This window comes from Pieris rapae, chromosome 18 (genome assembly GCF_905147795.1).
Source record: "Pieris rapae chromosome 18, ilPieRapa1.1, whole genome shotgun sequence".
NCBI classification, from domain to species: Eukaryota; Metazoa; Arthropoda; class Insecta; order Lepidoptera; family Pieridae; genus Pieris; species Pieris rapae.
The window spans coordinates 8,653,241-8,775,136 of NC_059526.1; the positions used below are offsets into that span (position 1 = coordinate 8,653,241).

At 31.5% G+C, this 121,896-nt stretch overlaps 1 protein-coding gene across 1 annotated transcript; it reads left to right on the plus strand.

Annotated features, from left to right (window-relative positions):
• The first annotated feature begins 16,974 nt into the window (after window positions 1–16,974).
• LOC111001284 lies at window positions 16,975–118,029 on the plus strand. Its single transcript, XM_045632201.1, has 8 exons — window positions 16,975–17,087; window positions 82,617–82,708; window positions 87,747–87,937; window positions 102,003–102,104; window positions 102,246–102,354; window positions 105,106–105,217; window positions 110,876–111,054; window positions 115,333–118,029. The coding sequence occupies exons 2-8, from the start codon at window positions 82,642–82,644 to the stop codon at window positions 115,431–115,433; spliced, it is 861 nt and encodes a 286-aa protein (XP_045488157.1). The 5' UTR covers window positions 16,975–17,087; window positions 82,617–82,641; the 3' UTR covers window positions 115,434–118,029.
• The last annotated feature ends 3,867 nt before the right edge of the window (window positions 118,030–121,896 follow it).

Below are 121,896 nucleotides of genomic sequence, written 5' to 3' on the forward strand. Positions count from 1 at the left end.
CGTTTAATTAAGCTCGTAAATAAAAAAAAGTAAAAATCGATATAGGGTGCGTCCACACATTGCGAAGCCTGTGGACCTACCTCGGCCGATACAAGCGTGCGCGCAATCGTGGGCGAGCGACCGAGGGCTCGAGCCGTCGTGTCGACTTTTTGATTTGCTCGTTTGCCGTGCGCACTCTGGATTCTCGGGATTGCCGCGCGTAGCCGCCTCGCTCTATGTAGACGCACCTCATTAAGCGCTTAGAGAGCGCGCCATACACATTATTTGATGGTGTGCAGCCTTCAGTGTCTGTTTCCTTATAAGTGTACTAATCAATGAAATGTTATTTATATTTCTACAAAAAATAATTAGTCCATGGCCTAACCTCCTTATTATATAATAGTGTAAAGTATATGAATTTTACGGGCATTAAAGGAATAAAAAGGAATGTTCACGGTATCGCATTCTCTATTGTATAATATCGACAGTCGATATCTTTTGTTGTTCAATCCCTAGAAACAAAAGCGTTAATTAAGTTAGGTGTTGTTTGATATCGTTATTTCAACAAGAAAATTGCTGCCAAAGATTAATAAGTAGAAACGTCTTGTTTCCCATAATAATAAAAATATTTTCTAAGTAAATGTTGGATGCGAAATCAACATTTAAGAAATGGAAAGAATGGATATATTAGAATTGATTTGTAATACTTAACTGTTTAATTATATTTAATTTATAAAAGTTTTATCAATTAATAGATATCTGTCAATGTCAGTATTAAATCAACTGTATAAGTGGATTTTCTAAGTGCTCTATTAATCTTTGATGCTTGCTTATATGGTGATAAAAAGCATGGAAATACTATCACGATTAAAGAAAAAACGGCGGGTTGCACACCGGGAGTACCGGCAGAAGTGAAATCTTGAATATTACGTTGTGTATTTCTGATATTTTGGAATGGTTAGGAAATAATTTTGCACAAATTGCTTTATTTATCAGTATAATAGTACTATCATTTATGTGATAGAATACAATATTTATTTGTTGCGCTATCGTACACAAACATGACAACTTATATTACATTTAATACGCCGCGCCAGATGTCTACTCTGTAAAATTGTACCAATTTCCCTAAGAAGAAAACCAAGAGAAATAATGTGTGGCCAGGCACTCATTAAGCACATACCTGCCCACTTATAAACATAGAATTGAGAGTGTCCATGGGCGGCAGTATCGCTTAACATCAGGTGAGCCTCCTGCCCGTTTGCCCCCTGTTCTATAAAAAAAAGAAGTCTATAGATGTACATGAAACGCGCCCTATATAAGAAAACTATTAATTTAAGGTCAGATAACAGAACAGAAACGAAACGTCTAAAGTCAATGTACGAGTCTTCTGCTTACTCAGGCTATTCTATTTTTATATTTGTGGCGATTCCTAAATCGTCTGAGTAACGCCCCGAGAGTCTCTTCAACTGTTACATTGCATTCATTCATTACATAGCAATTGAAATATCATTATTTAGCATTTATTATATTGGTCTACGGTGTTAATTGAAGAGTGAAAATCAAATTAAACCTAAATTTTCTAGTCACAAAACACTTCAAAATTTACATTTACATTCAAATAAATTATTTTATTGTGTATTATTTAATAATCTTTGATACTGTTTTATACGCCAGCCCATCATTAGCAGGTGATTTCTTTATTCGACGTACCAAGATTGCAGTTATTAGTGTTTATTATGTTATCATGTTGTATACGATATATAATGATAGCTTTACACAACAATTTAATATTAGTTGTTTTAGACAAAATACATGCACACGATTTGTTTATGTGTTAATTTAATTTAGTTTATGCGTTTTTCTTTAAATTAAATAAAATAGATTTAAACAAAGAATGTATTTATTAATTCTTAAAACAGACTCTTACGTCTAGCGAACTGTGGAATCAACTACCGGCGGGGGTCTTCCCTGAGAGATATAACCTCCAACAATTCAAAATTCGAACGTACTCCTCCCTTAAACGCCGGCAACCCACTAAAAATGGGTGTCTATGGGCTGCGATGACTGCCTTTTTGCTCGTTTGCCCTCTTTTTATATATTAAAAAAGTAGATTTAATAAAATCTTAACAATCGTATTGGTGACATGAAACTGCTGAAGGAGGGGTTTTGTCTATTTGTAATTTCACTTTGCCTCTAAAATTAATTGCTTTACTTTTTTCCAGTAGAATACTGGAAACTGAAGCAATTGTAAATTCGCGGGATTTTTTTATTTAATTTCAATAAATAATTTATGTTAGATAATGATTGATGACCGATGACCCCAGAATTGGTGCTTTCACTTAACAAATAAGTATCGAAATACAGGGAAATACACATGTTGCCAGTGTTAAATATACACCGCTACAATTTTTTTAATATTCAATTTTTAATCATACTATTACTATTTAGGTTAAGAATATTGTAAATATATTTCTGTTCAAATTTTTTTTAAATATAAATTTGTATATGTTTATTTTTAAAAATACCTCTACATAAACTTCAAATTATACGCAACAAAACATTGTAAATACATAGATACAACGAGAGTTTATTATCTTTGAAAATATCTAATAATATTTAGCGTCACAAAAAATTTTATCAAGAACTAACTAATTTTATCAATACTAAATTGTATATTCAATACAACCTAAATCATGAAATAAATAATGTATACACAACTGAAGGTGATATTGATAAGACAGTTTTATTTCAAAATTAAAAAAAAACTGTCAACCCTTTTTCTGACATCTCAATTTCTCTCGAATCACAATATTTTACTAGGACCCTCGCAAACCTAATTTAGAATGATTGAGTAACCCAACGGGTTCTAGAATTTCTTTATTAATCAACTAGTCTAGCCATTTTGGTCCTTCATTTCATAATAAAGCTCTAAAAATTATTTCCTACTATTAATCTGGGCAGTCTTGCCTTGGATTATTATTAAAACTATGGAATCGATTGTTATGTACTCCCAAATACTACTGGTAAGTATTCCTTGTCATAGATTTATTATAATGTATTGAAATATAATTCAGACAAAAAACGGGTATTTAATAATAACATTATAGATACCATCAGTTATCAATAATATAGATTTATCAAATATTTAGTAAGAATTTTATTTAATAATGTCAGTAGTGCGAAGTCTTATACTTTTCTTGTTACCATGATTATAGTTGTTTACATAAAAAATGGTAACAAATGAAAAAGAAATCGTGCACTGTTCTAGACGTAAACACTATTTTATCTTTAAGTGATAAGGACTGTCTAGTCATAAAAAATATGTCTCTCAAATTTCACCTTCCCACTACCAGTCTCCATATTTTAATAGCAATATTAATACTGTAATAATATTTATAAGCCAAAAAAGCGTTTGTCAAGATTTCGAGTTTTTTTATTATTTCCCCGTTTTCCTCAACGACAATCGGTCTGTAAAACTATTGTGTATGACCCGGAGAGCGTGTTGTTATTGACAGTTATACGTCATCCGCCATAGATTATTATTCGTATACGTTCTCATCGGAACAGAATATGATGAACTCATACATATCGGAACTATTTATAACATTTCATTCGAATGTCTGTATATGTAAATCTTTCTTGTTACTTATTGTGATATCAGTTTATTATTTAAACAAATTGGTTGTCTGTAATGTCGGTTTACAGACGATAGTTAACGTATAAACGTCATAGAAAACCATTGATGTAATGATGGCATAGTTTCATGAATAAAATTGAAGCATTTTTACTGTCATAAATCATGTCAGAAACTCTTTTAAGATTATGTCTCAATAGTTTGTAAAAAAAAATTATAAGAATAAAATGTGTTTATTCATTATAATAATGCATTGTAATGTGTAAGATTTGGGAACCCTTTTCATAAAAAAATACATGTTGGCTTTCCCAGCTCTTCAAAAACAAAGTTTAGTTTTTTTTGCATTCTTATTATTATTTTTTGGGTTTAAATCATGCCAAACCCAAAATATCTTTTTTAACTAAATTTATTGTGTAGCCAAGATTTAAACTGCCACCAATAAAAAAATATTTTTCATCGGGTGTTTTTATTATAGAGGTTATCAGTTAGTTCAACTTAAATAAAACTTTTCCAGTCATTGTGAAAACTCCATTTTCGATAGAAAACATATTTTCGGTGAGACAAACAAAAATAGCATTGTTTATCGATGTGGAAACTTCCACCCTTCGCCATTTTTGCCAACGTTACAAAATGAATTGGCGTTTTTAATTAATTTTATTCCATCGTGGGATAAATATTGTTAATTTATACAAAGTATTTTTAAACAAAGGTTTATTTTTGCATGCGGCCACAATTCAAACGAGAAGTAATCAATTTTATTGATTTACTATCTTCTGACAGCGACTTTGTGGTAAATTACATTTACATATGAATTATTATCAATTTTAATTACTTAAATATATTCGGTCGTTTATTTGCTTTCGTAAACTATCTACATTAAAAAAAAACGTATAGGTACTGGTCAACCTTAAAGTCACATAGGAACTCGATTATTTTAGACTATCTTGTTAATTTAATAACGTGTATACCAAACAACAGACGAAAGACAAAATAGAATAGACCATAGACCAATGATGATGAAGGATTGACGATTTATATGAAAATAACATTCCAAAAAGTTTACATAGATATACAAATATATGAATACGGCAAGTGGATAAGTGTGTGCGGTCTCATTAAGTGGGCAACCTTATGACGTTGCTCATTCGAAACATAATACGATATGTCCCTGCTTGCGGGCTGCGGCTAATGAATAGCGGACTAGGTGACCATTCGTTTTATGTTTTGGGACATTTACACAAATAAAATATATAATAAAATAAATAGGTGTGTAAATACGCTCTTTAATACAGGTGACAGCTGAAAATTTAGAGTAGAGTAGTAATGTACATCGTGCAATGGAATTATTCGAAAATGAGCTAAATAAAATAAAAATATTAGTTTCTAATAATATGTACAATGTTTATTACACAAAAGTGTAGGTAGGTCGCATCGCGTCATTGTGTACGTAGTACAAAAATGAATTATATACTCTAGTCTATCTTATTAAATGCTTCATGGTCACACTATTCTTATTAGCAGACTCTTAACTAGGGTCGTCCTTGCACACTGATATACTAATGAAGGAGCCTCTGTTTTCTTAACAATTAGTTTTTGCCCGGCCAAATGGATTCATTGCCTGATTGTATTAGTCTTAACTTGATTTGAAAAGATCTTTGAAATTTGTTTTCTTTATTAACTTTTTTTAAGATTCTTTAGACACGAAATATCTCTTTACACCTTGGAGCTTGGGTTCATTCGCATTTTTTTTTAAATTATCAAACAATTTTTTCAAACGCCTAAAATATTGTTAATACTAAATCAAACTTAGGAACATAGAATTTTAACCGCAAAGGAGGCGATTATCGCAAATGGATACGGGTGAGAAATACTTAGTATAAGCAAAGGAAACAGTGGCGCCACAACATTTTCAGGTCTGCGGCTTAGATTTATCAGATTTCACGATGATTTGTCAATAGAATAGGTAATTAGGTGATAAGTCTCCTGTGCCTGACACAAGCCACCGACTTTTTGGGTCTAAGGCAAGCCTTGCGTCGTCAATAAATGTTAAACCTATGGTGTTAGTGTATAGCCTCGGATCAAACCTACGACCTTAAGCATGAGAGAGAAGCCACCAGGCCACTGCTTCGTATGTAAATAATTCATTCTAACCTCATTTATTGCTCAGTTATTGAGATTTAAAAAAAACAACGATTCGCCTTACTAAGTTACATAGCTGAGTCTTGACTCAGCTATGTAACTTAGTAAGTTGAGAGATAGATTATATATCTCTTCTTATGTTTCAGTGCAGTTCATGTGAAAAGAAATACAGAAAAGCAGTAAAACATGTAAAGTAAAATTATCTAGAATATTTTAGTAGATTTGTTGCAACACCCAGTGCTGGTCGATTTTTTGGGTCTAAACTCTCGTACGTGTGTTAAATGTCCACATAGAATGAAAATTCATTGGTTTCATATGACCTCAGTGATTAGAGTCCCACGATCAAGCAACACTGCTTATTTAGCCCCGAATGCCTAAGAATTAAGATGATAAAATTATATAGATGCTATATAATCTGTACATTTCAGTCATTTTAAATTAGTCGGGTTATATTTTCTTTTAGATGCGATTTAAAAATTACCCACCTACACAGCTAATCTAATTGTGGTATATGCCAACATGGAGGTTTCGTCGTATCCGTCCTAATCCAACTTTGAGCTAAAGCAGATCGTTGTTACCAGTTAATCTTGACTAATTGTTCAACTATTACAAGGATTATATTGTAATTGAATAATAATTGTTAATATTGGTGATTAATTTCTAATTATAATCTTGAATATAATTTGGGTTAGAAATAATCAAATTATGTTATTTGAGAAAAAGCCTATTTAACTATTTAATTCCTATAATATTAATTGTTGTAGTGTCAATCTCCAGTTTCGAGTTCCAGGAGTATGAATCTATTCGATCTGAAAATGATCTTTAATATTAATTAGTCAATTTTGTGTTTGTTTCACAAATTGAAATCCCTTAAAGTATAGGTTTTATCAAAGATATGTAGTACAAAACAATACTATACAGAATATTTTTCTTTTATTTTAGGACTTAATAATACTGCATTAAATTATTATTTTTTTAATGCTTAATAGATAAAATGCCAAGAAAAGGTAAACTACTCGTATTTTCAAATTCAACTTTACAATAAAATAAAAATTTGTATGGAATGATTGTTTATTATATTTATCGTACCTCAACCGTATCCTGGCAAATCTGCTAAATCGGGATGGATTCAGAGACCCAACCATGACGTCCATTTTAAAATAAGTCAGTGGAAACATCTGGGGCAGGTGCCGATTAGAGAGCAATTGAAATTTGTGATTCGTGGTGTTATTACGTTGTCTCTGACATATATTTATAAATATTGGATTGAGAATCTATTTTAGCCTATCGACCCATAAATTAACTCATTTGTTCTATAAAATGAAAATACATTATAAAAAGTAAATTTATCGAAGAAATTAAAATAAAATAAACTTTTCTAGTCCATCACGGCTAGTTTAATTATGGATGCTGCGCTTCTAAACAATGACTTAGTGAATTGGCATGACCATTGTCCAAGGGTTTTCAACCAAAACCAGCATCTGCAAGTTTCCTTCTACTGTATGCTTGTATTTTTGGAGTTTCGTAAAACATATCTGAAATACTCAAGTTTCCTTTTCTTAACCTCATAAGAACTTTTGTTCTTCTGCATTTCTCCAGAACGGTTGTATTTCGTATTCGATATCCATAATCTCTGCCGGCGTCCAAGTTTTTACGACGTAGAGCAGCACAGAGAAGACGACACACAATGTTGTAAATATAGGCACTTGTTCCAAAGTACTCTTTCAAAAGGAGTTCCACATTATTTTTTAATTTAAGCAGATTTCAATGCTATGGTCACCTTTTTTATCAATTAATGTGTCTAGACTTTCCAAACATTTTATAGAAAATTGATAATAATTGAAGATGTCTACGTATTAAGAACTGCATCATCAGAACTGGTAAATTGACCGAAAAATATTCGACGAAGGCGTAAAACAAAAAGGTTCGTAAAATGTTGCGGATCAATCAGATATCACTCGGCAAGAATTCGAGTGTAAATCTTAAAGTTTCATCCTTTCCTTATTTCCCGTTTGATATCTTTGTAATTGTATAAGAAATCGAAAATCGTTTGCATAGGCCAGATACGGGCTTTGTTCCAAAATTTATTTTATATATTTTAGCCAAAATCATTTTAGCTACTTTGTTAAATTTGCATTGCTTGAAAAGATTTCCTCAAAGTTTCGCCAAGACACGGACGAACAAAATATTTAAGTTTCAATTTATATATAGAGTTTTATAGGCACAATGAGCAAATAGTATGACCTATATTTATAACCAATAAAAATAAAAATCATCAACTGTAGACTGAGACTGTAGGAGAACTGATGTGAAAGGTAAAAGATAGCTTATGAGAATCGTTGGCACTTTAATACAGCGCCATCTGTTAGAATTGTATCAAATAATAAATAAATAATTTGCAATAAAATGAAATTGCGACTATAATTAAAGATCTAAGCCATCCTATCTCTTAAGTTGGACCATACTGCTCACGTTGTGCCAATTTAATTTAAAATGAGTTAAGTAGTTTAAGAGTCCATCGCGGTCAGGCATCGTGACAGGAGATTTATATATGTGTGTATAAATGTGTTCGACGTCCTGGTGAACTGTTTGCATTTCCGCCACACCAACTTCTTTTCTATTTCAGATTATGCATACAATAAATAACTAAATAAATAAAGAATAATAGGCAAGTAGATGATCAGCCTGTGTCTGACACCTACCGTCTACGCCGCCACCATTTCCTAATGATGTTATACTTCACCATTGGTGTACAGCCCGTGATCGAACCTTCGACCACAGGATATGACTCGCACGCTGAGAGGCCAACACTGCTTTTAACAACTTGAATAATTCGTGGCACAGCATCACAAACTTCCGCGTGCAGTATCAAAATTCCTAGCACCGTAAACAACCTATCTTATCCTTGTTCACACATCGTTATCACATAATTACAATTTAATAGCTATTAATAATACAGTGCGAATTGCGTTACACGTTCTCTGATTGCTTTTCATTAACGTAATTCGTGTATAGCTTTATTTCTAATTCCATTACATGCTATGTAAGTTCGTATGATAATGAGGCTTTTAACTAGTTCACATAAAGTATCTTTTATTTAGATACTTTCATGATACTGCCTATGTAAGTAGTCAATCGAGACAGTTAAAGTGGAGTCCAACGAAAAAACAATTTATTCCACGTTAATTTGTAATAAAATATTTATAACAATATTGACGTAAATATTAAATAAGGTTATAAAATCACAAAGGCACACTGCCGATGCACAATCCAATGCAATGAACCATGTAAGGGCTATCAGGGTGCCTTACATCTTACGCTTACGTATCGTGGCGTAAAAACAGTCCACACCTGCACAACCACTCACGGGAAACGCATTGCAATAATAAAGGAGCTCCATTAACATCCTGAATATATAATACACACATATATTCACCCGTATCACCTCGACGTCTGTCGTTCCACAGCTTTTTCTTACGGCAGTGGAACCAGTAGCCCACTGAAGTATTTCCGAATCAATGTGACTAAGGGTCCTTCAAGAAAAGAGCGTACTAATTTTTAAAAGGCCGGCAACTAGCGAGCCCTCTGGCATTGAGAGTGTCTATGGGTGACGGTATCACTTAACATCAGATGAGCCTGTTAGCCTCCTGATCTAAAATAAAAATTGAAAAAGTTCAGCTATTTCGAATAGGTGGTAAAATGTAGCGTTTGCTAAATAAAAATACTCCCAGTTTTCATCTGTTGAATCAACTTTCAACGTTAAATGAAGAATACTCGCAAAAATATTTAGCAACAAAATTAATTTGTAAACTGGACGCCATTCTTTTGTGAATACTTGGTGAATGTCCACTTAGTCTTTATAAAAACTTTGACTTCAACAGAGAATAAACACTTTGTGTACTGTAATTACGTAGCTTTTTCTTTTTTCTTCTTAATTTAAGTCAAAGTAGAATTCTTTTCTTACTCTCGTTAATGTAAAAGGAATGTTTTTATAGAATTGGGGTCAAACGGGCCGGTTAAGTGATGTTAAGTGATACCGCTGCCCATGGACACTTAATGCCAGAGGGCTCGTGAGTGCGTTGCCGTCCTTTTGAGAATTGGTACGCTCTTTTCTTGAAGGACCCTGAGTTATCATAATTTATAAAGTGAAGCATATAATCTATAGGTTCTGAATTCATTTCCTAGACCAGCAATGCCTGCGAACGCAAATGGATGACTAGAGATTAATTTAAAAATGTTGTATTTAGCTTTTTAGTTCTGTTAGTTATTAATATTCTGTTTTTTATTTTTATTTTCTCTAGATTAAGGTTATGCACTTCTTGCACTCATCATATTTATTTATTGTTTTCTTTTCTTACTAGGGTCGCCAGGAAGAGATCGCTTGTTAGCGATAAGGCCGCCCGTTGCATCCCTTGTAATTTTTATGTATTGTTTTATTTTTGTTTCTTTGCAACGATGTGTAAATAAATAAATAAAAGATTATTTAAGGTATAATTGCCCAAAATCTTAATTTATACATTACACGAAAGCCCTGAAATTTTGATTCATAACTCCAACTGTTACTTAATTTATACACGAATTAAAAATTTCAATTCATCGGATTCTCGAGTGACGTTTAATGATCGTATAAATGCCTCGTCATTTCACGCATTGACGCGTTGTGGCGCCATCTTACAGTCACGATAAAAACCACATTTTTACACTACCACAAACCGGTTTAACACCTTGTTGGTACAAACATAATTGGTAATAAATAACATAGTATTACAGACCAAAATATAACACGTTTTGTCCTGTATACCTAAATTACATTTAAAAAATCAAAATCAAAAATCATTTATTCACGTAGGTAAAATAATGTACACTTGGAAATATCAAAAAGGTTAGTCTACATCACAGGAGACCGAAGAGCTGGCAGCTACCTCGGACAAAGAATTAGATTAGCTATTCAAAGGGGGAACGCTGCCAGTATCTTCGGTGTCCTGCTATGTCGACTAACCAGAAATATACATTAAATGCTTTTAATTTTACATTTATTACCAGTTCTCAAATTAAGGGCGTAGAACGGAAGAGAAGTACTAGCCTCCCAATCGAGTTATATAGTTATATAGAATTGACTTAAAAACATTTACAAATTACTTTATTTGGCTAACGTGTTACGGCGAGTTGTTCAATGTATGTGACATAAACCGATTTAAATTTTCTGCAAAACAACTTTCCAACAGTGTAACGAATTAAAGACGTAATTACAAAAACACTTTTTCACTCGTCTGTACCCCTCGTCCTGTAGTCTGACGGATGCTTAACGAGATTTAAGGCTCTAAAAGATAATGACGTAAGAGACAAATCTGCTTGTCGTTATATAACGCTATTTAACGCTTGTAACGAGCGGTGGGAGTTGCAACTATTAAAATAATGGATTTATTTCATTTTAATTGCATCCCACTGTACTTCCTGATTTTCGTAATCATCTCCGAGCATAATTTGATAATGCTGCAATATCTTTTGCAGAATCTTTTACAAAAATGTATTTTTTGTTAAAGATTCAGTCGGTATTTATCGTAGCATGGGCTTGAATAAAAAATCGGTCTTAGTTATATTAAGTTTTAAATATATATATATATATGTAATATGACCACAAAGGTAAAAACAATAACACATTGTATTTTATTCGGAAGAATAAAATAAATTATTTATGACTATATCTTATTAATGAGACTTTTGAAAATAAACGTTTACAGCATTTGTTTCTTTGCATTTGTTCGATGTCTGATAAGCAAATTTTACTTTGTCTTGCTCACAAGACACAAATTGCTTTCGGCTACAAAGATAATAATTTGTGTTCCGATTCCGGTTCAAACCTATGTGATTAATTAAATACTTACTCCAATTAAAATATTTGAATTTTTAAATTAATAAAGATTTTGTGTATGTATTTTTAATAAAGAATTTCTTGACCGCGATTAATATTGATATGTATCTTGTCCGGGGCTTCGAAGTTCAGTACCATTAAAATAATCGGAAAACGGTTTTTTTCCTATTCCAATGGTCCCTTTTCCGGAAACCTGCCCGTGACGCGCATGCCTCGGGGATCCTACCGACCGAGTTTCCGCCGGAGGTCTAAAAAACAAGTTCTTTAAACCAATTAAATTAATGTGGCTCCATACTGCATGTTTCAAGACTAGATCTTCATTAATCTAAGTGTGCAGAATTCGACACCATTAAACTACTTTCCTCAGCATAGCGACGGCTGAGCATTACACACAAAATTGTTTATTTATAAACAGCAAAAAGCAAGAAACCTTAGACTTACAACCAAAACTTCGGTTAGAAAAATGAAGCAATCTCTATAATATATCTTGCCATATTGCGATTAAAGTGACTTCTTTTGAAGATTAAGTCTCATTAAACTTTATATTTGAATTGGGTGTTTAAATTTAAAATTATTTTTAATTTCGTTAAATTAATTTTGAATTCATTGTTGCAACCAAATTCACTTTAATAGTATAATGCCAAATATAATTAATGAATTGTGAAATTATATTTTAAAAACCTAAAATAATATAGGTTAATTAAAAACAACTAATTTCACTGAATTGTTATTTGCTATGGTCCAATAAATACCTAATCAGACTTTTTTCCTCTTGTAAATTTAGAAGTAAGGAAAATTTGTTAATAAGTTTTAAACGGATCCGCGATGATTATTATACAAAACAGGGAAAATGAGTTCGTTTAAGTTAAAAACTCCGGATGTTAGGCTAATAACAAAGTTCACATTAATGGAATTTTTTCGTAAATTTTTGAGGATTTTTAAACTTAAAACGCCTTCATTATCAATAAGCAATAAGTTCAGAAATACTTAAAGACTGTCTTTTGTTTATTTAGCCTGGAAATTATTTGTTTATTTCAAAAATAAATGTTAAAGGAGCATTGAAACTTTTCTACCCGTTCTTTATGAGTTCACTTTGATGGATTCTGACATAGTTAATTTCGGTAATGGTTGTTGGAGGCATGTTCAAATCGTGGAAAATATAGACTTATAAGTAACATAAAATTACGGTCTGTAGTAGTTGGTCCCGACTGCTCACGGTGTGCCAATTTAATTTAAAATCGGTTAAGTAGTTTTGGAGTCCATCGCGGACAAACATCGTGACAGGAGATTTTTATATATCAAGATATTATATGAAATATATTTAAATGCCTGAAAAATACAAGTTATTTACATATTTTGCTTACAAATCTTATTGTGAATATAAAATGTCAATAATAATAAAAACAGTAAATATAATGTAATATTAAATAAGTAAATAAATACAAGACGCAAAGAAATACCTGGCAACACGAGAATCCACTTACCTTCTATCTGTAATTGCTTTAATTTGAGTGTGTACAAGCCCAAATGTTCGTATGATGTAACATTATTAAATCATAACTTCAATTACTTTATTAGTTTAAAAATAGATTCCCCCTATGCTGTATTTATCTGGCTATATTGCAATGCTTATGAAGTAAAATTATTTTTTATTATGTATCAAATCCTTCATGGTAATAAAGACAGAAAGATTTGAAGACGTATTTTTTTTAATGATGCCTTCTACGCTACATGTATATTATTGTAACTGATATGAAATATACAGTTTGTTTAATGAATTCAAGCACAACTTAAAAACATTACTCCATTACTCATCAACAAAAAGAAGTCAAATGTCACTTGAGTTAAAAAATTTATTTATTTTATCTTAAAAGTTTGTAATGGTTGAATTAATGTATTTAATAAAAAATTAACTAAATAATTATTTTTTAATACATACAAACAAAACTTATCAAGTATAATTAAGTACTTAAACTTCTTTAAATACTTCTCTTGCATTTAATACTTAAGAATATGTCACATTTTGGAGCAAGATTTTTCTTCCAGTATAAAGTTTCCAGATCTCCAAATCTGAACTCTCTTGATTCAAAGAATTATACAAAAGCTTCATCCCTAAGAAGCATATTCCAAAGTTTTATTATCGGATTCTATTAAGGTATTATTGTACAAGAATTCATTGAATAACACGTCTAACGTCAAATGGGTGATCTGGTATTAGCGTTGGCTTCAGTTTCTTTTAGAAAAAATATCCTGAAGATCACGATATATGGAGCAATCTTCGGTTGTAAATAAGGATTGTTTTGTATCACTTCTCGCCCTTATAACGGTTTTTAGTACATTCGTATGTAAATTTTGCAATTTCGTTAAGCACCGGCGACATTTTATACCTAACTACAGAATTAAAAGAGATTGTGGGGTGAATAGAAACAATTGTATTATTCTTTCGTTTTGTTTTTGAGTATAATATACGTATAATACTTTTATATTTCCAATAGAATTTGATATGTTGTTAAAGGCATTTTTAAAATTTTAATTAAAATATTAGAATAATTATTAAAATATTAAATTAATTCTTGACAAGAAAATTGTTTTAAAAAACCTGGTTTCTCGTTAGAAAACGTTATGTTAGTACACGTAAAATTAATTTTCTATGTACGTAATTACCACTTACTCGTAGAAGATCAACATCGTGAGTGATAAACATTTATTGTACAATATATAGAAAATAATCAAACATAAATACATTTTACTATTCAAGTAAATTGTCTATTGTTTTTACACGTCTACGAGTCTGAGAAAATGCGCGTGAATTTCTTTGTAATTTTTATTATTGTAATGTTAAATATTTAGTTAGTTCTGTGGTGTTAGAAAACTCTTGAAAATTGTTAACAGCAACTGCTAATCAGTGGGTAAAACAGTTAGTAAACCTTACAGAGGGGCTATCAATTTAAAATTTGTTTTATTTTTATATGTATTAATTTTAAATATTAATATTATTACTTTGTAGGTTTAAAATAATTTAAATACTGAAATTTGTGGGTTGCCATTTTTTTATTAAAGCCGGCCTACTTATATATAGTAATACAAAGTCAATGTGCCTGTAGTAAATAATTCTTTATTCAAAAGTCAAAAACCATTTATTCTTATAGGTAACATAATGTACACTTATGAACGTTAAAAAAACGAAATATACATTAAATGCTTCTAATTTTACATTTACTGCCAGTTCTCAACACGAGAGCGTAGAACGGAAGAGAAGAACTGCCAATAAACTCTCCGCCAGTATTCGTTAAAAGTATTATTGGTCTTCAACTACCTTCATTGATTATTTTCTGTTTCATCAAGTAATGAACCCAAATTGTCACGAAAGTAGAGGTTTACAAAATAATATTTCAAAAATAACACTTGACATTTCACACCTATTTTCGTGGGAAAAAACTTCTTATCTACTTTCTACCCGATCCATCATGAGCGCGATCATTCAATGTCTTAGATAACTTAAAGCCTACTTGTTTAAGATAAAAGACTGTTAAAATGATTAAAAAAGTAACGCGACACCTAGCCTAAGATGAGAATCTGACCTTTTTCTCAGAGATAAAAGAAATAAAATAGTAGAAATTCCGTATTCAATTATTATTATATTAAAATTAGCAATTTTATTTAATTGCTAATTTTAATATATATAATAATCACCTATACGTTTAGATAGAAATATCTTACAAAGAACACATTAAACGAATAGATTTTACACAATATTATTAAGGTGAGAATCATATTTTTTCTTAATCTTTCTTTAATCTAGTCGAAAACACATGCATAGTATAAAGGTTTAGAAATCTCCAATTTTCACACTATTAAAACTGTACGCAATTTTTAGTTTTTGAACTAATATTAATTACTATATTTTTACTTGTTTTAAATATTTTAAAATGATACGTTATGATCAAAACAATAAAAGTGATAGAAGTTTTTCTTGGGTAAATTTGAATTATCTTATTACATACTGTTTATTGCCAGTTCTTCTCTTCCGTTCTACGCCCTTGATTTGAGAACTGGCAGTAAATGTAAAATTAGAATCATAAGTGTACATTATGTTACCTATATGAATAAATTATTTTTGACTTTTGACTTTTTGACATACAATAAAACCCATTCTCATGCTGCGCAGTGCTACGTTAGTTCTACGTACTTAAAACGTAGCAAAGATAACGGCCGAATGTTGTTAGGATAAACTAGCCCAGCCTAGTCATAAATGAACAGCTATTGAAAATCATAAGATTAATAAAGGGTCCCACATTTGAAATAAATATTTTTTTTATCTCCAAATTAAAGCAATTACAATTTCATTCAGGGAGGTTTCTTAAAGTATCGTAGAGGTTGCTACGAATCTACGAAATAAATGTTTTGAGTTAACAGAAACAAATAAAATCAAACTACTAACTTAAAATATGAGCAAGATCTGTAAAAGATCCCGAAATTTTTCAAAATAACTTGTTGTGACATGTAATTAACTTCGCAAGTAAGAGCTCACTAAGATTGTAATATTGATAAGCATTATATTTAATAGGTGAGCTAGAAAGTTCGTAGCCTGACATAGAAAAAATATAATTTGTTTAATAGAATTTGATTTGATATAGTCGCGGTTAAAGTAATACAACGATCATACAATTTTCCGATAACATTTTTTAATACTATTTCTTTTTAATCTCAAATTAGGCGATTGCCTCTTCAACGACGCAAAATTTGAGCCAGTATTCTCTAGAGGTCTGAAATCAGGAAAAAATTGCTGTGAGCCAAATCTGGATATAACGGTAGATGCGGAAGCGATTTGAAACCCAATTCATTGAGTTTGTCATCATTTTCATTGATTTATTCAATGCATTCTCAACATTCAAATAACTTTATTCATGTAGGTAACCAAGTACATTTATGAACGTCAACAGAAAAGATGTTACATTGATCCTAAATTTACATTTGGCACCAGTTCGCAAGTCAAGGGCGTAGAGTGGATTAGGAGAACTGGCAAGAAACTTTCCAACACTTAACTGTTTATGAAAGAATGGAAAACCTATAAATTCAAACGCTTTACAGTATATCAAATTTACTTCGTAAAGCCAAAATTAAACAAGTAGCAGAAACTTCGAGATTTAAATTAATTTACCAGCGTCAACAGAACAGCAATTAGAAAATTTTCACACCACATCCGGCTTACAATAAAACACCTAACGGATCATCCTATAACTCTCGCAGCTAAACAGCCGATAGAAAAATGTTACCATGTTACGTAGATTGCTGGGAAAATTCTGTGAAAATCTCACGATTTCCCCACGCATGCGTGTGGATAACCAGTTGGTTGATAACTGCAGGGGCGGACGCTCGTCTGTTTAGTAAAGTGAAGTGAAAAGTGAAGTGATAAGTGAAGTGGTAGTGACGTGATGTGTGATCGTGGTGAATAAGCGGGTAAGTTTCAAGTGATTATTATCAATAATTTTCTTGTTTTAAGCTTTCAGTAAAGTTTGTTTCGTAATTTGAATGTTAGACGTACAGTGTATATTTGAATGAAATTATCAAAATTATTCAGTAACTTTGGTTTTAAATATATTTAAAGCCAAAAATACTATACGATCTTGTATAAATCAAAATATTAAATACAAAATAATATTTTCTTGATTTATGATCTCAGCTAAATAACGTGGCCAAAAACTATAATAGTAAAAATAAGAATCTAATACTCCTTAATAAAAATAATAGTAAGTAGTAGTAGTAGTAATTGTATGAGAATTTTTTCGAAACAATAATCCGGATTAATTACTTTGCGTGGTATTAATCCTCGCTGTAATTCAACGTTTTATTTTATTTAAAGGATTTGTAATTAAACGGTATTATTAAAAATATATTACTGTTATTTCATAAGACGTAAACGAAATAACGACGATTTAATAATTAAATAAAAACAAACATGAGAAATATGATGTCACAAAATTCATCTATCGCTAGTCCACTAGGGAGCCCATGTGGTAACTAGATAACTATCGTTACATGATACATGTTGAAAACAGTGTTTTGAGAAAAAGTAGTTTTAGTTAACTAATCAAACACAAGTCTTATAAGATATTAAGTATGCGTCAATGCGTCAGTGTGTGAATGGACGTATATGTGCTGTGTCTGTATCTGTATCATATATTTTGTCATGTGTGGTTCTAAGTTTTTCATACCAATTACCAAGATACGTAGACCTCTGAAGATTCGAAATCCAATTAGGCTAGTGTAATTATTCTGTGATTCACGAGTTTAGATCATGAACTGAGAATCCAAAGATTGGGTAATTTTGTTATGAAGGAAGGGAAAATACAAAGAAACGTTGGCCAAACAAGGTTAGGAATACAAAACGTGTGTTCTTAGATGTTTCCGGATTTGCTAGTCCATGGATTTGGTGATATCCTAAACAGATAGCTAAGATGTACAACTTTTTTTCTGAATAGGTTTTTCTTTGTAGGTGGAGCTTGCCTCGATATAGGTGATATCCTATATCCTATAGGATATCACCTATATCTTAATAAAAATAACTCTCTTCACAGTATCTTATCATTTAAATCGAATCAAACACACCACTTCACGCCATACTCGAGTGAGTTTGCTTATCTTGCCGAAGCCGGGTACAAATTATTTGAAGAAGTCTGTTAAGTACGAGGATATGCAATTATTTATTAAATTATCTTCTGAAATTTGTAATGTTAACTTGTCTAACCAATTAAATTTCATCAGAATGAACTTAGTACCTGTTTCTTATTTAGCTGCTGTCTGATTTAGGCTACCGTGATAAAAAAATAACTTTGTTGTGTCTATGTTTTTTAACAAAGTTAATTTTTTCTAACTTACAGAAGAATACAATTTATTTTGAAATTATGTGCTTGTATGTGAAAGTACCATTTTTATTAAAGACGAATGTTCAACTTTTAAATATTCCAATTAATTTTGAATCTTATTGAAAAATCGCCCGGTACCCAATCTATTCTAAGAGTAATTATTAAAAATATATTAAGTAATGAATGGTTTTATTTATTTATTTATCTTACTGCTAAAAAAACATATTATAAAACAAAACACGTAGACAATATACAAATAAAAAACATAGATAAACAATATATTTGAAACCAGAAAACGTAAGTAAGGCTATTAATAAACAAAATTAAAAACAGAATAAAATAAAACTAAATTTTACATGAAACAAACGACAATTAATATATCAAAGAAAATAAAAATTGGTACCGCTTAAGAAAGTTAAAGAACGCTTCTTCAAATATTTCCTCACATTCTCTTTGGTGAGGTCGAAAATATCAATATACCTTTTGCTTTACTTGAAAGCGGACTGCCGGTATATACTTAATGTAATTAAGTTTAAGTATTATTTCAGAGTCTCTTATTTGGCTAGAAAACAGTAGACTACTCGTATCTAAGTTCACACCCTGATGTGTATCCTAATTCCCATCGCATCGGCCTATAGGATGTGCTATTACAGTTAATGATAACGAAGTTTGTAGACAGAGACGAACGGGGCGTATCAATTCGGAACTGTAATCCGCCTTTATCTCTCTTACATATATCTTGATTTGAACACTTTTTACTTGGGATAAAAAGCTTGATAAACTCACTTTTATAGTCATACAAAATTCACATTTTCTGATTACAATACCAAATTATAACTTTTAACTGTTTTGTGTTTAATGGATGAAAAAAAAAATATCTCATAAATAAACCAGAAAAAATATCTGTCTAATATTAAATGGGAATTTGCATATAATTTATTCTAATCGGAACGGAGCTTGTGGGTTAACACAAAAATGTTATCCAAAGGAAGTTCCTTTCCTTAGAAATGTGAACAAGAGGTATGCACCCGTGCAAGTTGACTATACTATCTCTACGATACTATGAAAGTTAAATGGAAGTGAAGAATATATTAGATTAGAATAATTTTATATTTATTTTCTTTTTTTGACGATCATAAGTGTACATTATGTTACCTATATGAATAAATTATTTTTGACTTTGACATTGAATGAAAACTGATTAAGTAGTTTCGCTGCAACAAAATCTGCAATTTCTGTTTCCTTCTTTAATTTTTCTATACTGGAAATTATATTAGTTCCGTCTTCGTTCAAACCAAAGTTCTATGTCTATTCCACAGCCCGGGTTTGAACGCATAACCACATTCGATAGTTTAAACTAACATGATTCTAGAATATTCGAATTACACAAATATTTTCCTAGGATGTGGGGTACCACTTGGTAAATTCAAACCATTGCACTAACATACGTACAGCAAACGTAAAGGCAATAATTTGATTAATTTATATTTAATAACCCTTTATCCAAATATATTTGTATAAATTGAAGCCGATATTAAAACCTAGATAATCATAATTATGCGAAATCATTTCGGTTTAAATTGCGTTGATTAAAACTTAATTAGCAATATAGCTTGTCCTGATATGTCATTAAACGGAATCAATTATATATTATTTTAACTAGTCCTTGAATGTTCATTGATCTCGATTTTCATGTAGTAGATTGATAAGGATGATACTTATATCTATCGTTACAAAATTGATGAGATAGTCCATTGGTTAAGCATAGTGTCGCTAGCATGAGGTCTTGCATTCGAATCTTGCTTGCACCTATGTCTGAGCACTAATCAGACTAGCATGTTAAAGCAGTCACTATGAAGACGGCACACCGAACTACTTGAATTCCACTACAAAAACAAGCATTTATATTGATGATATTATAATATATACAATATCTATACAATTTCAATAAATATATTACCGTATGTTCATATGCCTTTTAAAATGGATACTCCATTTGAGAGTTACATCTACATCAAACTGTGCGAAAGTAAAATACATTTTCATTTAACGATAACTACGATGTTTATTAACAGAAACGGTGTCAGAATACTCAGCTAACAGCCTAACATTCTTTTAAAGCTTCGCAAACAATGCATGCGGTAAGCCATTTCAAAAAGTTAAGCTAAAACAAGCGGTTAAGCTGTAGCTTAGTCGTGGAAACGTTATCCTCATTTATATTTCTGTATTAAGTCGGATTTATTAAGTGTGACTTTATTTCAAATGAGATAAGATTTTTTAGAACACTTTAATGAATTAGTTTGGCTAAAATATTTCACATAATGAAAATAATAATAAAACTGGGTAGATGCAGTTCGGAGGAGTATTTTGGATTAATGACTACTGCACACACACACACACATCAAATTTATTTTTGCGACTCCGTTTGCAATTTTTTTCTTTTAGCGCTTACTTATTTTCTTCTATTGCATCTTATGACAATGACCTGATTGTACGTGTTCCGGTCCGGTGGTGGAAAGGCTTACTATCTGTCATTCAGGTCGGTTACAGAGACCAGTCTCTCACATACACTTCCAAATGTTGTCGTCTTAGTTTAATCATAATAACCTTGTATGTATATCTGAAAGAAGAAATGAATATTATTAATTATTATTATTTTCATCCAGGCAGAATACGAAATTCCACAAGTATCATAGACATCTGTCGTACTACAACTGGGCGCTTTATAAGGCAGATTTTTATTACTAATCCATGATTTTTTTCGTAAATGTTTCCCATACAAAACGTCTGTAAATATATAATCCCAAGGCTACTTAACAACAGGTCTAGTAGGTATGAATGAATTGAAATCGAGCGATCATTAAATCTCATTGATTTTGTTGCAATGTTTACGATCTAAACCTTATTAGATTATCTATTATTTAACTTAAAAAAATAGGTTAAATAATGTAATTATTTTAAGTAATTAAGTTTGTTTATGGAAGAGCTGGGAACCCTAACACAGGTATTTTTTACTTAAAAGGGTTTCCAAATCTTACACTTTGAAAGAAAATGTACTTATAATGAATATAGGCTATTTATTATTATTATTATTAACTACAAATAAATTTTATGATATTTTAAATATGTGTACGTTTCTTTTATATTTCACTCAAACGCGGACCCGACAGGCGTTGCATTGTACTCATCATCGTGTCATCAAAATTGGTTTAGAACTTTGATTACAAATTAAAGTTCTTATACAGTATAAAAAAAACTATCAATATTTACAATCACACATAATGATGTTTGTATATTTTATGAAAATGTTACGTTAATTTAATTACTTAATTAAATATTAAAAGTTAACAAAATTCTCCACGTAATTTGTTTTTATTTTAATGTAATAACATATAAATAAAATCATAAAGTTTTTCTCGTGAGAATTGTAAATTAAATATGAATTACATTAACAGATATAAACCACTTACATTTTTTGTTGCAAAGTGAAAAGTAAATATTTTCTGTATTGCATGTTCAGCTCTTTTAAAAATAATAAATTCCGTATAGTAAAAATATGGACACTCTATTTGGATCATGGTATTTGATTAAATTTAGATTACCTTTAGATTTAAGCTATTATTAAATAATATTTAATAATGATATATTCCTGCTTACAGATACGCTGAAACAAGTTGAAAAGACTGAATATAAGACATTCAATTTCTTAAAGTGATAACGTAAATAGAAAATACTGATGAAAAAAGGCATACTTTTATAAATTGAACTATTATAATTATTTTGCAGTAATAGCATTACTGCATTATAATGCAAAGGTGTGTTAATTGAAAAAAATTGTTTTGTTAAATTAACATACATTTGAAACTGAATTATACAGATTAATTTCCAGTAACAATCTGTTAATATCTGAAGATAAATGCATCACAAGCCAATCTATTAGGCCGATCGTGCGTCTCCTTCCGCGTTCTCGCTTGCCCGACGGGTTCAGGCGGATGTGACAATGAGTCACGGTTTATCGTGTGTGCAGCCGGCGTTTATCGATTTATAAGACGTTTACACGACAAAATAACCAAAAATAATTAATGCAGGTCTTTAGAGAAAAAAACTTGATGACTTGGATTCCCGGAAGCGAAAATTATAATTTTATTTGTAATTTATCTGCCTCTTCTCTAGGAGACAATTCAGAGTAAGTTTGAAGATCACCATAATGTGACTTCCTCATTAATTTCCATACATGCCTGCTTATAAGGGTTGCCTTTGGTTCTCTTAAAGACCCCTTAGTGATTACTATGTTTTAACGGATACAGAAATCTGATGCCCACGCCAAAAAAGGTTGTTGCACCACTAATTTATTGACTGATTTATTTTGCAAAATGAAAAAAAAAACTTTTGGTGTCGAAACTCCAACCCCAGTCTCAAACTTACTACGCTCAAATTTATTAAATCTTAGGCAAGTGTAATCCCTATTATCACGTGTATGATCGCGTGCTTAATGCATAGCTTCGATAAATCTTAATATATATATTTATTGTGTGCGTGTGTATGTGACTGAACTCCTCCTAAACGACTGGACCGATTTAGACGAAATTTTTTGTGTGTGTTCAAGGGGATCTGGGAATGGTTTAGATTCACAATGTTGTCCGCTGGACAATGTTTTTTTAATTAATTTTCAATTTATTAGTTGTTGATTTTGGAATGTTTTACATTGTATCCGACAGACGGCGCTTACATCGCAGTGTCAAATTTTAAATAATATTCGAATTTTAATTTTAGTCTGTCCCGAAATTTAAAAAAAGTTTTGTTATCATTGTGTTATATCGTGTGTGACCATGTGCTGGATCGTTAGATATTGTCATAACATTTGAATAATAATTTTCATCAAAATGGCTTATTAAAAATTGAAATTTTGAAATTAAAGACGTGTAGACAGGACAACGTCTGTCGGATCCGCTAGTATAGATATATTATATTATACAAGAATTATCATCATCAATGGTTATACAGCCTTAACCTTCTCAAGCACACTTCGCCAGTGCTTCCCGCGACCCATTGCGAACCTCTATTGTTCAGAGGTCCTTGACAACTCCATCTTCACAACGCAGCCTCGGTCTACCAGGTTGTAATTTCAGTTACCTTGGAGTTCTGTCGTTTGCCATAGTCATGTGGCTACTTGAGCCTGTTGCACTTTATGAATGTGACGATTTTGGCGTCGTCTGGGATGTTATATAGTTTTTCATTGTAGCGAAAACGCCTAACAGCGAAGTAGAAACAGGACCAAAGATTATTCTACATTAAAATATCTTTAATATTGATGCTAAGCTACCTGACTGGTTTTAATTACTTATCGAATTAATTCGCCTTCAATAATTACTTTTGAATAATCTCACAGTATATACGCTTAGATCGTGTTAATTAATGTTTCCACGTGAAGCCGTTGGAAATTGTTTTTATTAACTTGTGTCCAAATATTTTGTATGCTGTTTGAGATATTTTAAAATTCACTTTGGTCAAAGCTAGCCGTGCATATATTTCTTTTCCTGTATACATACACATAAATATGCAGCGTGATGTGTTTTTACATATGTAGATTTGCATCCGTAACCGAATGAGAAAGATAGTTTTTTATCAGCAGTACCTAAGGTTTGTTTTTATTGTCTAGCTTAAACGGTAGGATTCCTGATTAGGTCTTTTACGTCTTCAGTAATTATTGTTTCCCCGAGAACTAAACCCTGAATTGGCAGCGGCAATCACGTTGTTACTTTTATTTCATTTATGTGATCTTTCACAAATTACAAATAGTTATAATTGTCCTGATGCCAGAAACTCGATATATTCTGTTCAAGATGACACCAAAAATGTTTACTATTTATTATAATAATGACATTTAATTACACCCATTAAGGCAGATGATTTGCGACTAAAGAAAGAAAATTAAAAATTTACAATAAGTTTTTTAATAAATATGACGATTATTGAAAATATTATAATTATTGGGATTGATATGCTCCTGTTCATACAATTTGTATGATTCAAACTTGGCGATTAAAAAGAGTGACGGAGAGTTTCTTGCCAGGTCTTCTTGCCCGCTCTACGTCCTTGACTTGCGAAGTGGTAGTAATTTTTTTTTGTTGATGTTCAGAAGTGTATCTAGTTACCAATATGAATAAAGCTATTTTGAGTTTGAGTTCGAATAACGATATTAAACAGGCAGCCGATGCAAAAACCTGCCGTCAACGACAATCCTTAAAGTATGAATAATATAAAAGTCTGAATAAAACTTTATAACGTGCTTCAACTGATATCACTTTAAGTCTTTGCGAGTTCCAGGTCCGGGAATTTCCACAATTTATACCTTCATTTGTCCGAATTAACGACCGTTAATTAAATAGAACGATTAAATTTATTAACAGTAAATCCATCCAGTAAATATTTAGTTTTAAAGTTATATTGAAAAGTCTTTATCAGAAGTATAAAATTATATTAAAGCAAATTTCAATTATTTAAGAACCAAACACAATTCGTACCTGACAACTGAATTTACAGGATTATCTTGATATGAAAATATGCATACAATGAAATTACGGACTCAAAAGACGAAATAGATTATCACAGTAACATATTATCCTTATTTACATAAAAAATGTAATAAATTCAAGGTTTGTGTGTGTTAAAATATGAACTACTCAAGAAAGATTAATACAATATTATATATTTATTAATACTTCGTTGTAAAAGCAAAATACATGATTAAATGAAAAGGAGGGCTGGCGGCTCTATTGCTTTCGAGCGATCTCTTCCAGGCAGCCACTGTGAAAAAAGAAAAATAAATTAAATTAGATACGCACGCAAGAAGTGTGAAAATACATAATATATAAAGTATGTGGACTGGTAATGTTTGTACAGTAGAGATAAAGAATGTATTATGGACAATAAATTGATTTAAAAATTAATTTAAAATATAAATTGCACATTCATTTTTAGTTAGCTGTGTTACAAGTAAATGACAGGCCAATTCAAAGTTAAATATTTCAATGAAAAAATTGACTCCGTTCCGACCTAGTGAGTTTTAATCACACTGCCTAGCGGTGCGTTAAAAAAATTGTAACACTTTCACGCAAAACTCAAAATAAACCCCAAAAATGCTGACAGTAAAAAACAGGTTAACTAAAAACTTTATACGCAGTACGCCAACAATTTTACGAACGGGTGGCGTCAGGTTTTAAGCCAAAACTTTACGGTAGGAAATAAAATCCCGAATACATTTCATAGTTTTTTGTAAAATACAGTTCGCGTTATCTTCAATTGCAGGCATAGAAAGCCAGAAAACTTGTAAACATAACAATATTCCGAACACAACAATAGTTCTGACCACACTTTTGTGTTTGAAATTAACAAATAAAATCTTGTATATAATACATCGCATATAATGCAGTAGGACATCAGTAGTTTAGGAACCGCAGGATTGAAGTGTGGAGGACCTGATGCAGCTGAAAGCGAGCAAGAAGATTCCTGGAAGATTCTCAGTTCGGAGGCCAAGACACTTTTTAGGTCGCACAGCCAGCGGAGTAAGTAAGTAAGTATTTCAATGTGTGCATAATTACAAACGACTGAAGATTTTAAACGTTTGCTAAAATTAATACCGTGTAATATAAGTTATATATCTAAACTTTTAGGCAATGTTTTGCGATTTGCATTATATAAACAATTTGAAGATTAATCGCATTTTGCAATTTTATTTTTATATATTTTGGATAAAAGTAAAATGAACTAATCATACAAAATTAAAATTAACGTATAGTTAAGTTAGTACGTAGTAGTTAGTACGAACCAATTCAATTTGGAGTCCTTCAAGAAAAGAGCTTAGCAATTATTAAAAGGCCGGCAACGCACGTGGCGAATACTCTGGCATTGAGGGTGTCCATGGGCAGCGGTATCACTCAACATCAGATGAGCCTACTGCCCGTTTGCCCCCTGTTATATCAAAAAATAGTTTTAAACAAACAAACAGTGGGGATTAGCGTATGTATGATAAACTACCACATAGTATTGTCGTTGAAAACTTAAAAAAAGTATTTGAAATTTGATCAAAGACTTCATTGACGGTATAAAATATTTAAAAAAAGGCTGTGGGTGACAGGAACAGCGTGAATAGTTTAAAAATGTACTGTCAAAAATATTACTCTGTCAATGACTGAACATTCACAAATAATTAATCGAAACTTTCACCAAGTTAATTGTCATTAAAGTTGACGTTAAACAATATTTAAACCTTTGATTCTGGAAAACCGATTCGTAACAAAACAATGATGTTATTGTTTATTATTCTACACAATAAGGGTATTGTATCACAAGTTCTTTAAATTAATTAATTCTACACTATTAACACTATGCAATAAACTTTAATAACAAGTGAAATGTTTGTTGTGTATAAAAACATTATTGTTATTTTAATAAATTAATTAATCCTAAATAACTTGACTAGTAATATCTATTATTATACCGGTAGTGGTATTATTTTATCATTATGTTTATACGTTTAAAATAGTCAATTAGTATTAAGAAATAATTTAGTGTGATCGAACCCTAAATATTAATCAGCTAATGAAATAAAAACCTATGTGATATAACGCCACTATATTGTTATTTATTTCAATAGGCGTTAGGCATGTATCATAATACAATGAGAGCAGATGATAGATTCGGCTCTCTGTTTTATTTTAGGCAGATCAATACGTAGTTGACCAGAAATGGGACACATATAGTCCCGTACTAATTTGATAGTAAACAACTTGAATCAGAAAGTTAATTGAAACTCTAGACAGTAAATTAAGTATCGGCATTCAATCAAGTCGCTAACAATTGATTTAAGCCAGTGTCGAAAACATTTAACTAAAACACACACAAACTCACACACATACACCATGTGGTTTTCTTATATCTTTTTATGTTTAAAATTGTGGTCTTAGTGAAATTGTAAACGTGTTGTCGACTCCGCCACGATTATTTCGGTGTGATCGTGAAGAACTGAAAGCTTGAAAATTCTGTGTTTGGGAATGACGAACAATTACAATTTAAGATTAATACCTAAAAATATTAGTACACAGATAAAGTTGATCTATAGCTATATATATCAAATAAAATCAATATCATTTATTCATTTAGGTAACACAATATACACTTATGGACAGCAATAAGAAAAGTCAGTTCTGTCAGTTCCTACAAGTGCGTATAACGGAAGAGAAGAACTGGCAATGAAGTCTACGCCGCTCATTTTAATGCTCATGGTTTTTCCTGTGGCGCTACAACCTTTTAGACAGTTGTCAATCTAATAGGCAAATTGGTGATCAGCCTCCTGAGCCTGACACACGCCGTGGACTTTTTGGGTCGAAGACAATCACTAGAAAACACAGGTTTCAATAGAAAATTTTAAACTTTAGGTTACTAATACCAACTAACTTCTACTGATATAACAGATGGCTATAGAAAATGTCTTATATAAAGCAAAGTATGTGGTATGTTCATATATTCCTTCAATACGCCTTGCCACCTCATTTATCATGCAGAACCCCGCTTCGGTTCGACGACTTGCAATTTTTCGCTTCCCTACACTTTCGTATGGGTTTTACGAGATCTTTTAGTGTTATGTATCTACTGCTTTTCTAATATACAATTATTAAATTAAATGCAGATTACAAACAATTGTGTCTGCATCTTTTATAAGCCGTGTATACTAACCCAAAATTTTTTTTCCATTAATCGATGAAAATCTTCCGTCTTAACGTTAAATGCATTTAAAAATGAAAAGACAGAGGTTAATCTGTTAAATTTCTATTTCGTTGAATTGCATCTTTCAATATAATAAGATAATGTATCATACAAAAATATTGTTCTTTCCGGAATCGAATAAAGAACCATGTTTTGGATGTATCTTAACCACTATGCTACGGAGGCAGTACGTATCTGATTTTATCTCATGTTAACATTTAAACCAGCTGTGTTCCCTTTGAGTTCTAGGAAAGTATTCACGTCGCATTTTACAAGAAAATTTGACGTGTTGCATCACATGAAAAATCACGTAATAAATTTAAGGATGCTTCTTATTAAATCTCCTATTTTCAGATAGAGAGAGAAAGATAAGGAAATATATTTGTTTATAGAGACATAATTTATTAATTAAAGATTTAAGTTGGTGCCTGGTAGATAGTACCGGTGACGGATAGATGGTGCTTTCCTCGCTCAACGAATAATTATCACAAAACTGAGAGGTAATGCTGCCAGCGTTAAAGGTAGACTGCCACGAGGACCAAACGTGTTAATTTTAATTTTATTCGTTATTTTTATTATTACTATGTTGGTTAAGAAAATTGTAAAAACTGTATATTTGATTATTATGATTACTAACAATACACGGGCACAAATTAAAAATCGTTTGTCTGTAAACACGGTTTACAGACGATAGTTGAACGTGACGTCATAAGATAATACTGATGGAATGCTTGCATTTTTCAAAACAAAATTTTAATTTTATTTGTTTGATAGATATTTTTATGGATATTAAATGGAACGCATCAGAGGTAACGACGCGCCGCGAGGTAACGCTGCAAGTCATGTTTTTTATGCGTGCAGCCGGCTCCATCGAATTATAAAACGTTGTCAGGTCAAAAAAGTTTACTGTAACGCGCTGTAAGCGTTACTGTAATCTTGAGCTCTCTGCTGCCTCCGAACAATACGCTGTAAACCCATTTAAACATAAATGCAGCTCTAGTCCTGTACATTTAATGTTTTGCTGCTTGCTTATAGACTATAACATAACCAGCATGTTGCTACAAAAAAATTATAACGATTGCTTAGCACACAAAGACATAATAATCATCAAACCTTGACTATTATATTTATTTCTTACCCCAGCTTACAGCATAACATATATGAAATGTACCAAATCATGAATTAAAATAATTTCGGCAAACTAAATTCTAATAAATTATGAACTGGATCCAAAACAATTCCAGGCAGACTTAATTGTTTGAGACTGTAAAATCTACAGCGTTCATTCTCGATGAGTGAACCGCATACATTTATGTTAGTAAGTGGGAAATTGTATAACTGAACTGAATATATGTAATTTATTTACACTTCTTACTCTGCACAAAAAACAAATAACATAATACATAAAAATTATAAGGGGTAAATTACAAATAATTTGACGTTCATAAGTGTACTTGTTTACCAATAAAGTTATTTTTGAGTTTCAGTTTAAATGCAAACCCTTATTAAAGCAGTAAAAAAATAGTGTCGCTATAATCACACTTATATATAAATATCAGCTGCCTTTCTGGGTCTAAACCATGCCCGCTTCAAGATATTTATCATCAGAGCATGAGCAGGTGTTAAATGCGCAGATGGACTGAAAAGTGGTGCAAGGGTGCCGGGCTACAACCCACTGATGAGACTCGCAAACATCAGTTTCATGGTACCAACATCTCGTAGACATATGTCTGCTTCCCTTATTTGCGAACATTTACTGAACGGAACAAGTAAAATTTATCTAAGTGTTATAACTATATACAAAAAAATACTTTACCTATTTTTTCAGATTATGGATGCTACGCCGAAAAAACAATAAAACAAATGTATTCTTAGCTATAAAACTCAGTATTTTCATACAAAATAAATAAGGTTTCTCAGCAAAAATACATTTAATTTGAATAGGAAAATCAACGTAGTAATTTAACACAATTAATTTTGTTTATTGAGGTAAATAACGTCTTGTTGGCATTGTATAAATTACAGTGGATGTTGTTAATTTTTATTTCACGAATTCTTTGTAGCACTTCATTATTTGCAAGGTCTAACTCGGTTTTCTGGGTTAATTGATGTTACTCTGTGCTGATTAAAGGCAGTTTAAATATTGTATTGAATTTGTAAGTAGTGTAATCACTGTGCATTTGACAGAGCCTTTTTGGAGCGCAAGATGCCCGCCAAATCAAGTGGTTAACAACCATTGGTTATTACCAATATTTGAACCGGAAGGAGAAGATTTTGACTGTCATATCAAAACAAACGTAATATAATAATAATATATTGAAAATAATTATTCCTAAGTGATCATACCAAAAGTTAAACTTCAGTCACGATGGATAAAATGCTTATATATGAGTTGTTTTATCTTTTTCCTGAATAATCTAGGTGACTAGAATTACAAGTTTACGATGGCTCCATCTGAACCACGATTGTACTGACGGAGTGGGGATATCTGGCACGTATCCGCGACACTTTTTCGTTGAACTCGTCAACTACGTCTAACGTTTAGTGATAAGCAGTTGCAAAATTATTAGCCAAAGCCGAATATGACATACGCCAGTCTGAAACGGCTGTGTAAATACATCTAGCTAAATAACAATACAATTACGCTAAGGTCTGAAACTACACGCCAGGACTAGCCGATCCTTCCAGTTCCTGCTCACCCAACGGCTGTTGATGGAGTATCATCTGGCTGCCAGCTTCAACTTATTCTTTACTAAATTAAAAAAACCTGCCGTAATTTTATTTGGACAGAACCCATACATCATTTATATATTTATATTTGAATTCTAAGTTTCTCTGTAAGCAATAAATTTATTAAACCTAGTGACCGTAAATCTCACTGAATCTACAAAAACTAAATCAAAAGAAGAAGTTTCAATTGAAAGTTGTAATTTTTTCATAAAATGGCTACAACCTTATATCAAATTCATCTTTTTTACTCCATTGTACATAGTATAATAGTAAAAATCTATTGTTGTCAGACCCTTAATATCCATTCAAAACACAATGCCTTTGAACGTAAGTCAACTTGATAGAAATGATTGAACACCGATGTTACAAAAGGTATTGGAATAATTTCACCTCACTCTGATAGGAGCAACTTTTCACCTGAAAAACTTTCTCTTATAAAGTATTCTCTACTCTCTCTCAAAATATATCTATCGATGAGCAGCGATGGCTTAGTGCGACTAAGGGCTTCAGCGTGCGACTCTCATCCTCGAGTGTCGTAAGTTTGATCCCGATATATATAAAAAAACCATTTAGTGAGAGGAGAAACGACAGTTTTTTAACTTCGTCGACACTTTAGACAGTTGCCGAAGTCTCTCGGTGCTTTGAATTTCACAAAATTTAACATTAAATATTTTATATTTATATTGAACACACATTTTTATTTAAGACATCGGGAAATGTGCTTAAGAGGAGTATTAAGAATATCAAGAGCTAAATAACCTGCGTCATCAGCACACCCTCCCGTACATACTCTCACATACACACCATCATATAACACATAGAATATATAGTAATTCTAATTTTCTATAATTAGTAATCATACTTTTTATTCTCTATATTATCGATATGGAATTAAAATAAAGGACGTTCTTTAAACTGTTGTTTTTATCATTTATTTATAAAATAAGAGCAAATTAAAACAGCTTTATTATAAGCCCTATGCGAGTGCAAAATTCAATCGCCTTTCTTGACATATAAAAAGTTATCTATTTTTGATATGAAACAGTCCATAATGATTTTCCACAGTACACTGTGGGTACACTAATTAATCAAAGATCAAATATTTAAAGAAAACACTTTTTTACCGAATTGAAGCGATGTATTATTGTAAACTAATAATTATGTAACACAATTTTAAATTTATCCGACGTTAATAATTATAAGTTAACAATAATACATAGCTTCAATCCGGTAAAAAAGTGTTTTCTTTAAATGTGTTAAAGCTATGTTAATAAAAGACTATAGATCAAAATACTAAAGATCAAATATTTAGTTTAGTTAGTAACAATTACTTGCCAATAGTTAAGTAACTTGAATCATGATTGATTAGATGAAATTCGGTTTAATATTACTTATGAGGCTTCCGTGGCCATCTCATTATCGTACTACTAAATGTATATACATTGGTCGGATATGAGGCATAAATTATGGATTATAATATGATATGTACAAGCATGTGGGAAACAGCTACTGTTTAATCCCATTGAGTGTTAGGATTTAAAATAAAAACTCAGCCTTTATGATTCTTTATTAACAAGATTACAATGATACTCAAGTGTTCTGCATAAATGCATAGACTACAATCAAAACTGACTTTATGCCATAGAGCTGAACACTGAACATAGATAAATTTAATGTTTCTTTTTACAACATTGTCTCAAAACACGTTCAGTGTTGTTGATGATGAAAATCTTTCGGATAAAGTTTGACTTTCTAGAATACAGATTACCTGCAAATTAATCTATTTGGTTTAAAAAGAGAATTAATTCAAAAAAGTTATAAAATCCTAAGTAAACTAGAGACTGATTTTTTCGCTTATGTAATTTGAGAAAAAAACGAAAAAAAATAATTAACGAGAGAAAAATGATATTGAGATATCATTTGAGTTCGCAATTTAGGTTTTCATTATTTTTCTAATTTAAATTTTGTCCCAAGAAGCTAAATAAAATATTTGTTAGTAATTTTGAGGGACCTTATTGTAGACTTTATTTTTGCTAGAAGCGACTTTGCGAAAATAGTTCCTATCGTCGGGGCTTAGAATGCAAAGTTGAAAAACAAAAAAAATCGTTGTAAAGTCCAGTGTGGGTCCAGATTCTAGCTTCGAGCTATGCTATCAGTATGTTATCCTACATATTATGTGTCCACACACTTGTGATTTACAAGTACTTACAAGTAATACTTAAATACTTTCTTGGCTCAAAAGTTTAGTCTAAATCACATGAAGAGCATCCAAGATCGACATCAAAGGAGGAACGCTGCCAGTATCTTCGGAATCTTGCCCTTAGGCCCATTTTAATAATATATTTTATTTATTTATTTTAAGGTTAGTTATTGTTTATTTTAAGTGAATTGTTTTATTAATTGGCTATATGATTAAAGTATTTCGACTTCGGTTTATATGATTTTGGCTTGAAATTTAGTTGTACCAAAATACGACTGCGCTAGGGGTAGATTTTAAGTAAAGATAAGTTGATTATTCGTTATGTCTGCGTTACGTAATGTGTGTTTTTAATTAAATTTAATAGGTTTCAATTATTTACTTAGACTTACTTAGTTTCAGCAACTCAACTTGTAGTTAAATAAAATTATTTATATAATAAGAAAACATTTAAATTCATTAAATTGGGATCCACTGATCGGCTGGAGATCGAGAAGAATCTGTAATGTAATTAAGACAGTATACTGCCATTCTTATACATATGATTACGTTCTTTCAGTGCTATCTAAAAAAATTGCTCAACAAATATTCTCCTCATTTTTATGTAACACACACTCCAAAGGGTAAAGTATAAATTGAAGTAACAACAGTATAACAACGAAACATGGACTGAATTCTTATTGTTCTATTTGAAACTTTAGTAAAGTACCCATCGAACCAATTTCTATGTATATTTAGGGCTTTAGGCTAGTTTTTTCCAAGTTTAGGGTTAACGAGGGGACCAATTCGTACCAAACAGAAATAAATTATGTGGGATACGGCATTTTTCCCGCTCTACGCCCTTGACTTGCGAACTGGTAGTAAATGTAAATGTACAATTAATTTAATTATTTTGACGTTCATGAGTGTACTTATCTAGATGAATAAAGATATTTTGTTTGTTTTTGTGATATTAGAATTGTCGAGCCGTGTCGAAATCTTGCATTCAATGAGTCATCTTATGTTTTTTTTAATGGAATTTCTCTGTTTTCCTTAAGCGCCTATAGGCCAGCTCGGCCCTAATGGGCTTTGCTCTTTCGTCTCTGACGAACTGGGACCTAAGATACAGTTAAACTGTCTTGGCTTTGTTGAAGATAAGAATAAAAGACAGAAGAATAGGGGCATCAAATCACAGCTAGATATTGCTAGTTTTCTTTAAACATGAAAGTGTTGATTGCAGATATAAAAATTAAAATCAAGTGATAGAGTTCAGACGCACAACCAAAAAATAGCAATCATTAACACCGCTTCACGCATAATAGACCAGTGCCGAAGCCTTCAAAAATAGTAAAAAACGAAAAAAAATTACAGTAGGATGAAACCCATCAGAAATGCAGGGAAATATGATCAAAATGAAAGGAAAAATAAATTACGGTCGATCCGAGTTCGGGAAGTGGGAGGGGGGTGACTTTTAAGGGGGAAAAATTGTTTATCTTGATTTCCGGCGAAACTACCAGTCTTATGGAAAAAAGTTAAATGGCAAAGTTGTAGGTCATAAAAAGATCTACAACTTTGGTGTTTACAATTTTTTCACATAACCTCAAAATTTAGGTGAAAAATTCAAAAAACCAAGTTTTTGGTTTTTTATTTATATCTTTTTTAAAAAGTTTTTTTTTTCTACGAAATTTGGTGAAAACTTACCTTATTATGTCCCAAATATACTGTAATTTATTTGATTAAAAATATTTATTTTTTCGCCTCATTTTTACTTAATATCAAAAAAGCACCCTTATTTTCAATCGAAAATTCTGACGTCAAAATTTCAGCTTTTTTCAAAAAGTTTGGGGGCTTTTTGTTCGTTGAAATATCTACTTTCTGATGGTGTAAAAAAAAATATACACTACTATAGGAAATATTATTAGAAAATGCAAAAAATTGAAAAAACCTCAAATTCGAAAATTTTCTTTTAATTATGTACAATTTTGAGGTATTTATTAAAATTTACACTTTAATTACTCAAAAAACTTAAGATTTCATGCTTCATTGATAAACGAAAAAATTGCAAATTAAAATATACTTCTATAATTAACAAACAAATAAGTTAATAAAGTTAATATTTAATAAGACATCTACAATATTTTGAAAAAGTTGTAGAATCTTCTGTAAATAATATTTGTAGATGCCTATTTATTGCTGTTTTAAGATAATTTATATACCTGAGTGACCTTCGGTGAATTTTAGCCCAGTGTAAGTTATTTCATTGAGAAGTGGGGATGGACCTAGGAGGGTCTGGGCCTTACTGCTACCTGCTATTTCGTAGCAGCTGTAAAAACCGTTAGCCAGTATTCGAGATACAGAGTAGTGTACAACATCGTTTTTAAAAATACACCTGCAGGCTGAGTTACTCTAAGTGATTTGTGAGAAATTTACTTTATTCAAAGAAAAATTCAAAATTCACCGAAGGTCACTCGGGTATATAAATTATCTTAAAACAGCAATAAATAGGCATCTACAAATATTATTTACAGAAGATTCTACAACTTTTTCAAAATATTGTAGATGTCTTATTAAATATTAACTTTATTAACTTATTTGTTTGTTAATTATAGAAGTATATTTTAATTTGCAATTTTTTCGTTTATCAATGAAGCATGAAATCTTAAGTTTTTTGAGTAATTAAAGTGTAAATTTTAATAAATACCTCAAAATTGTACATAATTAAAAGAAAATTTTCGAATTTGAGGTTTTTTCAATTTTTTGCATTTTCTAATAATATTTCCTATAGTAGTGTATATTTTTTTTTACACCATCAGAAAGTAGATATTTCAACGAACAAAAAGCCCCCAAACTTTTTGAAAAAAGCTGAAATTTTGACGTCAGAATTTTCGATTGAAAATAAGGGTGCTTTTTTGATATTAAGTAAAAATGAGGCGAAAAAATAAATATTTTTAATCAAATAAATTACAGTATATTTGGGACATAATAAGGTAAGTTTTCACCAAATTTCGTAGAAAAAAAAAACTTTTTAAAAAAGATATAAATAAAAAACCAAAAACTTGGTTTTTTGAATTTTTCACCTAAATTTTGAGGTTATGTGAAAAAATTGTAAACACCAAAGTTGTAGATCTTTTTATGACCTACAACTTTGCCATTTAACTTTTTTCCATAAGACTGGTAGTTTCGCCGGAAATCCAAAGCCGAATATGACATACGCCAGTCTGAAACGGCTGTGTAAATACATCTAGCTAAATAACAATACAATTACGCTAAGGTCTGAAACTACACGCCAGGACTAGCCGATCCTTCCAGTTCCTGCTCACCCAACGGCTGTTGATGGAGTATCATCTGGCTGCCAGCTTCAACTTATTCTTTACTAAATTAAAAAAACCTGCCGTAATTTTATTTGGACAGAACCCATACATCATTTATATATTTATATTTGAATTCTAAGTTTCTCTGTAAGCAATAAATTTATTAAACCTAGTGACCGTAAATCTCACTGAATCTACAAAAACTAAATCAAAAGAAGAAGTTTCAATTGAAAGTTGTAATTTTTTCATAAAATGGCTACAACCTTATATCAAATTCATCTTTTTTACTCCATTGTACATAGTATAATAGTAAAAATCTATTGTTGTCAGACCCTTAATATCCATTCAAAACACAATGCCTTTGAACGTAAGTCAACTTGATAGAAATGATTGAACACCGATGTTACAAAAGGTATTGGAATAATTTCACCTCACTCTGATAGGAGCAACTTTTCACCTGAAAAACTTTCTCTTATAAAGTATTCTCTACTCTCTCTCAAAATATATCTATCGATGAGCAGCGATGGCTTAGTGCGACTAAGGGCTTCAGCGTGCGACTCTCATCCTCGAGTGTCGTAAGTTTGATCCCGATATATATAAAAAAACCATTTAGTGAGAGGAGAAACGACAGTTTTTTAACTTCGTCGACACTTTAGACAGTTGCCGAAGTCTCTCGGTGCTTTGAATTTCACAAAATTTAACATTAAATATTTTATATTTATATTGAACACACATTTTTATTTAAGACATCGGGAAATGTGCTTAAGAGGAGTATTAAGAATATCAAGAGCTAAATAACCTGCGTCATCAGCACACCCTCCCGTACATACTCTCACATACACACCATCATATAACACATAGAATATATAGTAATTCTAATTTTCTATAATTAGTAATCATACTTTTTATTCTCTATATTATCGATATGGAATTAAAATAAAGGACGTTCTTTAAACTGTTGTTTTTATCATTTATTTATAAAATAAGAGCAAATTAAAACAGCTTTATTATAAGCCCTATGCGAGTGCAAAATTCAATCGCCTTTCTTGACATATAAAAAGTTATCTATTTTTGATATGAAACAGTCCATAATGATTTTCCACAGTACACTGTGGGTACACTAATTAATCAAAGATCAAATATTTAAAGAAAACACTTTTTTACCGAATTGAAGCGATGTATTATTGTAAACTAATAATTATGTAACACAATTTTAAATTTATCCGACGTTAATAATTATAAGTTAACAATAATACATAGCTTCAATCCGGTAAAAAAGTGTTTTCTTTAAATGTGTTAAAGCTATGTTAATAAAAGACTATAGATCAAAATACTAAAGATCAAATATTTAGTTTAGTTAGTAACAATTACTTGCCAATAGTTAAGTAACTTGAATCATGATTGATTAGATGAAATTCGGTTTAATATTACTTATGAGGCTTCCGTGGCCATCTCATTATCGTACTACTAAATGTATATACATTGGTCGGATATGAGGCATAAATTATGGATTATAATATGATATGTACAAGCATGTGGGAAACAGCTACTGTTTAATCCCATTGAGTGTTAGGATTTAAAATAAAAACTCAGCCTTTATGATTCTTTATTAACAAGATTACAATGATACTCAAGTGTTCTGCATAAATGCATAGACTACAATCAAAACTGACTTTATGCCATAGAGCTGAACACTGAACATAGATAAATTTAATGTTTCTTTTTACAACATTGTCTCAAAACACGTTCAGTGTTGTTGATGATGAAAATCTTTCGGATAAAGTTTGACTTTCTAGAATACAGATTACCTGCAAATTAATCTATTTGGTTTAAAAAGAGAATTAATTCAAAAAAGTTATAAAATCCTAAGTAAACTAGAGACTGATTTTTTCGCTTATGTAATTTGAGAAAAAAACGAAAAAAAATAATTAACGAGAGAAAAATGATATTGAGATATCATTTGAGTTCGCAATTTAGGTTTTCATTATTTTTCTAATTTAAATTTTGTCCCAAGAAGCTAAATAAAATATTTGTTAGTAATTTTGAGGGACCTTATTGTAGACTTTATTTTTGCTAGAAGCGACTTTGCGAAAATAGTTCCTATCGTCGGGGCTTAGAATGCAAAGTTGAAAAACAAAAAAAATCGTTGTAAAGTCCAGTGTGGGTCCAGATTCTAGCTTCGAGCTATGCTATCAGTATGTTATCCTACATATTATGTGTCCACACACTTGTGATTTACAAGTACTTACAAGTAATACTTAAATACTTTCTTGGCTCAAAAGTTTAGTCTAAATCACATGAAGAGCATCCAAGATCGACATCAAAGGAGGAACGCTGCCAGTATCTTCGGAATCTTGCCCTTAGGCCCATTTTAATAATATATTTTATTTATTTATTTTAAGGTTAGTTATTGTTTATTTTAAGTGAATTGTTTTATTAATTGGCTATATGATTAAAGTATTTCGACTTCGGTTTATATGATTTTGGCTTGAAATTTAGTTGTACCAAAATACGACTGCGCTAGGGGTAGATTTTAAGTAAAGATAAGTTGATTATTCGTTATGTCTGCGTTACGTAATGTGTGTTTTTAATTAAATTTAATAGGTTTCAATTATTTACTTAGACTTACTTAGTTTCAGCAACTCAACTTGTAGTTAAATAAAATTATTTATATAATAAGAAAACATTTAAATTCATTAAATTGGGATCCACTGATCGGCTGGAGATCGAGAAGAATCTGTAATGTAATTAAGACAGTATACTGCCATTCTTATACATATGATTACGTTCTTTCAGTGCTATCTAAAAAAATTGCTCAACAAATATTCTCCTCATTTTTATGTAACACACACTCCAAAGGGTAAAGTATAAATTGAAGTAACAACAGTATAACAACGAAACATGGACTGAATTCTTATTGTTCTATTTGAAACTTTAGTAAAGTACCCATCGAACCAATTTCTATGTATATTTAGGGCTTTAGGCTAGTTTTTTCCAAGTTTAGGGTTAACGAGGGGACCAATTCGTACCAAACAGAAATAAATTATGTGGGATACGGCATTTTTCCCGCTCTACGCCCTTGACTTGCGAACTGGTAGTAAATGTAAATGTACAATTAATTTAATTATTTTGACGTTCATGAGTGTACTTATCTAGATGAATAAAGATATTTTGTTTGTTTTTGTGATATTAGAATTGTCGAGCCGTGTCGAAATCTTGCATTCAATGAGTCATCTTATGTTTTTTTTAATGGAATTTCTCTGTTTTCCTTAAGCGCCTATAGGCCAGCTCGGCCCTAATGGGCTTTGCTCTTTCGTCTCTGACGAACTGGGACCTAAGATACAGTTAAACTGTCTTGGCTTTGTTGAAGATAAGAATAAAAGACAGAAGAATAGGGGCATCAAATCACAGCTAGATATTGCTAGTTTTCTTTAAACATGAAAGTGTTGATTGCAGATATAAAAATTAAAATCAAGTGATAGAGTTCAGACGCACAACCAAAAAATAGCAATCATTAACACCGCTTCACGCATAATAGACCAGTGCCGAAGCCTTCAAAAATAGTAAAAAACGAAAAAAAATTACAGTAGGATGAAACCCATCAGAAATGCAGGGAAATATGATCAAAATGAAAGGAAAAATAAATTACGGTCGATCCGAGTTCGGGAAGTGGGAGGGGGGTGACTTTTAAGGGGGAAAAATTGTTTATCTTGATTTCCGGCGAAACTACCAGTCTTATGGAAAAAAGTTAAATGGCAAAGTTGTAGGTCATAAAAAGATCTACAACTTTGGTGTTTACAATTTTTTCACATAACCTCAAAATTTAGGTGAAAAATTCAAAAAACCAAGTTTTTGGTTTTTTATTTATATCTTTTTTAAAAAGTTTTTTTTTTCTACGAAATTTGGTGAAAACTTACCTTATTATGTCCCAAATATACTGTAATTTATTTGATTAAAAATATTTATTTTTTCGCCTCATTTTTACTTAATATCAAAAAAGCACCCTTATTTTCAATCGAAAATTCTGACGTCAAAATTTCAGCTTTTTTCAAAAAGTTTGGGGGCTTTTTGTTCGTTGAAATATCTACTTTCTGATGGTGTAAAAAAAAAATATACACTACTATAGGAAATATTATTAGAAAATGCAAAAAATTGAAAAAACCTCAAATTCGAAAATTTTCTTTTAATTATGTACAATTTTGAGGTATTTATTAAAATTTACACTTTAATTACTCAAAAAACTTAAGATTTCATGCTTCATTGATAAACGAAAAAATTGCAAATTAAAATATACTTCTATAATTAACAAACAAATAAGTTAATAAAGTTAATATTTAATAAGACATCTACAATATTTTGAAAAAGTTGTAGAATCTTCTGTAAATAATATTTGTAGATGCCTATTTATTGCTGTTTTAAGATAATTTATATACCTGAGTGACCTTCGGTGAATTTTAGCCCAGTGTAAGTTATTTCATTGAGAAGTGGGGATGGACCTAGGAGGGTCTGGGCCTTACTGCTACCTGCTATTTCGTAGCAGCTGTAAAAACCGTTAGCCAGTATTCGAGATACAGAGTAGTGTACAACATCGTTTTTAAAAATACACCTGCAGGCTGAGTTACTCTAAGTGATTTGTGAGAAATTTACTTTATTCAAAGAAAAATTCAAAATTCACCGAAGGTCACTCGGGTATATAAATTATCTTAAAACAGCAATAAATAGGCATCTACAAATATTATTTACAGAAGATTCTACAACTTTTTCAAAATATTGTAGATGTCTTATTAAATATTAACTTTATTAACTTATTTGTTTGTTAATTATAGAAGTATATTTTAATTTGCAATTTTTTCGTTTATCAATGAAGCATGAAATCTTAAGTTTTTTGAGTAATTAAAGTGTAAATTTTAATAAATACCTCAAAATTGTACATAATTAAAAGAAAATTTTCGAATTTGAGGTTTTTTCAATTTTTTGCATTTTCTAATAATATTTCCTATAGTAGTGTATATTTTTTTTTACACCATCAGAAAGTAGATATTTCAACGAACAAAAAGCCCCCAAACTTTTTGAAAAAAGCTGAAATTTTGACGTCAGAATTTTCGATTGAAAATAAGGGTGCTTTTTTGATATTAAGTAAAAATGAGGCGAAAAAATAAATATTTTTAATCAAATAAATTACAGTATATTTGGGACATAATAAGGTAAGTTTTCACCAAATTTCGTAGAAAAAAAAAACTTTTTAAAAAAGATATAAATAAAAAACCAAAAACTTGGTTTTTTGAATTTTTCACCTAAATTTTGAGGTTATGTGAAAAAATTGTAAACACCAAAGTTGTAGATCTTTTTATGACCTACAACTTTGCCATTTAACTTTTTTCCATAAGACTGGTAGTTTCGCCGGAAATCAAGATAAACAATTTTTCCCCCTTAAAAGTCACCCCCCTCCCACTTCCCGAACTCGGATCGACCGTAATTTATTTTTCCTTTCATTTTGATCATATTTCCCTGCATTTCTGATGGGTTTCATCCTACTGTAATTTTTTTTGGTTTCAAAAATTATCGACACTGGTCTATAAGTAATTATAAAGACAGTTTTAGACGATAAATGGACTGGACATATAATGAGGACTAACAAAGAAAAATGGACTAAGGATGTAATAGAGTGGTGTCCGAGGAAGGAATGGAAAACGAGGAGGTCAAATTAAAAGATGGGAGGACGATCTACCAAAGGGATGGAGAAAGTCTGCCAAGGATAGAGAGATGTGGAAACAATTGGGGGAGGCCTATGTCGACAGACAACCTGACCGGTTTATAATAAATTATTATTTTCGGTATGTAAATTAGATTTAAGAATACTACTGTTAATAAGAAAAGCATGTAAGTTAAAATGGTCAGCGAATAAAGGGCTTAAATTTATTATTATTATTAATTATATAGATATATAAAAACTTTAAGTGGAAAAATTGCAGACCTCATATGTAGCCAAAAGCGTTCCTGAAAGCTCCTTAAAACATACTCTACCAACAAAATTTGAAACGCGAAATCCAATTTTCGGGTACCGTAAAATAATTTTCTACCTTCAGAGAAATTCACTTCATAAATCCCACATATCCGATATCTGGAATGGAAATATCCAAATTCATTATTATTGCTTTTTGCCCTAGGTTTGTTTGGGGTTAGAAAAAGATTATCGCGTTAAGCTTATTTTGTCGAAAGCTTTGAAGGCTGATATTCAGACGCTTAGTAATATACATTCAATAGTGATGTATTTAATAATGATGGATAAAGCATTGCCCGGCTTTGTAAAGCGATTCATTAAATAGATAAGCAATAATTATATGTACAATTGTACATAGGAAACAACCTCTTCATTTCAATTAATATGTACATAATATACACATTATTTTTATAACAGAACAGATGAATAATAGTTGACAAAGTTATTGGGCGGTCTTATTTTTTTTAAATATAAAGTAGACAGATACATCACCAAAGTATAAATCGAAATATCTCAGATATGAAGCCGTTATGTACAAACTATGCTGACTAGTTTATTTGCACTTCTTTAATTCAACTCTTTTTTTACAATGGTTGCATGGAAGAGATCGCTCAAAAGCGATAACTCCGCCAGTAACCTCCACTGTATTAAATTGTGTATTACTGCAACGAAGTATTTATAAATAAAAAAATGGACAATATTGGTTCAAGAGATTAGGCAAACGCAAGACGTCAAAAATAGTTTTTTATAACAATAAAAACAGGAAATTACTGTAAAAATCAAATGAGGAATATTTTGTAAACTTCTTATAGAATCTTATGTACAGTAAACATGTGAGCATCATGTATCTACATAATAATTTAGTAATCTGTTGCATTGTTTTTTATAACACATGTAATTGTTAAATCAATGTACATATATAAAATTATATAAACGTAAATCACTTAAATTAACTAACTAACAAAAATCACATTATATACTTTTACCAAAAAACTTAAACAATATCTTGTTAAGCTGTCCTATACTGATACAGAAAATATTCTTATTGTACAAAAATAGTATAGATATAAATGTGTTATGTAGAATTAATTAAGCAATACTGTTTAGATGTGAAAAGGAAGAGACTGGCTGCCCACAACACAGTGTCCTAATGTGGAGGCCAGTGCTTTATCGAAACTTTCTTGTATATTGTGTCTAATAAAGAAAGAAAGAATTAAGAATTAAGAATAAATTACAAAAAAAAAAATACAATATTATTTAAAAAAATATAATTAGTGAAATGACGAACACTTAATTAAAGGGCATTTTAGGGTTATTCTTAACACAGATTTCGCTAAGATAAAAGTAAAATATTAAATACCTCCTCAATAAATTAAAACAGTCAATTTAACCCATTTCGTGCAGTTAACTGTTTCGGATCGTCGGCTCTTTTGATGTACACCGAGTCACAATAATTTAACAATTTAGGGTCCATTCACACTACGCCATACGTAATATCATTTTGTAACTGGGTTAAGCAGCTATGAGTATTACGTAGCTCGGTTTGTATATTAAATGCATGTCTTACAGTTGACATAAGTGGGAAATGAATTATACGCGAGACTAGTTTTTGAGCAGTTTGGGTGCAGTTTCGGCTTAGTGGATTGGGCGGCTTACAAATCTCAGTCCGTTAACACTCGCTTATACATCGAAGAAACATATGTGGAGGAAACCGCTATGCTAATATGGTTGTGCCAACGATGTGTGTCAGGCATAGATGGCTGATTTGACTACCAAGAAATAATTAATGCTTATAGTCTTATTTACTTTTAGTAGAACCATTTTTTATAGATAAATCCTATTTTTATTACTTAGGGATTTCACTGCCTTGCGAGGGGCACAATTAATAGTGTTTTTAATGTAAAACATATAAGAATTATGCTTGTTAATTACCAAACTGTCACGCGGTTGATTCAGTTAAGAAGACACTAATTATAATTTATACATATACTAGCGACCCGCCCCGGCTTCGCACGGGTGCAATGCTGATACTAAATACACTACAGAAAAACTGCGTACAATACTTAGTACATTATTTTGATAAAACTCGTAGGGTTCGGCCTGCGTTTGCAATATAAGCGGAAAAAATGTAATTATTTACGACATCACATTAGAAACCTCAGAAATAACAGTACTTCTCCACTATTTAATGGATGTTATTATACATATAAACCTTCCTCTTGAATCACTCTATCTATTAAAAATCATCAAAATCCATTGCGTGGTTTCAAAGATTTAAGCATACAAAGGGACATAGGGACAGAGAAAGCGACTTTGTTTTATAATATGTAGTGATTAACAAATAGAATTATTTTTTTCTGAGCTTTCCTCGCTCAGCGAATAAGTATCGGAATAAAGCAAGGAAATGCTGCCAGCGTTAAAGGTACACTGCCACAGTGACCAGTTAAGTATTAAATTACTTTTTAATATTTTTTTTATTACTATATTGATTAAGTAAATTGTAACTACCTTTGTAACTATCACACTACGATACAACGCGTGTATACGCCACTTACGTTCAAACAATAAAAGAGTCCAAACTTTATTTCGCAATATATATAATGACATTTTTCAAAAATTCTATATAAATAACTATATTAACTTTCCAAAAGCGCTCCGTTACTTTTTCATCCCGTTTCCAATATTTGTACAGATTTCAATTTCACAATCTAAACTCGTACAGATTACTTTTTACCTTTTGATATTTTTGTTTGATATTTTATGACAGACATATCTCGTTTACAAAATAACGCAACGGTGCTAATTGTAAATTCGCGACATACCTATGGTCGTGATTTCAAACCACAGTATTCAAACACCATGTGACATAGTATTGTCTTTTATTAACATAGCTTTTACTAGGTAACATAATGTACACTTATGTACGTCAAAAAAAAAGAAATATATATTAATGCCAATTGTGTTACATTTGTGGAAAAATATTATTTTTATTATTATTATCAACAACATTACATGCAAAAATAAGGCCAGTAAAGGGTATAAAATGTATCATGTAATTTTTAAATGTTCACAATAGTCTTCGAAATAAAACAAATTTTGAAATGTACATTATAAATTAAATGAATCACTAGCAATTACCTGCTCAGTGCTTCACGATTGACACGCCTTGGGCGCATTTAATAATGTTATTGTACTTAATAATTAACATGTCATATGTTCAGTTTCAGTTCAGCACAGACATAATTTACAAAAGCTTCATTTTTATTGTCTATGGAATAAGTGTTTAGCTGTAAGTAAAGTATTTAAAGTTTAGATAGTTGTTTAGATACCAAAATTTTAACAAAAACACCACAAATTGTTTTCTCTCTTTGTCGGTAACTCATATTCGAGTATCGTGGTTAGGTGTATAGTAAGTACTATGCTTGTTTTACAACTTAGTATTAGGAGGTTGAGTCTTTGACCAAATCAGGCCATCTCTTTGTCCACGTCACCGTTTACCTTCGGTGTTACTAATCACCATGGACCGACATCGACAACCACACAACACATACACTGAAACACTTGCTAGAAGAGTGCCCAAGATTGTTTAATTCAAATTAAAAAATCATTTATTCATGTAAGTAACATAATGTACACTTAAGAACGTCAAAAAAAAGATACATACATTAAATGCTTCTAATTTTACATTTACTGCCAGTTCTCATCAAGGGCGCAGAACGGAAGAGAAGAACTGGCAATAAACTCTCCGCCAATCTTTTTAATCAAAGAAAAAGCCGGAAAAACCCCTTCTCTTTAAAAGATTTGATTCCTTGCGGAATGAGAAGAGCCTCCCTGAGAAGTAGGTTCGCTTATTCTACTAATGACTCATATCATCTCTAGGAGTCGCTGCTACGCATCATATGACCAAAATACGAAATCATATAAGTATAGTTTAAACATTATACAAATGTACGATAAATAAATTAGAAGGAATAGTAAAATAAATGGAAATACCACGACAATCAATAATGTATTCGTACTTTTCTTTTTCGTTCACAGAGATCCACATTTGAAAAGCAATCAAGAGCGTGCGAAAAGCTTGATTGAATCGTCATGCCGATCTGTGAATTAATCTGCCTAGGACTTTGAACTGATCTAAGATTACTTTCTGTTTCTCTGACAAACACGATTTTTAAAAAATATTTGTAGGATATTATATTTGATAGGGAAAACAAGAAGAGACAAAATAAAGAATACAGTATTAAGGAAAATAACTAAGGTAACAGATGTTACAACAACGATCAAGAAGCTAAAGTGGAAATGGGTGGGACACATCGCAAGAGGTACAGAAAAGTGGAGCAAAAAACTGCTTAACTGGTGGCCAAGGTACAGCAAACGCAAAAGAGGGAGACAACTGAGAAGGTGGATTGACCATATTAAAGAAACGGCAGGTGGTACATGGCAGAGAGTGGCACAGTGCAGAGAGTAATGGCGGGATTTGGAGGAGGCCTTTGCCAAAAAAGGGCACACAGATGCACCAGAATTGGATTAAAATGGAAATTTGTTTAAATGTATATAAAATATATAATGTAAAATGTATCTGAATAAAGGCTATTATTATTATTATTATATTTGATAGGATACGATATAATTACTTTACTGTACTAAAGATATATATGTCACAGACATTTGTTTTGTCAGTAGTGCGATAAATCAATCGCTGAATTCAGTAGCACAGTTGACGTGTGATCTGGCCTTGTTTTTAAAATTAAATATAAATATCGGATGACCATAGTGATAACAACTTAGCAAATATTAATCGCTTCGAATCTGCGACACAAAAGTAGCGATAAAATACCATAGGTCCGCGTCAATAGATGGCGTTGGCAAAATTTTAAAAATCATTATTATAATATCAAATAGTTATCGGCTATTTGAGGCAGTTTCTTGACAACTACAACTAAAGCAGTCGTCGTCAAAGTTTTATTTAAATATATAGTTATCGCGTAAATCAATATTTAAGGATACCTGGAATACGAATAAAGCAAGTCACGATGAGGTAAATAAGTAATAAAATTATTCATTGTATGAATAATAATATATAAAAATATATAAAATCATATGCCATCGAAAACTGTATGTATCAGTAGAAATAATTTACGTAGTCAAGAAACATTTGAGAAACTTTTACAAGAAGAGAAATTATTTTACGAATATTGGCCGCTGGCAGACGTTGTTAGAATAAATAATAAAGCAATCAATAAGGATAATAGAAGTTCAGTGTATGGAAAAATTATATTAAAGATATCGTATTAAATGACGAAACACGGGAAAGTATTTTTTTCTGAAATTGTTAGACTTTACCCGTTTTCCCCTTTTCATCCTTTTTACTTGCTCCACTTTGGGAGTGAATTTGTTATTTTTTGACCATTCCAGACCTTGTACGTGCATTAACTGTAACACCTACTTTTAATTTATCTAATTACCATTATTATAGCATATTTATTTACATAATGAATAATATATTTTAAACAAGTATATCATATCATTAATTATTGCATAAATGTGCATGCATTAAAAAAAACTACTTATACTATTTTTATTAATCCTTAAATTTAAATTCCAATCATAATTAGTAATTTCAAGGTCTATAAATTTTAAGTAATAAAAAAATTAAAAAATTATCGAAAACAAAATATCATGGACCCCTATGCGGGTAAAGGCCTCCGGCATTTTTCTCCACATCGGTCTATCTTTTGCTTTGGTGATCCAGTTTTCACCACATTGATTTTTTATTTCATCAATCCATTATTCCTTTAGTCTACCATTTAATCTTTTATTTGTTGGTCTTTGTCAGGTGGACCCTTATTGTCCATTTTTCCATCTCCATGCAATATATCGCACTTATTACCATTATGAGAAATATAGTACTATTTGTAATACAAATAATAATAATATATACATTAATAAATAGCTATTCAACCTCCCTTTGGAGTCTGCAGGCAGGTAAACTCATTTAATCTAATAAACAGTTTCCAGATACATCAACTGCCATTAATTATTTTATTATCTTGATAATCTACTTGACAAAACAAAAATAAAAATGTAATCCTGTGCCTAATCGAAGAGAATCTATACTAACATTATAAATTAATGTTGTATTGTAGATAAATTAGATTTTACTATTTATTTCCTTTTTTTTTCTGAAAAAGTTTTTTTTAATAAAAAAAATATACATATTTTCAAACATCCTTATTTACTTAATCAAAGTTCGCTAAATGTTTTATTCCTGGCTATTACTTTGTATCCATTGTTTAAGCATTCAATGTGTTAAACTAAACCTGAATTATACAATTTTTATCAAAACACACCATATATACATGAAACAGTGCAAATTTTATCAATTTTATAAAATTATTCACAGTGGAAATATTTTCTCCAGAATTGAATATGAAGTACGGATAAGTTTAAAAGAAATTCAAAAGAATATTCCACATAAATCAATATTTGATCAGGACGGGCGCAGCTGCTAACTAGATTTACGTCTATGGCCTGGACTTTAATCATTTTAAATTTTACGGACAGTCTATATATAACCTTACGTCTGTGCCACCTTTACTTACGTAAGAGACATTTAGTAGTATAAGCCTTAAAATAAATTCAAACAAATGAACCAACAAACAAAACTTTTTTTGATATAAAGGGAGGCAAGCGAGCCTGCGGGACGCCCAAAAAGGGCAGTCATCGCAGCATATAGGCACCCATTTTTAGTGGGTGCGTTGCCAGCCTTTGATCCTTCAAAGGAGTTCGCTCAAATTCTAAATAGTTGGAGGTCGCAACTCTCAGGGAAGACCTTGGGCTCAATTTATACCCGCAATATTATTTTATTGCAAATATTTGTTTTTTTTATACATTTCTAACAGATGGCGCTGTGTTTAAAGTACCAACGTTTCTCGTAAGTTCTCCTACCGTTTCCCTTGAATAGTTTACAACTATGTATAATTATACATATAACAAAAACCTTAGCCACAGCAACGCTTGGCCCAGTGCTAGTTTTTTCTATGTAACCCATTAATGTAACCCATTTCTATGTAACCCATTAATGGAAATGTTGCAGAGACTGCCTCTGTCTGGCTATACTCTGGAGGCGTAACTCCGACGATGTAGGAAATCGACACGCAAATGTAAGAAAACCTGAGTGAGCAAAATGTACAGCCATGGCTCGTACAGATTCTTAATAGGCCGGCAACGCACTCGCGAGCCCTCAGGCATTGAGAGTGTCCATAGACGGCGGTATCACTTAACATCAGGTGAGCCTCCTGCCCGTTTGCCCCCTGTTCTATATTAAAAAAAAAACAATAAATAGCGTACTCTTTATTAAAGTCAGATTAACATCAGTCTTTAGATTCGGCAATATTTCAGTAAACTCTTTGTATAAAAGCTTGTTTCAAATACAGTCACAAAAGTCAATTCAGCCGAGTCAATATTTTATCAAAATAGTACAAAGCTCAAAGTCCAGGTGCGCATCATCAATCAAAAAGGGGTCGCGTTTGAAAAACGACTCATTGATTCGCTTTTTATGTCCAATTGATGGTGTATTGTTTTGTTACGGATATGTTTGATAGGCCGGTAAAGGGAAAAATTAATTTAAAAAATATACATTTCAACTAGTTCGTTAGCACCGCGCTTAATAAAAACAGGTTATGTCTGGTGAAATTTATTGTAATCCATAATTTTTAGTTATGATTAGATTTCAAGAGGTTTTTTAAATTAATAAAAACGTACAACACGTTTCTTGTTTCATTTTCGACTATTCTAAATCATGTACTCTGTCCAATTTGTAAGTAATGAGGTATAGGAGGAATTGGGAAAAATTGTGTATTTAAAAAACAAATAGGAACAATATACAGGTGCTTTCGTTTTACACCAAAGATTAAGCAAAGTAGATTTCTGGGAAAAAAATAAATTTGTGTCATTTATCTTTTCTTCGTATAAATAAAATTTTATTGTTACATATTTTTGGTAGTGACAGCATAATATAATATTAGTAATTTACCTTTTAACATAAGAAAGTGTTCAATAATACTACTTTCAGTTTTGTCTTATTCAATCTTGTCAGAGAGAGAGAGTTCAGAGGAGATGTTCCAACTACCTTCAGTAGGCAGCTGAAATTCATCGTTGGATCCATATCACCTTGACATCATTTCACAGCTGAGTATTTCATGGCAGTTTTTGTCGCGCACCACTACCATGTGGAACCAGCTGCCTACTGAAGTATTTCCAAACGAATTTGACTTAAGAACTTTCAAGAAAAGGGCGCACTAATTCTTAAAGTGCCGGCTACGCAACTGCGAGCCTTCAGGGAATGTTAGTGTCCATGGGCAGCGGTATCACTTATCATCAGATGAGTATACAGCCCGTTTTCCTCCTGTTACATAATAAAATGCTAGGCCCGTGGTTTTAAACAAATAATGTCTAATAAATATAATTAATACAAATATATTTGGCCTTATAATATACCTAAAAACTCTTACCCTTGCACCAAAATTATTTTAATCATACTATAAAACCTTTTACCATTACTCAGAAATTCCCATATATCGAAGGTTATACAACTTTCCGAGTAAAGCCGACGATAAAAATAAACGATCCGTTTAATCTACCCCAAATTACTTGTTATCTTTTACAGTGCATTTTCCTTAATTTCATCATAAAATAGATAAACCCTCATATAATTTGATATTTAACCCTTAATCGATGCTTGTATTGAGTGGGCTCAAGTGATACTTGTGAGAGTCTTGCTGAAGTGGTGCAGAAATAGGAATATAATGATAAAGTTCGTATTCATAATATATATATCAAGATTATATTATACATGAAAATTTTATATTTTCTTCTTATATTTGAAACAACAGTAGTACATTTTTCTTATAAATTTTTTGCACATCTATATTATAAAATAAACTACAGTAAGAAATTAACAAATAAAATTACTAAAAATAACCAAATTAAATTACACGAAATTAACCACAACTTCAACAACAATAGTAACGTCCTATATCTAGTGCGAGCGTCGAAGAAGTGCGCCCGACCATACAGCGCGCCGTGCTTATATAGCCAGAAAACCAGTTTAGTCCAGTATTCCCCGCTGCTACACTCCACTTGACTTTTTTACAGCTTATTCTACAATAATTTAAGGTTTAATTTTAGGCTTTCTATCTCATTTTCCCTCGAATTAAATCTTATAAATTTATGTGTCTGTCTCTTTTTACTGTCGCTTTTTCGTTTCATTTACTTTAACTTACAACGATGTCAAAGAAGTTTTTACTTCAAAACTGCTGCTTGACTTTGTAATTTCGAAGGCATACGATTTCTAGGGGATTTCGGGATAGATTTTTAACAAGACTTGGTGTGGTGCCCTCAACTCTATACATGTGAAAATTAACAGAAAATATGAGTATTTATCGTAAGAACTAAATTGTATTCAACTTCTTCGTAAGACTAATATTTTAGCGAAAAACCGTTGATAAAGCTCATAACGAAGCTAAGTAATGAAACTACTTCATATTCTATACAATGAAATATAAAAGACTCCACTGCCACTTGAAGAAAGCTCAGAATAGCTTTTTTAGCGAAAATGAACTCTCTTCCATTGAAATATGGCAAACAAGGTTCTTTGTTGTATAATCCATTGGGAGGCTATGTAATGAAGACTGTAATATTGGGAATGAAATGGTTGGACAGTTTTTTTTCTTTCAAACATTGCTATTAAATTTTGTGATTCGAGTTCGCGAGCTGCTACGAAACGTTGCAGATTTAAGAATTCAATTCGATGTTCTTTGGCAAACAAAAGGTTGACGTAAAAAGGTTTTTTTAAGTAAGGCAATAATATGTAACCTCAAGTTCTATAAAGTTATGTTTAAAAAAATAATAGCATAGTTACCCACATCACAGGGGCTTCCTGGGGGACTAGCGACATATAAATTCGATCACAACCCAATTTGCCTTGAATATAGTTTTATTATTGTTATTCATTTGAAACATCTCAATAGAAGGCCCAAACAATTTCTCCGTTCGTATTTCGTAGTCAAAAAGTCAGGGAGTTTATTTCTACGGTACTATATTCGGATTACTGAATTTAAAATTAATAATACAGTTTATCCATAGATAACATCAAATTTCGATTCTATTAACCGATTTTAAATTAAATGGGCACACCGTGAGCAGTCTGGTCCAAGATCTTTAATTATAGTCGCAATTTTATTTTATTGCAAATTATTTGTCTGAGATAGATTCTAACACATATCGATACTTTTCGACTCGATTGAGTAAGTAATCAATAAATGGCACTGCTATGGTAAACCGACAAATGTGTCATATAAGCTACAATTCTATATCATGATTTCCACGTGTTATTGAGGCTAAAGTATTAATTTAATTTGTGAAACGAAGGAGAAACAAAGTTCGCGGGGGCAGCTAGTTATTTTATAAAATACATTTTAAAGAGAATGCAGAACAGGCAGAAAATTATAAACGGTTCAAATATAAGATCGTTTCCTACAATTTCGTTTTTGTTTCATTTGGAGTAGAGAGTCTTGGGCGGGTGTAGTGGCTCAAATGCACAGGCACTAATTAAAGGTTTAAGTTTGCGTCTGATAGATAGTACCGGTGACCCTAGAGCTTATGTTTTCCTCGCTCAATGAATTAGTATCGCAAAGCGAGGCAATGCTGTAATGTAAATAGTACAACAGATACTAAACTTGTTAAATTTGTTTTAACTTTCTTTTTATTAATGTTTAATTAATTTTAATATAACTACGTAGGTTAAGGAAATTGTATATGCTGTATATTTAATTGTTAAGTGTACTTTATATTTAAACAAATTATATTTATTAAAAGTCAAAGCTGCATTTAAGGATATGATATTTCAAAGTTTAAAATCACAGAAAAACCGCTTTACACTTTAATACGAGTAATTCGTCCTTTTCGTGGTCCGTAATATTTCTAGAAAATATTTCTCGAATATCACTGGCAATGTAAAGTCCTATTCGCGCAATTCGATTAATTTATTTTTATTAAAGCTTTATCAAATACGACACCAATTCCTAAATCAAGCCAGATCGTCTGAATGGGCTATTCACACTTAGTTATGGCTATATTGTCTCTTAGTATACATGGCTCTGAGTATGGTATGTCTTATAAGTTTTTTTAACTGAAAGTTACAGCAGCTATATTTTGAGGTAAGTTCCCGTGCATATGCGACACCTATAATTATAGTATTGTCCCTGTGGCAGAGTACTTTTAATGATGGCAGCATTACCTTGCTACATTGCGATAATTTTTTCTTGAGCGAGGAAAGCACCAGCTCTTGGGTCACCTGTATTAGCGCATTTGGACCCCACTGCCAAAGGGTCTTCTCAAAAGTAATAAAAATCAATGTAGGCAGAAATACTCTGATATTTTAGCCGTTTAGTTTATCCCGGTTGCTATCGCCAGCTTTTGTATTTGTGTTTGAATTTAAAATACAACAAGCTAAATTAGGACAAGATATAGTCAAGACTAATAAACTAACACGGAATTTCAAAATCTAATAGGTGTTTAACGTGAGTGTTATCGAATTATCTTAATATATATATTTCTTGTGTGCGTGTGTATGTGACTGAACTCCTCCTAAACGACTGGACCGATTTAGACGAAATTTTTTGAGTGTGTTTAAGGGGATCTGGGAATGGTTTAGATTCACAATTTTGTCTGCTGGACAATGTTTTTTTAATTAATTTTCAATTTATTAGTTGTTGTTGATTTTGGAATGTTTTACATTGGATCCGACAGACGGCGCTACCATCGCATTGTCAAATTTTAAATAATATTCGAATTTTATTTTTAGTCTGTCCCGAAATTAATATAAAAAAAGTTTTGTTATCATTGTGTTATAACGTGTGTGACCATGTGCTGGATCGTTAGATATTGTCATAACATTTGAATAATAATTTTCATCAAAATGGCTTATTAAAAATTGAAATTTTGAAATTAAAGACTTGTAGACAGGACAACGTCTGTCGGATCCGCTAGTAAATTTATAAAAAAATAAGTATAAATGTTTAGTCAGCATACATTATATTTATGGCACTAATAATAAATCGTGTAGTTGCAAAAAAAATATTGGTACATTCAGATTGATTATTCCAAAAATACTGTACAATCAGCCACATAAAAATAGCCATGCAAATGTCATTAATTATTATAATATAATAAAATAAGTAAAGTTATTTATAATTATAGTCAAAACTACTAAAAACACTCTTTCAAGCTATAAAGGCACCTTGTCTTTGAAATTTTTATCACCTTTAATAATTACGGCTTTGATCTTTGACTACTAGGAAAGTGATTAAATAGTTGGATAGCCATAGCGTAGATATAAATACTACTTTTACAATTTCAATTTCAAGCTAACGCTAAGAGGAACTACGACTGATCGCAAATCGCACGATGCGATAGTGTTTTCTACCGTAATAACGCTACCATAGTTCCATGTATTGGCTCCATCGCAACATATACGTGACTTGTGGCAGCAATATTTTCTATTTTGGCAACATTTCTCAACGATAACATGAAATATTACGGCGATATTATCTTAAATAGTTTCCTTGCTTTTGGGGACTACATTTAATAGCTATGTAAATTATTTTTATGGTTAAGGGAGATAGCTGGGTTTTACTTACGTTAAGACTTGGTTCACAACAACGCGGTTAACTGCGATTATCCTGGAGATTTTGAATTGTATTCTGAGGTATAGAAGACTAATCACATATGCATTCTGTCAATATAATATGAGCAACGAAAAGAACATATAAATGGGCTCTATGAAAAAACAATATATGTAATCACTGTATTTTTAATGGATTTATATCTATTTATGAGCCACAAACATGTGAAAGAAACAAACAGAATATTGGCGAAATACTAGATTTTTTTTGTAGTACAGGAGTACAGGAGGTAACAGGCAGGAGGCTAATGTCCTCCGCCCGTGGACACTCAATTCCAGAGGGCTCGCAAGAGAATTGGTACGCTCTGTTCTTGAAGGACTCTAATTCGTATTGTGCCCCGTATTATCGATCATAGTCTGATGTTAAAGCCTTTATCTGCAAAAAGACTCCCCAACTCAGTTTTTTTAAAACAGTAATTTCTGAGACTAAAGATAAATCATCATATAATCGTTATGATCATAACGTTAAATAAATATAATAACGTCATAAATTTTATAACGCCATTTGATATATAGAAATGTCTTTTTGACGTTTCGTATCAATTTCTACACTTGTTGGTAATAGAGCCAGATCATAATTAGCCAAATATTGTGAGCATAATCATATGATAAGTAGTGCATTACCAACTAATCTATATGTAAGCCCCGATGGAATCGGTCGAATTCAGTGAATAGTGCACAAATTGGACAATTTTAGTCAATAGACTGAATTTGTGGTCAATTTTGCATCTATAAAGTTGAATTTGATAAGATTATAGTGTTATCTTTTGAAATAAACCGGAATACTACATAGCACGTGTACAAAGATGTTTTAGAATGCTAGAAATCAGATCAGTGGCGCTACAACCATCTATCTCTAAGTCTATCTAAAAGACAAGTAGTTGATCAGCCTCCTGTGCCTAATATAAACCTAAGTTTATTTTAATAAGTATGATGATGAATAGTAATAAGTTACGCCCACATTTGACGATAAGTCAAATATATGCTGTATTGAAAAGAGACATTCTATGAACGGATTTTATTTCATTCACCAGGTCCATTTAATATATTGACTTCTTGTAGGTAAATGTTACATAATATCAGTATAGCTTACTAGCAATACACTTAACCCAAGATCTCGTTATTCGAACGATAAGCCACGTAATCCACTCCTATATACAGTATATAATGTATTACATAAAGGGAACATAAACATAGAGAAACATTAGTAGCATATGGATCTAATCGGAAACTTTCTAAACAAATACTCAGAGCCACTTATGGAGCACGTCATACAAGAGTAAATACCTTTTAATGTAATATGTCGTATAATGAAGAATTACTTAACTAATTCATACTTAAAAGGATTCGTTATTAAATAAAGATTTGATAATTCCTTGTTTTATAGAAGGATATCCAGTAATAATAAAAATTCTAATTTCATACTATGTATATATACATATTATATGCTTCACAAGTTACATTTCTCATTTATTAATCGTCATCAACATACGCATCCTCTGCCTCTACAAATCATGGCAGTGACATAGACAATTTTCCCAATTTTACAAAAACAGACATAGGTGACATACTTTGTTTGCCCCCTTATAGTGTTTAATATTGATAAACAGTTTTTGCTGCGTGCGACCACTATGTGGAACCAGCTGCCCACTGAAGTATTCCGGAACTAATTTGTCTCAGGGTCCTGCAAGAAAAGAGCGTACCAATTCTTAAACGGCCAGCAACGCACTCGCGAGCCCTCTTGCATTGATGGGCGGCGGTATCGTAATAAAAAGTTAGCTTCCTGTTCTATAAGAGAAAAGTAAATTTATAAATTCTAGTATAAAACGTTACATGCAATATTATATTGTCTTTGATTTAAGTGCCACATATTGAAATGGAACTTATATTGTAATAGCACTCGAAACGAATTATGCACAGTATATTAATTTTGTGTTAATTTTAAAAACATTCTTAAGTATAAAAGATTGTGTATGAATAATAATGTTTAGATCTATTAACATACAAATAAGATATTCCCAAATAGGACATGAAAAGAATAAAGCAGCCGGCTATTCACAAAATATTAGCGAAACTCTTGGATAAAACCATCCAAATTCGGTGGGCGGGTTGCTACAGATTTATTTCGATGCTTTTTCGGTATCACTCGACACACGTTTCATATCTCTTAACGTTTCGTAGAGTGGATCGTAATAATGATAGAGTAAAAGGAAAAAACATTTTCTTTATACAAAGTTTTATTGCTGTATGCTATTTGTCTTAAGCCAAAACTTACAGCTTTTGTGAGGTTTTGTTAGTAACATTATTTAATATAAATGTCTTTAATCACATTAATTCGTCATTGTAGGGAACGCTCATATTTTGAATACTAAAAATGAAAGATGTGTTTATTTTAACGTTTAAACGTATCAATCATTTTAAAATGATAATTAAACGTAAATTACATGTGTTTATAATTAAACTCCTCTCCATTATTTGTATCCGCTCAATGTATGGGACAATGGTTTAATTTTTTTTATTTTAGATGTATCTATGATTTATTTTAGATGTTGACAAGGTCAACGTCATGACAAAAAAAAGTAACAAAAATTTGTCCAGCATATACACATAGTGAGGTTCGCTGTAAATGTTTTAGCATGAAACATTTACAGCGTACTTCACCAACATAGGTCTATATGTAAAATAAAACAAATGAGCAAAAGATATTTATAAAAAAACAAAGATGTATTCTCAAATAATATAATCCAACCAAAAAAAAATAATATAACCAAACCAAATCGTAATATTTACATAAATTAATAAGGTAATTGTATGTGTGGTAATTTTCACCACATAAATAAATTGATTTTCTGTTTCTTTGTAGATTTTACACCGTATTGCCTAAAGTTACAAGAAAATAGTTTATAATCTACATCGGGAAATACAAGTCACCGTTCGTATCTATTTTTTATTTCCTACCCGCAACCTATCATAATAGGTGTTTGCCAGTCAAATATGACCGTATATATATGACCGTTTTAATTATCATTTACTACACTATACGAACAAATGATCTTTGTGACTCAGAACAGTCAGGCAAGCAAGGCATTTACGAATGTGTGGTAGCCCTATTCATACCACTTATTGGATTTAACGCTTGAAATGTCACTTGGTATGACTTGTAATCTAATTAATATAGGATATCGGTCGTACTGGTACAATTAATTAAGTTTTGAATACATCACTTCTCCGCTGAATACCAAGTCTGGAAACTATGGATCGTGACACGTATAAGGCAAGGTTACAAATGTTGAACGACAACCCTAATCTGTATTCAGATCACGTCAGTATCACCGGTTTTGCGTGAAAAAATACTCCCTTCTAAAGGTTTGATGAGGTATAACATAAAATAGCAAGGTACAAATGGTATTACAAGTTTTTTGGCCTATTCAGGAGCTATGTATGTATATTATGTCTCTATTTGCTTTATAATTTCGACTTATAAAGTCGAAGTCAAAATTCATGTATTCATATAGGTAACATAATGTACACTTGAATTTACAATGAACGTCAAAAAAAATTAAATGAATCTAATTTTACATTTACTGTCAGTTCTCAAATCAAGGGCGTAGAACACACATTTTTATTATATGTTTGTAAGAAGCTGCAACCATTACACCAAGTTCCATATGATATCTTGAGTAAAATAATTTGCTTTATAATTTCGACTACTAAACATTGTTTTAACCCGCTTGCGGTTTGACAGGGGATGCTCTGGAAACCGTAGACTGACAAGAAATTTGTTGTTAAATCCTGCGCTGATCACGAATCGATACCAAGCAAGGCCTCTTCATGAAACCGCTCAGCCACAAAACCTGTGATGTCTTTGGAACTAAATATGTAAAGATATACTATTGATACTCCATCTTTGGCTATATTTTCAGTGTATTTGTTTGTGATTATATATAATTTATGTTATCTGTAGGATTACTAAATAAATAAATAATACTAAAGTGTTTATGCTGCCGCTGCTCTAAACAAGTTATCATGATACGTTATCTTCAATGCCAAGGTGTTATTATGGATATCATTGGAACAATTGGTCTTGTTATGATGAAGGTAAACGTCTAGAACAACTTTGCACTGTACCGAACACGATTTTGTTTCGAATACTTTCTTCAAATGACCACCTCGTAGAGTAAATACTTAGCAATCGCCAGCTCATGAGCCTGATAGGGTTGTACAAAAGAAGATTGATTATTCGTTGATAAACAAAAGGCATAGAAATAGCATTGAATCGGTAAAAACATATCCTACAGTACAGGTACAGGTAGTTTTTTTTTTTATTTGGACCACAAAATTAAGTCAAATACATTATACAAAAATGTAGAAAGCGGTTCCGTTCCTAAAACACGTGGACACGACTAGATTCTAACCACAATCCAGTCTTCGTCATTATCTCAGTAAATTTGAAGAAAGAAGGCCCTTTGATAATGTAAGACATGGTCAGTGGGTGGAGATTTATAGGGAAAAGGATTGCCATTTTATTAAAAACCTATATTAGTCCAAAGTCCTAATATTAGATTAAATGGATAAACATCATATTAGATTATTATATAATAAGTGGTTAACCACGGTTCATAATTTCTTACTTGAATATTTCTGACACGTCTTACTTAACACCAAAAATATTAGCTCTTTCAACTAATCATAGAAGGCAACGAGGCAGTTAGAAGTAGATCTAGCCGCATCACGTCTTACACGGCAATGGTAAAGACCAAGCATGATCACCAACCTTCGAAAGGAGCCATCTCCTTTATCACTCATCATTATCATTTAGAAGAAGATTCATATTGCCATAACCAGTTACAAAAATTAAATTTCAATATTCAGTTAGGGACATAACTTTCTTAAATAATTGGCAAGAGTAATTTTTCTTTTGTTTTTTTGAAAAATTCGCACTCGTTCTACGACGTAATGGTTCAATTTTCCTAAACTTTGACAACGCAAAGTGACGTCGTTTATTTCATGTGATAAATGGACGCTAGATGGTGCCTTTATAAAACTTGGATTTGACACAGTAAGGGAAGCAGTTGGTCTTAATTTGGTCTACATTTTAATTAGTCTGAATTAATCTTCTCTGTATTATACTATTTAGGTTATCTTTAGCGGAAATGATGGTAGGCTATGCTATAATATGGAGGAGGCGTTAGAATCTATTTTAAAACCAACGAATGTGAAAATAACCTTACAAATTATATTCTTAACTGCTTATATGCAGCTGTTGAAATATGGGATTAAATGGTTTTATTATTATAGAGCCTTTTGTTTGTTTTCATAACTGTTTGAAATGTTTTCTGCGCAGTCGTATATTTTATTCCACATTACCATTTAGAACTTTGTTCACCCTAACACAGCAACTGCTGTAATAACTCTGTGCCCGCCAAGTTTATTTGAGAGTGTATATTTTTTAAATTGCGTTCTTAACAAGAAATAAATGGTCTTTGTATTTCCTCTGACACATTCTGCTACCTAAAAGGCTTTTAAGTTTATGAATTATATTGAAAGCTTTTTTACTACTTTTTATCGTATAGAGTTGATTAAATGTTATCAGGTTAAACCTAATTTATGAAAAGTAACAACAATTTGTTTAGGCTGTTATAAAAATAGATAGTTTATCTCGAAGCAAAATATATGTTTTTATTTAGCTGCCCACGCGTACTTCGTTTCGTCTTAATATGATGTTTTTACTTCGCCTACCTTTTTAGTAGCTAAATACCAACATATGGAACGTTTGAGCTTAGCATATCGAAGTGATTCTGTTCTCTTTTGCATAACAATAACGTAAGTACTTTTAATGAAATAATGGAGTTTTAATTTTGCGAAATAAAAACTTGCATTTTTTTGAATATTCTTCAAAACAAATTATCGCGCCATTATGTATGGCCATGCGAATTTAAGATTGTACCATCATAACATATTTTTACCATATTCTTGAAATAAATTGTTATTAATCTGATACTGTGTTTTTTTATGTAACGCAACCTCAAAACTAAAATGACTAGCCCTTAGGAATATTTCTGTAAGAATTTCACAGTATTAAATATCGAAGCCTGAAGTAAATAACAATTTCTAAAACTACGATATAATATTAGTTGACTTGACCTTTTGCCTCCAATTCATGATCAACAAAATATTTTTATTCATATTCTCTTGGAATTTTCATTCAACAAAGATTTTCTTTTATACAACTGTGAATGGAAATCAAATGTCCATTTACATATATTCACTACTCGTAGTATTCAATATCAGTAGTGAAAAACTTAATCTTATACCCCTCAATAATATACATTTAAAACACTTTTTGCGGCCTCTTTAGTAATACAAAATTAATTATACACTATATTATATTGTTGGTTGACTTAATTAATAGAACAACATAAGAAACAAATATATTTAGAATAAACGTACCAATTCTTAAAAGGCCACAACGCACTCGCGAGCCCTCTGGCATTGAGTGTGTCCATGGGCCGCGGTATCACTTAACATCAGGTGAGCCTCCTGCCAGTTCTGCCCCTATTCTACCAAAAAAAATATAAAAACATAATTTCAAATTAGTGCTTGATTTCCAATAAAACTATTTTCCAGGCTTTTAAAAACTTCTCACAAAGAACTCAATCGTCCCTGTCTTGTTCATCGGTCTGTACAATACATGAACGCACACTCAATAAAATTGTTATTCTCCACAGCTGTGTTTATTTGGACGAAAATTAAAAGCATTGTTATTAATGTATTTTAAGACAACCATTAAACGCTTTTAACGAAAACAAAATAATGAGTTCTTATTTCTTCGGCTTAACGTGACACAAATGTCTTAGCTATATTGCTTTTCTCTGACCTTTTATTTGCGTTACGTTCAGTTACGTTACGTACATATAGCGTAACGTTCCGTAACAGGTTCTTAAGAAAAGATACACTACACACTTATTACAATACATTATTATTAATCAAAGATCCTATGCGTATACCTATATAACAATACAGAATACAGTATAAATTCTACACAAGAAACTCAACATTAAATGCTCTTAAAAATCCAGCAGTAGGCCAGAAATGCCTGAAGCATAGCATAGCTCGAAACGAATAACTATTTTTTCAAGTGGAATCTCGCTGTTGGCCTTAACAATGGCCTTACGGCTCAGCTTGCGCCATTTTGGAGAGCGTTGCCATTTGCGAGGGTTTCCCGCGACTAGTGCAAGGCTCTCCTGCAAGACCTGGACCTCGGTTTCGGCAGTTGGCGTTGCAGGGTGATCAATCGCCGCAATAAAGGGCAGCACGGAAGGTCACTGGAGTGAGTTTAGTACAAATTAAATTTCCACGCCTTCCCCGATGAAAGTTTCTTTACCCTAGTCTGATTTTGACTTTTCTTTGTCGCAATTTTAAATTTGTCATTAGCTATCGTGATTGGATCGGAGCCTCATATAGTGATTTTAAGATAGAAAGGCGTTTCATTAAATACCTTGACATACCAACGGTTTGGGATGATCTTCAACCTTGACTAAGTCTAAGTGGTGTATGGACGCCAACTTCATACATTGGGCATATATGAAGTTGGTGTAGTATTGAGATTAAAATAGGGATGTGAAAAAAAAACATTTTTTGCATGTGCGTTTTACATATGCACAACGCCATATGTTGATTAATAAATGAAATAATGAATAGACATTAGTTATATTATAGACGTAGCAAGATCTGCTAGTATACCGCCCATTTCTGCTTCAAACTGAATATAAATTAATTAACATTATCTACTTACAGTTTGTATAAAAAGCCTACTCTTCAGTCCCATCAATCTCAATTCATCAAGCATTCAGCGGGTTAAGCTTGGAGGATTTACTATTTAAACTAAGAAAACATGTATTATTTTGTTCTATGAGTGACTTGTCGATTAGCATGGAATTAAAAATTATGACTTTCCATATGCCCGGAATTTAATAACGATATTCTGAATCTCAGTTTGATTTGAACTTTTAAAATTTACTTATTAAAACGGTTTTAATTAAACAATACGATTTGTTTTAATTTTGTGTGGAATAAAACCCTTTTGACTTTTTTTACGTATAAAAACAAAAAATATTTTAAATCACATGGACTGCTTCTACTAGATTTAATTATTCTATATAGATCAAATATAATATTATGATCTAGATACAGAATTTTAAGAAACTATAACTAATATATTTACAAAATCTTTTCTCTTAAAAATATTAATATAGATACTCCTTCCATCGTATCGGGCCTACCGAAACGTTGAAACGCCAACAATGTACAATAAAAATGTTACAATTAGTAAATCAATCACAATTATCAACAAATAGGTTGTAATTGGGCCGCAATTACATTTAATTATATACCGTATTTGCATATAATGTGGTAAATTACTCGTGTGGTTATACTTACCAATCATTGTTAATTAGGATTAATTACTTACGTGCTTTAATAAAATTAATTGTCCACACATCGGTCCATTTGCATACAGATTGCAATTTCTCCCTAATTATTTATTTGTCGCCGTTTGAATTCTGATCAGTCAAATTCGGTTTCAACACTGGCACACTTCTCTATTATTATATTTAGCTTTAATCAAACTTGCTTAAACCATTAAAAAAATCAGTGGCGCTACATCCTCTTTTGGTCTTGGCTTCAGATATATGTTCTATCATTCGTCTATGTCTATACTAATATTATAAAGAGGAAAGGTTTGATTTTTTGTTTGTTTGTATGAATTGAATAGGCTCCGAAACTACTTGGCAGATTTGAAAAATTCTTTCACTGTTGGAAAGCTACATCATTCCTGAGTAACATAGGCTATATTTCATTTTCAAAAAAAATAGGCATCCTTACTAAAATTACGATAACATTAACATTTGTTTATTATTTGATACAATTCTAACAGATGGCGCTGAGTTAAAGGTAGTTCAGTTTAGGTCCGTGTCGTGGTACCAACGTTTCACATAAGTTCTCCTACGGTTTCCCTTGATTAATTTACTACTATGTAATATAACAAAAACCTTAGCCACAGCAACGCTTGGCCAAGTCTTTATTTATAAATCTAATAGACAAGTAGGTGATCAGCCCCCAGTGCCTGACACACGTCGCCGACTTTTTGGGTCTAAGACATGTCGGTTTCCTCTCGATGTTTTCCTTTACCGTTCGAGCAAATGTTTAATGCGCACGTAGAAAGAAACTCTTTTGGTGATGTGGATCGAACCTACGACCTCAGTTATGAGAGTCGCACGCGGAAGCCACGAAGCCAACACTGCTGAAACCAATAACGAAACGAAAACCGCATACTTTCTGTGAGAGATTAAGAGACTGTTTCGGAGAATCATCACCGCTGCCGAAAACATAACCTTTTTACTGTGTATTCAACTTGTACTGTTCAACGTCAAAAGCTTCCATTCCCCGCTTACTCGCACCTTAATAGTTTTCTCTACTCTTCCCCGGAGACCGACCTATGTGTGGAGCTTATAGAGGTGCAGTGATTTAAACATGTACTTAGAAAAGATTAACGGATAGCAAAACATTTTGTGTTAATTTTATTTTAACTTAAATTTCAAATATTTTTCATTGAAATTTGGTCATACGTACTCTGTAAATAAATAAGTTATGTTGTAGTAATTTAAATCGAAATATACAATCAATTTCCTAATTAAAATCAAAGATATTACATAAAGCAACCAAAGCCATTTCAGAATAGCAACATAAACGTCGAAAGAAGTCTCATTTATATAATCGACATGCGAGAAATGCCAAACGACGAATGTTACATAATATCAAGCGGCACAGGAAATAGTGCTTTGAAAAATGTACACAACATTTATATAGAACACTTACGTGAAGAGACGGATAATAGGTGTTAGATTTCTCTTTGAATAACACTAGCTTGTATTTAACATTTATTTTTCAATTGCTTTATCATAGGCATTTAACTTTGACTAGACTAAAGTTAGTAATTATTTTTAGGAAAAAGGATACTTTTCTTTGCCAAAATCCCAGAGGCTCTTTTATCTCTGCCTTTTAATAAATTTAAGAAATGTATTAAAGAAAAGCTGTGTAAAAGGCTTACTATAACGTTAACGATTATCTGGTTGATAAAAGGGCCTGGGACTAGACAAGGCAGGTTACATCTAATTAATTTGGGAAATTTTTTAAAATTATTGTTTAATGATTTGCTATTTCAAAAGAGTAGCTTTTACGCCGGCTTTTTCTACCGCTACACGACCAGTCTACCGATTCAAATTTATTGATGCAAAATAAACAGTTTTTTATTGGATCTTATTAAAAGTCTTATTCTATTTTTCTTGAAGCAAATAGTTTTTAACTATTTAAGGGTGAATTCACAGATTTCCCAGAATCAGTGTTGTCGTAACCGCAGATGGCTCTTACCGCACGGTTGTGGTAGGAAGGCATCGAATGGAATTCAAGATATCTGATAGGAATTTTACACAGAGTAAATTACATTGTAGAATATTTTCCATTCTCTACTCCTTGTACATATGGATATAGACCTTAAGGATAGTGATTGGACAAAAATCTATCGTAAATAATTTGACAGACATTGTTATTCAGTCCAGTAGAAACTGGATAACAATGTCTAAAATGTACCTAATGCAAGAGGACACAGTAACTAGTTGCCGGGAAGAAAGCGCTCAAAAGCGATAAGGCCGCCCTTTTCATTTAATTATGTTCAATTCTTATATTGTAATGTAACGAAGTGTTAATAAATTTATTTATTTATTTCGTCAATGTTCAGTAAAACATAGAAATACCAACCTCCCAACGATTGGTGTCGTTAATATCACACCCAATAGACAACAAAGTCAAGCACACCAAGATGCAAATGCACTTGAAATTTAATAATTTTGGGTAATAAAGCTGTGAAGAACTGGCAAGAATTTTTGCGCCACCCTTTTGGATTCTGTACTAAATATTGTTAGTATAGTATGAAGTTTAGTGAAGGGATCATTCACATTCTCTGATGAACAATGGCTTGAAATGAATAAATATTATTAAATATAAGTGTCTGATCTGTCTTTTTTGAAAATTAATTAATTTATTTATTTGTATGTTCTAAAACAAAGTCTATTTATAAATATAACACACAGACACATCAATTAAAAAATAACAATATCTGATAAAATATTCACCGTTAAAATATTAAAATTGTTTTCGTATATATTTCCCCAATTATAATGGACAAGACTAATCCGAAAGAGCGCTTAAACCTTTTTATATCAAAAACATTCACCGCGTTATCTCGTAAAAGAATATTTTATTACAAATTGTTGAGATTTAATTTGAATTGCTAAGTTCGGGCATTTCACTGTTAAATAAGCGTTCTTTATATGTATTTTCTGAGTGTTCTTATATATTTTGTATAATAATCTATGTAGATTCATTATAACTACCTAATGATACCTTTTTTTTATAGAACAGGGGGCAAACGGGCTCACCTGATGTTAAGTGATACCGCCGCCCATGGACACTCTCGATGCTAGAGGGCTTGCGAGTGCGTTGCCAGCCTTTTAAGAATTTGTACGCTCTTTTCTTGAAGGACCCTAAGTCGAATTGGTTCGAAAATACTTTAGTATAATTTATTTGTAGTTAAAATTGGGCTATATTTAAAACAAACCAGCGGCGCTACGACCTTTAATCTTGGCACCAGATCAATTTTACTCTTTACGTGGTTAGATTTCTGACATGCTGGTTTACGATATTTTCCTTCACTTTACGGCGAGTGTAGTGCGTACATTGAATAGTTCATGCCAAGCGCAGCCAAGGTTCTAAATTATGACCTCTGGGATAAGAATTGTAGGCAGGCAAACACTCCTCTGACACAAAGAGTAGTCCACAGGTAATACACGGTATGTGCACTATACAATTCTGACTTTAAGTAGTTAAAGGGTTTTTATCAATATAATAATATAATACAAAGTAATAATTAAATATTGATGTTGAATTGGCCGCCACATTATAAAAAATAAATATTAAAATCCCAGTATTTATAAAAAAATATTTGCTTCTTTACTCAGGTAATACTAGAAACAGGAAATAAAATTCCACATTATAGATCATTCATTAACTCACGGTTAAGCCACAACACCACATACAAAAGTTAATCAATAAAACTAGACAACGTCATTGTTTATTGTATCGTATCTGCACTCAGCCTCACGTACACTCGAACACAGTAATTATCAGCGCACGCTATTTTCCACTACACTTTTCTGTTTAATTGTACTCATTGTCGTTGCTCGTATTGTGTTTTCCAAGTAATTATACCCGTTTATTGCGTTACGCAGTGCGGTTGGCTTTAAAAAAAGCCTATTTGTCTTGTCTGCACTAACAAAAGTTTAATTCGTTAATGTATAATTAAATAATATTAATTATTGATTATTGTCAATTGTTCAATCACACACACACACACAAGACGTCTAGTTTGTAAATTCCTCTTTTCTTTGTTTCGCTCATATGTTAGATGGTTCCTCCAATTTGTTATCTAAGCAAAAAAGTAGTACGGGAATAAATACAATTTTTTTACATTATTGAAGAGTGCTATTCCTTCATAAGTTTCGATTGTGTTGAGCAAATTGACAATTTATATTCACGCCATCTACAGCCGCAAGACAAAAGAATTCAAAAGATTGTGTCCCTTTGTTAATCAGTATTGTCTGTTTCGATTTTGTAACAAAAGAGACATTTAGAAGTGGCAGTTATGCGAACGAAAGAGTTTAAACTATACTTGAATTTTTATTAACACTTCATGAATTATTTTTCCATCTATCATATCTTCGCTTTCCTAGAGACTTCTAACAATGATTTTCTGAATTAATCATAAAATACTCGCTACTTAATTATATTGAACCCGTTTCAGCGTCTTACAGTTCTATTTCACTTACCATCCGGTAAGCCATTTGCTTATAAAGCCTCGCCATATGGTTTGTGGATATACCAACTCTGAAGAAACATGATGTGTGTGTGTATATCTTTAAGAATAGGTAGTCAACGTGCTCAGTTTAAATAATATCGTTTAAATACATCATTATTACGGTACTAGCCAATTATCTTACTGTAATAATTGTGAGTAAGGCTCTCTTTATTATTATTATTATTAATTGTAGAAATACAATTTAATCTCTTCGCTATTTTGTTAAGTTTATTAGTGGACGTAATAAAATCGTTAGTGCTAGAGCGACAGAAGACGCATATATAGATTGCACGGTTACAAATAAGATGTAAATGAAAGCTCATAAATAATAATACTAATAATTTTTATTTATTTTTTCACAAAACTTCATACATGATAAGTTACAAAAATTTATAAATGTATGGTAATAATTGTCATTCTTCTTTTGAGGGATAGCTATAAATGTATGGGAAAACAAAAATAAATATTCAAAATGAAGTAATATATGAAAATAATAATTAATAAATGCAAAATTTACAAATATTCAATCATATTTTTAGCCGTAATTTTCAGCTAAGAAAATAAATTCCTTTTTCTAAGAAAATGAGACATTTCCCGACGTTGAAATGTCAGTTTAAAGTCTAATCCTGGGTATTAACAAATTGTCAAAGTCCCTAAACTTTTATTTTGAGCTTAAAACTGTCTAGACACTGTAATTTATGCTATCTTAGCCTTTCAACCAAAAATCATCTTACGTCTGATACCAGGACCTGGGGCAGAACGATCCAATAAATATTTGTGTCTTCGAGAGTAAATGAAGTAGGAAATTTATTAAATCCAAAAGACACTGCAAAGAATTCAATAGTTTTTCAAAATTGTCTGTATAATTTCGGCATTCAATTCCATACATTTATACGTAAATACGCACTTATCAACATTTCAAATACAACCATTAAATCTACTACGTAAGAACTGTCTCAATTACTTTCACGTATTCAAAAAGAGAAAGTCAAATCATTTATTCCAATTACCTAAAATGGCACTTTTGAACGTTTAATAAAATATAAAGATGATTCTAGTTGCCCCTTCCAAAACGGAAGAAAAAAAAGAAAAAAAAAAAGTTTCGTGTGGGAAGAATGGGCAAGAAATGCAACACGATATCAAATTTTTGGGAGTGCAGCTTACTCTCTTCCGAAAACAATGTTTTCGTAATCCCATTACTCATCCCTTCTTGACGAATCCTTTATGGTCTCTGCAGTGAGGCTAAGGAATTCACTCCCCGTCTCCATTCGCTTAGATCACTCTCTATCTTCCTTTAAATCTCTACTGTATAAACATTACCTATCCACATCGTATCACTATCTTACTACTAAACTACCAAAGGATCTACAATTATTGTGATTCATGTGTAGTTATTCTTTCTGATCTCTGATTACATACTGAGACTGTCTACATATTTTATAATTGCTTTATTATTTTTGTCTAATTAACTATGTGTCGTATGTGTAAAACACGTCTTCCTTACCTTATGATTAATTAGTTTTACGTACAGTAGTTGTCTGAAAGAGATCGCTCGAAAGCGATAAGGCCGGTTATCGCTTACTTATGAAAATTGTATTATATTTCTGTATGCAGCGAAATTAATTAAAAACGTAAAGAAATACATAACACTTTTAAACTCCAGATCAACCCAAGACAATTATGTCTTTAATAAGTTATTTAGGTACATCAAATCGAATTACAAACATAGTTATAAGGAAGTTATCAACCAAAACAAAATGAAAGCCTTGTGTTTATTTATTCAAAGACAAGATAGATTCATAGTTAAAGCTATACTTCCAACAAATTTATGTATCTATAGTCTAAAACTTATTTTTATTGATTAAATAATTAATAACACAGACGCAAAATTTGCTAATGCAAAACCGCTATTTATTCATTTTAACAACTTCTTCAATAAAGTAAATTTTATAAAGATTTCGAATAGTATTCAACATTATTAGTTTTAAGTTCGTCTCGATTTCTTTCACACCCATTTATCAGTGTTATACCTATCGTATATAGGACATTGGACAGTCAGTGAGAACATCTAGTACCGTCTCTTCAGTTGTATTGCTAGAATGACAGGCAGCACTTTGTCTAACTCTAAACCATTATTGCCCTATCTTCACGATAGGACAATAATCCACAGTAACCTGTCAACATCTGTGTAATTCCTGTTGGATGTATTTGTTTAAATATAGATTATGCCAAAACATCATTTGGAAGGCATAACTTAGCCGTCATTTATCCTGGAATTGACTGGTTAATGGTCCCTTTATATTAGAAGCATATTACAACCAAAAATCAAACATAGGCTACGTTCGTTAAATTTTGACGAAATATAGCTATATAGTAAAGCTTATCCGGGACAAAGGCTTTATATATGAGTCAGCTTATACGAAACGGAGATGAAAATGTGAACGCATCGTTTAGGGCACTTCTAGATGTCATAAAGTTTTATGTCTTTGTCGCGTCGAATGACGTAGAATATATAGTTTATCTTATTCTATGGGAAAATGTGGTAGTGAATAAAATGCTCAATACAATTCAAAGCATATATAATAGTTTATATATGCAACAATTGAATTTGGACCTTTCTCTTATTGTTCGTAATTGGTATTGGTATATGGTCTATGGTCTTACACAGAAGCAAAAAGCTGAAATAAAAGGTTGTAGAGGGACAAGATGTATTTATATTTTATATAGTTTTATTAGTTAGTTAATATCCGTAAGTTATAATAGTCGTCGGAACTCTCTAGAATTTAGTAACATTAGTACTCTCATTAAATCCATAACGAAATGATAATCGACTATGCAGAGAACTTGGCAATAAATCAATTATTAAAATATATTATTTAGTGGTTAGTGGCTAAATGAAGTTCAGTGTAAAAAACACTTCGTTCACGTTGTTTTGAAATGGCGTGAAAATTTAGAACACTCGTTAAGCTGTTCCATAAAAAAAGCGTCATTAACAAAAATAATTTGAAAAAAAATTGTGAATCTAATTCTTTGGACACTCTCAATGCCAGATGCTCGCGACTCCGTTGCCGGAATTTAAGAATTGGTAAGCTCTCTTCTTGACGGACGAAGGTGAATTGGTTCGGGAATACTTCTGTGGGCAGCTGGTTCCACATAGGTAACCACATATAGGTACAAAAAAAAACTACCTTAAAAAATGCTCAGATGTAGAACGACGGCCGTCGAGTTCATACGGTTGGAATTTCCTATTCTGCCCCTAAGTTTGATGAAGAAAGTCAGCTGCAGGTATCCGTACAAATTGACTAATGTACTGAATTGACTATGTTTGTTCTTGTTCATATATGATGCATTGTAATCGTTTTATAGGTCGTTAAATGTATTTCTAAAATATTTAAACAAGGCCAGTGCTTTTAATAGCCTAAATATAAATACACACGCGCTGCTTAATTTATAGCGAGTGCCACCACAAGTGCTAAATTTATCAAAATAAGTGGATACTAGCGGCTTAGTGTAATTTTGAGTGTTGTATCAACATCATACACAAAAAGCTTTAAAAAAAGTTTATCATATCTCTCGTTGTTAATTTAAACTAACAAATAATTGAATTTCGTGTTTTCCTTCACCGTTAGAACGCTATTTGATATGTTTCAAACATATAGTTATGTATATTTTAATATTATTTGTACGGTTTTATTTACTTTATCTGGTTTATATTGATTATATAATATGTGTGTAAAGAGCGAAGAGATTGTATTCTATCCGTCGTCAAAAATGAATTGTCTTTGAAGGGTTTGGTTATTGGGATGCAAATCGATCGACTGTCACGATCTGATGTCAGTTTGTTTTCAATCTGAGATTGTGGATTAATTATTGGGTTCGGGCGTAAAACCCCAGGGAGCCACCAAGAAACGCCTTAGTGGGGATGCGCTGACAGTAGAGCCTTATCCGCTTCCCGACACACGATGCGGCGGTTGCGTTGAAGCCAATAGGCCAAGACTTGCATATCACGCAACTATGAGTTACACTGTTATGAAAAATACGCATACATTATTCAAAATATATTGTCATAGAAATCACTCATATGGAAATGAGCAATGTTCAGCAATCCACCACACATCTATGAATTATAATTAGTACTAATCACGCCATTAGATACACCAATTACTCGAATATTGATTAATATATATAATAGAAGGCTATTGATCATTGCGGGAATACAATTAAGGCTATTAATATCTCAGGAATTATTGACGTTTCATTAACGTTATATATAACATAAATTTACAGTACCATACAAGCTATTTTTACTAGAATACATGACAATTACAGTGAATATAAATGTTACACAGAATAAGAAAAATAATAAAAAAAACATTTCCAATTTTAAATTTTACGAGTAACTTTTTAACAAAAAAACAAAAATCTTTGTTCTAAGATATTTAAAACAAGCATTTCCCAAATACTATACTGACAGAAGTTTTCTAGCATCACTTGTCCTTCACAAATTCTTCGCTTAGTTACCGGGAGATATCACAGATAATCCACATTTAAAGGAGGTTTGTAACAGGGGGCCTGTAAAAATAATACAGGCGATTTAAAGGAATGATTATTGCCGATTCGTCTCGTTCGTTTCTTCTATGCTTTAAATTAAGAACTTAAGTGTTCTTTAGACGTTCATAAGTGTCAATAATTATAAAACTAAATATTTGTAATAAGAAAAATTTGATTATAGCCTAAAAACATCATAATTTTATTAACTTCCCTATCTTATTTAGAAATCTCTATAGATTTTGCGACCAACATGCGATATTGATGTAAATAAAACATTTACATACCATCACACAACACAGCTAAAGTAGGTGTAGGTATAACTTAATAAATTTATTTAATTTTAAAAAAAATTCTATAAATGTTTGAACCTTTTTGTATAATATTATGCATTCCATCTTTGTCTATATATTTAGTTAAGTTGTTTTTTGTATATTGCGTTAGCTGTAGAATTATATTTAAATAAAAAAGATTGAAATACTGAAGTTGCTTAGTTTGAAACACCTCTATTATGGTCAAAACTTTCCAAACTATTCCTGGTTACGACCCCCAATTTAATGTTTGTTTTGTTTAGACCACAGTTTAACTAATTTATTCCGGGCTTCGTTGACTTGCTGTCCGCTAACTTGTGTCGTTTAGTGCCTTTGACAATAATAATTATTTATTGAACGATTGAAATTCTGATGGCTATTGCATATAACGTAAATTTATCTTAAATTTTTATTTAGATAACCAGATAATATCCTGAAATGTTCTTGACAGTTTACAATATTATAAACTGATTTTTTAAGTTAAGTGTCTTAATGTGGATTCAGTCCTAAATACGAAGAAAAGGTTTGTCTTTGATAGCAATCCAACTTCTGGACACAAAAGGAATAAGGCACCTCAAGAAAACTATACCTTTTAAGTTAATAAACCTACTGTAATGAATATATGTGCATGTTTGGTGTCTGGGACACACGAAAATAGTGTTTAACATTAAAGAACACTAAGACTGTTAATGAACATAACCTTAGTTTAAGGTATTCTAGTAGAAAATTTAGTCAATGTAATATTATTTAGTAGCAATAATTATTGTTTAGACTGTAAACTTTATTGTTGGATTTTTTTATTATTTATTTATTTGTCATTAATTTATATATGTGTGTGTACCATTTGGTTTATTAAGTTTAATAAGTAAGCAAAAATCCTATACCATTATTAATTAATGGTCAGAAGTGTAATTTTCCTTATACTTAATCAGGGCGATTAAAATTAACTAGCCGTTAATTAATACAATTGAAGTAAAACAAAAGACAGTGCGACACCATTATTAAATTATCTTAAAATATTTACGAAATAAGCCAGAGATTTTAATTATTAATTTAGCAAAATACAAATGATTAAAAATATATTTGATACTTTTGAAAATCTGACTGATTTCTTTGACATGCAACCCGGTTTAAAGGTTTGTTTAACCTCTGCACGGATCCGAACGTCAACGTCAAGCTGAAATTGAGCTTCTGTTGACAACAAGAGTAATAAATTTTGTTTTGATACGTTGTTTGTCAAACTTGTTTTGCGTCGTTTACGACTTAACTCGCAGTTACTGTGTTATTTTAATATTTTTATCCCGTTTATTAAAGCAGTTATTTAAACTAATAAATAGTTTATTTACACCGCAAACATAGATAAGAAAGCAGACAAAGAATAATACTAGACAGATTCACCAACATACTATATTTGACCTTACCTGTTATTAAATAAATTACAATTTACAATTTGTCGCTGGTACAGAGAGCACACGATGTCTCCTATTGTCTTGGAAGTTGGAAGCCTTGCGCATCACCAAGCCACTATATATTGTTAAGTATATAGGGCTTGTAGCATAGCTCATCCATAAATATAAAAATAATAAATATGAAATTTTCCAGCTTCATAGGAAAATATAACATTCATTTATTTGAAGTGGTCTTCTTAATCTTTTAAGAATAAAATTATATTTGCATTTGACATTGGCGTAGCGACTAAATGACCTGATTTGCTAAGTCGTCACGGACGTACTTTTTCTAAATTAAATATATCCTTCTGATCGTTAAAATAGTATTATTTTCAAGTAAAGCGGCAAAGAAAGAGATGATATGCGTGTATTTGAAAAGTCTTCCATCGGATAAATTCCGAACCACATTTATTTTCTTATATATTAAAATAATGTTAAATTGCAACAACAATCAAGAGACGCCACATGGAAAATTCAAATTCCTAGTCAGAATTTTAAATTGCAGTCTAAGTTTCCACAATATTCACTATACAATCCAACAAAACTCGGTAACCTAGAATACAACACGCGCTCTTTGAAAAATGCAAAAATTTCCATACATTTCCCACAGAGAAATACGAAATATGGAAACAACTGCGTCTTTTTATTTCCATTATATTCAAGTAGGTTCTGTGTGAATATAATTTAGTTTAGTAATATGAATGCGATAATTTGTCTTTCGGTGCATTTTGTTAGGCTGAACGAGTATTTCCAGGATGTAGGTTATTTGTCACGGCAAGTGATAATCTAGTCAGGCACTTGCTTTGTAAATTGTACTGTGTGACAAACATGTTTCTGTCCCTGTTGTTAGTTTTCCACATTGAACGAAAACGAACATTCAAAAAATAAAATTATTAGTGTCTTCCATATTGTTAAAAATAAATGAATTATAAGAAAATGAAATATATCATTACTTAAATACAAAATGTAATACCATGATTTTTTTCCATAACAAAAGAATGTTTATTTCTAGTTTGACATCAGTTTCGTATACTTTGACAGCGAAGCAGTTTTCATCAGTAATTTATAAAAGATCAAAAAATAGCACGAATCGCACAAAATAAAGACTAAACAAAATTACTTCACGACGCTAAGTCACGAAGAGACGTAGTCTAATTGCGTATAATTGACTCAACAATTATTGTTTTCATCAATATAACGTCGTTCAACATTTTGTAATGTAATTTCACAATAATTAAGTATTAGAAATTCGATAGCTATAAACTGTAAATTCTTCTCTTGCCAAGTTTTCGTAACTCGTTACAAATAAATGTTATATTGCATTTACAATATTAAATTATGTATTTGCTTGATTCCAGCGATAACTTTTTTAAAACGATTTCCTTAATATCTTTAAGTCATCAGCTAGGTGTTTTAGACTGAGATTGTAAAACAAAGTAAATAATAATAAAGTTTATTCGACCCTTCATATTGTATTTTACGGGTTTACATACTGCAGCTATTGATCATCCTTGTGACAGGCATAGAATAGGACTATAGAAGTCCTGGGGTATCAGGTCACCAGTCATTCATCGCGGACAGGAAATATACAAACAGATGACTACATACAATGACTAAAGTAATAAACAAAATAAAACTAATGTATGAGTGGTATGCATCTCTTATAGTGCAGTTCGATGCCCGGCTCTGCACCAGTGGACTTTTTTTCTATGTGATTATATAAAATTCGCTCGAGCGGAGAAGGAAAACATCGTAAGAAAACTTGCATTACACACATATAGTCGACGGCGTGCATCAAGCACAGGAGGCTGATCACCTACTCGCCTATTAGATTAACAAATGATCATGACACTCACACACAAACACAAACCTAAAAAGGTTGTAGCTTTATTTAATTTTTAATAAGTGCTTTTGAGTCTGTAAGAGAGTGGGAATTTAACGAGTGTGAAAGAATATAATTTAATTGTTTCCATTGTTTGTCCATTAAAATTATATTTACGCTGTGATGTGGGCGAGATCAGTGATTTAGCTGAAATAGTCAAAGTAGGTACGTAATTGAGAGGTATACGAAGGTAATTAATAAGAAATTAAATTAATCGAGTACACCATGTTCAATTATAATAAAACCCTATTCATAATTTTTAAAACCAAACTATTATTCCTTTGGTATAAATTATTGTTTGTTCGCCCGTAAATTATGGCTTCATGTATAATTCATTTATTTTATTGATGTAAACACTCATGCATTAATGCATTATTTGGGCAACACCGACTTTTACGAATAATTTCGCTTTATATTTTCGTTTAAAATATTTTATAGGTTTGAATATACGGCAATACCGTCATACATTTTTACTGAATATTTGATTCTGAAACGAATGATGCAGTATTTCATTGTAAAGAAACTTTGTCTCAAGAAATAAATTATCTTTATCATATTTAATTAATAACCATTGACCTTTAGTAACCTGTGAATAAAATCTCTGTTTGAAAAAACTTAAGAATTCAAGAATCGAAATGTATATAAAAATATTACAACATATAATATTATAATGAAAAAATCGATGAGTATTACACCATACATATAAATGTTTAATCGTTCATTATGATACAAAATCGGCTGAAGTAAAAGTTGATTAATGAAATATTCCATCTAAATCTAAAATCAAAATAATACGCATGCTTATATAAACCAGTCGATTAACACTTTAACACCAAGAACTAATTTCGCTCTTACTAATTAGGCAGTTTATTATAAATTACTAGGGTATCAAACCTAACGAACCAATCAAAACGCTACGATACTTGTTTTGATAAGTTTTCGTTGTAATAAACAGAATTCCCTTTTAATTAAAGTATAGCAAATTAGTATCGCTGGAAAGTGTCGTTTCTCTTTCTAAATGTTGACTCCCTGAGCTTAAGATCAACATTGAGCTTTTGTAGCGAGATCAGTTGGCTACGTACCGAAAACAATATACAATAATACCGCATATACCATGAAAACTGTTGAGATAAGTTGTTTTGACCTTTGTTTGTTGAAGCAATTCGCTGGCGAATTGAATGATTCCGATGATGGCGATCAGTTAGAAAATATGCTGCCTCTATTATCTGTAAAGCCTTCATCGTTCGTCATAAGAACCAAATACTTCAAAAAATCGAGACGAGACAGACAATACATGATAACATGACAGACATACATGTCACCTCCACTAATACATAATAGTTTACTACAATATCTAGTACAAATACATTTTTTTTATAAATATTTAAAGTTTTAATACGGCGCTGAAACAATTTAAAAAGGAAGTAATGTAATAAACACACCTTAGATTCAGTAAATTTAACATTTATTTATTTTAAATAATAATAAATCAGTGTCGCTACAACCTCTTTACGTCCTGGCCTCAGATTTCTGAATCTGTTTCATGATCATTTTTAAATCTAATAGGCAAGTAGGTGATCAGCCCCCAGTGCCTGACTCACGTCGTCGACTTTTTGGGTCTAAGACACGTCGGTTTCCTCACGATGTTTTCCTTCACCGTTCGAGCAAATGTTAAATGCGCACATAGAAAGAAAGCCCATTGGTGCACAGCCCGGGATCGAACCTATGACCTCAGGTATGAGAGTCGCACGCTGAAGCCACTAGGCCAACACTGCTATATTTATTTTTAATAGTCATTATATTAACAGTTCCATAGCTGTCTGTTTATTTAGGAATATATTTTAGCCAAACCCGTGACAAAATGTGTCAAGGAAGGAATCCATTATCATACTATTACTGTATTAGTATAACAGAATAATAAAATGAGAAAATTCTTTTCTGCGTTACGTACTTCTTTTGAAATGGCTATAAACATAATGTATTAGATCGTAAAAGGACTAAGGAATTAGTTTTCGTATAATCAATATAGTCATTCACTTTTATCGACATTATTTACAATAGCCAAAGATACTTTGTTTCAATTAATAAATTAATTAGATTCGTCATAGAGTATTCCCACGTAAATTTAATGAAATCCTTCACTAAGCATTTTTTTTGTTTTCTCTACTAAACAGTACTAATAAGACGCAATATGCAGGCCGACTACATCTTCGTATATAAAAAATCAGTAATTTACTGAACTAAATATATATTAGAATAATGATCGGTGATGAATCAAAAGTTGATAAATTGTAAAATCTTATCTTTATCAATGTGAAATTCCATAGAAATTAATTCTTAATTACGATATCTGGGTGATCAAACAATTTTGAGATGTAAATAAAACAAAGCGCTCTCAAACAAATTCCTGTTTCACGCAATTTCTGATTCCGCGCAATCAAAATTTATAATCAAAATTGTCAGTAATTTTACACTGGAACTCAACACCCAATGGAATTTCCGCATTTCAGAGATCGATGTACGTTTTGTAGCAAATTTAAATTTAATTAGTCTTCTCAATCTTTGAAATTATTAGAATAATAACCGTCCATTGTCTTGTCAAATATCTGTCAAACGCTATTAAAAATATGAGCTAAACAAATATGTATTGGAAATTTTAAAATCTTCTTTAAATTTCTTGGACTGTAATTTGACAATGTACAGTATTTATTTTAATTATTGTATACATAATATTTTATAGAAAGTGAAAGTGGTGGAAACACGAACTGCACTCACTTTCTGTCCACCAGGACGTGGAAAATATTTTAATAATTAATTCATATACACTAGACGGACATACTAAAGCCAGTGACATATACAATATAACATTTTTACCATTAAAATTCCACGAACAACGTAATAAACTAATTGAAACATTGTCGCTTGCGCTTTACGTTGAAGTTAAATTCTAAAAATCAAACTGTAAAAATACACGTGCTGAACCATCATTGCAACCCTCACCTTCTGCTGTGCCTCGCGAATGAGAGGCTTTCCGCACTTATAATAAAATATACTATATTATACGCAATAACAGGATATTTAGGTAAAATAAAGTGCTCTAGTACCCACTCTATTCCCTGTGCTATGGGCAGCCAATCCCTTCCTTTTGGAGTCCATGTTAACGTAAACGTTAAGAAAGTACTACTCTATATATATTTCCATAGATCACACGAATATTAAAAATGGCGCATCTCATGTAACTAACAGCTCATTAACCACTAATTATTATTTAATCACAACCTGACACTTTCGCTTACAACGTTGTACTCGTTGAATATCGATGTCACGATACAATCCTCGAACATACCGATAGTAATACTATACCATTACAAAAGGTCAGAGGTTAACTCCAGTAGATCAGATGATAAGGGAGTAAGTGCGTTGCCGAATTTTTAATAATTGGTACGCTCTTTTCTTGTTGGACCCATCTCGAATTAGTTTAGAAATACATACTTCAGTGCGGCAAAAACTGCCTTAAAAAACTCTCAGATTTTAAGTTCAGTTAATTTTAATTAAGTGAATTTTTAATATGTAACCGACATGCTAGGAGAGATATCGAAAGAAGCGATTTGTAGAACTATGTATATTACATTTTAATAAAGAAGTTAGAAGGTTATCTGTATTGAATTCAGTTCAGTTCTACCAACCCAAATTTTCCACCAACTGGTTATTTTTTTAAATGAAATATAAGGCAAACGGGCAGGAGGCTCACCTGATGTTAAGTGATACCACCGCCCATGACCACTCACATTGACAGAAGCCTCGCCAGAGTGTTGCCGGCCTTTCAAAGTTTATAATTTCTAGTGCTGATTTATTTCCTAGACCTTCATGTAATTTCATCTAATTCCACCCATATCACCATTTTCCATCGTTCCAGAATCGATCAACGACAATGCAGTCAGACACTTCTATCATTTAGCATTTTTCTCCATTTCTTTGTAAACTTCATGTATATTTCTTGCAGTAGTTCTGTTTAGTTCATTAAAAGTTACGATTTTCACTTCAGTTTTCCTTTTATTTCCTCAAAGAGAACAAACGTTGATGTTTCAAAGGGTTTGTTTACGACAGAAGTGAACAATTGCATCCGTTTCAAACTTTGGTGACTGCTTATTAAATAACTTTCGTGAAAACTAACTGGAACAATGTGAAAGAATCGTTATTTTAAGAATAACACTTTAACTCTATTTTTTTAGCCTTAGTGCGACTGAGAGATCTTTTCAAAATTATAATAGTCGTTATTTTTTTAATTTTATCGTTCACTAGCTGAACTGGCAAACGTCGTTTTGCCATGTATATCATTTATGGTTATTGTGCCTCACTCGACATAGATAGGTATAGTGTATCGCGGACTTTTTTGTAGATATTTATAAGATCTACAATTACCTTCAACATTTTATGGTTCTATCTTTAATAGTTTAGGCAGGGTACGCAAAATAAGTAACTTTTTTGGTTGATTTTTTACACCTTGCGTCCGAAAAACCCTAATATCTTACGGTACCCTATTTTTGTTCTAAATTAAATATAGCCTATATTACTCGTGGATAATGTAGCTTTCGAATGGTGTAAGAAATAAATATAATATATTTATGGGGAAGTAATTTGATAAAAAAATGTATATAACTCGACGAGCGGATATTCGTGCGTTTCAGCAACGGTGATCAGCGAGAGACTGAAATGTTGACATTTCAAAGATCCTCAGATAAATCATGTATGTATGAAGAGAGTTTTCAAAAAGTAAGAAGTTAGAGAAGTTACTAAAAATCATGAAATTGAGAATTGAGTTTTTGGCTCGTGAAAACGAATTAGTTAGTCTAAGCATATTCGGTCACAGAGTAAACAAATTGAGAGAAAATAAATTTAATTTGGCTTAAACTTGACTAGTAGTCTAGATGTTAAAAGTAATTAATGCTCTGGAAAACTATAAAAAATAGTGATGCTACCTTTGGTCGTGGCGTCAGAATTTTGTGTCTGATTTACTTCGTGATTTTTGTTTTTCTAGTAGGCGTAATAAGTGAACCGTCTTGCGAGTGTGCCTTACACACATCAGTTTTTTTATCTAAGTCATTCCGTTCAACTCTATTTTCCTTCTAGAGAGTGTTGTGGTGTATAGCCGTGCTTGGCCAACCAACCAACCAACCAACGACCTCAGAGATGAATTCTCGCTTAGTTTTAATATTTCAATAATCTCTTTAAAATTATAACGGATATTACATTTGCTTTTGATAAAATTGAAGGATACAATGGAGTGATCGATACAAAAAGTACCGAAAAATTCAGACCAATATTTCTTTTGTAAAAGTATAATATAATTTGTTGTGGGAAAACAGGAATTTTTTGAGAACCTTTTTATCGCATATCTACGTTTTTGCGGGCAATAGTTATTTTTATTATGATTTTCATGTGAAATAAATAAAATGTAGTTTTATTTTATACATGAGTTCATTAATCATACAATAATAAGTGCAAATTAGGTATTTAGGTACCTAATAACAACGTATGGAGTAACTTCAATTTCGTTATAATAGATTTAGACTGTAATATAATCGATAAAAAATGGAATTATATTATAACTCTTAATCATTTGAATCTTATTACCAAACAAAATGTAGGTTGCATAAACAATTTGAAAAGTTCAAACTTCTTTAAAATTTTGAAAACTTGAGCTTTAGTTTCTAAAAAATCTAACAGTTTTTTTGGTAGCAAAAACGATTATTAGATATTTTCATAAAAATAAATAAAGTCAAAATCTATTATAACGACATAAAAGGGACTAATCATATTTGGTCATAGTCGTAACAGCCGAAGACGTTGTTATTACGAACCTTATACAATAGAATTCAGCCGGGACCTTTGATCTTAGTCAATATAACCGGTTTGTTGTTCTAAACGATGTCTTCGTAAACGGTTTTGACTGTATTTTTATTATTTGATTATTGGAAAAGATCGTTATTTTAGTATATTTATAGGTTATTGAAACATTTTCCGACATTGTGGATAAAATGAGATGCTGTTTCAAATTTGATATTAACGTTGCAATTGCAATGGACATCGCGGTTGTAGAATTAATAATTGAGATCAGACAAGGCTAATGATTCATATACCCTCTATTAAAACTAAAATTGATTATAGCTTTAAGAATTTTTATATTTGATTGGATTTTTAAGGTATTTAAGTAAAAGTGTTCTCTCTTATTTCAGGCTCTTTGCCCGTTATCCAATATCGATGGAGGGGCAGCGATGTTTCTGCATCGTTGTGTTTCTCGTCCACACTGCAATAGGAGCTGGAGAAGGTATAATATTTTAAAGGATATTTTCCTTCAAAACACTAATTATTTATTATGAAAATAGGTTAAGTTATCAGCCTGCGGCGATTATTAATGTGACTAATACTATATGTTAAGTACTCTATATATTTTTTTATTTATTGATTGCATCTTTATTATTAATAAAAGAAAGGGGAAACGATAAGGAATGTGGAATGCCTTAGAGGTGGCTTTTACCTGTTATTGGAAAAAAAGCTTTAATATTATACCAATGAAAACGAAAAGACCATTTAACGATATAAGCCAACATGAACATAAAATGAACGCGATAAGGATGAAATATTTCGTTTATAAGCTAAAGAATTTGTGCTTGAAAGAACAAGGTCTAATACATTAGATATAAGGCCCTTGTAAACTTATTAAACTTCTCCTTCGAGTAAAAGTTTTTGTACACGCCCATCATAGGTAACCCAGCCAACTTAGTCCAATTCCGCTGAAATGCTCTTTATTAGCTAGCTTTCTTAGATTTAGCAATTAGATAAATATAAATTTCAAGCACCCTATGACTTAGTGGTTAAGTACGCGTGACCTTGAGTTGGTAGTGAAGCTGCTGCCTAAGAAAATATTAATTAGATTATCTAAAATAATTTAAAATCGTGTTAGTTTCTTCGCCATTCTGAACTTTTAGGTTGATTTTTCTGTAGTTATATTTATTATGTAATACAAAAAACATTACAAGCTTTTAATTAAAGTCTTAGCACACACAGCTTGTCACAAAGACACTTAGAGATTTGTAAAAGTATATAAGTATATAACTATATGTATTTTATCGTAAATTTAACAACATAAATAACTTACTTTAAATTGCATTGGGATTGCATCTTGTTAACTCTCTTTTTTCACAACCTAATTATGGTTATAAAGGATTTGAATTCCGGGCGCGTAGCAGAAACAATCGCTGGGTCCCAGCTGTGAGATTACATTGCTTATGTACGAGATGTTAGAATTGTAGATATAGACGATCAAGTGGCTACCCCTATATTTTAACCAAACAGGATAAATAAGTATAGAATATTCTACATAAAATTGTTGTATTGTTTTATGAAACCACGGTAAAAGTGAAACTTTTTTTCACATTGTAGACATTTAACTTAACATTTACGGAATAATATTCCATTAACTACTACTAAAAGTACAACAAAGGGACTAATAAAAGTAGACTAAGTCTCCAACTAATATGTTTATTGAATTCTGTGTCTTAGAGAGTGCGTGGAGTACTGGCACAAATGAATAATAGTCTATACACTACACGGTCAGCTGCTGCGAACTATGTGTGCCGCCATATTGGCCTTGGCTGCTATGACGAGCGCCTTTCACTTTATCCCTACTCCGCAGCCGACCGTCACGCGTCATGCGCCACACAGACCAAAAAGTTTGTGACGATGTAATAAAAGTTTTACTTTAAAATTGTAATATTTATTATTTTGTTTTATTTTATTAAATTAAAGGTTTTATAATAAAACAAACATAAACAAATATTATATTTAGTTCCAACACACAGATATACAGTATTTACAATATTATCCAGCCTATGATATTTATTTATTTAGTTATAAGTTATCTAACAGCTTATACTTATACATATTATAAGACAAAACACTAAGACAATACAGAAAGCCAAAACAGATTACATAGATTAACAATATCGGTATATAAAACAAAAAACAAGCAAGTGCATTTATAGAGAAAAATACATTTAAAAACTAAAGTAAACTGAAATTTAACATTTAAAAACAACAAATAATACTTAGAATTTAAAACTACTACTTAAACAAAATCAGAGTCTTCCCTCTTCTTCTCCTCTCGAGTACTTCTGGACATCTTTCTTTTTGAGGTGGAAAAGTTCAATATCCTAATAATGACATATAGTTTGATAAAACCATATAAGAATGATTTTATTAAAATAAAAGAAAATAAAAGAAAACGGGATACGTATATGAATTTTTTATAACATCCGCCAGTCTTTTGAAGATGACTCTTATGAAAACTTCTTCTATTGTGAAGATTTGACAACGGAAAGGCGTACCGTAAAAACCTTAATGAACCACTTGCAAAACGGGTCAAGTTGTCTTTTGTTTGTATGGCGATTTCGTCTACAATGCTAGACAGTAGAGATAATTTTTAACACCATCTTGAGGAGAATACACTCAGATTGAAGACTGTAACTCCTGAGAAAACTATCGTTGTATAATTTAGTTTTTGATAAGTCTGATATATATGACTGTTGAAGGCTGAAAAGCTGCCAAAAATCTTCAAAAGATGCTAAGCGAAGCTGCGTATTTATGACCTAATTATAAGCAAATTCCCTCAAACATTATTTAAAATTTCTTAAGCAATTTTTAATATTAAAATAATTTGCAAAAAAAAAACTCAGAAGAAACAAATACCAACGACTCAGGTTTATGTAGTCGAAACATAAAATACCCTTCTAACTAGTACTATATATGGTTATTCAAATAACCCTATATATATATACGGTTAGAATAACTTTATTTCTCATATGAATTTTAAAAAAATATATATATATAACTTAATTTAACGAACAATATAATCCAAAATGCAATTCAACATTCCAAACATTTCTTTAAAGTTCAAGTATTTACTTATTATAGTTAAAATAATTCAACGACTTGAAACGTTATCTTTATGTAACTAGTAAACGTTACCTAAACTAATTAATAACTATATAAATCAATTATTTACACTTTTGTTACACTTGTTTGGCGTAACAATATAAACATATTGAAAAAAACTACATTTGTAGAAAAAACGACGCTAACAATAGAAAAAAGGTAATTAATACATTGAAAGTATTACTAATACGCATTATCTACTTAAACAAAATTTATTAAAATATTACAAAAAACTAATATGTTGCATTTGGCTTACTTCGGGTGTCAGATTTGGGACGGTGTACGCGCGCATCGAAAAAATTTACACTCATCATTTTTCCCTAATACGCCAAAAGAAGTATAACTTCAAAACAATAACTAAGCTTAAAATATATTAACTAAAATATAAAAGGAAAGATTCTGAAGATACTGGCAGCGTTTCCCCTTTTATTAGCTACTCATTATATTAAGACATATGACACATCCGTCAGAACAGCTCAATCTTAGAACTGGCATTAAATCATAACTTTATTGCAAACTCTCTTACTCATACCCGAGATTTTCATTTCAAATTGAATGAATGTCCCTGTTTTTGCCTTATACAATTCAAAAAGATTCTTGAAAGCGCTTTTAATATAATTGAAACCCTTTCGTGGGTTTCAATTCTCTTAAGAGTTGAAGCGAATTATGAAATTTTGTTTTTATATCATTTAAATATTCTTAATAAACTATTTATATTTTATAATATTACAGTGTTCAGAGGAGTTGTTAGGATTTATACCTGCAGCTGAGTTTCATCATCGGACGTTGAGGCAGAATACGAAATTCCACCTGAATCACCTCGACCTCCGCAGTTCCACAATTGAGCGTTTTCCTGGCAGTTTTTGCCGCGCACCACCACTTCGTGGAATCGCTGCCTCTGCTCCCCACTGGAGTATTTCCGAACCAATCCGACTTAGGGTCCTTCAAGAAAAGAGCGTACCAATTTTTGAAAGGCCAGCAATGCAGTCGCGAGCCTTCTGGCATTGAGAGTGTCCATGTGCGACAGTGTCATTTAGCATCAGATGAGCCTCCTGCCCGTTTGCCCCCTATTCTATAAAATAAAATTAATATTTCGAAAAGTTATCTAAATTGGGGTAAACTTCCGGGGAACAATGCAATCTTAAAATTTAACAATAATTTAGCTATTAATTGTTGCCATAAAAGAACATGGGTGAGAATAAACAACGAAGAAAAGAGGAAACCGTACTTTAAATTCTGATTGGACAGACGAACCCATCCTACGATCCCATCCCATGACGCATCACAATGCGTGTCAACTGATTTTGCATTAGAGATGTTTTGGAATCAGTGATTAGCCGTTTCGTGTTTCTTCTCGTCTTCCGCCTTTTCGTACGTTTCATTTCGATTTGGGTATTGAAAGAATATATTTAAAAATGTATGTTTTGAAACTGAACTATTGCTATGGCAACGCGTAAGCAATCCATTTAAAACACTTAAATGTAATATCCATGGTTTCGGATAGAATGGAAACTGATATATTGTATTGTAACCACAAGTACCGCAGACATATGCCAGTCAATCAAACCTATACGCACTAGTACAACAAAATATTTTAACTAGGGAAGGCTATATTTTGCTCATCGTATTTTAACCCCAGAAAATTCAAAATTGAAATCTAGAAACTTCTACATAATGTCAGAGCAAAAAACGCGATTGTCGCTAAGTGTGCCTTAAATATGGCCAGATGGTAGGATATGTGAAGTTTAAATTGTACCATAATATTTTTGTACCATATAAATTATTTTTATGACTTTCGAATTTGAAAAAAATATTGATACGGGAGTCTATTATGGACTCTGAATATTCCTTACGCTACGAAAATACAGATCTTTAAATTTCACGTCAATGTATATACATTTCTTACTTTGTAATTCTAAAGCTAAATTACCTTAATTTTACCAAAAATTTAAAAGAAAACTTTCTATGTATTTTAATATCCTAAGTCTATAGTAAAATTTTTAGAACAATATTATTTTAATATAATTAAAGTTAATTAAAGACATACACCTAACTTCATAAACTAAGCAAACAAAATTAAAATTTGATATTTTCTTTAATATATTACAACTTTAACCGAATATACTGTTTCAAGATAATTAAGAAAGGTTAATTACGGCCGTTATTAATTAGACATATTGTAAAAACGTTTATTTTAAACGCTATTAAGATTTTTATTTAACAAACTTTTAAAAGATTATATACACATTAAACAATCAATATTATAAATTTAATATCAATTATATATAAATATACGTAAATTCTTTTTGAACCTACGGGATTAGTATACGTTTACGTAAATTATTATTTAACTTACGTTTGCTTAATTTCAGGTTCAACCAATCAGCCATCAACGGAGCACGTCGACTCCAATGAGCTAACAGTTTCCTTTCCACCTTTGGAAGATCTCTACACCAGCACTTTGGAAAAGCACTTCGCTACTGAGAACAACACTGTGGTCACTTCCCAGACGGGGTCTACTGCCCTCCTGCCGTGCGTCATCAGGAATATTGGAGATGGCATCGTAAGTGCTTTTTTTTACAGTTAATATTTATACACAGAATCTCTTTATACAACATCTATATTAATCTATAATGTATAAATAAGTGCAAATACAAGCGTCTAGTGTCAGAATATAATTTTGTCCCACTCGGTGTTGAGACCCTTGGTCCTAGCGCTATAAGGCTTATAAAGGAAATTAAAAAGGTTAGTCGATATCATAGGACCTCGGACACAATATATTTAGTCTAGCTATTTAAAGAGGGAACTGCCAGTATCTTCGGAATCTTGGCTAAATAGACTCCTTTTAATAATATATTTTAGTTATTATATTTTAAGGTTATTGTTTTTTTTAACTAATAACTAACATATTTGTGTCATTGATTATTATTTGCAGTTGTCTCCTTTTTTTGCTTTTTTGTGTTGTGTTAAAGAATAATTAATCGCTGTATTTACGGTGAGAGATGTAAATAACTATAGTTAAAGTATTATTTGGGTAGACAACTTAAAGCTGTATTAATAAAATAATAGTAGTCGTTACTACTAACTAGTAAGAGCCAGATGCAGTTAACAGATAACAATTTAGATACCAGTAAGCCTTATTCACGCCATCTATTAGACGTCACCACAATTATCAAAAAAATTGCTGAGGCTATTAATTTTCTTGACACCATGGGCTTTCTGAGACGTTAAAAAGAGCAAAAGTATTCTAATTACTGAATAAGTATGAGTGCGAGTTAGTATTAAGTGCTAAACAGTGGTAAGTGGAAAAAATAGTACAAAATAACGGAATGTCTGCCCTTAATAGATATTATAATTGTGTTATTGGACACTTTCCTGTGATAAATATCCTTATTTTTGAATAACTCATTAGTCTTAAGGTAGATCGTAATGTTATATTCTGTCAATGTGCAAAGAAAATTTAAGAAAAAATGTGAGCATGTACTAATGTACATACGTAAGAAGTGAAACTTCTTTATGACTTAATAATAATTGGTTAAATAGAGTTAGATATTAGATAACCTTTCACAAAAGGCTTTTATTATCATAGACATGAATACAAAAAAAAAATATAATTATTCATTTTACCTTATTATTACTAAGATTATTACAGAATTTGATTAATTGTAATATAACTATTATTATCATTGTTATCGTTATTATATATTTTTGTTATTAATGGCTTCGAATCTCTTCGTATCAACCATGATAGGTATAAGAATAAGATGGCGAGTAACGGATAAATGTGACGCGTAACAGAAAAATGTGACGATATTTTTTCCAACGCCCATAAAGACTCCAAAAATAAAGCCTCTTGACACAAAACAGTCCGCTGATATGTAAAACATTTACGTAGTTTCAATGTCTTATGCGTTTACCAAATATAACATAAATCATTTTATTATAAAGAACCTAAGTGGGATAAAAATAACCAAACTAATAATTGAAGTAATAAATAGAATTTATTCGAGCAAAAGACCGAACTTCAAACATTTCTAAAAGGACATCGTAAAATATTACTCTTTACACAAATTTCAACCTTTTAATTTGGAAAGTACCTTTGAGTGTTCTTGAATAGACCAGCTTTTATTAATTTTAACATCAATCGGATTTCGCCTTTATTGTATAAGACACAAGGGGCATACTTTAATATTTTACGAATCTGTCGCTAGTTATGAATTCCACATTCTTTTGTATAGCAAACTAATGTTCTAATTAATTGCTCAAACGTCTTATTGATATTCAAAAATTTAATTTAATACAAACGAAAATTTAATTTAATTTAAGAGTTAAGTAATTTTAGACAGCTGTAACCTGTCAACCCATTAATAATCTCATCAAAATTATATAGACAAAATCCATGAGATTGTCGAAACGACGAAGGAATATTTTATTTATACGTTATGGATAACTGTTCAGCTGTTAAGCAATGTTCTGTCTGCGTATTCCATCGTTATACTGCATCCCAAACGCAGTAAGAGATCCATATAAAATCTCCTAGCGATAACATTTAACATATTTTAATAATAATTTGAAATAAAATCTCTGCTTAAAATTCTCCTTTTTTGGTGATGAAATTATTTGCCTAACTTATAATTAATTAGCTTGAATACTTTTCTCTTGAATAAATTAATATTGTTATTTCTTTAGGGAGCTGTCAACAAAATAATTTTCCGACTTTTAAAAAGTTATGATTTCCATCGTAAACAAACTAATTTAATAATTATTTGAATAACACGTGTAACAAATATTAATTAAGAGTTTTTCAACATAAGTTCTTATTAGAGGGTACCACGAAACAGGGTTTTCATACTAGCATTAATATAAATGTAAGGATTGAAATGAAGGAATATAAGGATTTTTACTTAATTTCTTAAATACTTTTATATACTTGGAAATTGCGGCCTACGTTAACACATTAAGTGCTCTTTTCTCGGATCCGAGTGGATCGGGGTCATAGTAGCGGTGCCGCCCACTCGGATCCGTGCGAGCGTCCCGTTCATTTTTTACGATTTCCATCCCTAGCTCTCGGATCTAAAAAATGTTTTTTTAATAAAAATAATAACATACATTCATACATATTTTCAAATATTTATATTTACTTAATCAAAATTCGCCATAAAAAGTTTTGGCTACCGGCAATTACTTTGTCTCCATTGTTTAAGCATTCAATGTGTTAAATGTTTTTCACGAAAAAAATTACTTGAATGTATTTCTTTGTAGCACGTTTTGGTGACAATAGAATGTTAAATTATAGTTATGTAGAACGTCTTTACACAAACGATTACACGCTATATAATTCAGAATATGAAATAAATATACTACTATGATATCCTATTATAATAGTATTCTTTGGTTATTATTCTTTTAAAAATAACAAAATTTAATTGATAAAAGTTGCTTCTTCATTTTTTTAATACACTTTATTACGGCCACATCCGAACGCAAGAATTCATAATTAAAAATAACATGAATTCAAAACCAGCGTCGATATTCGTAGCCAGCTGCAATGCTCAAAGTAATTTTCCATTTTCATCTGCAATATTCAAGTTTTCAATTAAGATGTCTTACGGCCCATTGGGAGTCTTAGGAAGTTTCCTGATCCCCTGGAGCCGATAAGGTTCTTAGCGAATTAAACATGGTAATACTTAGTGATTCCATAGGAACGAATCTACTGTAAGCGAAGCATACTGCGCCTAAAATAAGAAATTTATATCTTGGTGTTTTAGTAAGTAATATAATTATAAAAAATTAAATTATGTGTGAACACACACAACTACAATACAGGTCTATAATTGTATTTATTTATTTATTTAGTACACCTACAGCTAACATAAATTATATATAATTACAAACAAATACACTGAGAATATAGCCAAAGATGGAATACATGATACATTTAACAACAAAAAGATTTATAAAAGGGAACAAACAAACAAAAATTATTTAATACGTTTGACTAATTGTGATTTAATTTATTTAGCTAACTAATAGTTGTGTTGTGTGATGATGTAAAAGTGTGGGTTATTGTATTATTAGTATACATGTTCATTTGAAGCGTAGGAGCTGAAGCATGCAGTTTTCAAGGCTGGGGTCGTAGATCCAATCCGAGTTTGCAACAATGGACTTTCTTTCTATGTAAGCATTTAACATTATATCGGTAAAGGAAAACATCGCAAGCGTCAGGCATAGGAGGCTGATCACCTATTTGCCTTTTAGATTAAAAAATCATCATGAAATAGATTCAGAAATCCGTGATCCAGATCTATAAAGGGGTACCGCCACTGATTTATTTTACATTGAACTGAACATGGAGTTAGATTTTAGTATAATTAGCTTATTTAAATATAAATGATGTATGAAAAATTTTATAGTCCTTATTTCTTTTATTTTAATTGTTTTAACGTAACTGCTTTAATCTAATTAAAGCTTTCAGTGATGTACAGCTTTACACTAAATTAAGCTCAGTTTGATATGGGTACCTTTGCAGAGTATTATGTCGCATTAGGGTTAGTTTAAGAGAAACGGAGTATTTATTATTGTTAGTAGATTTTGAATCCGTTCTAGAATTAGAACCTCTTGACATCAAATGTCTCTTTAGCGTAAACGCAATTGACAGATAATAATAGCCACCGGAAAAGCTATTTCAGATTTAGTTAAAACCGCCTTTTGTTGGTGAGCTTCCGTTCTGCTTTGTTTAATCACCTGCATTGGCCCAAGCTGAATTCAAAATCTCGCTTGAGACACCTTAGCGGAAAAAAACCCATTCTAGCCAACCTACGGATGCCAAAACAGCCCAATTTGAGCTGTCGAGGCCCTTCCGGTCAACAACGATATTGTATTTCCATATATATATATATATAAACTACTGCATAGTTGCCTACCCACAGTGCAGGGCTTCCTAGTGTGGGGATTAGCGATGGATGAATTTTGTCATAACCTATTTGGCATGAATAATGTTTTTATTATTCTTATTATTGAAAAACGTCTGCGGTGCCGACGAGTGATTCTATTATAATCGTTCTGTTTCAATGACACGATTTAACTTTTTTAATAATAAATTACGTTTTTTATTTAAATTAATCCAAATATAATTACGGTAATTACCTACTAGTTTTTTTTTTTTTTTTTTTTTTAATGGAGCTGCGAACCCACCCCTGACTTTTGCTTATCAGGGTCCTTTTTTGCTGTATTTATTTTGTTCATTCAATTTTTTATTTTTATTTTAATATTGTTATGTTATATTATATTGTGTTTCTTACAGCAGCTTTATGCATTCACATTTACTTAACATTTTACATTTCCTAGTATAGTGTAGTAGTTTTCTTTATTTAAATTGTATATTTATTTTCTTTGTTTATTTACCTTCACTTTACATACTTTCATAAAAATTTAGCATTTTGGTCATTTTGAATTAATTACAGAGCGTAGCAATATTCCGGGCGCCGTTGAATATTCGCGTCCTCCACAGAATCCGCTCGCAGAATTTCTGGTAATGCTTAAATTATATTTGAAAGGAAACAGTAGTTATTCGTTCTCGGTTGTAGTACTAAAGCGGATACAAAAATTACATTTATAAATAACTAATACATAAAAATAATATATGTAAAACACACAAAACATACAAACATAAAAGCTTAGACTAATTCCATTACATATTTAAGTAATATATTAAAGCTTTAACAACTATTTCAATGTTACCACCAAATAATTCAACTTTGAAACATTTAAACCGCAAACTTTGCGCATAAATAAAGCAAAATTGACATTTTACCCCCAAGGTTCAGTAATAAGCAATCATTTACACAAAGAATTATAAAAAAATCCTATTATTCATTCAATTTCAAATCTAAATGCGTTAATTTAAGGTACAAAATCCGATGGTAATAAACTCTCGGCTTAGTTAATTAAAGCATAGCTTTTTACACCTCAGAAATTATGTTCTACGCTTAATTTTATTTGGGGAAGTTTATAACAAGGGTATTTAAAGGTTTTTATTATTTTTGCTTGGTAACAATTTTAAGGGCCATTAAGGATATTTTAATCGTGTTTAAAAGTATAAATCCTATTTTCAGACGTTCAAATGCGTAATTCTACCGTTACTATTTAAGATATTTGCGGGTCGGGTTCATAATCTGGATATAATGGAGACTGGATCTACGGGTACCAACTAGAAACATGTGGCTTCCGTCTAAACTTAAAAGGCCGGCAACGCACTCGCGAGCCTTCTGGCATTGAGGGTGTCCATGGGCGGCGGTATCACTTAACATCAGGTGAGCCTCCTGCCCGTTTGCCCCCTGTTCTATAAAAAAAAAAAAAAAACTTTTGGATGTACCGCGCGCACAACTTGGTAAGCACTCACCCGAGCGATAAAAAAAATTAACAAAATTTCCATTGAGGTAGACCTATTTGTTTGTACACTAGCTGAGTTCACAAGAGTTGCTTCCTATATTGTTAGTTTTTTTATTTTTTTACATTTAGGTAAAGAAACAGAAAACAGATTGATTAGATACATACAGTTTTCGACACTAAACAACATCTGAAAACCTGAAATCCAATTATGTGTAATTATGTACACAGCATTTTACACTAAATATAAACCGCACAACATAATATACATTTTTTAATGTTTTTTATGAAGAATAATTATTTTGACGTTCTATCGAATTAGTAGTAACTGTTAAGGTAGAATAATGTAGTAGAATAAATAAATAGAAACGTCTACGGCGTTATTGTTAAGTTTACTACTAAAATTTTATTCTGGTAGTCTTAATAAGCTAAAAATAATTAAAGTATAGAGACACCTCACAACTTTTACAAGCGAAAAATAATTTTTGGTAAAACATTCTTGGAAACTGAAATTAAACAAAATAAATTGTAATATAAATATTTTAGTAACATCACTTGATAAAACACATACGTAAAATCATATTAAAAATAAGAAAATATTCACAAAAACCAACTTGTAACGGAGAGTCGTCCATTAATAGTTACTTAAATCATTTAGGAAAAATTTGTTTCAAGAAAGGTATTTCACTGTTTTATACTTTTCTATATCAGTCGTTAATAAATCGGTTTCTAAAACATTAAAGTTAAACCCTTTTGCCATAAGTCATGGGGCATAAGAACGTATCTAGTAATAGACCCTCTGTCAGCCTTTAATTCACAAATTTTTTTTTTACATTTTAGTACAAACAAAAAAGTTTTAAACTTTACTAAATTATATATCTTAATCCGCCCTTTGCTATAATATGCATACATACATTATGCATTTCTTGTTTTAAGAACAAATCTTAATTTATAATGAGTTGATTAACATGCAAGTATTGAAAGGATTTGTAATTAGTTATATGTTTGAGCAGTGTTCGTGAAATGTACATCAATATATTGTCCTTCTATTATATACAATTATTAAACTTTGAACAAAACACAAATATATATGGTATTACAGTGTTATAAATACAAAGACTAAGTTATAATATCTTATACAATTATTAATAATTTTGAACAAAACACAAATATATATGGTATTACAGTGTTATAAATACAAAGACTAAGTTATAATATCTTAAAAACACTAAAAGGGATCCAGTTATAAGTGCTAATAGTAACATAGTGAAATTTTTTCATTCATAAATTTAAGCAACGCCGGCAACACACACTCGAACCTTCTCATAATTCGTATTGCTTGTCCATGGGCGGTTATCATTTAACATCAGATGAACCTCCTGCCCGTTTGCCCCCGATTCTATAAAAATAATATGAGCAAAGTTATATAAATTCGTGACCTTGCAACACGGTCAAAATTTATAATTGATACAGTTCTAAATATCAGAGCGAAGAAAGTTGGTATATAGTGTATGATTCAGTGTGAGAAATCTCGTTTCTCAATCTAAGTCTCGACGCTAGCGCGAAATATACTCTACGTAGGTTTAAACCCAAGTCACTCCCGCCTTTACATTGTACTTCTTAAGTTCTATCTGTGACCAATAACACAAAAATCTGTGTTCAGTTCAACTCAGTTCAGCACAGAGTGTGGAACTCGTGAACCACTAAACCTCTCCGACTCACAGTCCCAAATGAGGCAATTTGAACCACGTTAGTATTTTAAAAAGAAAATATATGGAATCCTAACATTTCTTTAAAAATATATACATGAAATTTAATTAATATCTACAGAAAAGTTTCCTTTAATTTAACTCCAATCTAATCTTTCTACGTTTCTAGGTTACATCCATATTCCCTGTGTATATCTAAATAATCTGTAACAATAACCAAAACACGTCCCGAACATTTACAAAATGCCTTAATTTCAAATTACCCTCATTTCTCTAATTAGCTATGACACGACCGCCGTTTTTATAAAACCGTAATTTAAAACTTGGTAATTTCGATTTAAACGTTACAAGGAATAATAATAAAAAAATTACACAAAATTAAACTTGATTAACCCCAACGGAAAGTTGCGTATAACAGCTCAGCACCATCTCCTTCAAATAATTATAATTAAAACGGTGTGTTTGTAGAAAAATTAAGTCTTCACAACGGAAATGGACGGGTATTGGACAGCGGAAGAGTTGCTGCATCTGGCGGAGGACAAGAGGCTTTACAGTAATGGAGAGGCACCAATAAAATCTGACAGATTCCGTTTAGGTGTTCGAATATATGGAATAAGAAGAAAAAGTTTATGTACAATAATAACTAAACTATTTCAATAGATATTAAAAAAATAATCTAATATAATAACTTAACCAACATTATCCGCATAGTATGTTCTGTTTTCACCTATTAAACATAACAATATAAAGTTATGTTGAGTTAAAAGTCATAACCAAGTAGGTACACTTATAAACGTCATCAGAAAAGATGTTAAATTGATTGTAAATTTACATTTACTAATAAATCAGTCATTGACAGTTCGCAATACAAGGGCGTAGAGGGCGCATTATTAGTATTTATTGATAATACTTCAATGAAAAAAATAATAAAAACAACCTAGGGTACAGAAAAAATAAAATATAAATACATATCCGGCTCGAAGAGGAAAAATTACAAAATTAATCAAATAAAATTCATGGAATATCCCTGATAAAATCCTAATTACTAATTAGTTGAGCTGCTAACTTTTTGAAAATTGATGAGGAGTTTGAAAAGATATTTATTTTGGTAAATTTACGACCCTCCCACTGCGATCCAATACCACCATCAATTTCAGTGCTATGAATTAAATTAAAACTCCATAAGATCTATTTAATGGAGCAATCTGCTATAGTAAATATAGATATACAAACACATGGAGTGATGATAAACTAGTACATGATCATCTATTGGGGTAGTAATAAACAATTTACAAAGAAGTTTCACTTCTGACATGTGTACGTACGCTTTTTTTTAAATATATAAATTTATATGTTACATACGGAGGGGTACATCTATAAGAGTTTTAATTAGGCTAAGTTAGATGGCACAAAGCAGGTTGGGGAACACTGGTCTAAATTCTAAAAACATCCCCAAAGCGCATTCATTGGCAAATGAGTGTTTGCCTCGAGCTATTTTCCTTTGGAATGCAAAATTGAACATACCATTTTTGTTCTACCATATCTATTTTTATAGATGCCTTGACGTGTCCTAACAAAAGTACCGTGATGCGAATAAATTACAGTTCAGTGCCTTTTTATGTCACCTGTTAAATATCCCCGTCAGTGAAAATAAAATATATTTTTCAGAACATATTTCTTTATTTCAGTCTAATGAAAATTATAATGTCACGTACATTTCACAGGTGTCGTTTTTGCTTTTGCGAAATTCTCCGCATACTCAAATATTTATGGAAGATTAAACATGGTATTACTAGAACCGCGTTATACACTTATTTATTTTACTCACAAGTAAGATTTTTTTTTCGATATCTCTTTGTTAAGGAAAGTAAGTTTTGCTCCGATCTAATATGTTAAGAGTGTTAAACATTTCATTTTATTTGTGCATTCTGGTACAGAAACAGAAAACAGATTGAATAAATACATACAATAAGCTGTAAAAAAGTCAAGTGGAGTGTAGCAGCGGGGAATACTGGACTAAACTGGTTTTCAGGCTATATAAGCACGGCGCGCTGTATGGTCGGGCGCACTTCTTCGACGCTCGCACTAGATATAGGACGTTACTATTGTTGTTGAATTTGTGGTTAATTTCGTGTAATTTAATTTGGTTATTTTTAGTAATTTTATTTGTTAATTTCTTACTTCAGTAGTGGGATTCGTTCTCATTTCTGATTAGTTTAAATTAACGCCCACGTGGTTTTATTTTAGTCAGTTTGAAACGCGAGTGATATACGTTTAATAAAAATAATGGAGGGTAGGCGGTGAACACGTAAAAAAAAGACGGTGTGCCCGTCTCTGGGCTTGAAGAAACGTTACAGTCGATATTAAACCGTCAACCGACGCAAGCGACTGAGCTATGTCCACCAGTGGTGTCACCACAACTGTGCTCAGCAACACCACCGCGAGGGGATCGGCCCTTTGCACCGACATGCGCAACACCATCGGATTTGCTGCTTTCTTCCTTAAGTGACACTCGTTACCACCTGGTACTGACGGTTCGCACAATGGTACTGAGAACGCTCCGGTGCCAAGTTCAAGCAGCGCATGCGAGTCAAGCACTGATCTGGTACTTAATCAGGTGACCGACAAACTAGTAAGTGCGTTGAGCACAATTCTGGTAAGATCTAACTCCATTTATATTTCTAATTTTGATCCGTCTTTCAAATATTTCGATATATGGTGTGAGCAGGAAGACTGCGCGGTTGTCTAATTATTGGGATGACCGTGAGTGTGTATCTCTGATTGGATATTGTTTGAAAGGGGATGCTAAAGTGTGGCTAAATGAGTGGCTTAGTAATGATCATAGTTGAGAGAATTTAAATAGCTTTTTCCGTAGCGAGTAGACTTAGCAAATATTTTATTCGACGTAATGACAACAGACTCTGATAGTTATCTCACGTATTGCGTGTTGTACGAGGAATGAGTGAAGAGTTAATTGTCGCAGTAGTTATTTGGGGTATTAAGGACCCACAAGTTCGCGCCGCCGCGACTTGTGCTAATTTATCATCGGAAGGCTTAGTTAAATTCCTCTCATTATATACCAAGCCCCTAGAACCGCGCTCTATAATACAAAATCACGTTAAAAGGCCAAATTTGCGAGATAATTTCTGAAAACGAGATAATTTTCAGTCTAATATTAACTGTTCATGATTCATATAGGGAAATTGGTCATATACAAATTTTGTGTCCTAAAAAAACTAAGTATGAAACCGCACCAGAGACTCAATCTACAAACAATTCAAGTTTAGATAAAAGGCAGTTTTCTAATATCGAAATTATTTGCACATTTTGAAAGAAGGTAGGACATAAAACGGAGGACTGTTTTGTTCGACAGCGTTCCGAGTCGAGCGGTAGGCTAAATTAGTTATAGTTTACCGCCCTTATAAAATGTCGTATGATGAAAAATTACGCGTTAGAGATACCATTAAAGATGTGTTAAATCAATAAATAATTAGAGATAGAGATTTGTAAAGAAAAAAAGCGATTCAGATAGGCTTTGTGTCGACTTTAAACTTAAAACTCAAAGACACTTAAAATACCCGCTTCCGTTAATTGAGGACCATATTGTTTGGCTAGGTAAAGCTACCTATTATATTTACCTTGATATGGCTACTGGCTTTCACCAGATAAAATTAAATAAAAAACATCGACACCACTCCGAGATTCGTAACACCTGAGGGTCACTATGAGTACATAAAGATGCCATAAGAATTAGGCAATGCACAGGTTGTATATCAACGAATTATATCAAATACGTTACGATTTTACATAGATTCAGGCAGAGCCCTTGTGTGTTGTAATTGTGTATATGACGTATTATTACCTAGTAAAACAATAGAAGAGGGTTTAGGTACATTACATGATGTGTCAGAGATGGGGGTAAGGGTAAGGGACCCAGACAGGCTTTTCCATTAATTTAAAAAAAAAATGTAACTACCAGACTACGGAGATCGAGTATCTATGCCGAGTCATTAGCAATGGTCAAGATATGAAGACATCGTGCATTGCGAGGTTGACTCGCAAGGGTGTGCATTTCAATGGCGGCGATTTTGTATTTGTGCCAAGCTGTTGGTAAGCTAGACTCCTGTATGCGCGGACCATATGTGGTTTTAGCGACGTTGTCGCAGGACAGATATGAACTAAAATTAGTCGCTGGTTCTTATGGTAAAGCTGCCGTGGAATACATGTTGCCCTGGCGCGGGGAATGGACCCCTGATGTGTGTGCCGCATTCTTTGAGAGTAAGTAATTTTTACTTGCCTTTTCAAAACTTATGTATGTTGATAAATGTTTGTGAAAACTGTCATTTTATTAGAACTGCTTATCATATCGGTAGTACCTATTTTGGTAAAGACCTGCGGGAGTCTTGTGTGATAGTAATGGAGTCGCTCTTACTATCAATAGCAATGGATTCGCTCTTGCTTAGTGTGATGTACAGTAATGGAGTCGCTCTTACTGTTAAAGCAATGGAGTCGCTCTTGCTTAGTGTGATGTACAGTAATGGAGTCGCTCTTACTGTTGAAAGCAATGGAGACGCTCTTGCTATGTATAAAAAAAAAATTATTTAATGGATGCTCATGTTGTGTCGAAAAGTAATGGATGCGCTCTTACTTTCGATGAAGTTATGTTAATTTAACGTTATAAAAACAAAAATGATGTAATTTTTAGGTGGCGCTGATGATGACGATAGTCCTTCACCACAACCACCGCACGCGATACAAGAGTCATCAGCAGGTCAAGTTTCAACATGCCAACCTGCCTATCATCACACGGGCGAGGACGCACCGTCGTCAGGAGAGGCCGAATAAGCTGTAAAAAAGTCAAGTGGAGTGTAGCAGCGGGGAATACTGGACTAAACTGGTTTTCAGGCTATATAAGCACGGCGCGCTGTATGGTCGGGCGCACTTCTTCGACGCTCGCACTAGATATAGGACGTTACTATTGTTGTTGAATTTGTGGTTAATTTCGTGTAATTTAATTTGGTTATTTTTAGTAATTTTATTTGTTAATTTCTTACTATACAGTTAACTAAAGAATATTTAATAACCTGAAGTCCATCTCTAGACAACATCTTCAGTGCTGGTTTCCTAAATTTTTTTTTTTATTTTGATTTTGCAGTTAACTGAGATTCAGTTGATATAACACTAGTATTAACCAACGGCTTCCTTTGTGCCTTTTTAATCTAATCGGCCTCAACGTTTGGCAGCGTTCGTTCGTTAAAAAATGACATAATTGTAATTATGCGTACAAATCTAAATCATATTATATATAATATAATTCAATTGTGCTTTTCATTCATCTCCTTCTCATAATCCATACAAAATGTCTACCTGACAAATAAAATTAAATTGTCTTTTGAAAAATGCAACTATTCCATCAGTACCCTCTTATGACGTTGTCACGTTCAACTATCGTCAGTAAACCGACGTTACAAACAACCAATTTTTACTTAAACAAATGACACATAAACACACAAATAACAATACTAAGGGCCTGTTTCGCAATGTCCGTATAAGTCCCAAATAAGCTATTTATTACTTATTGGTAGGACCAATGATGCGTTTCACGACTGTCATATTGCACTATTCGTCATGAAACGAGAAGTTTCTAATTCGGAACCTTTATCTTCCGAATAATTTATGTGTTGCATAGCTATTTGGTACTTTATCCATACATTGTGAAACAGACCCTTAGACTAACATTATAGCTCTTCGGCACAATTTGTCTTTTCAGCTAAGAGCAGTACAGTGTTGCGTTTATTAAGAAATGTGTGCAGGATATGTTATATCCTTGTTTATAGAACCGTAAATGTCTCGGAGTTAACTGAGATTTAGCTGATATAACACTAGTAGTAACCAACGGCTTCCCTTGTGCTTGTTAGATAAATAATAAAATATAGTAGATAATAAAAAATAGATAGGTATTGCCCCATTTTTAATGTATTAGTGTATCTTGAATATTGTGTAACCCAAAATTAAAAAAATGCAATACATTTTTTCTCATAAAACAAAGTTTATTGCAATATAAAATTAATCAGTGGTGCTTATACCTTTTTAGGACTGGGCCTCAGATTTCTGTATCTGTTTCATGATCATTTGTCAATCTAATAGACAAGTACGTGATCAGCCTACTGACACACGCCGTCAACTTTTTGGATATAAGGCAAAGCATTTTCTTCATCGATCATTCTTTGTTCGAGCAAATGTTAAATGCGCACATGGAAAGAAAGTCCATTGGTTCACAGCCAGAGATTTCGAAGTCACCAGTTTAACACTCTTATTACAATACGCAACGATAATTTTGTAAAGTTTTCTTATTCTATACTGACCATTGTACTAATACGTGTAACTGTACAGAATAATTAACATAAATAATTATATTTTTGTAAGAAAGAGCTTATTATGAATCGTTTAGAACATGTTTATAAAATATTGGCGTATAAAACTGGTAAATGGGTGATTTGTAATAAAAATTCTATATTTTTCTTGTTCCAGGTGTCATGGATACGGAGAAAAGACTACCACTTGCTGACAGTTGGTTTGACCACATACAGTTCAGATCAACGATTTCAAGCAATACATTTACAACATTCAGAGGTAAACTTAAAACTTTCGTTTCAGAACTGTCTAATAAACTGAACTAATCTGTAATGTATACAGATAATTTCACCTAGGTATAGTTTAGAAGAAATCTGTTGACAAAGATAAACAGAGAATTCAATGATATTATGTTTTCAGGATTGGACACTGAAGGTTCGGTTCGTGCAAAGTCGCGATGCAGGTATATACGAGTGCCAAGTTTCTTCGCATCCGCCTACCAGCATATTTCTACACTTGGATGTAGTAGGTTAGTATATAACACTCTAAATAACTTTATTCATATACGTAATGTAGTCAAAAGTACGTCAACAAAGATGTTTAATTAATCATGAGCTATTAGTTTAATGATATATAATCTACGAAAAAACTTGGCGATTATAAAGAGTGGCGGAGAGTTTATTGCCAGTTCTTCTTTTCCGTTCTATGCCCTCGATCTGGCAGTAAATGTAAAATTAGAAGACAACTAATGTTGGGTACATTAAAGAACAGTAGGGATCGTCTATCCCTATTCAATTAATTTTAATAAAGGAATCGTGTAAATTTATTCTGTATTCGTTCAACAATAAGGCTGTATTTAGTTTCAGGCGGAGCCCATATTCATGTTATATTTGTATGTATACGTGACATCCGAACATAATAACTTTATAATATTTCATTTACTTTACCCAAATTACCAAATATTAATTGTTATTTTAAAGCCGACAAAGAATATTATGGTTTCGTCAGGAGACCATGCAGGTGGTAGTATATTTATTAAAAGCTTGCCAACGCTCGGAACACTGATACATTGGTAAAGAAAAATAATATAGAATATTTAATGTGAAAGCATATAGAGGGACATACACGAAGATAATAAAATTAAAGTATAAAAACTAAAGGAAAACTGATATCAAAGCTTGAAGTAAGTATTCCGGACAAATAGGATGATGTCTGCCTAGTTAAAATTTAATTATGAAGTAACGGAATTTGTTTAATAATTATAAAAATATATATAATTTAAGTATTATGATAAGCAAATTATTTAGATAAGATATAAGATATTAAAAAAAACATACATTCAACATAATTCCTGATTTCAAAGATTGTATTTTTTAAACCTATTTCACTAACAATTCCACACAAGTCAAAAAGGGTTAATAACGGAACTATAATTACTCTTATACTAAAACAATGCTAACATTAATATAAGCTACACGAAAATGTCACAAAGTTCTTGAGAGCTTTGAAATTGTAATGGTAATTTAGAAAAATATTTGCTCCAAAAAACATGAAAGCAATGGTTTAATTTATATTCACACGGCTTTTAATTATTTTTGGGTTAAGTCGTTCCGCTTTAGGTTTGAATTTTTTATTTTATAAGGGTTCTTTACGCGGCTTTAGTGTTGGGCCCTGTTATTATCCACTTGTCAAAGAAACTTGAGAGATATTTTATTATCAAAGGGCAGTTAAGATGTCAAGGTTGGTACTATACACAACGTATTTGGTAGTTTAATCACATATGTAAAGTTTGAATATTTAAAGTTGTAATAATGCAGTATGTGGATACTAAGAAAATAAACTTAAAATATTTTATAAATTAAAAACTAAATATACAAACATAAAATGTAGTAATCTAAATACAGACAGGAGATAATAAAAGACATTAGTATTTTCTCGACGTCGTATCAAGACAATAAGACCACACGCCGTACAGGATTTAAATATTTATTTATTAATTAGATTTATACAGAAAAATTGTCCAATTAACATTATTAAATGAGGGTAACTAACGGCCTTTTTGCTCTCGAACGATCTCATCCAGGCAACCATTGTGAGAAAAAATAAATTAAATAAGGTAAGTATAAAAATACAAATTCAAAGGCAAAACCAACAGTTATAAGGACAATAGTAAAAAAATAAAAAACAAAAAAGAAGAAGAAACACATAACCCATGAAATCCGTAAAAATAAAATGCTTACAAAGTATCAGAATTCAATTGCAATTAAAAGGAAACTTCAACCAGAAATTGGTTTAGATGTACAACGTTCATATTCGAAGGACAGTATGTCAAAGTTGAAAATAGCCTTCAGTTACTGACGACTCAATTCGATTCTATCTCGCAAAAAAGGTTTCAGGTCGGCTTACCAGGTGCCATGTATATGACATAACTTCCAAGTGAATTTTAACTTTGAAAATTCATAAATTTTTATACCGTACCGTAACGAACACTAGCGTCATAATTAATCTTTAGAATATATATAAGCAGACATATTATTGGGGTTGCAATAACCTGACTAGTCATGGCAAATGTTCAGGCTGCGGGTAAATTGCTCAGAGATTCAAACACTTATGCGTACATTGAGCATACTTGTTTTCAACGAAGAGCGATTCGAATCGTCAACGACTAGTTACCTTCCACGCGGCATGATCCCATGGCGTTGTGTAGAGATATGGGGTCTCTAAGAAAATTAAGTAAAATATGTATAAAACATGAGTGTATGTTTATTCAGTAGCAGAAACAACAGTCACACATACAGGAAATTAAGTTCTACAAATAAACAGACTAGTTCATGAATATATATATATATATATATATATATATATATATATATATATATATATATATTCATCTGTAGTAATTTAATAGTCTTTATTAGTTATGTTGAAGCAATGGTGTTAGTGTCAGATGTCATTGTCATTATTATTTACTAACGTCAAAGTCAAACGTGTGCAAACCGTTAATACGAATTGCTTATTTCAAAACAACTCTTCAATCGTCGGTCATAATTATGACTTCATAGTATTCAAAGTTACTTAACATAATTTCAAATACTAACTCTAATGACTACTGCTGACAGAAATATTCTTCGCTCCTCGCCACTACTCACTCCGTCATATATAATATCAAAATTATTCATCAAATGGATAGTTTAATTTGCCAATAAATTGTATTTAACAATTATTAAGCAAAATTAAATCAATGAGTTTTTCCAAGTATTAACAAATGTATACTTTTCAGAGGCCCGCGCTCAAATATCTGGCCCAACTGAGAAGTACCTCAAGCCTGGTTCAACTTTAAGGCTTCAGTGCTCCGTTGTGCAAACTACAGAAGCACCAGCCTTTGTGTTCTGGTAAGAAATTATAAATAACTCCCTTTTTACCAGACTAAAACTACCACTTTTCTATTACATTTCCTTTGTCAATTGTCTTTATTTTTAACGTTTTAACTGTAATTATTAGAAAAATGTTGGCTCAAGGTTAGTGAGTTCGAATCACGACTGTGTAACAATGGATCTTTCTTTGTGATCGATTTAACACTCGTTTGTAGGCTAATAACAAAATAATAACAAAATTCCAAAACTTTTCATCAAGGAAACCATAATATTATGATAACAATGAGTGGGCACAAATGCCGCTATAAGATTTTTAGATGGCGTAAATTTGACATACATACGACTACAAATTGTACCTAAATGAATAAATTACATTTTAATTATAAGTTTGAAATGCAAGTGTACAAAACTTCAGTGGAAGACTTTTCGTACAGATTTGACTATTTTATTTTTTCGATTAATCAAAGACATGTCTGGGTCTATAGAAATTAATAATTTATGATATTAAATATGTACATAAACTACGTTCAAACAAGTCCTCAACATCCGTACATACGTACGCTAAAACCTTTATGTCTAGGCCTCAGATTTCTGTATCCGTTCCTTGATCATTTTAAATGGGCAAGTAAATCAACATCACGATGTTTTCCTTCACTGTACGAGCGAGTGTTAATGCGCACAAGACAGAAAATCTATTGGTACACACCTACGATCCCAGGATAAGAGTAGCACACTGAAACTACTTAGTCAACTCAACGTCGGTGAATAACCTGTAAAAAAATTCATTACGACCTTCATACATATCCAGTTCTTACATAAAACAAATTTCACCGCGAAAATGAAAATAAAACGCACACAGCCCTCACGGAGAGTGGCCGTAAAACTTTATTTTTTCCGTAAAATTTTAGTTCACCATTTTGCGGTTCGACGCTCATAGTGAATTGTTTTACTGGATACATTTTTAAGTGGTGTACTCTTGAACTATTAAAAAGTTGTTTGTAATTTTTGTAGCGGTATAAGTAGATATTTTTTTATTTCCATAATCATTACGTAAAGATATATTTTATCTAAAATTAATTAATATTTTATTTTAAAAGTGTATGATAATATTAATAATAAGTTACTAGAAACATTCATCCATCTTTACAAAAGATACAGGCACTTAAAATTGTATGCCTGTGACCTCGTTCAAAGTAAAGGATTCCTCCAACCGGCTCCACCTGTCTCTATCTTGAGCATTTTTCATCATTAATTAATAAAAATATTGTCTTTGATTCTATAAGGAAATATTGTGTTTGCTTGAGTCACGAATATCGCTGTTTAAAATTAAAAACCTAGGTCTTATCCTGACCTGGATGTGTTGACGGCCTTTTAGAGAGGATGATACTCTTTTGTTAAACCATATCTCAAAGTGATCATCCACAGTTCCGCTAATTCGCAAAAGAAAGTGTCTTATGAAGTGGACTTTGGATTAATTTTAGCCATCAAGCTGATGCAATTTCATCATAATAAGGACAAATATATCCTTAATTTACTATAGTTTTATATATTGTAAGTTATTTTCCCTATAAATATTAAAGTAGTTCCTCAGAGTACAATAAAGTGGAAATTGTTTAATAATATTGCTTCTTAGAAATGTGAACATGTTTTCCTGGCAGTTACACTATTATCACGGGAAAACTTACCTTGTTAAAATGGTAAAACGTAATACAAATTTTGAACGAGCGTGCGGTACGCAACCTACCTGCAATATCTTATATTAATACGATATATAATTACGATATTAATTTATATAAGACTCAGATCCAAAGGTGGGATCGTAATTAGCGTCAGATCAGTCACATGGTACGTTAACGGAAGCCACTGGACACAGCTTGTGATTTTGTAAAGATTTTTATCTTTTTATGTTTTACTAGCTGCTTCCGCGAACTTCGTTTCTCCTTAATGCCTAGCCTACCTTTTTAGTACATGCCAACATGGAACATTTTGCTATGCTAACCCCTTGTTTTATTTTTTGTTTTATTTTTTACACCTTGTGTACGAAAAACTCTAATATCTTACGGAACCCTATTTTTGTTCAAAATTAAATATAGCCTATATTACTCGTAGCTTTCGAATGGTGAAAGAACTTTTAAAATCGGTCCAGTAGTTTATGAGCTTATTCATTACAAACAAACAAAGTTTTCCTCTTTATAATATTAGTGTAGATAATTAATTCCTCCATTAGTCTATATGGGAAAGGACAAACACACTTAAATGAGACCATCCCGAACTAGACAGAGCTGTTTTTTTTCTGTTATGAAGCAACGAAATTCATAATTGAAGTTGCTGATTAGTGGGATCGGCATGTCTTCGATCCGAAAAACCACGAGGCGTTGAATGCTGCTCATAAAAGCGATTGATGATTTAAAGATCTGTGTATTCTCGTGCCTCATTGAGTGTTAAAAAGCAGCAGCAGATGAATCGTCGCCATGCCTTTCCTCGTTTCCTAATTAAAACATTAACTATGTGTAAATATCTTGAAATAAAACAAACGTGTACGAAACAAAACAGTGATATATATTTTTAATTATAAGGAAAATTATTGAGCAAGGCCTTGACAATTGAATTATTTTTTTACTCTGTATTTTGAATAAAAACCTCCTACTTTAGTTACAATATTCAAAATCAATAATCTATGTCTATAAATGGAACAAGAATTGCCATGTGCACTTAAGCTCACATTTTATGTCATAAAAGCCAAGCTGTAATCATTTTAAATGATTTTCCTCATACATTTATTAGGGTTCTGTGTTACAAGGCGTTTTTGTCACTATCAAGTAAAAATCATAAATTATTAAAACCGTTAATTTTGATATTAATAAAAAACGTAAGATGTAGGTAGGAGGTACCCTCTTTTATAGACTAACAGATATTTCGCTCACCAACGTTGATCATATAAACATATTTATTCTACATTTTTATTTGCCATAAAGCATTTCTTTACTTATTTCGTAATCCTACAGCGAACAAAAATTAAACAATTACACTTTAAATATAGCCAGAGATAGAAAACATAATACGTTATTTACCTACAAAAGGGAACAAGGAATAGAAAATATTCAACACATTTAACAAAGTGATAATTTAGAGGAGTCTAAAGTATCAATTTAAAAATGTGTGTTATTAAAATAAAGTAAGTGAGTATCTATAAAAAAAACATATTGGAATATAATATTAATCCTATATATTTTTCATTCGGATTCTAAATTTAAAATGCACCTGCTTTCAGTTGCTGATTGCAGCTCATTATTGCATTTTATACGTTTTTGTCCGAGAATGAAATCTTTTACGAAATAATTAAAATACTGAATATCCAATTAGTAAGAGCCTCTTAGGTTGAATGGGTTTTTGAATTCGAAGAAATATTGTAGATAGAAAAGATTGATGAGCAAGATTTTGCTTTCGTAGTGTATAGAATCTGCTTTGGTCAAAATATTTTTATCTTTTTTATAAATGTTTTAAGTTATATATTTTTTTCGGAAGATAATAAGATACAATTTAATTAAGTAATAATAAAAAAATTATTACTTAATTTACGTAAAAATAAAATACTTACAAATAAGATTCTAACATAGTGTCTAATACATGACACTACTTACAATCGAGCGTTTTACATTCATTACAAACCACAAATGCTGTAAAACCTCTGTTACCTTTCACTAACAACTTTTTGCTTAAAAGGGTTCTCAAATCATATGTATTTGTAATGCATATGTACTGAAAATGAATAAACACATTTTTTTATTTTAACTCAGTAATTTAGTTCAATCCACTATTTTCCATCCTATAATGAAATATCTAGAAGATGGCAAAAGCATGTAGTTTTTTTGGGTTGTGTCTAATAAATCTAAACGCAACAAACTAACGTATTTGTTTTGGTAATAATACTAACCTTTATACAAAAACTATTTCAGCTGACTCAGAAAAAAAATTGCTATGTGAATCTTTTTATTAAGACAAATGGAGAAACTGTCCTTTGAAAGGTTAAAAGTTATTGTCATTCCTAAGCTGGGATTAAATTAGATTTACTTTGGCCTCGTCATTCCTATTATTTATTTAGTCGGAGGGTTAACCGTTTGAGTCACATTTACTATCAATTATATTTATCGGGTATTCACAAATACTTTATGACATTTTTATGATTTTTTTTTTTTTTTTGACTTTATGATAAAACTTTAGAATCTCGACGAAAACAATATGATTTATTTCTACTACATAACATGATCTCAAATATAATTAATTGCACCTTCTAGAAAAGTTGCCTTTCCTTGTTCCTGCCTTCACTACATCACTAACTATGCAAACTCACTTGTTTTGTATCGCGCAGCCTGGACATACAATGACCACTTTTTAAGTCTTCACTTGTTTAGGCTATCGCGGAATGTGGTTAAAATGTATATTAAGTATATCCATAGCGTAAATGCACACTTAGCTAAATGTATTGAATACTTTTTGTTTGTTATCTCTTGCCTTTTGTAAATCGTTATATGTATTCCATATTTATAGTGTTTGGCTATATTTACAGTGTGTTTATTTGTAATTCTATATAATTTATGTTAGCTGTAGGATTACGAAATAAATAAATAAATAGTAATGAATGTTAAGAATATAAATGATTTCATAAACACTTAAAGTATTGTACATTAAAATGTTTTATTGAAATAAAAATTAAAATAATAAGTAATTGTTTGTTTTATTCGTATCTATGAAGCCTGCAAAAGAAAGGATTTTAATTAAATGATATGTACAATAACTATAGCTAAGTGGTGAAGTCTGAATTTGTTTTTCTATAACTGGCGACCCGCCCCGGCTTCGCACGGGTGCAATGCTGATACTAAATACACTACAGAAAATCTGTGAACGTTGTATATAAAAATGTGGGTTATCCATAAGAGATAGACATATACCATCATGGATTTCAATGTGTACAATACTTAGTACATTATTTTGATAAAACTCGTACGGTTCAGCCTGCGTTTGCAATGTAAGCGGAAAAAATGTAATTATTTACGACATCACATTAGAAACCTCAAAAATAACAGTACTTCTCTACTATTTAATGGATGTAATTATACATATAAACCTTCCTCTTGAATCACTCTATTTATTTAAAAAAACTGCATCTTCCAATCCGTTGCGTAGTTTCAAAGATTTAAGCATACAAAGGGACATAGGGACAGAGAAAGAGATTTTGTTTTATAATATGTAGTGATACTTACATAATATGTTATAAACATTAATTATGATAATGTTTCTAAATATCTCTAGTTTTAAAATATGTATGGCACTTTACTGGAGCAGTGTTGAACTATTGGCTTCAGCGTGCGATTCTCATTCTAAGGTCGTAGGTTCAATACATACCGTAAATTAAAATTAAAACGCCAGCAACGCACCCGCAGTCCATCCGGGAAAGTAAGTGATTATTGGCGACGGTATTACTTAACATTAGGTGCGTCTCCTACGTTTGCCCCTGGTTCTATTAAAGCAAGAATTCTTAAAAGGCTGGCAACGCACTTGCCATCCGTATAGCATTGTAAGTGTCTATGGGCGGCAGTATTTCTCCTGGCCGTTGGCGTTTTTCTATATAAAAACACAGTTATAAGAAATATCATATAACTAATCTTTTCTATCCAGGTACCACAACAGTAGAATGATAAACTACGACGCAGAACGGGGCATCAACGTCACGACAGATACAGAGCAGCGGCTGTCAGATCTTCTCATTCCAGCTGCAAGTGTGTCACACGCGGGCAACTACACCTGCGTGCCCAATAATGCGGTTCCCGCTAGCATATATGTCCACATATTTAATGGTAAGATTCATAATGACCGCGTCTGACATAGTTGGCAATATACTTGGTGCACAATTTTCTATAAAGAATTTTAAATTTTTAAACAGACTTTTTTGCGAATAAGAACGGGTTGGATGCATGTTTTTAGTACAGTGGGTAATGTTTAATGGTTATAATATAGTTGGACTCGCAAAACCTGTTAAAATGTGATTAGATTTTGGCATTAACCTCCAGAGATCTTATCTGCATACCAATATTCATTTAAATTTAAATATAAAACATATGTGATTCTATAAAACTAATGTTACTGTCTTCTTTTCATCTGGATTCATACAGTTAGGAAAAATATCACTGCATGTAACAGTGAAAAGTTCACATCATAATCGTTAAGGTTCTCTCACTCAATTACTTTTGCTTCACTTCGTAGTATAGCTTCTACGCCGTAGCAAAGTCTTCATAGACGACTAATGCTACGGTCTAAATTAGTACTGTAATTCATAGAAATTAGTCTCGAAGGCTTCATATTACTGTGTCCTAGTGTCCTCATTTTACTTTTGAATCACATAAAGAGGCCTTATTGATAGCGTACGCATCGGTCTACATAGGAAAGTAGGTCACCAACATATGGCCTAACTGAAACTGCAATTACCACGATCTAGGTCCTTTGAGCGCTTGAAATTCTATTGAAAGAACTGATTCATAGTAATTAGATGCTTATCTCGTAAAGCTTCCCAAATAGATTCAAACTACTGACTGTGAAGATTCATGCTAGAAGATAATTAGGTCAAAATAATTAAAGTTGCTTAGTTATTAAAATTAAAAAAATACATAATATGTTATTAAAATATGGTATATATGTACAGGGCAAAAAACTTATTTTGTCGTAGATTTTCTGTAAAGGTATGTATGTCGCTATGAAAATAAATAACAATATTTTTTTAGTTAGTTTTAGTCTAATAATAAACCCTGTTTATTCAATCTTTCCAAATGTACAGTTCAAATTTGTTATATACATTTTTATTATCCTAATATCCTAAATTTATTATGTAAATTTTTGTTATCCTAATATCCTTAACTTCTTTCGGTATCTTTGATCGGAACCTCTTTACGGAGAACGGCCTCCTTCAGCTATTTCAAAATGTCTGGAACTTATACCATCTATCCACCCTTTTTAAAACGCCCTCTTAGCCTTCTCCTAGGTCCCCTCCCTATAGTTTATTTTTTTTTATTATTTTATTTGCATAGATAATAACATACAGTAAGTACTATTTTACTAGTAGGTATATAGCAATTATAAAAATAATTAAAAATTGACACAAACACACAAACAGAACAGTTAAAAGCAATTTTAAAAGTTGTGTACGTGGCCTATATGTGTCACAAGAACCAAACTATTAAAATTGAATACAAGAATGTATTATGTGTATTATATTCAGTTACAAATAAGACGTATATTGTCTCCAAGCTGAATAAATTACCAAAATGTATCTGCCAAACAAAGATGTTGATGAAACAATTTATCGGCCGCCACGGGTTTCATTATAGGCTTTATAAGTCAATTTTCTAGTCCATTACTGAAGGCACTAGCGGCCGTTTAACCCTCTCCTCGTCATTCTATTAGACCTACACGATCGATTTAATTATAAACTGGTCACTCAATTTAAAAGGGTTCGGATTCAATTATTTTATTGATGCAAACATTATAATGATTGACGTTTAATTAAGTCGATAATGTCAAATACTGATGGGGTTCAGACAATTTTATCGTCCTTTGAGTATACTATGGTTTTAGTAAATGTTGGTTTAACGTCATTAGTTTGACGTTCATACATGATCTATATTTAAAAGTAAGAAATAAAGTAACATAAGAAATATTCCTCAGAGATATTTTTTTTTGTATTAATATTATATACAGTTTCTTGAGAGATTCTACCTGGACTTAATTAAAAGTGCTGATCTCCAGGTAGTCCTAATTAGCTTGAAAAGAAATTAAATTTGTTTTATGTTCATACATAAATAATATTTTGATTTACATTAAATCCCTAAATGAGCATGAAATATTTTTTTCTATAAATTTTGAAACCGGAGATAAAAGTCCTGAACTCCAGACTTATTTGAAAGACTAAAAATACTATAAAAACCTACTAAAGCCTTCTTATCAAACTATTGCATGCTAAGTTGTAGTATAACTATAGTATAATTATCCGGTATCTAGAAATTCACATTACATTTTATAACCAATTTAATCTCCTCTAGGCAGAAAATTGGATGAGGTTCTAGTTGGGGCCGCTTAAGGAGTGGAATTATAGGAATCACAACCTCCAAGCGTAGAGTATTGGTGGCAGAAATAAAAGGAATACGTTGTTTATTCAATATAAATCTACTGAAATTAAGATGACCACGTACCCTCCTTCTTTGCTCTATCATCTCTATCTATGTGCTGATCATTTACTTATCTTAAAAAAAATTAAACATAAAAGTAATAATTTTGACTAATAAATACGGAATTTAACAAGGACTAGGTAACCGATAATAATAATAGCAGTAACATACGCTACATTCACATATACACTAATTTGAGGGTATATTTGGAGGGTATTAGACGATCCAACAACATCTACTGTGTTTTATGTTATTTTATAATGAACCAGCAGAATTAGTTTTATTTATAGTTTTTGTTAGTAATTATTAGTTAGAATTGTATCAAGTAATAAATAAATATTTGCAATAAAATAATATTGCGGGTATAAATTGAGATGTAAGCTTTCCTATCTTTTAAGTTAGATCAAACTGCACATGTGTGCAAAGTTGATTGATATCGGTTCGGTAGTTTAGGAATTTTTCATTAAGCTATTTGTTCTTAAAACTTCATAAAAATATGTTATTTGCTAACCCTCCCTTCAAGGTGAACGAGATATGAAAGTTACGTAATCCGAGGAGCGATGTTCGTCCCGGCATCCTTCTAAATGAAATTGTCGCTGCTGACCTTACTTTTATTTTATTTCATTTGAACACCTAACAATTGCAGTAGTAATAAAATAGTTCGTCCATAGAATTTTAAAGGTTTAGTTATAAAACGAAGGCTAAGTTTAAAGAATGTTCAACCATAAAATGTTAATTAATATGGAATTTTGCACGGTTTAATTATTTTATATATATTTAAACTAACTTGCTTCTAACCTAAGGTAGTAAAAAAATTGACGCCGAAATGACAACAGTTGCATTAAGTGAGTTTTTTTAACGTTTAAATTGCATAAGTATGCAATGCAAAAGTAGTTTGATTCGGTTTAAATTGCATCAACAAATTTATGTAAAAAAAACTGAGCAATGGATGGAAAACGACTTTGAGCTTCCATAATTGAGCACGTGCTCTTAGAAAACATTACAGACTTATGGGAAAACCTACTAACATTCCCTCATTGTTTCTTATGCAGTCAATAACACAAAACTTAAAAATAATTGTAAAGATCCCATAAGTCTCCATTTTTCATTCCGGCGAACAAAAACTAAGACGTAAATCTATAGGGCCACTTCTACAATGATAGCCGGGCTCCTGCCACTCTGGATACACATGCAGTTCTTTCCCCAAATCATCCCGATGTTCCAGAAACAGAATTTTTCTTAGACCCTTGATGTCCAGGCATGCCTTCAAATTCAGTCAACGGAATAAATATTAAATTTCATAAATCATATCAGACTAGTTTGATTTAACTTTTTATTGTTATTGATAGGCCTTTGCTTTTATAGTATTATCTATAAAGAAATAAAATTATTTGTACCGGAAGTTGGATCCAGAATTTTCAGGTATCAAGAGGTTAAATAACATAAAGTTTAACACATAAATTTAAGGTAATCTTGTCCGCTGTAAGACATTAAACAATAATCTAAGTCTTTACATACTATTATTAAAAAGAGTGAGAAGATTTTCTTGCCGGTTCTTCTTGCCCGCTCTAAGTCCTTAACTTGCGAACAGGTAGTAGATGTAAATTTAGAATCAATTTAAAATCTCTTCTGTTGACGTTTATAAGTGTACATAGTTTTAATCTAATTCCTTGATTACTCTTATTAAAAAGAGTGGCGGAGATCTTCTTGCCCGCTCTGCGCCCTTGAATTGCGAACTAGTAGTAAATGTATATTAGTCATCAATTTAACATTTTTTCCTGTGACGTTCATAAGTGTACTTGGTAACCCATATTAATAGATTTATTTTAAGTTTGAGCTGCTACAAACTAATGTTGTTGTTTGTTCTTTTGTACTTGTATAAGATTCATAAAGCTTTAACTAATAAAATTGTTTCAGGCGAAAATCCAGCGGCCATGCAGTCCTCCTCACCGAGTTACATCCATCTAAGCATATTGCACAGTTTGTACACAACAGTAGTCCTATACGCTATCCGGTGACAATTGTGTTAAGCCACATCCTACCATATTACCCAGTCATAAAGCCTCATTTCCCGAGACAAACTTTGGACCGGCGTATTCCTTTTGTAACCAGTGATTTGTAACTCTGAATGCGATGCTAATTTGAAAAATGGAACAGCTAAAATGAGGATTTTAAAGAGTCGTTTGAAATAAAATTCTTTTCTCAGTTTTCACAGAATACTGTTAATTTAAAGATGTAATGAAAAGACGCTGTATTATAAATTAATGTAGAGTAACTACACGTGTGACATACATTGAATTTGTAAGGGGCATAAGAGATTTATATTAAAACTTACATTTTTCTTTACTCGTGCATATAACATACTAATTAGGAACACGTTTCTAAATAGGTGATGCATGCGTTGGATAATTCTGGTTACTTAGTTGCTTTTAAACATTTATGCTACTTTATTACGTAGACCAACACAATGCTAAGTGATATATATATGTATATAGATTTAGTTGAACTTCATATTTATCACTTCTAATCGAATTCAATAAATTTTATGTGCCATTTTTTGTTGATCTACTTGAATGATCTTTGGTTTCACTTCACGTCCGTGTGTCAAACTAAACACATTTTTGACATATGGAAGCACTCTTAGTGTCAACTTATATCACCTTCGTTACGTACACGTGTTGGAAACATTTGAGAGTTCTTTCTAGTTATTTTTATAAAGCGAAGCTAGACACTTCTCTAGATTATTCATACGAGAATATTCAGTGTGAATATAAATGTTAATATCCTATTCATAGCATGACAAACCCATAAATATACGACCCTTGTTATAAACAATGTGATTTTATTATAATCATAATATCTACGCAGAAATTTGCTATTAAACCCTTCCGCGTTTATTGACTGAGAGCCAAGGGATATTTTGATAGGAATACAAACAAACATTCAGTTTTAGTCTGATGTAGTCGTAATTTTTCTTAATAGTATCTACGTAGAACAATACCGCTACAATATTTTCGGTTTGCATTAAATTTCTGTATTTGTTTTTTGTGTAATTGCAATGTATGCCCGACACACTGTCGACACACACACTCATTGTCGACTTTTAAGTCTAAAGCACGCCGGTTGCAGATATAGACAAAAGCATCCGTGATTCGAATGCACGAAGAGAGACTGTTTTCGTTTAAATACCTAAAGTATATAATGTGTTACCATAGTAATACTCTATGGTTACATACATTATTATGTAAAAATATTGTTCTTCTTTTATAAATAAATAATTTGTTTTCTCAAAAACTAACGTAAAACTTTAAACCTACTTAGCATATGCCTTACTGAAATTTATAAGCTTTTGAATCCTAATTAACCATTAAAATTATGTCTATTTCAGACTATTAATGAACTAAATGTCATTCTAATGAACGAGCAATTAAAAGGAATTATAATATCTGTCCCAATTAGTTTCAAACAACGAAATTCGGATTACGCTCAGTTCTAAATATTAATTAGAATCAAGTTGAGCAATCGTTATTTTGAATATGGCACAGGAATATCAGGTATGCATACTAGACTAATCCAAACTAGCAGAATGTATTCTGGGTCTGGCGTTTCTGTTCATTTACTGTACTACAAAAGAATTACAAAAATATACGCGCTAGAAAACCTACAGATCGTTGTAATAACGAATATTCTCAGGCATTGAACTTGGCTATAGAAGTCTAGTATCTATAAAATAGTATAGTAGTAGTAATAAGTAACCATACCAGTTCGCTTCTTTCCCACAAATTCAATGATTCTGAATTAGAAACACCTTTGCCTACCTCTTATTTTTGCGCTCTAGAAATCACTAAAACAATCCTATTATCGTTCATTCATTCGTTCAAAGCCACAACAATCGAGTTCCAAGAACAAACCACATTAAACTCCTGCTAGAACTTGAATTTCTATTTGAAATATTACACTAATCACTATTTAGGTAAATTTGAAAATAGAACTTTTTAACGTAGGCTAAACAACTTTTAAGCCGACTTAGCCTTTCCGACAATGGAATGGCTCAGGTGCAATTAACATTTCGGGTTTTTGACATATGTATTAGACTGTATAATTGTACCTCACATATTATTTGAGAGGACCTTTATACTCACCAAAAAACACAAATTTAATTAGAACCGCTCCAACTGGGAATGGAATTTTTCTCAATTATTTGATTTGGCTCTGTCAAATTAAGCTATGATATGTTTTGTAAAATACATCGGTTAAAGATCATATATGACTGACGAAATTACTGAACCACCCCGAGAAAGATACTTTTTTCCTTTCTAGTATACAACATATCCAAAGTTTGTCTTCGGAATTTGTTCCATATAATGTATTAGATAATATAAGTTGGCTACTTTTAGTATTGCCATCCCTTTTATACTTAGGGAGACGTTGCGCAGACGACCAAATACAACTTGTGACTCACGGCTACACATATAGTTTTAATATGTACATACAAAAGTTCTCTGTGTGCGTCATGTCGCAGTTAGCTTTAAAGTAACCTCAAAGTTTTTTTTTTGAAATAATATTTCTACATATTAATTTCTATAAAGGATAAAGAATATTAAATAATGGCAAGTGTGGAAGAAAAAAATATAACTTATTCTTTCGCATATTGGCCTCCAGAAAATATTGCTTTTATAATTTTGTTTTAAATTACATCATTTTGAAGTCCAAGAGTTTAAGGGTTTAATAAGACGAGTGAGGATACGGTTCATGGTCTGGATTGGTCAACAGGAGTCAGAAGAGGCTATTCCACCACCATACTGGAGACCAAAATGGTTGTGTATTAATGATGTATACAGGAAAAAGTTTACTTGCTTCTGTCGTCTGCGTAACGTCATTAGATTTTAAATAGATCAGTGTGAATAATATTCGTTTAAATGTAAGCATTAATTTAGCCCATTTTATTAATTAAAATAAGCCTAGATTTTCCAATTATTAGAAATCATATAAGCATTTCCATTCTAATGAATGAAAAATCGCTAATATATGTGACGTTAAAATCTTTTAATAATAATTTAATATTCATATTATTAATGTGTATTGTATAAAAATGTACATAATATATTTGGTGTGTCTAGTTATGCGATTTGATGTTCATTTGTTATTAAAATTTGTTAATTAATCAATTTAATTTGGTTTCAATATTGTAATTATACTCTAATTGGATTGATTTCGATATTTTGAAATATTAGAAGTTATTAGCGGATCCACTATCAATTATGTAAAGTATGAAATGATTATTAATGTCACTGCCAGCACCGTACACATACAGCACCTATAGAAATCTCCCAAAAGTAAGATTTTTATACAAATTCTCTGTTAATTCTAGTTTTAGTTGCGTTTGCGAGTATATAATAAAAATATAGACAATTATAATTATTTCCTTTAGCGGCATCATCAACGCGTTATGTCAGCAGTTAAACTCATTATAAACAAATAAATATTTCAATGACTTAATTGTTATTGTTTTGTGCTTTTAATTACATTAAGTTTTAAGGCTCAAAGACAAAGTTCGTTAAATTTACTAAGATCATATGTAATCTAATTAAAAACAAACAGAAAAAAACCATACAATTTTAAACAGGTATAGTTTCAAATATTATCAAAAAGTATAAGAATTGACATGAAGACCTTTTTCAGTTCACTCAACGGACAATTAAAAACGTTCGTTAAGCTTCTTGTTTATTTATTATTTCAAGTCGTTGTGTCATATGTGCCCTTCTCAAAAGGTCAGTTTTGATTCTAATATTAAGAATCTGCGATATACTGAACTTACGTTATCAGATATTGAGAAAAGGAATTGCATACTACAATGTTGGGATCGGTAATGCTAATGAAAGCTACAGAGTACAGGCGTCACTGAAGTTTATAGGTCGTAAGATATTTAATAATCGATTTATATATCACCGATATTTATAAATTAAATGTAAATACTTAATGTTATTAGTATACTTTGCGGCTTACGACTAAATTATATAATTAATTGTTTTCATCAGCCGCGTATGTTATAAACGGCATTGCAGCAGTGGAACAAATCACAGCCGACGATAATTTAGAATGAAATGTGATAGTATAAAATTGTTTATAACTGTATATAGTATGTATAAGTTTAAATATACTAATACACTAATTGTTCATCTATTAATGTTTTTTATTTCGGAATGAAATTATACCCTCACGATTTTCAAATATTTCAGAATTATTTCATTGCTACACACAGAAGTTAACTAGGCACCTGGCTGTAATGACGTCATAGTGATGTACTAACATAAAAAATCAAGTGATGAAAGTATCTATTGATTATTTATAACATCAAAGTTTAACAATAAGGAGGTTAAATGTAGTTATATTTTTTGATAACAGTTCTATAGCCCTAGGTTAATAAAACAAATATGATTTTAGTTTATTTTTTAATTAAATGACGACGTTGTATTAAATTTACTGATCGTACTGTGGCGTCAAGGGCGAGAGCGGTAGGCGGTGAGGTGTGGTGGGAGAGGAAGCACATTCAACGCAGGTGCCAAGTTGATTTGCGCGTGTAGTAAATGCCCTTATTTCCCCAGCTGGGATTAGACAATTATGTATATATCACTGTTATTGATAATTTTGTTACAATTACTTTTATCAAGCTAAAACAATTGTTGTTATGCCAGAAACTGAACCGAGGTCCTCTAGTTATATCATGTATTACCACAAAAGTCATTTAACCTAGTAGATTCTTAGATTCATGACTAGAGTCGTGCGTTCAGTCAAGAAAAACATCGCAAGGGAACCGACATGCCTAGTTATCCACGTAGTGCAATGGGTGGCTTCCTCCTGGCCCTATTAACAAAGTAAGACAAGTCTTTGTTTTTAATTTATATTATTACTAGCGGATCCGACAGACGTTGTCCTGTCTACACGTCTTTAATTTCAAAATTTCAATTTTTAATAAGCCATTTTGATGAAAATTATTATTCAAATGTTATGACAATATCTAACGATCCAGCACATGGTCACACACGATATAACACAATGATAACAAAACTTTTTTTAAATTTCGGGACAGACTAAAATTAAAATTCGAATATTATTTAAAATTTGACACTGCGATGGTAGCGCCGTCTGTCGGATCCAATGTAAAACATTACAAAATCAACAAAAACTAATAAATTGAAAATTAATTAAAAAAACATTGTCCAGCGGACAAAATTGTGAATCTAAACCATTCCCAGATCCCCTTGAACACACACAAAAAATTTCGTCTAAATCGGTCCAGTCGTTAAGGAGAAGTTCAGTCACATACACACGCACACAAGAAATATATATATATTAAGATTATTATTTATTTACTTAAGATTTCATGTGGAAAATGGTGTAATGGTTGCAGCACCTTACAAACGTTGTGTAAAAGAAAAAAAAGAGTAACGGAGAGTTCATTGCCAGTTCTTCTCTTCCATTCTACTCCCTTGATTTAAAACTGGCAGTAAATGTTCAATTAGAAGTATTTCATGAATATTTCCTTTTCTGACATTTATAAGTGTACATTGTGTTACCTACATGAATGATTTTTGACTTTCACTTCAACTGTGACTTTCCAATGACTAGAACGCCACGGAGTTGTGAGGAGTATCCAGGAGGTTTCTGTACTTCTAGCTAGACTGGCTTCAATGAACAAAATGTGTACATGTCTGTCAACTCAAGTGCGTGTACGACCACTTGATGGTGGATAGAGGTATACGTACGATAATTTCCAGCAGTCAACTCCATCAGAAAAATCCATTTGGTCTCAGTGAAGTCTTCTCTCAAAAATATTGCACTATTGCACTTTTTATTACTTTTTTTAACTGTTTTTTTTTATTATTGATACCTGGAGAGATCATTTCGAAGATTGCTGCCATGTCGTTATTTAAAGTTTTATATATTATTTAGGCATTGAGCAGAAAACTGTAAAAAAATATGTATTGGTAAATATTGCAATGAAATAAACGACAAATCAGTGCTTACAACTGCTTATTTTTGTCTTCTGTCTAAGCTCTGACTAAATTATTCGAGTCGCTACGAGTAAATCTGTTACTCAAATTTGAAGGGAGTCGTAGAGCTTATGTGGACTTGGGACAAAAGGTTCACGAAAAACGCAACGACGTCAAAATCTCATACATAAAATTGCTTTGATAGTGCCGTGTGTGTAGCACCCTTGAGATAATTAAGAACATAAATTATCTATCTTACCTAAAAGCACACAGCGTAAAATTACTCCTTATAACATTTTCACATAAGAAAATACGAGATTACGCAGATTTGGTTTAGTAATATGGGTTGATGATTAATAAATTTGATAAAATCGATTAAGTAAGTATAACAATAGTTGATTCAAATTCTTTAATAATTACTAAATAAAAAAATTTAATATTTTTATTAAATGTTAAACTAAAATTGGAGTGACTGGTCTGACTGGAA

Coding starts and splice junctions, on each gene's coding strand:
- LOC111001284 (XM_045632201.1), top strand. CDS start 82,642: ATGGAGGGGCAGCGATGTTTCTGCATCGTTGTGTTTCTCGTCCACACT. Junction 82,709..87,746: donor TGCAATAGGAGCTGGAGAAG/GTATAATATTTT, acceptor GCTTAATTTCAG/GTTCAACCAATCAGCCATCA. Junction 105,218..110,875: donor GCACCAGCCTTTGTGTTCTG/GTAAGAAATTAT, acceptor TTTTCTATCCAG/GTACCACAACAGTAGAATGA.